Source organism: Brachionichthys hirsutus, chromosome 3 (genome assembly GCF_040956055.1).
Source record: "Brachionichthys hirsutus isolate HB-005 chromosome 3, CSIRO-AGI_Bhir_v1, whole genome shotgun sequence".
NCBI classification, from domain to species: Eukaryota; Metazoa; Chordata; class Actinopteri; order Lophiiformes; family Brachionichthyidae; genus Brachionichthys; species Brachionichthys hirsutus.
In genome coordinates, this window is record NC_090899.1 from 2,658,334 (window position 1) to 2,796,505 (window position 138,172).

The following is a 138,172-nucleotide window of genomic DNA, read 5'->3' on the forward strand; positions in this document are numbered from 1 at the left end:
ACCACGCCGTGCTCTGCTTAATTGTTTTTCTAGCGTATGCTTAAGGGTGCAGCGATGGCTTGAACTGGGTTTTCTCTCGGGACAAAGACGAGATCTATTCGCTATATTCCACTTGTTGTCATTCTCTCCTCACGGTTTAAATCACGAACCACCAATTTGACTTCCCCTCCAGCCTCCGCTTTGACTCGCAAAATCAAGAATATTATTATAATGCCATTCTTCTCTATTCTCGACATTGTCCCAATCTGTGGCACAAAAATAGATTACTTTAATGACCTCCAATTCTGCAATCCCTCTATAAAGACCGCAGGATGCCCAGAGGTCTGAGGAACGCGTCACACGATCCATCATCATGGAAATGCTGCATATTTTAAGGTACTTTGTGTGAATCTCGCTCACTTGCGTGGCTCCGTGTTCAGCCCCGCCTCCGCCGATGATTGAAATCTGCATGTTTGATTGCGTTCTTCATTTGCTGGGTCACACAAACACTAATTGGTGCATTTTGATGAAAGGCGGTGGGAAAGAAAGCGATAGACTTCACAGTGTGTCTGGATTTATGCCTGACAAACTTTGATTAATCTTATTAGCAGGGTAAAATAAAAATACAATGATTAGTACTAAAAACACAATGACCTAACGAGTCGGTGGTAAGTACCAGAGACACGGCTGGATCCTCACTCTGTCCCGTCAAAATGAATTAATCGTGAATAATAACAATAAGTCTTTACAAACAAATCACACACTGTAAGTTTCTAATTCCGGACTTTGATTATCTGGCTCATTAATCACTTTTTCTCTCTCTCGCTTGCCAGTTCATCCCTCTCCATCGTTTATTTAAGACAGATATGAAGTCACTTAATCCCCATCTGTATTTATTCTAATTCTGCCTGAGCCCCGTAAATCAGCAAGAGGCCATTTATTCTTCAAATACCCAATTAATGCCTTTTCGACTGCAGAGTGTAATAAAGAGGAACAACACATCAGCTGCTATGAAAATGATCATCTCACGCAAAAAGAAATGAAGGGACCCACTGGACAGTGAGCTGCACGGCGTGTTTCTGTTGATGTGACTGTACTGAGCTGCAAAATGATTTCTGCAACCAAGTGTCTGTGAGTTCTATAGATTCCTGATCACATTCGAATCGGTATATTGATGGCCTTTTGAAGACAATTAGATCTTTACTATTAGGTGATTCACACTTTTAGTATAGGCTGTAAAATGCAGCATGTGGATGGGGAAAGTAGCACGGCACAAAATGGGACATTGGCATATTAGAGTGTTGTACCCCCCCCCCCCCCCCCCCCCATACCATCTCCCCAGTTCCCCTAGTCCAACCAGAGCTTGGATGCATCTGGTGTAATGTTCTCACTGTCTTTGCAGACAAGCGTCAATCCGCCCTAAAAAAAAACACGCGCGTAACAGCACACGTGGCTTCCCTGGCCCCTCAGTCATCCCGACCCCCCCTGTGTGGACTATCCCTCTCGGTACTGCAGCAACACCGAACTGGCTATAAATCACATTGCACTATCACCGCGCCGCGCCGCGATTCGCCGCGCTTCTCTGCCCGCCCAGTGCGCGCCATGCGATTGGATGGGCGCAGCTTCTTGGCCGGCCTCCCCTAGCGGGACATCGGCGCAGTCGTAAATCCCGCCCCCCTTCCTGGGGGCTCGTGATTGGGGAAGGGGGTATCCTTGAACTGTCAATCATGCCTTTCCCCGGCGCGCCTCGCTTCCAGCTCTGGTCCCTGCGACGCGCGGAGTGCGGAGTGCGGAGCGACGAGACGCACTGCATACCAACAGAGACGCGCACGCTAATTAGAGCTGGAGCGGACAGGACGCGCGGACTCCATCCTGTTCTCTGCCCCCCCCCCCCCCCAAAAACAAAAAAACATTTATGTCAAGTTATTGGACACTTTCCATTTTCCCTTTCTTCCAAGGCGATCTCTGTAGAATATTATCTTTTTCTTTCAAAGCACTAAGAGCTCAGCGAAGTGTCTGGAATATTTGTGTTTTCCACTCTGGTTGAGAGATTGTTCCACTCGGGAGGAGGACGAGCATCCCCGTGCGCGTCTCCCTTCGGCATCAAAAGGGAAAAGTCGAGTGGACACGACGGATGTTTTCGTCCCGTCACGTGTAGAACCGTCGGACTATTGACTCTCCACCGTCACTGGGTCCGTCACCGTGTCTCCCGCGACGGCACCGTGAGGGAGGAATACCGAGGCAAAAAAATAAATACGAAATAAAAGCTAAGAATCCACCAGAACTCCATCATGGGCTGCCCCCTCCCGTGGAAAGCGTTCGCTGCTTTCATCCTGGTTCTGGTCTCCAAAGGTAAGTTCGCTGCTGCGCGCTGCTGCGCGTCTCCATCTTCGCCTTTCATTTTCTGAAACCGCTCGCGGAGCTGAATACTAATTCTACCTGCCCGAGAATCACGCGTGTGTCGTGTGCCATGGCACTGCGCTTATACCCCCCCCCCCCCCCATTTGCTTTATACACAGAGACGTACAAATGCAGAGAAAGGGATGCTTTATGCGCGCCTGTGCGCCTGTGCGCGAGAGCGTATGCGCGCGCGTGGGAACGCAGCGCAGGTTCATCTCCGAGCCAACCTTCAGTCTCAGCAACGAGTGATGCATGTTAAGATGCTTACTATGGGGGGGGGGGGGGGGGTAAAGATTCCTTTATACGTGACATGAATGACGCACCACCAGCGCATGGGGGGGGGGGGGCGGTAACTTAAGTGCGTGTGGAAGCAATGCAGAGACACCCCAGGAGGGAGAAACGTTGTTCTGAAGCAACCCAAGGTCGCCTCTAAAAAGCATCTGCGCTCCTTTCATCTGTTCAAATAAAACGCAGTGAAACCCTTTTCACGGACTTGCGATAACTTCCAGCACCGGAAGGTTGTGGTGGCATTTTAATCTGCTTCCTTATGAATAACACAGACAGTGTTGCTGCTGCCCACAGGGGCCGCTGACCACGGGGGGGGGGGGGGGGGGGGGTCCCTCCACTATTCTCACCGATGCTCCACCGCTCGAGTTGCACACACGTGATTCGTCCATCCAGTATTGACACACGCAAACACGCACACACCTGGCTCAATTAGTCCCGCCTTCATCCTGTGGGAAATCAGTATATAAATAAATTACCCCAGCCCATAATAACAGTAATTGAGGTGTCAGTGCAATAAGACGCGAGGTTAACAACTTGCAGATGCAGGCGGGCTCCAGCCTCCTGCTCTTGAGTCACTCGTGGGAAAGGGGAGCCCGGCCGGTCACGGATGGGTTTCACCAGCAAGCCCGTTCGCCTCACCGGGGAAGGATCAGACGGACAGCCCTGCAGGATGCATGCCTGCAGCTCACAATCGCAACAAGCGGAATGCTACACAACCCCCCCCCCCGAAACCACACCAAGCCTGACACGTTGACCTATCTGTGACCTGCGGCTTTTGGATGATGTCACCAATCCCACCAGCCACAGTTGAGGAGTGATTGGGTATTGATGTGCTGGACACATTGTAGCAGTTTGCAGAGCATGCATTATAAAGGACTGTTAAAAGGCTACGGTCCCCTGCTTGGCAAAATCCTGCAGCTGTGGAATAATACTTTCTTATATGGACCCCTAAAAGTGGGGACAACGTGTTTGGATACTCGAACGCTCCCGACGCCACTGTTTAACAGCTTGTGTGTGCGTTATCATTGTCAGGTTAATAACGCACAAGGCCTAAACGAGTGTCCGTTATTTTACTCAGATTTATTTCTCTCGACACGTTATTGCTCATTTAGCGCACAGCGCGCACTTATTTACGCAGAAAGCCATTAAAAACAAAATCTTTCATCCCCATAGAAACAGATATAGTAAAAAAAAGCATTTAATGTTTGTTCGATGACGTCCCAACAAGGTTGGGAAAAAAAAAAAATCGAAAAATGCTTCTATGCTACAAAACACGAGGCCATTCAAAGGTTTCCCGCTGGCTTGGCATTGGAACGCACAGCACTCCACGGGACGGCCAGCTCCTGGCGTGTCATCATGCCTCTCTCTTTTCCCTTTATAGTTCCACTTAAAATGTCTGGGAACCTCAACTCTAGAAAGGAGGGCGGTCAAGCAAACACACACACACACACACACACAGCAAAATATCTACAAATATCTGGCACGCAAGCCGAGAGTGTTTAATCAAAACCTGCTTCATCTTTTAGACCAGACAGTGTGAGGCTTTACTGATTTCTTGATGATAAGACAACAAAGCTGCAAATGCTCTCGCACGCGCACACACACATGCACACAGACACACCACACACACACACACACACACACACACACACACAGAGGGGGAGAGAGAGAACTCCACACAAAATTAAACAGTTTACCCTCTGCTCAATGGATTTCTGTTGTGACAGCAACAAGCAAGCTCCGATAATGAGAATAATGATGTCATTGATTTAGTGAAAAGTGAAAATGACAAGAGGAATCGCTTCGGCTCACGATGATGCACGAGGTCACAGCGGAGGACGTTTAAGGTGTCACACTCCAGGATATTGTTTCCACGCATTTTGACGTTGAAGAAACTGATTTCTGCCGTACAGATATCCATTAATGCAATTCTATGAAATGTTCAACTCTATGATATACTTGTATGTGATGTTCTAACAGTCCATTGTAAGGATCTTTAATACGCGCTCTGCAGTGATGGAGGATCTTGTGTGTTCTCTTTGCATCCCTCTTGTCTCAGCAACATATGGGGGGCCAAGTGGAGTCATTGCACATCGCACATGTTAGCATGTAGCCACCGTTCATCCCTGCCTCCTTATATACACACATATGCAAACACACATACACACATACACACAATTGCACACACTCGACTGGATCACCAGTCTTGGCTTGAGGGTGAGGGAAAGGGAGATGCCAGCATCAACAGATGCCTTGCGCTCCTACTCTGGAGGGGCCTCCGCTTTTTCTCCCTTCCTTTGAAAGCTGTGGGTCCTGTGTGCTGTTGTTCTCCATGTTTGGCTTAGAAATGCTCTGCCATCTTGGCAGAGTTTATTAGTCTGCAAGTGTTGGATTGAGAGGGCTCGAAGCCTCAGGGGCATGTGCTGGAGGTTTTAACCGGCTCGGCGTGAGCACTGTGGTCCGGATGTTATCCCCTTGGGTTCCACCTGGTCATATCTCTTTGCTACTCTCTGGTGGCCAGTGTTTTTGTGAATGAAATTTTTTACACTGGATTTATTCCTCACACGTAGTGGAGACGAGGCTGAAGCTGAAGAACTAGCCCGGCTACAGCTGCGATGGGAGAGTCGAATGATGTGACAACGTAATGGTTGGGTGGGTGTGGCGATGCAGAAACTGTTGCTATGGTAATTAAATCAGAAAGTCGGAACTGCCTTGTTAGTCTCATAGAAGCAGAAACTTTTCTGAAAATATTCCAAAACGTCCAGCACCATTCACAGACGGATTTGCATCACAAATTCATCTGATAAAAATACCCTGATATGCAGATGATGTTTTGCTCTTCCTTACAAAGAGTCAGGTTATTCTTCTTGCTATTCTGGATAAAATAAATGTGTCTGATTGCAGGGCTAAGCACACCAAAATCAGTTGATTACCGTTGACTTAAAGAATCTTCCCCTGCTGTATTTACCATTTAACTTTTATCTCAGGCATTCATCTTTCTTGTCATAGAATTTTCTTCTCTTGTCAAAGCTCGCTCTCCACATCTGATCAAACTGCAGGCTAACATTCAGTTTCAGAGATTGCTCCCTCTTTCACTGATTGGAAGACCCAACTGAGATCAAATAATATTCCAGCAGCTGGAACTTTTCCAGGGCCTGCCGGTGTTCTTGTCCAAATCCTTAAAGTTTTCCCTGATTCTGCTATCCTCTCTTATATTTGAGATTATGCCAGCCGTAGAATTAAAGAAGCTCATCTCTGCTAATCTTTGCTGGCTGATGGGCTTGCTTTAATTGACTTTTGTCTCTATCACTGGGCTCCAGTATCAGAACAATTTCATACGTGGTTAGATAACCCAGCAAAACTCTCTCATTGGCTCCAACTGTGGTGGCCAATGCAGTTTGGGTGCAGGAATCATGTCTCCAGTGGATTTAGATAAATCTGTTCACAGTGGATGTGTTATTATGAATGTCATAGCCAGAACATGGAAGCAAATTAAGATGCACTTCCTTCTTATTAGTTTTTCTTTTTTTCTTTCCTGCACCTTATAGCAGAGAAATGTTCATTCTCACCAGCCTGGCTTTATAATGGATTCTTAAAGTGGAGAGGCTCAGGCATTCACTCAATTGGTGACCTTTATGTGAGTGGAGTCTGTGTCTCGTTTTCCCAGTTGCAAGAAATGTATGAACTCACTCACAATTTTTTTTTTCCAGAGTTGTGCAAATAACAAAAATAAAAAAACATTGACTTTATTTTGAAGTGCTTCAAGCTCAGTTCTGGATCGTTGCCTTGCCTACTTCAAAACGTGAGTCCAGGTATAGAAAGGTGACACCTTTCTTTTTTTTTAATTATAAATCATTGCAATTGACTTATGACAGCGATCAACACAGCAAACAAGCCGGGGATGCAGATCTCTGATTAGATCCAGATACAAAGCCTCAAAGAGATCAATGATTTGATCATCAAATAGGGGCATCGTTTCCATTCAGTCCATCCAGACACTCTTCAAATGGTAAGCTTCACTTGGATGTTTCCTGCATTTCTCTTTCCTGTGTCATGAATCTCCTCATTGTTCTATACTGCAGTGGAGAATGTTAGATTCCTTCTGATCGGATCTGGCAGCCCCCTCGTCTGTCACTACTTTTCTACATGTAATGTAATTAGATGCTTGATTCTATTGCGGCCTTTATGGTCTCCTTTGCAGAGAAAGGAGGGAGCGATTGTTTGTTTTTACTTTTGTTTGTCGATTCATGTCGGATTTAGGTCGGATTCCCTTCAATTCCAGTGAAGATGTATAGACTTCTTTTTTCATATCCTAAATGTCCTATCCTGCCTTTGTCCTTTATTCGAGCGTGCTCAACAAAGCGCGCTAAATGCGACTCACTCCTGGTGGAATCATCCAGACAAAGTGAGGTAACAAGATGATGATTTTTGTGTGTGTGTGTTGTTACTGATGTGCAGTCGCTTGCAATGATTGACATCCCTGCCTGAACTCAACACCATTACCGACAGACTGTGTTTTATCTTTTTGCTTTTCGGCAGGAACAAACGCCTCTCCCTGACTCGCATGCGCCTGAAATAGTTTAAATTAGCAAACCGAAGTATCACATTTAGGGAGAACATGTGCAGATTCACTGAAGCCTGTCTATTTGTTTTGGCGATGCAGACGGATTATACCCCCCCATCGGCGCAGACAGACAGACGCACAGACGGACCAGGGTGTCAGAATGCATCTTGTGTCTTATCCAAGCCAAGACCCTGCAGACTCAAACAGGAAGCCAGATTCCATCCGCCCACGTTGCAATGCTAATTCCATTAACAATGCTAATAGCAGCAAATTAGCTTATGTAAGTGCACATCCAAAAGAAGAGCAGCGTTCGATGCACGTAAACAGAGCAGGTGTCTGCCTGAGGAGATTACCCGCGTTGGGATGAAGATGAATCCGGCTTGGTCGGACGTCTGATGTGTGTGTATCTGCGGTCTGACACTTGAACCTTTCTGTGTCCAAAAATACTAGTAAATCATTAACTAGTTGCTGGTGAAACCGTCATCTGGGTGCGAAATAACCAGAACACAGAGGGCCGCTGCGTTACATTCATCACTACGCCTTCTCTTTGTGTTTTTTTTTTGCAGCATTTCCAATTACAAGCCAGACAGAGATGAATAACCTCTGAGCTGGTAACCCTGTGACCTCTCAAGCTGAAGCTGAACGCCGTGTCTCGTAGCGTTAGCCGCTATCTGGCCAGAGCGGCGACTCAGAGGTCACGGGTTCACATCCTTTGAGGATGCTTCGACGATAGGAGGGCGCAACGCCGCCTCGCTTCCCTGGAGATTTCTTCTGTTGGTGCTGATACACGCTGCGCCGGGAATCACATATTAGTTTGGAGGGCCGGGAATTACGCATAATGTGGCGTCAGGGTGGTAAATTATGGTTAGCGTGAAACCTGTTGGCAATAAAACGAGTTTAATGTGGGAATAGAAAAAAAACACTGGGACACGTAGTAACAGTGGGATTAATTACAATGGTAATTTGCATTTTGACAGCCTCCCCTCTTCCTCTCCTCTTCTTCCTCGCGTGGCGGTCCCGGCTTCAAGATCCGTGTCGGTTCCAGGTGTGAATATGAACATTAGCTGTGGGTTCTCACTGCGACAAATGAAAGAGCTATGTTTTATTTAGAGGAGATCATTGAAGAGGGAGCGGAGTGGCTGTTGAAGCAGGTGTAGGTGGTTACACACACACACACACACACACACACACGAGTGTGCATTTACACCTTTAGAGTAGCTCCTTTATTTTTACCACAGGGAAGATGGATTTGATCATTTCTCCCACTAAAGATATGAATGGATGGATGGATGGATAGATAAATAGATAGATCCATCATCTCGGAGCATTTCTCTGCACATCGAGCTGTCTGGAGGGGGGAAGGAGAAATAGGGATGTTTTCTTGATCGTTAATGTACAGATGTTTTACATTTATGAAGAATGAGTGCTGTCTGAGGGGGAAAGGAGAACGCTGTGTGATTTGCTTTCCTCTATTCCTTCGCCTTCTTGTCTTCTTTGTGCCAAGGAGTTAGCATCACTGGGAACGCACTCAGATTAGTGCGGCCGGCTCGTCCTGGGGGAGACGGGACAGACGAGGGTCCCGCTTTTCTTCCTGTCCTCATTACCCAAAGACAAGGAGCTCGCCGGCAAATCAATGGAAATGGCTTTGGCTCTAATGCACGCCGCGGCCTGATGAAGTGTGTGCTCTTGTGTCTCTGTGTGCTTCGTGTGTTTATGTGTGTGATCCTTCCCTGCGGTGTGTGTGTAGGTGTGCGCGCGTGTGTGTGAGAATAATCACTTGCGCCACAACAGAAGGCAGGAGAAAAACACCAGTTTCAAGCGGCTGCTGAATCACTCGCCGTTTGAGTTGCCTCAAATATCTGATTTTCACCAAGAGGACACACGATAGCACTGAAGCACTTTAATTGTGCGCAGGCGACGTCGCATTCATCAGTAATCCACTTCATCCAGTGCTAAAACTGTTTGCATTGTAATTGTGATAATGTTGCCATGACGACTATGGCTTCAATAGCCCACGGTTGTGTACAAATTTCCTTTTTTTGCACCGATGGAAAAAAAGAAGCTCACCCTTGTGCTACCTGTCAACAACCCCCTGCAGCAGAAGCAGAGCACATCCACCTGTCTCACATCCACCCGTCTCACACCTCCGTCTGCGTCTGCATCCGTCTCGGATGGAGCTGATGCTTGTTGTCGTCCTCATGTTCTCACCTTCCATTTTGTTTACACAGGTAAGCCTACCAGGTGCGACAAATGCTAAATGATGATTTGGTGTTGGAGATTTCCAGGCGGCGGTGGTGGGTTTTCTGGGTCTGCGCGGCGGGAAAGGGAGGGCAAAAGGGAAGAGAGGGAAATAAATAAAACCGAGGAAAACAGATCAATAAATATTTCAGTGGCTGCACCGTTCGCAAACTCTTTCTGAAGCCACGAGAGGCATGGGGGGGGGGGGGGGGGGTGGAGGCCCGGAGAAAGGGAGGGATGGATAAAAAGAGAGAGAGCGAGAACAGGGGTGATTGTGTTGCAGACACTCATTCATGTTGAGCGAGAGAGATGGAGGGTGAAAGAGAGAGACGGAGAATGGAGATAATTGTATTCCTGAACTTAATAGACAGAGCGAGACGCCGTGAGTGAGGGGTGTCGAGGAGACACAGGGTGTGCTAATGAGCACCGCATACCAACACTGCCTCCTATGGGAGTAAGAAAAGAGGCGGGGTCCCTGGACTTGGCACTGCATAATAGCGACTGTAAGAATATCTCTCATCCTGACTGTACACACAATTCTAATTCCTGGCAGGAGTTAGCAGCAGACCGTGTGGGTGTGTTGTTTGTGCAGCAAGCGGCTCGACATGATAATGAGCCGGTCAGCGTGCAGAGACGGCCGGCGTCGACCCCAACCCGGGGGGGGGGGGGGTGGGTCTGCCATTAACTGGTATGTCCTCGCATCTGGCTGAAAATTCCCTGCACGAAAAAGCACACGTGCATGCAGGTTTAATGCAGAGAATGAGGAGTGGCAGGCGGCTTTATGAGGGTGGACAGGCTGAAGAGATGGAGGAGTTCGGGTGGGGGGGGTGATTGAAGAAGGGCTGCTGGGAGGAAGCAAGGGAGGAGAGACAGATGGCACGAGGGACGAGGGGATTCAAAAAAGCTGCAACAGACAGCGATCGCGATGGATTGATTTCGCAGGCAGATGACGAGGTGGGATAATTATTGCCGGTTTATCCCGCCAATGAAAGTGGTGCTTGGGTGGCATCGCCATGATTGGGAGTAGCACAATTGCTTCGGGGGTGGGTCACTCGTCGTGTGATGTTGCCGCCGCCGCTAACGCGATGAGCCAGTGGTTGGGGAGTCGTTCCGGCGAAGCAGAGCACCTCTAATTAGGCACTCAGGCGGCGTGTCCACGCCATAACAAGTGGTTTGGAGTTTGTCAAAAAAAAGAAAATCCACAGGTTACATAAAATAGATTTAGAGACTCATTAAAATTCCCAGCACACACCGGCTGAAGACTCGGAGTTGCTATTTGGGAAGCTGCGTTGTAAGAAAATTCCACCGTGCTGCTGGACGTGCCCCCTTTGTCCTGTGATTTAGCCCCGGGGCGGGGGCCCCCGTACCAGCTATGAAAGCGTCTGAGTGAAATATTGGCACAACATCCTGACAGCAAGCGTTATTTGAAGGTTAAGTTCTCTTAAGTGGACTTACGGGAAGATGCGCCACAGCGTCTTAATATATTTCCATCCTCCTCCTCCTCAGTGTCCTGCATGGATGGTAATAATATTGCATCACCTGTTCTGAAACAAGAGCTCACGGAATGTTTTTTTTCCTGACTGGAATCTCACATTTGTTGAGCCCTTTTGGTAATTGGGATGTTAGGTGAGATTTCATCAAACACTTGTACTGCAATAGAGCATTAATTGGGTTTGGGAGACGACACTGCTGCGTTATTGTGTTAGGATATTTCAGCAATTAGATGAGCGGATAACGCTGAAAGCCAGCTTCTGTGCTGCTCTTCTCGGTTTTGTAATGAATTCAGTGAGATTCCATTAGCGCTTGGACCTTGGCGCGGGCCAGTTGCGAGCACGTTATTCAGTCGTTATTCAAGACTTCTCCGGGGTATGGGATTCGTGCTTCAATCACATTTTGCTCATTTCTTCATCATGGGTGCGTGCCGTTGTGTAATTTATTTTGTAATACCTGAGATACCAGAGTGACTTTCAAATTCTGATCAGAAATATTTGTCTTTGTGCATTTCGAGGCTCGAGGTTCACTTTAAAACATTTTTTTTTCCCATCCCCTCCCGTTGAGCGCTAAACCTGTGGGAATTTGGCCACTAAAATGCACATCATTCCTGAGATGCGATTAAAATTGCTCTTCGTTTCGTTCTCTCTGGGCTGCTATTCAGGCCTATTTGCGGCAGATGTAAATGTTTCACTAACATTTATCGCCAGACCACATTACCTTTCATCCAAAAGTGCTTCGGCCTAATGTTAGGTTTGATATACTCATCAAACGTTCTGCTGGAGCTGCCAGATAGGTTTACTGCGATAAGGCAAAAGCAGCAAAAGTTCACATTCGCTCCTCGTCGTAAGGTGACGGACTTTATCGATGTGTGACCTTTTTCTGACTAGCGGAACTCCAATTTCATTAAGAAATAATGAAGGTGTCGGAAAAGGGCAATTAAGTTGCTTAATGTCGGGCAGAAGTACTCTTCCACCAAATATTTCCGCTGACAAGTCACTATCTGTTCCTGATAGCAGCTGCAGCACTTCGAGACACGATGGGAACTATGGTGCCGAATCACAGCCAAACTTTTCCCGTGGCGCTTTCCCAAAGAGCATCCAGACTGTATTATTTTACAGAGATGCAGCAATTCCTCCGTGAGCAAACACTGAGAGGAACAATTGCCTTTTAAAGGTGGAAATCTCAGAACAAATAAACAAAAATAAACTTTTTTGTGTTTTTCTGTTATTGATTCGATAAAAAAAAAGACGGCATGCGATAAGGGTGCCTTTAAGCCGCACCGTGAAATGAAACCGATAATCTGAGCGATGGCGTGTGAGGCCACTCGTATGAGAAATGTAAAAAAAAATAAAAAATCAAGATATAGATTCTGCAGTTTTGCAAATCCGCAAAACAAATCAATGCAATGTCAGAACACGAAGATTTACATCGTGATATCTGAACTAAAGAAGATAAACAACCCAATACAGCAAGTCCCATTACTCTTCATGTCATCATAAATAGCTGCTTTATCAAAGGTGAGCTACTTTTGTTATTTTGCCTTGGATGGCTGTAATCACAATTGATCTGTGTACTGCAGGGAGGCAGCAAAATCAGAAATGACAAATGTGGGCCAGATAGTGCAGGTGTTTTCTCAATCAGGCCGACGTAATTGATCTTCTCTTGAATCCATCATGATCAAAACTTATTGACAACAAACCTCTGATAGAAGCTCATTGATTGCAGTGCAGAAAAAAGTGTCACCAAAAAAAAACCTAAAGTTACATTTCAATTCAGTTCTACGGAGCTTCTATTGATCCAAAACTGTTGGAAGGAATTTTGCTGGTCCGATTGATTTCCTCCCCCCCTTTTAATTACATTTTATTTTGTATCAGTCTAGTTTTGTGCGGTGAATTAGTTTGAAGAGCCAAGAAGCCAAAGCGCCGCCTCGAGGTTCAATTATTCCAGGCTGTTAAAACAACGATGTCATGTGTGTAAATTATTGCATTTGATTTAATATGTTTCGTGTCTGGAAAAATTGGTTTGAAGAGCTGAAAATGACGCACTTAAGCAAATACGTTTGATATCACGCACCGAATAAGAGACGATTCAGCCGACGTCGCCCGTTTAGTGCCTCGTTTCTTCTCCTTACATCACAGCCAGGCTTTCGTACTCCAGTATATGTAGATGTCTGCTGTCAGCACTTTGACAGTTGAGTCTGATGTCGCCCAGTGATAGTTTCTTAAAGGCTGGGGCTGCTAAATGAACAGGGATTTGCTTTAATACAAGGGTGCACTGCGGGGCTGAAAGCTACATCGTCAAGACTGAATGGCTTTGGAACGCTGTCTCGATGAAAGTGGAACATTACAGCTCAGAGGACAGCAATTACACAGTCCAAAGTGGGTAGAACTGCATCACAGTAGAGCTGCATTTATTATACTCTAAACCCGGTCAGTTCATCTTCTATAAGTTATGCTTTGATGCTCATCCCTGCACCCCCCCAGGGCCCTCCAGCGCTGCCCCCCTCACTCATTGCTACTTCCTGCAATTGCACTTTTTTCTGGTGCATCGACAGAGAGTTATGGACATGGAACTTTCTGTGCCTGCCCTGCTCACCTGGGGGGGGGGCTGCTTTTCTGCCCACTTTAATCGACTCCCTTTGCAGCAGGCTTAATGGGAATGTGTGCAAATATTAATAACTTGACGAATGCCATGCTCATGAAAGGATGACACCTTCCAATAATAAAATGAGTATAAAATGCAGTAATGCAGTAGAAGCTGGTCGGTATGTTCTTCTGTTTTTGTGTGGCGCTGCAATGAGCTGGCACCTCATCCAGGGTGTACCCAGCCCCTCGCCACGTAGCCAGCTGGGATTAGGTTTGCGGCATAAACGGTGACCCCAATTTTGGATAAGCGACTGAAGACGGGACGATTGCGATCTTCTCATCTCCAAGAGGATGAACGAGTGATAAGTCTCACAGGAAAACAACACCCTATGTGGACTATTGATGTGGTAGATCCTGACCTGGTGGCAGAGGGAGAATAAGGCGGTGGCTGTTACGATGCTGCTGGAGCGTTTTATGTTCAGGGAGTCCTTCTGAGGGTCAAACTATGATGGGACTTTTGCGTTTAGTCGGGGAAATGGAGCCACCTCTGCAGCGGTTCGTGCTCTCTGAGCGCTTTCTAGTTATTGCTGCACTTATTGAAAGAGGCTCTCACTCCCTTTCTCCTCCTCTTGCAGTGACACTTTTATTTTTGTAAAATAAAGCCACACACTTCTTTTTTCTTTTTTCATATTCTGACATTAAGATGACATAGAGTGGCGAGCGAATCTCGTTTGAAAGAAGGTCAAGAGACGGCGACGCCTGTAATTACTCCTCCGTGCAAAGCAAGAGGTGTGAAGAGAGCTGCAATGAAGTTCTGTTAATTTGGGTGGACTGCAAAGGGTAACTCCCCGCTCTGGGGATGAACTTTGCCCTGCATGGCAGAACGACGAGCCCGATGAAGTAAGGAGACGCAGAAGTTCAGCAGATGGAGGGCTGTGTCTGGCTGGGGGGTTGGAGGTTTTATGTGAGAACTCTGCCAGGCTGGTTGGTTGCACCTTCATTCCAGGCTTGAGTGAGACCGCCTGCATCTCCAGTGGAAGTTGTTGACTGTAAGTAGCGCCATAAATCAATAAATGCTAATACCAGCGTGGTACATATTCATCTCTTGTGCTCTGTGGCCTATGAAATATTTTTGTTTCTGACCACAGACAGCAGAGGCGCCGCAGCATAATTAAATGTGACAACGGCAGTGTTGCACTGATGTTACCTCACGTTCCCTGGTTTGTTAGTTCTATTGCCAATAAAAGCAGCGCACACTCCAGTTACGCACGATGATGATGTCGGCAACATCTGATTGAATGAGACTTTATTAGTGAATAAAACATGCCCGAGTGCCAATTATATTGAATATGTCAGGCCGTCATTTAAAGAAATAAGACAAAGAGGATAATCTGGTGCTGAAAACAAATCGTCTCCTCATCTTTTATCACAAAAATCCTGAGCATTTGTTCATTTCAAATCATCCAGAGCAACAACCCAAACAGTGCTGGAGTCGACTGGCTCGAAAGAGAGAGAGAGAGAGAGAGAGAGAGAGAGAGAGAGGAGGAACAGAGTGAATGTGACTTTTTGGGCAATCGGTTTTGAGTCGAGGACAGTCTCTCGACTGCAGTCATATTCTCTCATATTGATTAGAAACCCTGAACAACAACAACAATAGCAAAAAGTCCGGCCATGAGATTTGACACAAACATCAAATCTGGCCCCTCAAATCTTTTGCTTCTCCACAGATTTGCAGGTTTCCACAAATAAGAGAACTTGCAATAAGCGTCCGATGCGTATAATGTTGCCAGAACCCATGATCCAGATGCTCGTGTCTCATCGCAGCGTGTGCCAAAACACAAGGCAAATGCTTCTCGCCTCTCCCGTCCTCTTTTTCCTTCGCTCATATCAAAAAGACAGCCGCTACTAAAAGATTCATGCGTGTGGACTTTGGGTCATTAAAGAATGATCCACGGCAAAGCAGTTTTTTCACCCTCATAATGAAATCCAATATTCATGAAATGGATTTTCCTCTCTGCATCTTCCACTCGGTCTCGCCGCTGATGTGTGCTTGCTGGCGTCTTTAGCTTGTGTTTGCACAACGTCGTTAGGCTAGCATGGGTTAATGGCATCCCAAAAGCGCGCCTTCAGACGGCCCGTTAATTGCGCGGGGTTGACGGACGACCATGGCGCATATTACCTGTGTAAAGCGACGCAGCGTTAGTGCATATCTGGGCTTTTCTGAGATTGGGGTCAGAGTAGAGACCAGTTAATCAAAGCTTTGTGTGCGTGTGTAAGGGAGGTGCGCGACGATACCGCGCGTTAGCGGTGCGGCTAACGATCATTCCTCAGGTTGTCTGACCATTAGCTTGCGTGAGCTTAACCAATTCTTTATGTTTTAAGTTAAACATAAGCAGAGAGAACTTCTTAAGTGTGAAATAGTTGACACACCTGCCAGCCTTGATGAATGCCGGTCACCTCAGCCTCAGGCTACAGGCTGGACAGCGCGTCGCTACGGGTGACACGATGTTTGATCGGGACCTTTAAAGCTTTAATCAAATTCAAAATAATCCACGTCTGTACAAAAACGCCACATAGCCCTGATTGATTTTTTTAGGGTTTGCAGCCATAGTTCTCATATAGAGGCGAGTGAATGACGCCAGCGTTCCTACCCCAGGGCAGTATTTGGGTGCTTGAATATTCATGAAGTCATATGGGGGGGGGGATTACGTTCCAAAATGAAAGAAAGCAAAAGGACTTATGCGATGCAAAACAGCCTTCTTGTTGTGCTGAATTATGACAGAATATATCAAATCTGTGATTCAATTTGTGCCAACAAAACGCCACTGTAATCTCTGGTATCAGTAGCAGCTTTAACCAAGTCATCTTTTTGGCTTATACGCGAGGCCTAGGCATTATGCCACGTTGGATCCGCGCCGCCTTCATTATGATAACCACCAACACTGTTATCATCGCCACTGATAATCAGTCAAATCTTGCCTCCCCATCTTCTCTCTGTTATCTCCGCCTTTATCGCTGTTGTTAATTCCTAGCATCGCGCTCGGCTCTCTGCGGCTCGATTGCGTTTTGTTGTCACAGCAAGTTTTCTTTTTTTACCGCAATTACATACGCCACTGAACCAAAAGAGGTAATCCTTTCTCTCCCTGTCTTTGTGTCTTTGATTATATTTCATTGCACTCATTCGTCAACCTCCCGAAACACACAAACACACACACGCACACACGGATCCACTTGTGGAATCTGCAGCAATCACCGCACGTCGATATCTGTCCTTGGTCCATTTTGTCATTCTGTCCATCTGCATCACGTCTTCCCTCTTTACAACCTTTCATTCGGTTTCTCCTCTTTGCGCTCGCTGAGTATTCCTTCCTCAACCTGTGTGTGTATGGAATGTGCAGTTATGAATGATCGATGGTTAATGCATTACTTTCATTTCATAGATCAAATCAAATTCTCTCTGAGAAGGATTTGTGCGTTTCATAAATGGCTAAGACATCTGCGGCGTTCTTTCGTAGGCTGTCTATTTTCATATCGCTGCGTGAATGGATCGCCAGATACGGGCACATATACAATTCTATGCAATTTATTTGGGGAAATGTGGAAAAGATGTTTTCCGAAGTTGACGGAATATTGACAACCCATTATTAGAACGCGTTTATTCCCTGAATACAGACTCCTCCGGTAATCAGCTGGTTTAGGGCTAGTTTTCCAGCCGGCATACGCAAAAAGCTCATCCCGGACGCTCTTTGGAGAAAACTCAATGAACCACTGAAGGCAAACGAGTAAACCACATTTGCCATCTCTCCTTCCTTGTGTGCCGGCCATCTTTATCTCCACCCCTCCCACCATGACGGATGATGTGGGGCTGCTCTGGCCCTGTAGGGGCTGGTCTAGCTCTGAATTGACCTACGTGAGGTGCACTGGAGTATTTACATGTGCGTGTGCAACATGCAATCATGGCTCTTGCGTGAAAGCGTGTGACAAGAGGAGCATGGAATGACGGCCGTTGTGCCTACGGGGTTAAAAAGGTCAAACCCCCGAGTGAGACTTCCTCCTCACGGATCGACACAGGAAGTGGAATCCTGCGCATGCTTTGGTGCATTGCGTGCCCCCTATCTCGTGGGGCCCGCCACCCACGGGGGACAAACACCTCATTAAATACACCTGTTACTGTCGGCCATGCCCCGGTTGCTGTCACCGCCAGAGAGGGAATTAAATCATCACACCCACACACGGCAGTGGGAAGAGTGCCTTATCCATTAACAAGTGTTTTCTAATTGGCTCTGAGCGATGACAGACAGCCAGACGCCGAACAAGAACGCTCTATAAATAAAGGCTTGGATCACACACCTCCCTCACACAAGAAGCACGAGTTAGACAAACAAGGGAATCAACCCGAGCCTGAATCAATCCCGAGATATGGATGTGTATTTTTCTCCTCTGCTTCTGTCTTCTGCTTGATCTTTCAGCCTCGACAGGAAAGGAGGAATTGAATTAGAACGTGCTTTTGATACCTCTTGCTCGCAGCAGATAAATAAAATGATCAGGCTCCCGCCCCCCTGTTTCGCCCTCCTCCTTCCATCTCTTCACCTCCAGCTCCGATCCCACCCCTCTCCTCTGATTGGAATCTGGAAACCCATTTGCCGTCTTGCTTTCAGGCGCGACTCCGGCCCGACGTGACGACGCACGTCCCCCCCCCCCCCCCCCCCTCGGTGCCTCGCCCCTCTTACCCTTTTCTCTCTTATTGCTCTCTCCTTTCCTCTTTATCCCCTCGCCGTCTGCTGCAGGCTCTGTGGAGAATCTGCCCAAATTACCTGTCATACTGGCAGCTACGTGTAAATAAACCAGAAAAGTGTCGCTTTCTCAGTTCCCTCCCCTTCCTCCTCCTCCTCCTCCTCCTCCCATCCCGACGTTATCTCCTCTCACTTCAAACAGCCTTTCCTTTTCTTTCCAACAATCACATCCATCCATTTTTTTAATTATTTTTTTTGCCGCTTGCCCTCAATCTCAATTTCCCCTTGCTGTTTATACGCACTCCTGTCTCTTCGTTTGCCTACAGAGTCTTTGTAATTCTTTCTAGTCGGGAATAAAGTCAGTCACGAATTCCGAGGGAAATTTAGCATGCAGAGAGAAAGGACAATCACAAACCGTGATTTATATTCAGTGTTAAATGAATTAAAAACGATCACCTGTCCTGCTAGCTTAATGTCTCAGATGACGGGAGTGACTGGCCGTCATCTCAAAAAGCAAGCGCTCCAATTTTAAGATGACCCGGCGCTTACTGCCCTTCAGCCAGCAAATATTTGCCCCGTGTTCTTTTTCCAATCTGGAAGCGCACACCTCTCTAATGCTTGTGGTTATTGCGTTTGTTAGTCGAGGCGGGCGTGTGAGTCGGGTCAAGCCTGAGCTCTCCGTTCAGTTTCTGCCCCCAGAAGGTGCAATCATCTCCCGCCCAAGGGCTACGGGTGCAGACGCTCTGATGTGGAAGGAGGGAGGTGGAGGCAAAACCTTCAGGAGGACGTTGTAGTGAAGCGTAGAAGGCGATAAGGGGGAGGCCACTGGGGGGGGGGGCTCTTCAACCTCATCCAGGTAGCTGAGCCAGGCTCACACTGGCCATCTGTAAGATTTATGGAGCCCCCCCCCCTCCTTTTAAAATTATAAGCCAACAGAGACATGTCATCCTGATGTATGAAGAGTGTTCTGGGTTATTTCTGGGCATTTTAAGGAGCCTGTTGGGAGCAAACACTCCCAACAGGCATCTGACTTCAAGGGCAGTGGTTTTTTTAAAAGCTGGACTACTTCATTCATCAAAGTGGTCAGACTGAGACTGGTTCAGCGGGGGGGGGGGGACCGGAGAGCTGGAAATAACCACGGTTTACCCCAAAAACCCCAGCGAACCACTTGGACTTCTTAAACCGGCTTATTCCGAAGCCCAAGCTGCAACTTTCAGTTGCTATTCAGTCTGGGGTTTCGTGCCGGGTCGATCCGTGAGCAGATCATTTAGGCATTTGTTCTCCTTTTACACCGTTTGAAGGATCAGCAAGCGTCAGGAAATTGGCAAAGGTTTGCAGAGATGACGGCACCTGTTAGTTTAATCGTGAGCGGTCACGCACCAACTCGACACGATCCCGCCATTGGGGAAAGAGGGGAAACGCTATGCGCACTGGGGGTGAAGCCGCTCTGGTGGAGCAGATGGCTTGCAGCTCTGGGAAGATGCAGGTGCGGAAATAACGTGCGCCGGTAGATCAAGCTCGCTGCACCTTTCTGCAGGTGTGTTTCTCTGATGTTGTGCAGCAAGCGACGGAACTTCTGCATAAACATATGGATGAGAAAAAAACACACATGCATATTCATATCCTTTCTAAGCTCAGGCTAATCCATGACCAGTAATGTAACATATGGATCAGTCTGCCGAGGTGTGGCACATCCGTGAGGAAAGAAATCCCTGCTCAATCTCATTAGCATACCTGTTGAAGCGACACTATAACGTGTGTACTTTTAGACACAAGCCGCCTCACGCCACAGCGCTCCAAAGAGAAACACATTTCAATGCCAAATTTGTCTTTCACACTGTGGCAGCGCAGGTTTGATGCGCTATTTTTAAATATCAAGTTGTGGCTTCTCGAGCATTGGAGGCATGACATGACATATGTGACACAGCATCAACATCTAAAGCGATGTTTTACATAAGCGGCGAGCAGCGCTTTGTAAACAGTGAAATAACAAGGCGAGAACCATTAGTTACCCTCCGCGCCACGTGGCGGCTGATTTCGTCCACTGCTCTACGGGACGGGGAGCTCCCAGAGCGTCCGCCGTCTCCCCAGTTCAAAAACATTTCCATTGCTCATTATCCTTTCTTACAACGTAGCGGCTAATGGCTGCTATCTGCTTTTAACATCTTCTGGATGTGGATCAGAAGCTTTAAATCGCTTTCAAACGTTGGATGTCAGAAACTGAACTGTCTTAGCCCGGTCTGGCATTTGCAGGAACCCCGCTGTGCACTGAATCTAAACCACCAATCGGAACCAGGGGGCGTGTCTGATGGCATCCTCAGCCTCACAAACCCCTCCATGCACAGTATGCATGTTCCTGGGGGTTGCTAACCGTGTGCACGTTGCCTCGTCAGACACCCCCCACCCCCCCCCGCTGGCTTTGATTGGTGATTTAGATGCAGGCGTGGCGGATTCCTGCAGAAAGCATTAGGAGCACTAGATGGGGCTGAAGGAGTCAGATTTCCCAGATTATCTGTGCTGCACCGCTGTGAGGACAAACTGATGGATTTTAGAGCTTTTATTAAAGGTTACCTACTGCTGCTTTAAACGCAGCGTGAGGTAGCAAGGATTGTGAATTCCAACCCGTGGCACCCGCAGACTCAGACACAAACCGATGGGGCTTATTGCAGGCAGCGTCCTCTAATTTATTTATTTTTAAGGCTGTTAAGCATTCCCGTAAGTCTAGTACCTTTGCAAGGCAGACTGAAGACTGGGCAGATAACTTTATAAACAGCAACTTAGACATCTTTGAAGCGCTTTCTGACGCCATTTACTCTGCTCTCATGCAGCGAATCCATCACACATCGCGCCAGAGGCCTCAGAACCCTCTTCCTTCACCTCCTCTCTGGCCCGCTGTGAGTTTGACAAGTTGAAACCAAGCTTGACTTCTCTCACGGTCGGAGCTTCCAAATTAATATCTGCAAAACAAAAGCGCAAACAGACATTTCCAATTAGAAAAATGAAAATGCAGAGGGGAAAATAAATTTGTCCGTCAGCAATGTGTGCACAATTACGATGTGCGACTGCAAAAACATGCTTTTCCTAATGAGTTCAGGATAAAATTCTCCAGTATGCCATGTCGGCTTTTCATGGCTTGATTTTGCATCCGTTTATCGCCCGCCTCACAGCAAATGGGCTTCAGAATTTATGCTTTTCTACAACGGCCGCGCAATCAAAGCAGAGGGCCGCGCCCTTTGGATGGGAGACGAGATAATAAAAGGGGGGGTGCAGGATTGGATCAATAGCACAGCACTCGACCGTGTACAGCCAACAGCATAAAGGTGTTACTGAGAATGAAACTCTTGAGCCAGGTGACGAGAATACATGGTCTTGTAAAAAGGTTTTGTAGGTTTAATTTTGCTTCCATCTCCTGAAAGAATCATTTAGGTGCACACAGCGAGGACGGGCTCGGCTCCTTTTGCAACAACACTATATTTTGTTTATGGTCCGCTGCTGTTGTGGCCGAACGGCTTCTTTATCCCCCTGCTGAAGGGGGCGCACGGCGTGACCCACGGGCCTTCCATCCATTGGTACGTATGTAAAGAGATAAAGTCTGTTCACATCTCCTCAGAAACGATTGATAGAAAACAGTCAAATTTCGTGCATGCTTTGAAGGTGCCCTATAAGAGCGTGTCTGACTGGGGGCATCTGATCATTTTGTTTTTATTTCTTTTCTTTTTATGCACAGCACTCAGACACCAAGACCGGAGCTGGATCACATATAGATATGGCTCTCTACTGCTGATTGAATTCCAAAACCCATTTCCCTTCAGAATGGGAATGAGAGGAAGCAAAAAAAAACAAACGATGCATCTCTCAGGTGGTTCGAGACCATCTTCTGCCTTTTTCCATTCCCTTCCCAGTCGAATTGTGTGACACCATTCCAAACTCGAATTGATGATATGACCCTCTCGCTCACTTAGGGTAAGCAGGAAAAAAAAACAATTCAGCCGTGGGATTCAAAACAAAACTTTCATATGATTTCCTCTGTGAACACGATTTGGATTTCGAGCGGAAAATGCTGAGTGCCGGGTTTCAAGCTATTTATTTCTGCACACTTCTTGCAGAGTGAATGCTCTGCAGCACATAATGGCATCCCCACGATGCACGTTGATTGGATTACAGTACTATCCAGGATCAATATGTTGACAGTGCAGTCTGAATATAGTAAGTGAACACGCTGGGATCGGGAATCGTCTGCCATTCCGTCTAATGCGAAAGAAAAGTTCCTTGTTTTGCCATTTATCTATTTTGGGTCCTCTGTGAAAGGAATTCCAGGATGGTTATTCTGAGCGGCGTCCAGACACGTCTTGTGTCATAGAATGTGGGAAATACAGGGGGTCGCCAACTTCAAAGACTTCGTCGTATGCCGACTTGGTCGTAAGTCGGCCCATGTTAAATTATTATTAAATTAATAATTTCAAATTTAGATCAATTGGTTTTCCGTAGTGTATGAGTGTGTGCGTGAATAGTTCAGTCGCTAAAAAATGTACCCTTTCGGTGTTATCGGGGGGGGGGGGTTGGGCTCCTGGATTAGCCTATTTGTCTTCTGTGGTGTAAATCCAATTTCAGTTTGCTGCACAGTTTAATGACAGTGAGTCTCTCAGGCTTCTGTTTACTTTTCAATCAAATCAAACGTAAGGGCAGTTCTATTTGATGGGATCCCCCCCACCCCCACCCCCGGGCCGGTGTACTGCAGACCGAAGAATAATCGGAATATTTGTTGTAATGGAGTTGAGGAGTCAAGGGAAGACACCTCGCTGATGAAGGCAACAGTGGAGAGCGTTGTTAGACTTCATGTAGAGGAAGGACAATGGGAGTTAATGGGTGGGGGGGGGGGGGGGGGTAGGTGGAAGGGGTATAATGAGATGGTAAGAGTTGAAAAGCCAGACGCACATCCTACAGAGAAAGAAAGAAGAGGGGAGATAGAGATACAGAAGTACGCCGGACCCATGCGTTATTGTCGGCCATATTGATTGAGCCGTGAGGACCACAAAAAACAAACAAATAGAACTACAATCTGTCTTGAAAGCAAGTCCTGACGGATGTGAAGATGACAATCTTGTTCTACAGACAAATGCATTCATCCTCCACAGCAAACAGCACCCAAGAGTCTGCCGTGAGTCCGCAGAGCTGAATGGAGTTCGCTCTGACTTTGTAAACGATGTCCCTTCACAAGGAGACATAAGGGAGTCGTCGTTATCCCTTTAGGTTAGAGCCAGATGATCTTCCGACGGAACAATTGTCATCAACCCCCCCCCAGGGAGGGCAAACTGCATGTTTACCATCGGTGATTGTTGTCTTTATTTTTCTTTCTTTCTTCTTCCCCTTTATTGACAACCAACACACGCAAATGCAAAAATCTTTTTGTCTAGTGCCGTGTCCTCTGTCCTCTCCCCCCTCCACGGGGCCACAACCCCTCACAGAGGTAATTAGAAGTCAAGCACAGATGTAGAAACGTGAAGGGAGTGGATTTGCACGTCTGGCTCCCTCTACCCGGAGAGGAAACCGCCGTCTGTGACCTTGAGCGAGACGCAGCATATTTCAGTCGGTGAACATGTGACAAGTGCAGCGATTGTGAACAGTGAGTCCTATCAACGAGGGACTCGTCTCATCAGGCTGACGTGCAGATAATGACGTGGGCTGAAATGGGAGAAAGGCGAACTGGGACGAAGCGCTCTCTGTCTACGCACGTCTCTCTGCGGGCAAACTGGCGCCCTTGGCCCAGACGGTGGTTTAGTGCACGTCTCTGTTGATTTCTCTGCGACGTGCTCCGATTGTGGCGACGTACGTGCTCGCACGAGTGCGCGTGAGCGTGAGCGATCCCAACACCGCAGCCATCCCCTCAGGTGCCTTGATATCTGATCGCCTGGATTGATCCTCCCAAGGAGAGCGTGACATTCGCCGTTGTTCCGTCGCGCCACAGGTTTGCCCAATAAGGCTGCGGGGCGACAGCTGTAGAGCCCCCTTTGCTACAGAGAGTTAATTAGGCCTCCTCGATCCACACAAGTAGAGGGGGAAAAAAGAGAGGCGCTATTAGTTGCGTTGATTTCCCAGCAGTGGCTGACTGTACGACGCCGCTTTCCAACGCTATGATGGCGGCAGAGGCGGGGGGGTTCCCTCTTCCCGCTGTAAAGGCGAATCCCCGGGGACGCCGGTTCTGTTTCCAGAGACGCAGAGGCTTTTAGCGGGGCTCCAGGCAGCACAGGTGCAGCCCCCCCCCGCGCTGCATTCATTGATCTCTCTTTGCTTTTACTATATGGAATGTCAACCATGACAATGGAATACGCTCAGGCATGGCTATAAGACATGGTGCATTGTGTAAAGCACATAGCGGAAGATCTGCACAGAGTACACATGCACTGCATGTCAATATGGCCGCATGTCAAATGAATACTGCATGAGCTGCTGACTTTACTAATGGCCGTAGATAATGCCCAGAACGTCTATTCTCAGATTGCCCGGTCCCAGGACGAAACGCTTTCACGGAGGATTTTTAGCCTTTTATATGCTTTTCTGACTAAAATACATTGTTTGACTCACAAAGAGCAAAAAGAAGAATGTTTTAGCTCTATGTGATTTACCTCCACTCGGATGACTGAGAACCTTGTTAAAGTTTACCAATCCTGTGAAAAGACATCAATGCCTGGGAGGAAACGCCATCTGGTAAAAGGCCGCAGCTTGTGCAACACAGTTTAGTGACGCAGAATCAGACATGACCACCTGCCTCACCTCGGCTGACGAAACAACAGCAAACATCATTGGACCCCCCCCGGAACAAGAAGGAAACATTTGGGTTGTGACTCTCTAGGAACCCAGAGACATCGCAGTGCTGTTGTTCCCACGGGACCCCGGTGCGACCCCAATTTCAGGAGGAAAATGGCGTCCGACTTTATGGACTGGCTGCCGATTTATCCTTTTGACCCCAATGAGACCGGCGAGAACGGACGTCCTTCGCTGACTCTGCAGCAGCTCCAGACTGCTGTCACTGAAGGGTCATCTAGGGGTTGCACCAGTCCACGAAGTTTAGGATTATCGCTCTAATCGGTGCTGATTGTGACATTTCTACATCCACAAATATTTCTCCCATGTCACGTGTCATATTTTCATCATGCCGGTAAAGATTCATCCCATCATCAATCTGGGTGGTCAGTGTTGAATGTGAAAATGCCTTGTGGGAGAACCCGCATTCTGTTCGTTGACTGCCTTCTCTTGCTTCATCTGCTTCCACAGTTCGTTTCCGTCGTGTGGACATCATCAGAAGTCTTCGTATTCCTCTTGGTTTCGGTCGCATGATATAGATGGCATTTGGAATACTGCATCATCGACTCCACGAATGGTCTTTTCTTGTGGTTCACAAAGAGGCCTTTTCAGAGCCACCAGAACTCCACGACAGCCGCCTGCAATTCACAGTGTGGGATCTCTCTGACAACCGTTTCTCAGTCACCCCGCAGCTGGGAAAAGACCTATCCTCATATAGAATGACACAGTAGATAATAGCTCTATGGAATCTTTCTTTCTTTCTTTATCAAGACTAATTCTATTATAGGGGAATTAGCAGTAGGAGTTATCGTGCTCTGGCGTGGCACCCCGAAGTCACAGCGGATCTTCCCCCTGGATCTAGATCAAGTTTCCTTCTGCTGGAGGTTCCCACAGGACATCATTAACATTATCTCTTCTCCCCGTAACCCCAGAGTGGTCATTACTGGCAAAATGAGGGAACTGAAGGTTTGCAAAATCAGACAAAAGCTATTCTAATTAAAGAGATCATTCATTTTTTTGTGACTGTGTTCCAATGTGTTGCCGTGGCGTTGGTGGTAATATTTTCCTAGCTGGCGTCGCCTTGATGCGGCTCATCTCTCCTGACATTGTCGTCCGCGGCGTGGAATGGGTCTGGCCAGCAGGCAGCAGCCATGGTGATCAGTGGCGGTCGTGCCTGTCTTTGACCATCAGCTGTGAGGGAAGAACCTCACGCGCCTCTGCATGCTGTAGACCCACCGTCCTGCAGTCTGCTGGGTCCTACTGCTGCACTCCAGATGTCAACCCCAGGAAACAGAACGGCGTCGAGGAAGAACCGTAAAACCTGGATGCCATGCCACTGTCGTACGAAAGCGCGCTGCAAGACGTCTTCCTGTTTAACGCCGATCAGAATAAACTCGGATTAAAAACCTTTCCCATTCAGTCCAGATGGGATTCAGAGGGCGCAAAGCTGCCTCTGCAGCAGCTCGATATCCCAATTATGTCGTTAAACTTTAAACCAAATAGTCTGACTCGAGCTTGAACCTCGTAATATGACTCGAGGACAATAAAGACCTGCCCCTAGAATTTAGAATCACATTAACATCATTATTATTTGAGACACTTATTAAAAATAAATGATATTGCAGCTGTCGTACCTAACCCAATCGCCGCACTTTCAGCCGCAATTTGTCTGTGGCGGTATTTGTTATGTCACAGTGCTGAATTATCCATGAGCCCCATGAATTTAATCATTCCAGATCACCGGATCCAGAATATTACATGGATCCACATCATCGTTTCGGTGCGAGGGAGGTTCTGTGGCGATGTCTGTCCAGGCTTTGTAAGCTTCAGCCATTAAATTACAAGCATCTACGTTTATTCCTTGGCCAATTATGCAAACTTTACATTCTGTGTAATTTTGGTTTGTGGCTGGAAGAAGGAACCACAGAAGCAGCTGGTTCAGAGCGAGATGAATATTGAACTTGTGACCTCTGAGACTTTCCCAGCCGATGTAATTCCGGATGTTTTATTCACTTCTTGCTTAACTCCCAAAGATCAAAGACCGTGACTGGCGTTTTCTTAATGCATGTATTTTTTTTGGAGGCGACTCTTCTCAGCAGCCGTTTCATAATTTGTTAACGCAGCTCTGGTTCTGGAGTCGGCCATAATAAGGCCTTTCTCTGAACAGTCCAGGAACATATTCGTCAGACAGCACTACTAATGTTCCGTTCCATTTTTTTTTTTACTGGTAAATACTGAGAGTTTATGAGTCGACAGCTTCACTGGAACTCATTTGCATGATTCTTAAAGTATGTTTTCGTCTGCACCATCTGGTCCTCGGTTGAGCGCTGAGTCAAGCCCTGCATGGCCATTCTCCCACCGCCACCGGAAGGTTTCGACGTTCTTCCCACTGCGGACCCCAGTGGGAACGTCAACACCGGAGTGAGTTACGCGACGTAGGACCGTATTCCATCCCCTGCGAGCCCAAATGACTGTTTTGTGGATGGAATAGCATCTGTCCTCCATGTAGATCTTTTATTCATCTCCTAGTTTTAGTTGTGAAGTGTTTATGTTCCTCTTCCTGAAATGACAAACTCTACAGGCCATAACATCCTCTGCTACGCAGCCGCTGCGACGGACGTATCTAATGTGTATTTTTATCACGCCTTTGAAAATGGGTGGCTGCCAAGTGGATGGATAATAAGATGTGGAACGTGTGGGTGAATTTTAAAACAATTCCAATTCTGCCCTCCGTTTTTCCATTATCATAATCTTCAAAGATGCTTGCCTTGTTCATTTTGCTGGCGACCCCGGCACGTAAGTCAGTGAATTTCCTGAAATAACTGCAAATAAGAGCGCCATCATTAAGATCCCCAGCGTGTAGGAGTGATAGGACAGCCGAGACTTAGGATATGAAAGGACATCCAGTTGATGGCTTTCCAAATGGTCTGAACTCCACTCATGACATGAATGCAAATCTGTCAAGTTGTCCTGCCGTCGCTGCCGTGCAGACTGACCTCCGTAATTAGATGAGTGCTGAGCTCATCTTCGGGTCTCAGCTCGTCTTCGGATCGTCAGCGTGTGGCGGCGCCGCCGGAGAAGAGAGAGAGACTTGTTTTTATACATCATTTAAGGTTGTAATACACAAAGCAGCTCTGATAGGTAACATATCACTAGGGTAGTTCGAGTCCCGTAGGACGATTCTAAATTGGGCTTTAAAAAAAAAATATATATATATTTTCCTGAAAGATTGCATTTATTTAGGCTGGCTTTAAAAAACGTGATGCTCGTTTCCACGGCTAGTTTGAATTGGAAATGTGGAGAGACATAATGTACATATATATATATATATATATATTGATAGAGTTGAGTATTTTTCAACGTCATTTCCATACTTTTTAATGTCGTATTGAATTTGTCGGCCAGTACTTCTGGGGATGAGATGTGTCATCTTCAGATAATCGGGCCATAATGGTGAGGAATCATGAAAACTGCTCCTCTGATCGACTTGAACCTTTCATAGAAGGAGCATCAATGAGCTGCTCGTTTTGCTGCTGGGTAAAACGTTGCGTGAGTGTGTGTGTGTGTGTGTGTGTGTTTTTAAACTGTTGTTTCTGACAGGTTTACCTGAACTGTGGTTAAAATGCCGCTTGCATTGCTAACATGAGAACTGGCGGCAACATCATTAGCACAAGCAGAGATCTGCAGGGCATCGACAGGTCTCTCTTGCTGCTCGACATTTGAACTGTACGATGTTTTCCCCGAGAGGAGACACTATATAACTACTTCTGCCTTTTTGGATTATTATGTGTGGCTCATCAGAAAAAAAAAGATCATTCTAGACAATCAGCTCATGAAGGAGAACTGGCCAATGAACCGATCTAAAGCCCTTCTACTTGGAAACGAATTAATGATGATGCCGTTTAATCGTGTTCTGTATAGTTTGCTGATGAAGGTTTTTTCTTAAGCATTGCGCGCTAGATGAATGGGATGATGTGCAATTCAAAATCTATTTGATGAATCAATTTGTGTCTTTATATTAACTCATTAAATGCACCCCCCCCCCCCTCCCCGACCCCCCTGCAGTAATCAGAGAATGTTATCCCCAAAGCAAGGCACGTCTATTTGTGCAACACATTTCAACAACAAGGCGATTCAGAGCGCCGTATAAGAAATGCTAAAAGCCATTAAGAGAACATATAAAACACTTGAAACGCTCTAAAACGCATTTAGATGTACTGATGGATTAATTCACGGCACTAAATAGCAGCTCTGCCTCAGATGACCTGAGGTGTCTGGATGATTCGTAATGGAGCGGCATTTAATGGTTCATAAATAAGCTTGCAGTATTTTAAAGTGGATGTAGAGACAGAGCCAGGCGGAGGCGGATCCACCTTCCAGGAGTGGAAGACAGTTCTGAAACGGCTGCACCAATGTCTGTCTCAGGTGACAGCAGTTACCTGAGACAGGTAACTTAACAGTCGTCTTGTCCGTGACTGCATCCAGATCTGTGGCCTCCAGCCTTACTGGCGCTTGGATGCCATCTTTTATCATCTTGCTCCAACAACCGTGGCTTCATTGTTTGTAACACGCTGAAAATCCTGACGCACACGATGACGGATTTGGCCGACGTGCCGAGCCTGCAGTGATGTTGCCGTCACCTATAATTTGTGTGTCATGGTTTTTTTTTTTGTTGGTTGCACATTTTGTTTGATGCATCCTGATTGTGTGTGTGTGTGTGCATCTGGATGTTAAAGAGAAGTGCCATGTTTATGTTATTACCTAGAGACACAAAGTACTCCCTGTTCTTTTCAGTTTGAAGTCTCAGCCGGGATCACGGCAAACATCACAACAACAACAACAACAACAAACCTTAAAGGATACATATTATGAAAAGCTCACTTTCCCCGTGTTTCTACACCACTATAATGGTGGGTTTGGGTCATTACCAACCCCAAAAGAGGCAAATAAACCAAGTGAATCCTTTGCGTAGTTCTGTCATGACCTGCAGAAATCTCTCCCCCTGTGATGTCACAGAGGGGGGAAACGTGCACATGCATGAGAACTTAGTTTTGTTTTCATTTCCACAGGCTTTTCTGCCAAAGCTGTTTGAGACAGAAAAGAGGGGCGCTGTCCTGCAGCATCTGTTTGCTATTTTGACCAAAGACTGTCAAATATTTCATGTAAGTGTCTGGAAAAAACTTATGGAAAAAAAAAAAAAAGAGTACAATATGTGATCTTTAAGAAGAGCAGCCTTGATGCTACGATGTGCTCAAAACCAGCACTAAAAAGCTCTACAGCAGCCACATTTCTCATGCCATGCATATTCTACTTCAAACTCCTGGTTCCAGTTGCTATTTCCATGTTACATAAGCATGATGACTGTAGAACTTTGTTTCTGCTTTTGAAGATAGGGGATCTCCGACGGGCTCCGGGCTTTCATTCCACACTTCTGTGAGCTTACACTGAAACACACAGAGCCTCAAGGTGAGTGGGAGCGTCCACACTTGACCTACTTAGCCGAACTTTCCTCGTTCGCTGCCAAGCTCTTCATCGCGCATCCACTTTCATTAGGACTCTGATATTCTGCTCTTTAAAGCGCTGTGTCGGGGGTTTGAATTTTCCAATGCTGCGTGGCGGCACTTCGGCACAAGATTAAGAGGACTTCCGTGTCTCAGAAGAATCTATAGCAGTGAACTGACAATAAAGGAATATGGCCAACAGCTGAGATTTCATGCCAGGAAAGGGATTCATACTGTTGCCTCATTGTTGAGCTAATCTAAGAGATGCAATCAGACAAAAAATAAGACAAGTATACTCTATGGAACAATTGACTGCACAATTACGGTTACAAACACCTGTCTTTGAAAGAAAATGGGATTTAATCAAGAACTTTCTCAATGTCACAAATCAGCCTTCATTTTAAGTTATTGCAATGGTAATTCATTTATGTTGTGTAATGCCCGGTCTCAGAACACTGTTTGTAGTAGCTTAATTTTTTTTTGTTTGTTTGTTTTTTTTATTTAATTAAATTTTTTTATTTTTTTATTTTTTTTTTTTTTTTTTTTGTTGTTGTTATTTATTTATTTTTAAATTTATTATTATTATTATTATTATTATTTGTACTTGTTTCGTTTTGTTTGTTTTTTCTGTGAATAAAGTTAAAAAAAAAGAAAAAAAAAAAAAAAAAAAAAAGAGATGCAATCAGTGATGTATTATCTGGCGGGTAAATTATCCTTTCGGGGTCTCTGCTCCATTTAGCGAACCTCCTCGTCTCTATTTCCAGAATCGGCTTCATTATTTTTGTCATTTGTAGGCCACAATGTGCACACACACACACACACACACACACACACCTTAGGTTTGCTGCTGTAAACCTAAGGTGAAGACTGGAAACAGGATGGAATGATTTCAGAACCAGTCCCTGTATTTCCCCTCAAGGTTCTGTGCTGTAAATCCTGCTGCAAAGCAGTTTGGGATTAAGAGAGAGAACCGAACAAACTGAGTTAGCTATGATTTGCTGTCTTTTGTAAATACCAAGCACAGTTCTACTTGGCGCTGCAAAAAAGAAAAAAAGGAGGGGGGGGGGGGGGGGGGGATGCAACGCAGCACTTTGATCCATTTTCAGGTGCGTTGTGGCCTCGTGACTCTGCTGTTATATAAATTGCCATGGAGGGGGGGGGGGATCCTCACATTTGGGGTTCTAACGTTGCAATTGAACTCAACATTTACACAGAAGACCGGGTAACAAGCGTTAAATCCCCTTTACTCCTTTGTGGTTTTGCCCGGCTGTACTCGTGTGGCGGCGGCATGCCTTCCTTCGCCGCTGTGCTCCCATTGAGACTCATTGTTTTATTCTGTCACTTAGACGCTTCATGGCTTCTTTAATCTAATAAACCAAACGCATTTTTGGTACGGCGGCGCGTTAGCACTGCCTGAGCGGGCCGGGTTAAGAACCTCCTGAAGTAGACCTCAGCTGCTACACCCTCCCTCATCGTATCAGACGTACCTGCTGTCTCTTCTACACCATCCTCCCTCACCATCGTGTGAAGTGTGTATGCAAGGGCTTCTTCACGCTGGGGCTCCTCCATAGGTGGCTAAAAACTCATTTGCGGTATTGAATGGTCTAGTGCCGGTCCCAAATACAGCCTTTTGTTTACAGGGCCCCTTCTTCTTCTTCTTCTTCTTCTTCTGTAGAATGGAAGGTAGATCAAACTGCATGCGGGTGAAGGCCCGGAGAGAGGTGCTGCTAGAAATAAAGACAACTATAAATCTCTGGGTGACGCGGCTGAGCCCGAGCATAATGCATTCTAGTAAATAACAAAGTTGTGGCTTAACATTAGCGTAACATTTACCGTAGGAAGGAGGGAATGATGAACCGAGGCGTGTTTACGATGATCAGCATGTCCCGCCTTGTAAGGACTTAATACAGCTTGTTAGCATATGGGGTGGCAGGCCAAGGCCAGACCTTTACATTCCGTATTCACCAGGATTTAACGGATCGGCTTGATGCACGGCGCGCCGTGGGTTCGATGGAGAACCCCCAGGTGAGATAAATCTATCAGGAGCAGGAAGTACAAGCAGATCTTTAGCGATCTTAATTAAATCTGGTGCATTTGTTAAGGCTGAATACAAAAGCGCCACCGGTCCTTTGCTTCTCCTTCCCCTTGTGTTCTGCTGCCTCCGTCCTCGTCCTCCATCCCACAGCTCCATGCCTCCCCATCGCAGTGTTTGCCAGAGATGTGAAAAGATGATTCTGACTATGGAAACTCGCATCGATCTGCTCGGGCCACAGTCCACGCCCAAACCTGCTGACTCCCGGCAGAAAATGGAGGGACACACAAAAAAAAGTCAACCCTCAGCTCTTTTTTTTTGTCCTCCCCATCCTCCTTTATCAAAACCATCAACCATACAGGTCACTCCTCCTCCCTTTCTTTGTGATCATAACTTCCCTTTTCCATCGCACCGTTTACCCCTTTATCAGATGTAACTGTCCCCCCGTGATTCTTCTCCTGTTCAACTTTTTTTTTCCAACATCCCACAGATCTAATTTTCCAATTCCCCTCCCAAGCTCACATTTCTGCCTCCCGCCTGTACATCTTTCACCTCCTCTCCTCTTTGCATCTGCTCCTTCCTCCTCCTCCTCCTCCTCCCCTCAACACATCTATTGCTCCGTGTACACAAGCACAAATGATTAAACACACACCCATGCCTCTCTGCTCTCCCCCCTGCTGTTCGCAGCCCATATTGGAGACTCAATCACACAGGATTATCCATAGACTTGATCAGACTCTCTGCGGCTGTCAAGGCTGAATCTGTGGCTTTAAGATTTAGAGCAGGTACTTAATAAAACCCATGTTGGGCTCGCGAGCCAGGTGTCTGCATTTCAGCTTTATGGACTGCTCATTGTTTTCCTCTGTAGCCAGAGATCTGCCTATCAAACATCAAATTCCTGCGTCACCGGTAAAATATTTCACCCTGACTAACTCCTCCTACGATCGCATCTTCTTTCGTCACCTGACGCCGGCGCCGCCCACGTCTAGGCTGAAATCAGCCTCGGGTTCATCAATATTACTGTTAGATAACAAATGAAACAAAATTTTACCCGGTAAACCCTCGGTATTTAGGACAAATTTAATCTCAAGGCAATTATTTGCTCATTCAAAATAGATAGCCGATTTGAAATAGAACTCTTCAAATATAATCACGGATTTCAAAGAGTAAAATGTCTTTTTCATGAGAGATGCAGGGGGCCGGCCCACCGCTGTGCAAGCTGTGCGAACATGGGCCGGAGAATTTCTTATTTTTTATCTCTGAGAGGGGAAAAAGGTGCGGTGAAAATTTCAACAGAACTCTCCAGGGAAATATGTGCTATTGAACTGAATACTCATAAAACTGACTTGACTTTTCTTGATTGGTTAGTCATGCTCCATTTTGCAACCAATCAGATATTGTATTGAAGTTTTAAAAGTGAGTCTCGGTCACCCTGCCGAAGGCTACTGTTGCTTACATTAGAATAAGAGGCCTTATTTACTGTCCAGTCATGCACTCTTAATTTATCGGGCATTTCTTTTCATCAAAGCTCGGGCCAAACTGCAAAATGGATGTCATGTCTCCCGATGTAGATTGATGCTGGACGACGCGAGAATCAATAGCGGTTCAGCACGCGTCTGTTCACAGTTTGGTATGCAGCCACGCCGTTTGGGTAGCGCGGCTGCCAAACGAGTCGACTGTCAGAAGGCGAAGAGCTTCCCTTTGCTCAACTGCGATAAGACGGATCCGATCCGCTCTTTTGCTTGGCTGATGTCAGCGGTATCATTAGAATAAACAAATCGCCATATTGCACTGTGGGCCTGCTTCTCTTGCATCCTGCGTGCGAGACGAGGCGTTCGTTGGCAGAATGCGGTGTGTTTCCCATTTATTGACCTCTGTGCAAGTACACACACACACACACACACACACACACGCACACACATACACACACAATGCCTGTTTATTTGCACAAATGAGTGTCTGCGTTCCTCATTAGACCCCCAAACAAGGTCTTAATTAGATAATTGGCGTATTGTGCCCAATACTCCCAGGGCAGCCAGTGTGGGCTGGCTGTCATTCATCTGAGGCCTCCACACAGTAAAGGAAGGGGGGGGTAGCCAGACCAAGGGGAGGATACAGGAGGAGGAGCCATGAGCAGAAAGATGGCCGCCGCTGGTTGATTTAATAAAGCGTGGCAGTTCCAGAGCGGGATGGTTGCGGCCTCTCGGTTCGCCCTCGGTCTCGCCGCTGAACGGCGGGTGGGGTGACTTTCAATTAGCGGAATGAGCCTAATTAATCAGCGAGGAGGTGATCTGGAATGGGAAAGCAACAGCATTACGTGCTCACCACTGAGACGAGGTGAGAGGTTCTGCTGCTCGCATCGCCGCGTCGCGGTGACCTTCACAGCTACAGATGGAAAGGGGGGGGGGGGGCTAGAGAGTCCACACATGGCAGCCCAGAAACACCATCACCCTCATTTACCCCAGAATATGCTGGAAAATTCTTCACTTGTTGTACATATCGTAAGTGACCTGCGCATGATGGTTCCTCTCTCTTCCCATCGACCTCTACTGGGGGGCGGGGGGGGTTACACCAAGGTGTTCCCAAGCATATTGACAGATATAATCCCTCTAGCACATCCCGGGACAACCCCGCAGCAGTTTGATGGCGGGCTCATCCGGTTCCGGGCGGTGAAGTGGACCTCATTGTTTAAATCATGCATTTTAATTCCATTCCGAAGCCTCTTTTCTTCCGACCCATACAATACAATATGATTTCTCTTTGTTTGTTTGTTTTTGTTAATAGAGATCATAGATCTCTGTTCCATCCTGATGATAAAGGTTGTTGTGGGTGGATTATATAAGGTTCTTCTAATGTTCTGTCTCTTATGAATGCAAATGGAGCTGGAGACAGTTTATATTCTATTTACTTGTGTGCTGCATTTTATGGTGGTTCCAATGTCGGTGTTCATGAAAGAGTCCGATGGATGAGGGTCACACTATCATGGGACAGTCATGTTTATGTAATGGAGGAGCTGTTTGCTGGCTTGGAGGACGATTGATCGGATATCATTCGTGATTAGTTTGGCTGCTACTGTCGGCACCTCTCTTGCAAAAGGAGATTTCTAATCCCAGTGGGATTTAATGTAAAAAATAAAAAAGTAAAAATAAATCCACATTAAACTTGAAGCATTATGTCTCTCACTCTGTCGGTCCACGCTGAGCATCAGTTTATGGTCGACCTGTTTTATTAGATCACATTACTTCTAAGCGACTTGATACGAGTCTGCAACTAATTACCAAGATTTGTGCATTTGTGCAATGCATATGCATGCTGGTAGTAACATGAAAGCATAGATGCTTTGTTTTGTGTGTGTGTGTGTGTGTTGGTGTGTACTTGTATGCATGAGGTGAGTTACTGGAAACGGCGTGGGTGTTGATGTTGCATTCATATTGGCAGTGGACTCCCTCTGAAGGCTAAAATGTTTGCACTTGACTAAAAGCCAAACGCCCACACACACCCGAGTTTTTTCAGAACTTGCTGGCTGTTATACAAGATGCATGCTGACGGCAGCAGCTCCACGGAGTGTCTCTCTTTCTCTCTCTCTCTCTCTCTCTCTCTCTCTCTCCGTGGTGACGCGGCATCCCTTCTGACCTGCGTTTCGAAAAATGTTGCTACAAGGGCACAAATTACCGTCAAACGCACGTGCTCTCTACTCGTCACCGGGGAATTGTGTTTTGTTTAATTGACGGTGAGCCTGCTGGTGTGCGTCCCGTTCGTGTTCTGCAGATGCCAGGCCTTACAAATGAGTCTGAGGGTGAGGGTGAGGGAGGGGGAGGGGGAGGGGGGGCAAATTAGGCCCTTTGCATTCATGTCAGGGCTTTGTATTTAGGGTGACCGTGGGATGATGGACAGCAGATAAAGAGCAATAATAAAACAACTGCAGATAAATGATTTAGATGCAGCAGCATTTGATCGTACTCATAAAAGCAGGACCTTCATTTTTTTTTGTCCTGCACTAAACTGCTCTGAGGTTCATCTGCACGAGAGGAAACGTATACAGCATTGCTAATATTTGTGGTTTCTTCACTGGATGTTACTGTGCCCCCCCCCCCCCCCCACAGTGATTGTATCTCTGAAACTTCTTGGACATGGATCGACAAGGAGGTCACAGATCACTGGTTTAACTGTCCCTGATGGCGACACCCAAAGCAACGCTGGGAATGCTTTACTCGGCGAGTGCTCAACATATGTCTGCATATGTGTGTGTGTGTGTGTGTGGGATGGAAAGTAAGCATCATTTTCCACCAACTTGCTTTCCATTTGAACTCTCATCCCTTCGATGTCTCATCACATTAGCATCACTTTGGAGCTTCCCTCCACAACAAAACTCCAGGACATGTTTCATCAGCAGCTATTTTCGGCTGCTAGCCGTTGTCATCCTCCTTAAATCTTACGTAGCTATGAGTTACCAGATTGCCAACTCGAAGAATCCTGTCAGGACTTCAGCGTCATTTGACTCTTTGCCCAGAAGGTTGGTTTGTGGAGCTGCAGTGAAAGCGTCGACGTGGGCTTGCCGGCTGTCGCTCATGCTGACAGTTTGTTCATATCGTCAGATTGAGCGACAGGCCACCGTGTATTTTCACGGCGCCTTCGGATGGAAATGAGGGAGGAACTAAAAACCTATAGCGTTGGACCTGTTCTGGGCGAACGCACCTTCGTACATCAGCGCTCATATTTTAACGATGTATACGTAGATATAAGTGGCCCTTGGCTTTTGTCGTCATCAGCAGATCAAGTGATTTGCCTCACAGCAAGCTAATTCTGACAGGCATGACATTCCATAACTGTAATTAGCTTTCCCCCCTTCTTTCTGTCAAGAGTTGATCTGCACAAAAAATATTGTTGATAGCTCATGTCCGAGCTAATGTAATGAAATCCCCATCATCCATTTAACTATGGCAGAGCTTATCAGAGCGACGGCCATTAATTCTGTTTGAAATCAGCTTCTAATGACACAGAAGTGGTAATTACGGTACCCCCCCTTTAGCAGTTACCACTATTTATTAATATATGAAACGCATATGTTATTGCAAAGTGACAGTCCAAATGATGAAATGATCAAGTTGGTGGATCCCAGAATGCAGAGACAGATACACGAATAAAAGTTCAACAAAATTGATTTAATCATGAATTCAATAAGGTAATACAGAATAACAAAATCCGAAAACATAAGCTTCACTATACCGAAAGAATTAAGGCTTGGACAGGCTGAGATCCCAGAAAAACGAAAGAAAAAAACACCGCCAAAACAAACTAAATGTGCAATATACTATCTTGCAAGTTAAAAAAGAGAGCCAAACACACACACAAAGTACAGAGGAACACAAGTTGGCTATTGGAATATTCAATCATGATCTGGTGCCAGCGCTGCAGGACGGCAGGGTCTAAATACCAAACACTTCTAAATGGCAAATGAATGGCAGGTGTGTCTCCAGGTGTTCCACCGACTCTCCAATGGCCGCGCCCACACTGCAAGACAAGAAAAAACCTGGTCAGAGAAGCAAAACACACATGAGACCATGAGATGATACGTATATCGATATATCTTTTCTAAAAAGCCACTTATCAACTTCTTAGATGACTTTAATTAAAAATCCATAATAGACAGTAAGTCATTAAATTTCATCTGTTTATACAGCTGGATGGGATTCTGCCGGGGACAACTACGTCCAACTATTTTTCCACAGGGCAATCCACCACCTGGCAGCTCCACAAATATAAGTGGCTCCTGCATCAGGCCAAGCCGTGCCAGAAACTCATTAGAACTTCCACCGAGCACAAATGACTATCACGGGACCGAGGGACTGGGGAGTGGGCAAAAAACAATTGACTTTCAAATATTTGAGCCCACACATCGATACCGCAATAGAATCTTTATATCACATGGAGAATTGGATCAGTCACTTTGCATCGGAGAAGCAATTCACAAGGGACGGCGTTAGGATGGCCGCGTGGGCACATCTGACTGATCAGGTGGGAAACAGGTAGCATCAGCGGCAGGATGCGGCAGGAAACACTAGCTATGATGGATGAGCTGTAGACCTACGCTAATGCTAACTCCTGGCATCTCATCTCTTGTCCCCGGACGGATTTCACTGAAAGGAGAAAATGAGGGATAAAAATGTGTTGAAGAAATGAATCACAATGAAGCTCGCTAACGTGAACAACAGATGGCGATCGGCTCGTAGCTGAAGCCAGTCCAAAAACGCATTGTCTCTCTTTCTTGTGTTTGAGTTTAATGTTTGCGCTCGGCCTCTGATATGAATACGTTTCACAAACATGTAATGCTGCCGGGATTCCAAGCCTGCATTTTATTTGGAGTTTCACATTCGTGCGCCGTGAATCAGCTCCGCGGGAGATGGCGGCATCGGTAACGCACTTGAACAGATTCATTTACGGGTTCACTGCAAATCATTCATGTGAATGCCCGGTGGACGAACCCCGTCCAGATCTCTGACCTTTGACCTATGCCAGCTCTATTTAATAATACACCAGCCAATGACTTTTCCACTCGACTCGGGCTAACAAGCTGTTAGACAATCCAGATGTTTGCAGCGGTTATGGGAGCAGGCTGGCAACAAGGCTAGTCCATTGTCTGCAGCAACTCTGTGTGTGGCAAAATGTCCAAGACCATTTTGCCTTCCAGCGCTTGCAGGCTGATATTAAGTGAAAGAAGACAGTTTCATGCTGTTTTCCTTGAAGTAATTTCACAATCACTTATCTCTTTGGAGGCAGGAAGATGGAAGCCGCCGCTGCTGCTCGCCCCTTTTGTTTCCCCTCTTCTCCATCGGAAGCAAACTGAAACGGAGAGACAAAAGGGCGCCAGGACAGTAAAAATAAATCCTTTGATTTAATCTCGGCTGCTATGACCGTCTCTCACCAACTGGACAATCCTCTCATCCCCTCCTATGAAGAAAGGCCACAGGAATGGGCATCGTTGCGAAAACCGAATGAAATACGACACCTGAAGAGAGCCAGGAGAAGACGAGTAAAAGGAGCGGGAGGGTAAATCTGAAAAAATAATGGCAGTTAACCAGCTGATGATAGAACAAGTACTTTTGCAGTCAGTTCAAATTGTAAAATGCAACCCGAGATTTGAGAGGTTGAGCAGCAAACTGCTTTCCTCCAGCCGGGAGGACAGAAATGCCTCGGCGGCGGCGGCCATTGTCTACCTCATCACTCCATGCACCTTTTCTCCAGAACTCCAAGTGGTCGTGAGCAGAATGACCAGAGCTAGCGATAGATTGATATAATTATATCAATAGTATTACACTTGTGTGCTTTTAACTGCTGTTGGTTTTTACTTTGCTAAACAAAGTTCATTAACTTCCATTAAAGTAAAAGTTTCCCAGCTTTCACTGCATCTGGTTTTTAGGGTTCTAATTGAAAGGCTTAGACTCACATATTGATTTCTGGAAGGAGACAGTTAGGCGCTGGATGAATTCCCTTTGCCTCAGCCTGTTTAGATTGTTAGAATTGTGTGCTGTTGCTTTGTTCAGGCGAGTTAATAATAGCTACTTTCATAGAAGGGCTGAAAAAGGGGGGCTCTGGTTCTGCAGAGCCCTCGAAGGCAGCAGGGAGCTCCGACGTTGACAACCAGCAACTCGCCGATGCGGCGTAACCAAGAAGCCGAATCATGTCACTCTTTTGGGGGCGATGCAAGTTCAGGTACTATTTAATCATCTGCTCATTAGGACATTACTTCAAGTATTAAAAAACCGACTGAAACAAGCTGCGTGAATTAGCATCCAAATGATCATTTGGATCTGATAATTAAGGCCAGGAGTCTAGAGGAAATAAGCAAGCTGGTGGGGCTTTCTGGGGGGGGCAATCAGCCCACACCTGGAGCTGTCTAACCTTTTCTTATGAGACGCTGCAGCCCACGGAGTCTCGACATGTTCCCACAGCTGCAGGCCCTGCAGGAGAGCCCAGCTCCGGAGGCCCAATTTATATGATTGAATCATGGAAATAAGACCGCATGAGCATATGAGACATCATCTCTCGCTGGTCCCGGCTCACTGATCTCATCGTGAAATCCTGCAGGACTGAAACTGGGTCTCGATGTGCTATGCAAGCCCTCCAACGGCGCCTTGATGTAAATATGATTCGGTATAGTGACGAGAGAAGGAACACTCTGCGGCGCGACGGGAGTCGGGTCCTCAAGGCCGCCGGGGAAATCACAAACAGTGTCCACCGCTCCGACAGAGCGATGTCCTCAAACTCATAAACAAGGCTGGGGTATTTAGGTGGAAAGGGAAAGCGTGGGGGGGGGGGGGCTCTGATTGAATCTTTGTCAGTGTCAGGCACTTGGTGACATTCGATGGGAAGATATACAGCGGGCGGCGTCCCACTTAACCCACATGACACACTCCGTGATTCACAGTAGCCGCCATAGTTACCCACGGCAACGCACAACGCCTCATCGCAGGTAGAGGCGGAGAGGAGACCCACGGGGCCTCTCCTGCAGCCTCCCACTCTTTTAGCACTTCTGGAGGCGTGGGCCAAGATGCTAAGAGACCAGCAGAGGAGGCTGCGGGTTCAGATTGCCCTCCTCGAGATTGTAAAGAAAGAGCGAGAGAACGGCAACATCATCAACGGAGCCAACAAGCAGCCGTCTCTCCAGACCTGAGGGGCGGTGTTTGTCTTTTTTAGATCAATAACTTCCAAAATGATGCCCTGAAAAACAATTTATGAGGCATAAAGGACAGAAACATTGGTTCAGCTCCAACCGCCCACCCCCAGCCCCCGGAGAGTCCTCCTTCTGATTATCTTTCATTCTATTGTTCACACTCTGGGTCTTCCCTCGTTGTCATGGTTTGCCTTCTCGTGGCTTCGATTGTCGACTACTCCTCCATCTTCCAAGGCAATGGCTTGTTTGTTGCCGTCTTCATCTGTTGCTCTTCACCTTCTCTGTCCCTCTGCAGCTGCATCTCTTTCACCGTCCTTTCGTCTTTCATTAACTCCTCCTCTGTCTGGCCGTGCCGCCGTGCCAGCGGCGTGATGAGCCGGGGGCCGATAAGCGGTGGTCAGCCTCTCTTCCTCCAGATGGCAGCCTGAGCAGCAGCTGCCTGCGGGGCGGGAGGGCGGCCGGTGATTGGAGGGAGTCGGGTGTTGTCGGTAAGGAGGATGACGGGGGAGGGCTGGTGTGTTTTCCAGGTGAAAATGCACACACTCTCTAGAGGAAATCGAGCGCTTGCACCACGCTGCGGTCCGCCTGTGCGACACACTGGCAGCTTCTCTGCTGTGTGGTTTCCACTCTGCAGCCCGAGGTGCCGTGTCGATGGTTTCGGCTTTGCGGACGTATTGCTCTAGAACGCCTCTGGTTCTGGAAGTGCCATGCGTGTCGTCCCGTATGATATGCCACGGCAGCCCGGAGGGGGAAAGAGCTCATACGAGGGAATTGCCACCAAACTGCAGAAGAAGCAGTGATCAAAGTGTGAGCAATGCCATTTAGAAGGCTTGTTATGCAACTTCGTGAATTTGTCAAACAAAGTCAGAAATGGGTGAAAATCCTCCCACGATATTTGCTTCGATGTGTCATCCCATCCTGCTCTGTGATAGAGCCCTCATTCCTGAAACCTGCAGAGCTGATTATGAAACCGGTGGTCTTTTCCGCCTGTAGCCAATGTGCTCGGTCACGCTCCTGGAAGGTTTCTCTGGTTATCCAGCACGATTCTGTGTCGACCACACATGCCGATAAATCTTTGAAATGCAACGCAAACTTCTCCTGCAAGCAACGAGTTTCCCTTCCCACCACATGGAAAACTAGGCATGCATACTTTATGCAATTCACCTCACTTTGTCTGTTGTTTTCCACTTCAATTCCGCCCCCCGCGCATTCAATTTGAACCCCAAACAAGGGGCGAACTCTTCCATCCACTTCAAACAAGGCTTGTTTTCTTCGAGCTGTCAGTGGGAAAAGCCAGCGCCAACAGTGTGTCTCCAAGGGACGTCCATGAGAGGCATGCCAGGGGAAGAGGGACGGGACGCTCCGATTGGAAAGAGGGGAATTTGGGAGAGAAAAGAGTGAGGCGAGGGGGCCTCCTGTGCATCACGATGAGGAGACCATTCAATTAGCACCGCTTTACGGGCCCTGATGTTGATTGCCTCAGACAGGCCAGCAAGTCCCATCCTTTTACTGATTAAAGCCAAGAAGATCGTAGCTATGAGATACTTGGGGGGGGTCTTCGAAACAAACCCTCTGTTGTTGTCTCTTCTCAGCGCTGTAGGTGATTGGTTGTAAACGGAACGTAAGCTGGGAGAAGCAGTCAATAGGTGTCTCTGTACGTTTGTCTCACATGATTAGTAGTTCCCATCCAAAGAAGCCGGCGATCGTTGTGAGAATTAATAGTCATCGGGTCAGCCTCCGGAAAGACTGCCACGTCTGTCAACGCCCGCCAGTCACAGATAGAAGATGCAGCTTGACGTGGCTCCAGCTGACCGAGCGTAATTCTCCGTATTTAAATCTTTAAATGAGCCGTCGCAGCCTTTTAAACCGAAGACGCCGTCGCTCACTTTACGGCCATTCCTGCTGTGCACGATGCGATGGAGAGATGTCGGCGAAAGAAAAGCCATATCCCCGCGGCCTAGTTTCCCACGGGGATATGGAAATTTGCCCCATCCGATAGGAGCCCTCCGGTGGCAGCAGGTAAATCAGGAATACATCCAATGCATGCAAATGTCTCGCGTGCACCCGAAAATATGTCTCACCTGTTTTCATATTTGTCCCGCGCTGTTTTCATGGCATCACTCAAGGTGACGCTGCCATCAAATGTCAAGCAGAACCGGGAAATAAACACTGGCATGAGCGCCGCAAAGGCCATTTGCAGCGACGTGTGTGCCTTGTCTGCCTGCTAAAATGAACTGTGACAGGCAGCTTTGACATCCAATGGGGCGGGGGTGGGGGGGAGTGGGGGTGAGAAGCTGCAGCAGGATGGCGACGGATTCTGCCCGTGCAGGGACCTGCAGTCCGTTTGTTTGGATGCGCATCTTGTAATTAATCCCAAAGACACTGACCATCTGGATTAAATCACCCTTGGTAACTTCCGTCATGTTTTTAAAATGACATCATTTCAGTATCTTTGGGGAGGCATAAAGAAAGGGGGGCGCCAGAGGGGAGTAGAAGAGAGGACATGAGAACGGACAGGAGGATGTTAGTCATTTCTGAAATGCTTTTTATGACAAGATTACTTTAAGAAAAATAGAAACGGATTACGGCGGGGCAGGAGGAGGAGGTCTCAGAGGCCCAGCGGTGCCATGACTTCACTGCCGAAGCCCAGCGGACGATATTTGTTGAATGAGGATGCGCGTTAAACAAAAACAGCGTGGATCCGTATGAGGAATAAAGCAAACATACACAGTATAATATGGCGAATCTTCTGCAGCGTATTGCCACACCTTCAGGTGGGCCTGTGTCCTTTCCGCACTAACTCCCCTTGTCTTCTCAGATCCACCTCCTGCAATCGGTTCATTCCTGTCACCTGTGCTCCTGTCATCACCTGCATCACATCTACATATACCCAACGCCACACCCCTGCCAGATGTTTCCTACCTTCAAGCGTCCTGGATTCCATCTCTTTGCCTGCCCCCTTGGGGATCTCTCTGCCTGCCTATTCGGATTACCCGGTTTGTGACCTCTGCCTGACATTTGGAACTGCCTCATTGCCTGCCTCCCATCTGGATTTGTCTGCTGGTTTGGACTGACTACCCGGTAACGACCAATAAAGCTCAGTTTCTGGATTTCCCTGCTACTGTCGTGCATTTGGGTTCTTACCTGCCTTGGTCTGTGACACGTATGAACAAAAAATTGCCATCGACCTCCCCGTTGTGGCCCTCGTAGTCTTGACTGGCATGGCTTTGGTGGGAAGGCGCATGCCGTTGCTTGTGTGTCTGTTTTTATAAACGTTTTGTGTTTTCCTATTCACCACGGTTCACCACTCCTTTGAACAGCGTTCAGTCAGAAAGCATCTTCAATGATGGAGAGCGAACAGTGGGCAGAGTGTGTGTGTGTGTGTGTGTGGGGGGGGGGGGTGCGTTTCAAAAAGGCGTAGGAAGGTGGGAAGTGTCTGTTTTTGTTTGGGGTGGTGGCCGGCTGCTAGAGTCGACGCTGGCAGGGGTGTAATGATGGTGGTACAAGGAGGGAAGGGCTGGATGAGAACCCAGCAAGCAAACAGCGAACTTGATCAATGGCGTGGCGGGCGCGGCGGGCGCAGCTCGAACAAAGAGCTCTGGTCCGGCGTGTTGATGTGGTGGAAATTGCATCTTCAAGGAAACGTGCGCGATGAGACTGGAGGATCAATAGAGGATGAGGAGGGGAGGCTGGAAAGGCAAAGGATACTGGGGCTGGTCCTGATTGAGAATGGGGCGGGTCAGACTGAAGTTCTGCAGCCGGTCTAATTCAACATGTCACCCCAATCACCAGTGGGGGTCGGGTCGGGGGGGAAGGCGCCTGCCGACAATAGATGTTTTTAAGGTAGTCAGTTGGCCAGATTCAGGTCCAGCACCGCCATGAGGCTGGCTGTGGCGCGTAAAGAGCCTGTTACATCACCGATCAGACGTCCTTCCTCGTCATCAATCAGACGTCCTGCCTCGTTTACATTAATGATACACACAGACAGGAAGTGGGACCGGCAACACGCATCCATGTGTCTCTGCAAGGAACCACAAAGACATGCACAACATGCGAAAGTATGAATATGAATAATGGAGCGTTGACGTTTTAAACTTGCAACACACACACATTTCCCTTCGCCTCTGTGAAACGCACACACCGAAAACACACAGCGTCCCACAAGTGCCTAATTACGACACTCATTCATAAGGTGTCTCTCTCTCTCTCAGACAAACACGCACAAACACACACAAAACACTCACCCAAGTCAAGCAATGCGGCAGAGATCCCCCCCCCCCCCCTCTCTCTCCCCCCCTCCCATCTAATACAAGGCTGTTTCTATGGCAACAAGCTCCAGTTTCTGGCACTGAAAAGTGGAAACTTACAGGAAGTATGAGCGGCCTGCAGGCGGCGAGCAGGGGCATGGATGCAGAACTGGGTTGGTGGCCATGGGAGGGACTATTCCAATAGTTGTCCTGTCCTCTTCTCATTCCAGCCCCCCCCCCCCCCCCCCCTCCTCCCGGCTCCATCACTTTAGTTAGCGAATCCAGTTTGTTTAAATTCAACAGGAACACCTGATTGACATTCCAGCTTGTTTTCCCAAAATGCATTGCCATGCAAATGGGATGAAGACAGACACGTGGGTCAAGGGTGCTTCGATGCCCGACGGCTGGTCGCTCACTCCTTCCTGTGTCGTCGTCCCCCCCCATCTTTCTCCCATTTAAATTCCACGAGGAGCCCTTTTCTCATCCTCATTCGGCACTCACAGAAGTATTCTGTTCGCTTTTGAGCTGGTCTCACGGAGGATTTATTGCCGTCTCTCCCACGATTGGCCGAGGCTGTGTAAGTGGTTGGGAATCCTTCAGTCTGGAATTATAACCCAGAGCATGGCAACCCACATTATGGATGCAGCACCATGCAACTGCAGCTTCATTATCTGCTGCAAGGAAAGTGTTTTTTCTCACTTTCATTCCTTCCATTGTGTCTGTGTTGTGGAGACTTTGCCTGAAGGGGACAGGATTATAGCTTGGCCCTCGTACTGGCGAGCAAACTGGAGGCCATTTTCACACCCAAGTCCTGCCTGGCTTGGTGCAATATTAATATCTCTCTCGCCGTTTCTTCTATACGTTCACCTTCATGTCCTGTCTGGAGGGATTTGCAATGTGACATCTAAGCGTTTCCTTTTCTTTTGTTTCGACGCTCACGGTTGCTTCGACTCACGCTTGCAGCATCTTTTCTCTTCGCCTCCTTCTTTTCCCACTCGTTGTCATCTCCTTACCATTCCCGCAATCGTGGAGCCCCTCTTCTTCTTTTTTTCCCCTGCCTCTCTTTCAGCCCACACTTCAAAATGACTGATGCATCCAAGAGCAATCCCTGATAGCAACATGACTTTAGATGTTTGCAGAGACAGAGACATTTTGTAAGACTTACTTGTGGTATGGTCCTCCCACTTGCTTGTCGATGCATTTCCACGTTTTGGGAAAGGTAAAGGGTGTAGAAGTGAAGTGGCGGTCCTTTTGAAGGTGGAACTGGAATGCTGTACTCACAGCGGGCGAACATGTAATGATTATGCACGCATTACTGGTTGCAGCGAGGAGAGCTGGCCGGAGTCGCGCGGGAAGAAAAGGCTGTTTTTCATCATTGGCTTCATCACGGTTCTGCTTCAGCGCTGCAATTACTCAGCCCTCCAGGGAGAAAGTAATAAATTATACTAACAACCTTCCTGCCTTTTCTGCAATTGGAATGAATTGTACTTGTAAAAATTCTGTTTCCGCTTGCTTGAGGCGCCTCTGTTGTCTCAGTCCTCTGAATGAAAGCCATGCCTTGCTCTCATCGAGCAGGAATCGGACTGGCTGCTGTAACTGACTTTTGTTTTGCCTCCACTGGACTCAGCCTAATCCTCACTGTTTGTGTTCCTTCTCTGTACTTCATCTCTACTGCTGTCTTGCCTCCACCATGAACGAGGTGGGGGGGCAGGTCGGAATGGTTCTGCCTGTCCTGTCCATTCCACCCATGGAGCAGAGCTCATGTACCAGTCTATTTTATTTTACTGTATGTTTTATTTATTTACTAAACTATTTACTTCAACAAGCCGATACTGAAGCGGTGCCTTTTCTAATTCAGGGACCTTTGCCATTTTTTCTTGGTTCTTTTTTTTGTTTTTGTTTCCATGGTTACAAGTTGAATATCGGCTCAATCTGTGAGTGAGATTTGTTTCAGATGAAGGTTTCTGAGGCATAACTCGGTGTTGCCCCGAGGGTGTATTTGGGAAATATAATTTATTTTTTCATACATTTCCTTGTTTTTGAAATTCAAAGAACTTCAATTATAATGTTGGCTTAAATAACTGTTATTCTAACATAATTGCGTCCCGACCAGGATGTATTCCACGCCTGGTCTCTCTCTTACTCCATGTCTCCCTTGTTGACATTTTGTCTGCCTCCATTGAAGCCTCTACTTCTTTTGACCCGTGGCGCCCCGTCCCACCACAAGCCCTTCCACAGGAATGAACTAATTGGGTCCAACGGTTCCGTGCCTCTTTGCAGAACACTGACCCACTCGCCCGACACCAAACTGCATCTCAGTCTATTCTCGTCCTACCGTTACGGTACAAGGCTTCTGCTTTGATCACTTTTTGCTTTGCTTCCGACAAGACTCGTACTGTCGTATCATGCCTCCAAGTATTAAACCAATCCTCCAGCAGCAGCGGTTTACTTCACCCCAACTTGCTTCCTGTATCGCCCGGGTTTCTTCTCACCTAATTGTTTCTTGATATCGTTCGTCTCTTCCTGCCCCTCTAGACTTTCATCCTCGCAGAGCAAACGTCCCGGTCCTCTAGATTTCTCTTTCACCGGTAACTGAAGGCTCTCTAGTATAAAATCCCATATTCTGTTCCTCTGCTTCCTCTTCCTCCTTTATTGAGTCTTGCCTTGAAGTTTGATTTAATGGCATACATGTTACATGATCTCATGACTATGCGGCTCTCTAATAGCAAGGCTTTTATTTATTCATGTCGTCTAATGTTCGGCATTTTGCAATATTTCGACGTCATTAAAAAGAGCAACCATTTGCACGCTGAGGTGAGCTTGTTTTTGTTTCCAGGTACATAAACTGCAGTCTTTTTGATGTGCATAACTGTCTTTTTACGTAGGTTGTCTAGACCAAATCACTCCTGGATCTTCCTCCAAATAGTCTTTCCATTCATTTCAGCTCTTCTCGTTATGAGGCGACAGCGGTTGGGGGGGTGGGGGGGGGGTGCTGTAGCCACCTTTCTGGTTTCTCTACTGGGGTGAGAATGTGGTAACAAATTAAAATTGAACGCGCCGCTGAAGCTGTTGTGGTTACGCGCCTCTTGTTTCTAAGTGCTTCCAGTCCTTGCCGTGTTTATTGCCTAATTTCTTTGCTCCGGTGTCGCGCCACATTAACAGGAACTGCGAACCACCGGGTCAACGGCTAATAGCTCCCGGGAACTATCCTGCCGCCTCCTGAAATACACATTTTTTAAATGAAAGGTGTATTAAAGGCCCGAGGAGACCCCTGGGCTTGGAGGTTAAAGGCTGTGTCAACCACCCAGAGTTGTTTACCTTTGAACAAGTCTTCACGGGGGGAAAGCAGGTTTGCGCACTTTTGTGCAGGAGGATTGCCGAGCCCTAACGCCGTCCTGACAAGCCTTTGCCCTGAGAATAGCCATGTTGAGCAAGGCTCAGCCTGTACAGCAGATATAACTGCATTTGTTCCATTCATTTGCCGTGTTTTTGGCCTCTCCCTCTCTGTCTGACCAGCCGCCATCTTCCCTTTGACACTTCGCCTCATTTTCCTGCTTCACATCCACGAAGCAAAGGCTTCAAAATGTCTCGCGAAGGGGCGTGTTCGTCTCTTCCCCTGTTTCAGAAGTTCGTCTCGAAGTCAAAGTTCTCTCGAGCATTTTGCAACAAACTTATTTTCCAGCGGCTTCCTTGCTTTAGTATTGATTCCCATCTGTCTTGGTTGGATGGAAAGGGAGAAGAGGAAGAGAGGTGAAAAAAGGGAAAGAAAGACGGAGGATGATAGCGGATCAATGCTAGCTCGACCTCCTGTAGGGGAACTGGTTGGATGCATTTTGAATGAAAGCCATTAGCTGTATCTGGTTTGCATGCCTGAGCTGAAGGGGTGGGGGGGAATAAAATTGATTTGGTTTTGATTTGTTTAAGTTTAATTTCAGAGAATCTCTCTCGGTCGGATTTCCATGCTGTTATCAGCAGTCTTACTTTCGTTTGAACTTGAAAATGCTTTGACCACAAGATGTTGATTGCTACCGAAAATCATTAAAGGACATCAATCCGGGAGCTCAAGGCCAACGTTGGAAACGATAAAGGCAAATGTCTGTATCCAAAGCGAGAACCAACAATTACTGCTCGGGGTGTTGCGCTGCATTATTAAATATGTCCCCGCAGCTACTCCTCATGTTATTGTCTTTGGGATGGATGTCACATTCAGCAGGCTTTTATGTTGTTGTTGTTGTTGTTGTTGTTTTTACATGATCCGTATAAATAAGTGACGTGGAAACCCAGCCAAACAAATTAGAGCCCCACATGCAATCACACTGGTATGTTTTTCAAACGCTTTATGCCTCAAATGGCACAGCTGCAAGCAAACAGCCTTCCCCCTGTGTGTTCTGCATCTCCACGCTGGATCCCCAAACCTTACTCCAAGCAGTACCCCCTCGCCAGTCACCCGCCATTGCTTTGGCCAAGCGTGCAAATGGCAAATGGACAAGGGGCGCCCCAGCAGCCATCTCAGCCCCATGTCTAATTCATGAGCAGAGGTCGGTAGCGATGCCCCTCGTCGCACACCGTGTCACAAACACACTCTGCCCAGTGCACCAGAGCCTCCGACCACATTCCCTCTCCAAACCGCTAAAGCCCCTGTGACATCCGCACTTTACGTGCCGCTGCACGCGCCCCTCATCCTGCCTAGCAAGGAATGCGATTATAGTAATAGCCAGCCACAACAAGGAAGAAGCACTCATCTAAAATGCAATCCACTGCAGCATCCAGCTTCTCCGCCAGAGTCACGGACGCTGCGTTAATACACACTCCGTGTGATTACCGGTCGTCTTGTATTGCTGCGCATCGACTAGGATGCAGGATGCAGTTCCGGTCAGGCTTCGGGCCAGAAAGCGGGGCTTGCCAATCCCACCGAGCATGCGGTAAAGAGCAGGAAGTGGAGCCAAGCGGAGGGGAGAGCTGAAGGGTTTAGATGATTACATGCTATGATAGCGTGAAGACGGTCCAGCTTCCTGGGCATCCGTGACAGCACTCTGACATTCAGAATGAAATGTCCACTGTGCAGCAGCTCTGCAAAGCCCGTCAAGTCAATAAAGTAATAAAGCTGCATTGAACGCCAGGCTTTTGCTTAAAGGTCAGGTCATTTTGGCGGCCAGGCATAGGTTGTACGGCTGGTAGCATTACAAGCAATAATATCTAAACTTCATGGACCTAAAACAGCCATTTTACTCAGATTCAGTTTACAAGTATAGATAGATTTTTAAATAAGTCTCTCTTGCTTTGATCTGATGCTAAATCAGCAATATTGGCACCAGCTTTTCCCTGTAGAGTCCCCCCCCCCCCTTTGAGACCTGAAACGAGCGGGGACGAGCTGAATTAAAGGATTTTACCTTTAGCAGCTCCGTCCTTTTAAAGATCTGACAGCGTCATTGAGAATCAACATATGAATTAGATTTTAACAAGACGCCGGAGATGCTCTCTCTGCGGGGTTCGAACATCCAATCCGTCTCGGCGATGGCACTCATTCTTTTGCCTTCCACTCGGCTCCATCCGCTCCTTTCTAAATGGTTTAGCGAAGGGCAAATTATCTCCTGATTAAAATTTAATTAAAAGCCATTTAACTTTTTCCCTTCCCTGTCATTGCCCTCAAAAGGAACAACTTCCTCTCTGGGCGGGGAGCATTTTACAACGGCGGCCGCTCAGTGCTCCCTGGGACACTTATTATTTCTCAGCTATTTTTTATTACGTCTTTGGATGAGCCCAATTAATGTCCACAGAAGGGGTGATTTCCCCCCCCCCCCCCCCCCCCATAATGTTGAAGACAGTAATTCTCAATCCAAATGGGACTCTATTGCCACACCAGCTGTTCAGTCATCTAATCTTTGCTGTATCCACCTCAGGTTCAAAGTGAAATCCATGATAGCAGAGGCCGACTTTAATCCACTTATCTCATCCACTCATTTTGCTCTGACCCATCCTCACTCTGGAGTCTTGGACCTGGTCTTCACACTGTCCCACTTGGCCTCTATAACATGCTGGGACGAGGGTCAGGATGCAGCTTGCTGCGGGCGAGAGGCCGTTATGTTTTTGGAGGCGGGAGGAAGCCGGAAAACCCACGCAGACACTTGGAGAACGTGCAAACGCCGCACTGATAGGATTCGAACCCTCCTTATTGCTGTGAGCTGACAGCACTAACCACTACGCCACCGTGCCTCCTCCTGTGAGGATCCCGTCCTCTCAATTAGCCCCCTCTTGAGTCCGCCGAGCCCTTTGGGACCAGGAGTTGAATGAACTAATTGAATAGATGATTCCCATCTGGCTGACTCGTGCCATCCTGACTCCCACTCGGAGGTAGCATGTGTTTGCATGCATCATCCAGTCTCTCGCCCCCCCCCGCCGCCGTGATGCCGCTCCTTCATGACACACGCAGCGCCTCGGAGGCGGGATGTCACGGCTTTGTGACTAATGGCTTCTACAGGATAGGAGAGCTGGCAAAGACCCCGGCCCTCCTCACATACGCCACACACACACACACAAACACACACATGACTGTGGCACCTGCTGCTTGGAGTCCTCAGAATGTGTTTGCATTGCTCTGGTTGGCTGCCTTGAGACATTATTATGAATTTATATGTGTACAGGGTGAAGAGGCACCGAACGTGCCCGCGCTGAATGCATCTGTACGGAAGGATTGACTGCGGCTGCAAAATACTGCATCCGGATCCATCCGTGCAGCCGGATATTACATTAAATCTGGGTCACATCAACATTCTGGGATACCCCAACGTCGACATTAGCAGCTGAGCCCTCATTCTGTCCTGTTAGATGAACCCTCCATAACGGATGGAAGGTTTATCCAAGTTCTCCGTTTTTCCGTCGAGGTGTCCATGTGGATATATTCTTTTGCTGGTGAAAGCTGCATATGGAGTGTTTCTATGTAAAGGTTGTTTCATAGAAACACCTTCGAGTCCTGCGCTCCTCTGGGCAGTTAACTAAATTACAAATGACGCCAAGTTCAAACCTGCACTTCCTCAGTTTCCAAGCGACTCGCATGCAAAATTTGGGAGGTTGATGAAGTAGATCAGACGGACCGTGAGAAATATATTACATTATAGTTGGATGAATGCACCATATTCAGATACCGGACGGCTGGAGGTGAAGGAGCGATTGCAGCAAAAGAGAAAAAAGAAAAATGATCCAGATCAAAAAATAAAGGGCCAGAACCCACACCCTTTCATCTGCATGGTGGAGGGACAGTTCGACTGAATCCGGGGCCTTCCGGACCGCGGGGCCAAAGGGGCGTGGTTTATCTTTTAACGCATTGCGTTTGCGTTTGTGTTTATGCATGCACATATTCTGTAGCTCCAGGCCAATGAGTGATGAGCACTGCAGAGCTTTGGTGCATGAGCTTGTGGTTAGAAATCACAGGGGGACTGAAGCGACTTGTTTCGACCCACAAAACACACACACACACACACACACACACCCCCACACAATGGTGATATAATGAAAGAGAGAGAGAGGTGAAGGGAAGAGCGCATCCTCACACTCTTTTAACTGGGTCTCATAAATCACAGACAGCAGCATGGCAGGATTACGTTGTCAAGTAAAAGTGTGTGTGTGTGTGTGTGTGTGCGCGTGTGATGCTGCCTACGGTGGGACAGGTGGCGAGGCATTGACACAGCATTGTTCAGTTGGTGTTTGTTGGGAATGGGATCCATAAAGCCGCCTCACATGCCAGAGACGGCTTACAACTTAAAAAGACTCAATCGGGAAAACTGAACAGGTGGATGAAAAGCCGGAACAGAGATGTAAAGGTTTCAGAGGAAGGCTAAAAGCGCCTCTGTGTGGGAGAAAGAGGGGGGATGAGAGGGTAAGAAAAGAATTAGGATGCTTCAGTCGACGCATAACGTGAGAGAATGATGAAAAGGTTCTGGAAAATGCATTTTGATAGCATGGGGGGAGGGGGGGTGTGAAGTGGGAGTATATTTAGAGGTAGAGGAGAAAGGATGGAACGAACGAGACAGCAAGCAGAGGGGAGGGAAGTCTATCATAGATCTGCAGTTGCAGGCATAAATCACATTTTTTTGCAGATTAACAGCCGTGCCGACAAATGATGCAAAGATGCCCCCCCCCCCTTCACCGCCGCCTCGCTTGGTAAATGAGAACACAACAGAAGGAGGAACAGAGGAGGGGAAGATGAATTTGACTCCAACTTTTTGTTTATTCCTCTGGGAGACGAAGAACAGAGGGATGAGACTGTACGCAAGGGAGGAGTGTGATGCTGAAGAGCTGAAGGTGGATTACGGATTGTGTAATCTATGATTAGATGAACCAGTGTTCAATTTAAGGTTGGTAGATATCCTGACGCAGCGGAGATCGTTTTTCACGATGTCTCTGCTCCTTGTAACAGGAGCCAGATATATATATATATATATAATACTCCTCAGGTGGCTTCTCGTGCTGCTTTTCACAGTAATAATTATCAAGAACATCTCTTTTTAATCATCTTCAAACAACGTGCTCCGGCTTCTAATTATAACACAGTACACAGGTTCATGTACAAGTACAGGCACAACTTTATGTGCTTTCATTTGATGAATTGTTTTGATTCTAATTATTGTGTTTTAATTTACTTTTTATCCCGAGGCAAATCGTGGGTGTGTTTGTTGGATTTTGACTTTCTCCTCTTGTTTTTTTGTCTCAGTTTTCTTTTTCTTTCCCCTTCTTTTATCCTCTTATGTCTTTTATATCTTCCTCATCTCTTTGGAATGACTTCTAAAAATACATTACATAATATATATATATATTTTTTTTTTTACATATTTCAGCATGCACTGTAATTCTGAACAGACTCCAGCAGCCACATGAAAAATCCCGGGACACTAGGGAGAACAAGCCGACATCAATACTCCTGCGTCGTTTCCCCTGAACATCCAGAAAACCGCTGAGTTCAGCACTTTTTGCTTCCCGTTTTATCACAAGTACTTTGTCTAACATGCCAAGAAGCACAGCAAGGTGATGTTGCCCATTCCCCCCCCCCCCCCAAAAGCTTGAGGGTAGCGAGGACTTGAACTTGTGACCTCTGCGTGGGCGAACCGCTTTCGCCACGCAGCACTGACGGCATTGTCAAGGGAGTTTATGGTGATGATGATGATGTTGATGAGGAGTTTCTTTGCAGACAGGAGATCCACAAGAGAAAAAAAAAAGGGGGGGGGGGGGGGGGATTAGAGGGGGAGGATTTCTTGGACTTAAAATGTGGAACTCAGGAGGGCACCGCAGCTGGGATGCCCGAGAGTTAGGGCAATTAACCTATGCACCCATCGGCGCTATACATAGGAGCCTCGCTGCAGAGGTGACCACCGAATACTGCAGAGTAGTACTGTTTCAGTGAGTTAACTCCCCCCTAAAGTACACACACACAATATTCATAAATCATTTAGTGTCACCTCGGGATGTGCTGCCCGGATAGGCACGTCCACGTAAGTTTACACGATTCTATCTATTTACGATGTGATGCTAGAGATGGGCGACGGTCATCAGACTGGAAGCTGCACAGGAGACGCCGCAGGGAAGGAGCCGTCCACTTCAGAAAATGAACGTCGACCCTTTGGCACTTCGCTAATTAGAATTTTGAAGGCAAATAGCTGACCCACGCAGACACGGGGAGAACACGCAAGCTCCTCACAGAAAGGAGTCAAACCATTTTTTTTTTTATTGCCAGACAAAAATGCAAATCAATTTGAAAGAGATTTTCATTTGCACCTCAACAGGTTGGACTTCATTTTCCCCAAACATTTCCGTTCTCCATCACGTTCTCACTAATATTCACGGTGGCTTCATCCATTCTTTAAATGGCAGTCAGTTAACCGTTGAATCATGCGAGGTGACTGCTGACTAAAAAAACAACAACAACAACTTCAGAATTGTTTTCTTTGCCTGAATGCCGGGTTTCAATTAAACAAAGCTTTGGAGGATGAACTGACAAGAAGGACACAAAGCGATGGGTGGTGAAAGAAGCAGCGAATAGAGCAAAAAAGACTCATTCAATCAGAAAGTGACGAATATGCACAATGGATGTCTGGGAGAATTCTGTCTCGTTATCTCCCTACAACAAGGGAGGAAGTGGAGTTTCGGGGGCTGATTCCGTTTTTACACTCCTTTTTAAAAAGAAGCTATGGCTGGGAGTGGATCGGTTCTCGCTCTTCTTTTTGCTCTTTGTTAAGTCGGGGCCCTGCCGCCAGCAGCTGTCTGCCGCACCATCTGTGTGTGTGTGCAAAGTGCCCAAAATTCATTAGTGGAAAGAAGCGAGGGAGATGAGGAGCGAAAAATCCCACCTGGAGAGTGTGTGACGCACAAGCAGAGAGAGAGAGTGGGAGTGGGTAGAGGTGCACGGCGGGGGCAGGAGTGGACGGGGCAGCAGACGCTGGCATTCGAAGTGTTTTAATGGAGCGTCTTTCTCAAACGAGTCGGAGGAAGGAGACGGACTGCGAGCGAGAAAATTGAGTCAAGAGAGAGGAAGAAAATGAAAGAAGCGAGAGACGACGCAGAGCGGGAGAGGAAAAAAACGGGAGGAATGGAGTGGAGCGAATGGAGAAATGAGGCAGAGCAGAAGTATAGCAGCACAGAGAAGAGTGAAGATGATGTGGAAGAGGAGGAGAGGGCGGACCAGTGGGGGGGTGGGGGTTATTTGTGCCCGTCAGAGTCTGACATAAGAGCAGGAATTTTGTGACACATCTGGACTAAATGTGCAACGGCCTTCTATCTGTCGCCGTCTTCATCTGGGAAGCTGCGTCCCTCCCTCCATCCCCCGTCTTCTCTTTCCTCTGATCGGTTTGTTGTTTAATCGCTGCATGTCATTTCTGCTCTTGTTAGATGCCGATGGGTGACGGGACGGGATCAGCAGCAGCCGGGGATCCGGATCCTGAAAAGCTCCTCGGTCATTTAGCATCTCTTTTCCTCCCTGCTAAGAGGCTTTGCCATTTTGGTGACCTCTCTATTATCTCTTCCCTCATTTCTGCAGCATATCGTGCTTTTCCTCCCCCCTCCTCATCCCACTTTCCTTCACCTTCTCAACCTCCCATCTTCCTTCACCTCCCCCCCTCCAACATCGCTTACACCGGCGTCTATCTGCCGCACTGACTCATGATTCCCACGAGGGCCGGGAGGTGACAGGGATCACACAGCTTTGTGGAACATGTATGCTCCGATAAGCTGCCGAATTAGGAGGTGCAGGGGGAAGATCAGCTGTTGGCGGGGCAGGCAAGAGGAGACGAGCGAGGAGGTGAGAAGATAAGGGAGGAGGGAGCTTTGCAGGACAGAAGTTGAAAGGAATTTTCAAAAGGACAGAAATGGGCACATTTGCAACCGGATACAGAGCTAAAAGAAAGCAGTCAGGAAAACATCAAAATGAATTTAAATTCTGCCAAACTGTCAAGTTCAGGGCGTAAAGAATGTAAACTGTGACAGTTTTGTCACAGCGTGTATTTTTGACTCGCTCGGTCACCAGGCAAATGGAGATGATGTGTGATGTGTGACATGAGCGGGAAAGCAAGACGTTTCCTCGCTATATGCCTTGAAGTATTTTAACGTTTGCAGGCGTTTAAAACCACGGAGATGTTGAGGGACAACCGTCGGATGTTGGACGACTAACAAAAGCACAAACACGAGGGACACATGAAGAGGATTTATGAAGGTAACACATTTGAACAAAAACTGCAAACCGCTTTTAAGGCCAGAAGGAATGCTTTTCGATGTCTATACATTTAGGCATGCTGTCGTCCCGACAGCTGTGCAGATGTGAGGAACAAACATCTGGCTAATGTTTTGTCGGGTCATTTTGCGGATGAAGCTATACGCTCAGAACGAGTATAGATGATGAGACAGCCTTTAAAAAGGGTTTGAAATGACGTGTTTGAATTGATCTCGCTTTGACGCGCTCGTCTCTCACCTGCTGAGTGGCTATAATGAATTAAGTGCAATAAGCTGCAGTGTTTTACACGAAACCAAGGCGGCATAAAAGGCTTCCTGAGGCGTGGGGGGGGGGGGGATTCTTTTAGATCCACTTCAAAGTTTCTGTTAGGAATATTTTCCTCTGAAAATGAAACACTTTCTGCATGGAATACACTTGCTTTCAGGATTCATTGTCACACACACGCTCGTGTTCCTGCAGCGCTGACATTAACAATACATCCTGGCGACGACGCCTGTCGTTTTTAATATTGTCATTTTACGCCGTGATTGTCCAGTAGTGTTTTTCCATGCTGTAAATAAAGCGTGCGATGCGTCAAGCATAAATCATCCTCAATAACTTTTATGACAGCGAGGCAGAATGAGTTCGTGTAATACTCGCTATTATCTTTTAGTGCGGGCTATCCAGGAATGCCTGCAAGCTTCTTTTTGCAGCTCCTTCCCATGTGAGAAAGGCCCATAGACCTTCCTCTGGAGGAGCATTAATCCCATTTAAACGGCTCCCTAATATGATTTAGGCATTTGTTTATGTTTGCAACAGTGAAATGAAAGATTAATAACCTTCACGACTGCAAATCTGCAGCCGTTCCTGCAAGAAAGCACAGCAGGGGAACCCCAGAAACTGATGTGTCAGGACAAATGAAAGGAAAATGCAGCTAGTGGCGTGCTATTTAATGACACATTACTTCTGTCACAGCTTTAGTTATGCCTCTGATTTCCTCATATTCCTTGATAGCCTTTGGCTCTGGCAAAAAAAAAGAAAAAAGAAAACAGCTTCATCACTAAAACGAATCAGCAGCCAGGTTTTTTTTACTCTGCGTGTCATACATGAGACTCCTTTCAGTGCCGCTCAGCTGCAAAGATTAAATGGGATTTTTATCGATTCCACTTTTCTAATGCGCCAGTCCTCCCCCCCCCCCCCCCCCCCAAATAAAGAAGAGGTAGAGAGATGTGTTCAAATTTCTCATAGGGCTCATAGGGAGGAAAAACAATGGAAGGACTGTTGAAGGAATGAGTTTGTGCTTTTACTGCAATTGAGCAGCAACAATATGCAGCTGGTGCCAAAAGCTATCCGATGTTTCATCCGGCATCCATCTGGTGCGAGACAGGGATGCTAAGATAAAACAGAAAGGAGTGCCAAGTTTTACAGAAGGGGGGGGGGGGGGGTGTACACTCTAACCTAAAGTACAAGGTCGCTCAAAAAAGAAAATGACATCAACGACACCTCTTCTGACTCCGCAGACTGAAATCTGAGCATGCGGTGGCGGGTTGGATGTCTGCCACCAGCTCTCCCCCGCACAGCTGCGGCCGGACCCGACCGGCACGGCGGCTTCGGGATGGGGGAAGCTTGCCGCTCTGACTCACTGCAGAGGAGCAACAATGGCAGGAGCTGCTGAGATTCCCAATGCAAATGAAGCCCATCCACAGCTGTAAGGCGGAGCGGCTCCAGGCACAGCCGGGGCGGAATGCAACAGCACACAAACAGACGGGAGAGTGCAAACATGTGCACAAAGCACCCTTAAACGCACACGCTGTTGCACGACCGTGCACAGAATGAACCGATTTGCACAAGCTTTGCAAACATGCACGTTTTCACTCGCACCGGATCTGTGTGTGCACTGCACCATTCCTCCTCCCCTTCTGTCCCACAGGAGCGCCCTCCTTAGCAGGTGTTAGCTGATTTCTGTTCCCGCAGGAAGTCCTGTTTTGTTCTCCGCAGCAAGTCCTGCTGCCATGAATTATCCTGACAGCCCTTTACTCCTGGGCTCTGGCCCTCACCTTCCTCTTCCTCCCACATCCTGATTCTTTCCCTTCCCCGACTGCCATCCTTCGCCCCCCCCCCCCCCCGCCTGGATTGCCTGCTTTCATTTTCCTGTCACCCCCTGTGGTGCCAGACCCACGGACAAGCAGGCCGACACTTCGGCCCTCATACTGGCACAGTAGGCGCACGTAGCTGTGTGCTCTTAGAAATGATCTCTTCCATGACTCTTTGAGTCATGGAAAGTATCGGCAAATAGGAAAATGGCGTCCATTTCTTGCCGGATTAATATAGTTTTCAGTTAGTTCTTATGGGAAATATATTTTTGGTTTTCGAACAGTATAACGCCACGAACTATGTTCGAGAAACGAGGTTCTGCTGCAGTTCCCCGGTGTTTTGCGTGTACAAAGAATGAATCGATTACTCGTCACTATGGCAAATTCAGACATCAGCTAATAGCGCCCCATTCAGTCATCACAATTAGCGGTTCTTATTACTCTCTTTGAGTGTGCACGCCTGTTATGTATTTTTGCACACTTCCACATAAATGTCATTATCAGAATGAAATGAACGGCGTCGTAGGAAGGCAATTAATAATCCAAGGCAGTAGTAGAGCCTTAAAGGCTTATGCATGCTTCCAAAAGGAGAAATAAAGGAAACAAAAAGCCAAATGAGATATTTTCTTTAGCGGCATATTGACTTGAGATTCACTTCAGAATCCACTGAATGACTTGCCGTCACATCTTCTTGTGCTTTTAGTGGAAACCGCAACCCTTTCAGAGTAAGCCGACGTCCAGATTAGCGGCGGCGGCAGATTCTCGAGTGCTCATTAAGATGTTTTTCTCATTTGTCCAACTTTTTTCAAGCCTGTCATAGATGACCGCTGGCTGCCTGTGTTGCACGTCATCCATCTCACACACACACATACAACCAGATACTCAACTGATTCCACTTTACAGCCGATCAAAAATAACGCCCCCCACGATATTACGCTCCTTTCTCTCCTGCCACGGTCGCCTGGTAATTGCTGTTTTTTATTGTAGCGTCTTACAGATGCGAGTGTTAGCTATAGCGTGAACTTAACCACATAGCTGGAAATATTTGTTTGGTCTTTTGGTGTCTGCCAGAGCGCCCATTAACCGCAGAGATATTGAATGCCAGAGCTTTTCGGTTTGCGCTTAATTTTCTTTTTGCCATAAATGCTTAAGGTTGGGCAGTAATTCCAAATCATGGTTTATACATTTCAATAATTGATTAGAACCACTTGGCAGTCATAGAAATGATAATTGGGATGCAAAGGAGATGCGGAGTCTTAAATCTCAAATTAACTTCAGTGACAGTTAGGAAACAATTGCAGTTATTGTTTTTGGGTGCCGAGAACTCAACCCAAAGCAATCATAGATGTATAAGGTCAGAAACAGCTTGCAAAAGCACACCATCATTTACTGGATTGATTACTGGAAATAACAGAACCAATTTCTAAAGCAGAGGACCACCCAGCTCGAGCCTTGGGCGGTCCTCTGACCGAGGTTTCTGCGTGTTAAAAGGCAGTTTTCCCATTGTCACTGTCGTCTTTGAGGATTGTTGGGAATAAAGTGTATCCGTCGAGACCAGGCCTTTTTGGAAAGTGTTATGTGATGATCAATAAACACCCGATTGGTGATCAGAATAAATGGAAACAACGTCATGATTGGGCGAAGCAGCGTCCTAAAAAGACCCAAACGTCCACAAGCGACAATGGAGTCACCCTATTTGTTGTTGTGCAAAGACTTCACTGCTGTTTTTTTTTTAATCTAAGCTTTTACACCACAGCCCAAATGTTTTAGGAAAATAGGTTATAACTTTAAAGTGAGCTTTCACAAGAGTATAACGCCACAATGTCTAATTCACAACTCAAATTTGTTGCACGCCATCAAAGTTACCGCTCTGCCGCTAGGCTACCTATCAGTATTCTGTTCCTTTTAGTTGTTCATAAAATATGTTACTGCCAGACGATGCGAGATGCCACTCCGGGTTTTTACTATTTAAAGCTTCTCTTTAAAAGCAGTGGCAGCTCTGGCCTGCAAATCTTCAGAACTACCAGCGCACAGGGTGCTTTTAAAGAGGTCTACGGGGCCTTGTGTAAGCTGGGTGCACGTGTGTGTACTCGCTGGGAAGGGGAGTAACAGTTTAACTACTGTATCGATTTCAACAGTGCTAAGGGGTTTAGGCATCAGTCCAAGGAAAATGGGGCAGGGGGGGGGGGTGTAAAATAAAGCAAAGTGGGGTTTGTTTGTCCCTGGTTTTAGCATGCGCCGCTTTTCTCCCAGGCTTTGAATCAGTGGCTAAAGGTCTGTGGCTGCCCATTGAAGTTGTACAACTGCTGCATTGAGCGCTGTATGGCTGCATGCACTCCGCAGTGCTCCAGTGATTGATGTGTGAAGAGGGATTAGCGAGTGGGAAGGAGAGAGGGAGGGAGAGGAAGAGATGCTGAATGGGAAGGGAGAGAGCGAGGCCAAAAAAAAAAACATGTGGATGCAGCATGTGTACAATAAAAGAGGGCAGATGTCACGTCTTTGGTAGGGGCCAAGACATCCTGGGGTGATGCCCTGCCTACGGCCCTGGCATGCCCCTGAGATAAAGCTGTGTTAGCGGTGAATACGCCTGTAAGACATTTAATGACGAGCAGCTGCAGTAAAGAAAAATACAAAATCCTCCCAACGCCGAATATTGAGATAAGCAGCAGCCAGGTAAACACTCGTTTGAGTGTTTACATTGCATTTCCCAGCAGGAAACATGTTTTTTTTTGTTCAGAGGGAGGAAGGGGGGGATGACATTATCAGACAGATTTTCAGACAAAACATTTGCTCTGACATTTCTGACATTTCCTGTCAAGTGGAATCTCACCGGCTTCCATTTTGCTTCACCGGCAATTGCAAACAACAGACAACCTGTGTGTCCGTCTAGCTGCGCTGTCTAGTCGAGGCATCCGTGTGGTTTTTTTTCTCACTCCTCGCCCATCACGCTCTACCTGCCCTCCCATTGCTCTGTCCCTGACATGGGGGGGGGGGGGTCAGGAGGAGAGTCTCTTCAACCGCGAGTGTAAGAGGGGAAGAGGGGGGAGGACAGGTAGATTGGGTGGACCTGAGGTTAGATTTGAGGCATTCAGAGTAAAACGGTATCAGACGAGGAAGGGGGCAGTTCATGTTTGAGCCCCCCCCACCCCACCCAACCCAAATCCCATGTGTCCTGTCTGAGGCTCCTGGAATCTGCTGATCCCTGGGCTGCCTTCATCATCATCATCAAGGTGTCGGAGGGAAGTGCCTCTGTAAATATGTCATTGGCTGCAGCGTGCCGGTGTTAATTATGCGGGCGTGTCTTTGCCTTGCTTTGCGTCAGCATCGCTGACTGAGTCCTGTTCTCCATCCACCTCGCAGCCTCATCCGTTACTACAGCTGCGCCACAATAACGGCCCTTTATCCTTGAAGGCTTTTCTTTTCCGGACATCACCTCGGCCTACTTACACTCACCTCTCCCAACGTTGTGTCACGCCTTTCTCTTCCTCCTTTCAATTTCCTTCCGTTAAATGGGATTATTGTGGTGGGTTTCATTATAGTCTCTTTTTGTCATCCATCTCGACACCAATCACGCTTTCAGCAGCTCTCTTCTCTCTGTTTATTTGATCGTCAAGGACAATGTGAAATAGATGAACGGTACAAAGAGAGCTTTGCAAGGACTACGCTGGCTAAAGTTACATGCAGTTGCTAAAAGGTGTGCAAAACAGTGTAGAGACAGCATCACATAAAAGGTGTCTTGCTTTTACAGACAGATGTTTTTGCATGGTTTGTTTCGACTACTGTACAGATGAACTAACACTTTACCAGCTCTCTGCCTGCCTCTGCGGTCCCTCGGGCATTTCCATAAAGTTTTACGCTCTTAAGAATGACCAGTGGCAAAACTCCGTGCAGAGACAAAGGCTTGATATTTAGGCAACACACACGTGTGTGTACTGGCTATATGCATTGGAGCTGGAGGTGTGTGTGTGTGGGGGGGGGATCCATAGTTGTGTGCCAAAATTGCAGGTCATATCAAGGGCAAGATATACCAGTGGCCAGAACCGATTGAATCTGGTGCAGACAATGAGTTGAGTACCTGCAGTGGTTTCACCAGCAGTCCTCCGTGTCGTTATTTATCACGTCTCCATTCAAAACCAGTTCAGCTGTGTTTTACTGACACTTGGATTCCTTTCACAAACATCTATATTTAATTTTTTTTCATAAAGTATGCTTGCACGGCGTGTATTTTGTATTCAGAGATAAGGAGTTTCTTTTTTTTGTGTTCCCGCACTTAGCATCCGCAGAGTAGCCGGTGGTTTATTCTTTCCTGTCTCTTCTCGAGTGTCTCCTAAATCCCTCCCAGTGGGTGCTGCATGCGCTCCGACCGACATTCTGAGCCCCCCCCCCCACTGGCAGGGAGCAGATACATACAATACAAAAACGAATCTGAGATGAAGATCAATAAAAGCAAAAGTCACCCAGAAATTGCAATTGATGGCTGAAGACGCTGGGTTCTTTTTTGGGGGGGGGGGCATGGAATCGCGCGCAGCTCGTTGCACTCGAGGCTCATTATTATTCTGTTTGATCATGTGTGTGTGTGTGAGTTGTGTTTGGATGGCAACATTTTGAATTCATTGCCTGAACAGGATAAATAATGTGAATTACATCAAAGGGTGGGGTCGCGTTCTGTCACTCAGCCAGATGATGTTGACATTTTGTCGTTTTACACCCACCGCTGTCTCATTAATGAGATTCCATTTACCTACAGCATTTCTTTTCATTTGCTTTTTCCCTTTGCACAACGGCAGTACGCATAAAAAAAAGAAATGCTGCTCGCTTTAGGCCGACGCCGTCAAACTGCGATCAATTCCGATTGGATTAGCAGCACAGCGCTTTAGATATAAATCTGTCAGGCTAGCGGATTCCTCCAAAGTAAGATTATCTCGCTAATATTTGAAACGTTGAAATGGAGCTCGCCAAAGTTCGGCCCGGAAGCACGTTGCCTTTGCCTTTGGCTGTCATTCAGTTATGATGTTTGTACACTCTATTCCCCACCACCACCACTGATGTCTACCCTCCAGCTGGAATTTTTCTTCATGCTGGAAGCATTCAATTCATTGGATGACCGTCTCTTCAGCACAGCTTTAATCTTGCATTAAATCTGTCATTCGTATTGTTCTTTTGATTAATCTCTTCTGATTGAAATGAAATTACGCTGCAGATATAACGACACACCTATAGCCATAAATCAAATCAGTTCCAGGCATGCAGCCAGTTGACGCTCCTGATTAGGTTTCTAGATAATAATATCATTGCCAAAACAAAGCAGGACCCTCTGCTTATACATTCTCACAGGTTAATAAAAGGGAGCCTCTTGTCTCCGTGCAGCGACGGAACACAATTAGAGATCCCGTTTGTTGTTTTGTGCAACACAAACTCCATCCGTGTAACGATTGCCTTAACGTGCAGCAATAGGTCAAAGCAGCACATTCGCTGTGAGAACAGCAGTGGGCGTTTGCATATATCAGGGAAGGTGGACGGCGAGGCTATGCATTTTCAGACGCGTGTGCGTGTCCGTGTGAATATTCCATTTGTGTCGATGAAGTCACTTTTGAAAGCAAAGTGAATCTTTATTGTGTTTGCACATCCCAGAACTCAGACAGACATTCATCTCTGCCGCCGGCTTGGCTCTCGGGTATGTGTGTTTTGCGTTCGCCATTGAGCCTGTGACTCAGTGTGTGAGAAGAGGTGTGGGCTGAACGTGTTGACCCGGTTATCGTGTTGTGCAGCGCCTGGGAGTGGAGGCAGAGTGATACAGGTTTTAGAATGCAAGGTGCCGACCGAGCTGTGAAAATGGGAATTGAGCAGGGAAATGGGAATAGATCCCTGTTGGGTTTTTTTTCCATGCTGTTTGGAACATTCAGCGTATGAATTCATCATTTGCTCACAGTTTTTTTTGTGTGTGTGTGTGTGTGTGTCTCTGTCGTTACGTGATGCGATGGGGAGCATCCTTTCTCTTAAGTGTGCGTTCGTAATGGGTGATGTGGAGCGGTGTGTGTGTTCACGGTAGCGCGTCTCGCACACGTCTCCAAGCTGCCAGCCTTGGAACTGAATTGAATTAGCCTAAATAAAGTCTGGTGGTTGGAGTACAGGACACTTGAAAGGGAACAGCTGAGGGCTTGAACTGAGGACTGTCTGATTCTGAGACAGGATGTTTGAGCACAGCGATGCTAAAAAAAAAAAGAGGCATATGACCGAAAACTCGTGAGAGTTTTTGATCATTGCATGTGATGGGCAATGCGCTGCAGCCCCCCCCCCCCCCCCCCCGCAAGGCTTTCTGGGAGAAATTAAGAAATGGAGCCAGTTCTGGAATCCTCGGCCGGCCTAGATAGCACGGCGGCGGCAGCAAGCATTAATGCGATTACAGCTTTGAGTGGGAGATTCTCGTGGCCAGTTTTCTTCTGCGGCATCATTCGTTTCGTCTCACACTTCATGTTCTCCATCGGCACGAAAACAAATGTGCACGTTCATACCCGTGAGCAACAGGCAGCGACGACGTGGCTGCGTATTACACACACAACCGCCAGCAGCCAATGCAGTAATAATACACATGAATATATAAATCCATAAACATTGGAACCAACTGGTATTTACTCTGGCGCGTCCGCACAGAGATGCCTAAGCGTGCGCTCGCGTTTGCATACATTTGGATAAAGAGAGCAGGCATAATTAGTCTTTATTTAAAGAGATGATAAATTACGATTTCGAGGAGCTGGCACTTCTCTCTGCTCTGGAGTTGGAAATTCTTTTGATTAGCATTCTGTGGCGTTCATTACAATTCTAAACCCTATCTCATTATTTTAGTTATCAAAACCGTGATTTCTCAAAGACTCGTCTTTCATTTAAACCTCGCAGCTCCCTCCGGCACGCTCCCTGTCCGTTCAGGTCTGCATCGCCTTGTATTTCGGGCCTAATCTCTCGCCGGATTCCGACTCGGCTTGCTTAACACGTCTTTGACTTTGTGCGGCTATTTAAGAAACCTTGAGATGCTTCTTAGCCCCTCGCTGCAAGCAGATTGGTTTCATAAAGTCACCGTTTATTAAACCTCAAGGCGAGACAACAGTAAATGCCTATTGAGATATTGAGGTCATCTTGTAGGCAGGGGGGGCGGTAGAGAGAGGAGACAAGCTGAGGTGTTTGGCGTCATGCTGTGATTTGGCAGAGATCTGGGCAGAGCCAGGTGTCTCAGTGGTGCTCCGACTCCAACATCACTGATGTTGGAGGTCATCCGTTCTCTTCTAGCAGGCCAAGCCAGTTTGCAAAATGACTTCTCGCTCACCTGTGTCTCGAATACGCCTCGCCGATGCAGAGGTCATATTTCCTCTTCAGCCAACCTCTATCAGGATGCGCGTCTGTTCTGGTGCGGGCTCACGCTTTGCTATGCATGTGGCCTGTGCTCTGTGTGTGTGTGTGTGCACGCGCTTGTCTGCGTCTATGTATGTGAGACAGCGTGTATTGGAAGGCAGGTTGAGCATCCCTTCTGTCGCTGTTGCTGTCCCTTCATTTCACGCTCCGCCAGCTCCGCGTGAATCCTCTTCCCTGGGCTCATTATCAGTGCTGTTCGCTGATTGTGCACACCACCAGAATGCAGGGTGAAATCAAATCATTATTCAAGTGCAGGGGGGGGGGGTCAGTGCAGACGTTGTCGCTCTTTGGTTTAGTATATGTATATTACTTTCCTGTCAGAAATGACTAAGGAGCAGGCAGCGTGCGTCTTCGCCCAGCTTGTTTTGGAGAGCTAATCGATACTCAGGCAACTGACCTGAGATTGATGAACACCGGCAGCGCTTCTGGTGCCGTTATTGGACCCTCACTGGTCTCCTCTTGCATCTTTCCTTGGCAGGGTTCGGTGTGCAGGGAGCAGAATTCGGACAGCAGCCGGACAACATTACAGTGCTGGAAGGAGAAAGCGTCGTTTTGAGGTATTGCTCCATCCTACACCTTGCACCTACTTAATCGCATGAAAAACACGTTTGTTCCCTCCCCACCAGCCATGCGGCTTTAATTGCCAATTCTCTGTCATATCACTTCAATTATGCATCCCACATCGAGCCATATTTACCAGCTCCGTCTGTCTCCCCGCATGTCGAATGATAATACTGTCAGATGTCGCGCGAGTCATCCGGACTGTCTGCAATCATTTCCTTTTAGACCTAACAATGAGGTTGCACCGGCCAGTGGGCGGACATCATCTGCATCCAAATAACGTACCTCTGCACATCCCCAGTCGCAGCAGGAACCGAGCCAACTTCATTTTTTTCCTGCCGAGTAGATGTGATAAAAATACAAATATTCAAGTCAACATTTCTCTCAGCTTGCATTAGTCTTGTTTCCCTCGATAGAAAAACATGATACTCCACAGCCAAACACAGTTCTGTCAACATCAACAAGTCTCAGTTTGCCTTATTATTTTGTATTTTTTTTGCGGGGGGGGGGGGGGGGGGCATCATTTTTTGCCTTTATTTGATAGAGCCAGCCATAGAGGTGACAAGAAATGCAGGAGAGGGAGTCGGGGAATGACATGCGCCTAACGGCTAAGGGAGGAATCAAACCCACATCGACGCTAGAGGACTGATAGCTTTTTTTTTGGGGGGGGGGTATCTGAGCCCCAGCAAATCTCACCGAAAATTGGAAATTGACGATGCAGGTGGAAACCGCGTGTCCTAAAAAATAATGAAAACGAGAAAAGGACTTGGAGAGCGCAGACCTCCGCCAAGCACCTCAGTCCCCCTAGATTGTGATTCACACCAGAAATAATGTTCCCACATTTATTTTATCTATATATTTTTGTATCTTTTTAACCACAAAAACAAACTTTAGCAATTGGATTCACTTTGATATCATTGTTAGTTTAGAAGTTATTCACTAAAAGCACACTTTCAGCAATGGAGGATTCTTCTGGATCTGTAGATCCGTATCTTTAGAAGACAACAAATCCATTTGTCCACAGCTAATTCCACAGCATCTTGGTAAAGGCCAGCAAAAGCAGAACCTGCTAGTAATAAGATAGCTATTATTGATCCAGGATCTCTTCTGGATCATCACCCAAATGTAAATGTAAAGGTGTCCAGAGGTTATCCAGGTGAGTCGGCAGAAAGTGAGCGAGGCTGGGGTCAGGTGGAGTTACGGCAAAAAAAAAAAAAAACAGGAACAAGTAGGGAAGCAGACAATCTGGCGACGCGCTGTGAACTGGGCCGGTGTTATATTCAGAGTGGAGTGAAGGTGGCTCGATTGCTGACGGCTGGCAGGTGTGCAGGTGAGCGGTGACTCCGGCTCCGCCCAGCTCCAGACAAACACACGCCAAGGGGAGAAAAACAAAAGCAAACAAACACACTAGGATCCTGACACGTCCGTAGCTTTTTAAGCCATGTCAGACAGACAGACAGACAGATAAACGCCAGCCTCCTTGGCGAAGGTAAAAACTGCTGCTTCAAACTGCGCTTGGAGGTTTGAGTTGAGTCAGGAGAGGCATGGTGGAAGATGGTGTAGTCAGATGTGTGTCTAAGTTTATTCAGCACTCGATAGCCCACAAACAAAAGAATAAAGAGTTTTATAATTGAACTCCATTTTCATGTAAAATCACTTTTGCCCAAGTGGCACAAATAGCTGCGTCGTGCATGTTGTGCCAGCTTTGATACGGTCCATTAAGAGGAGGCACATTTGATGTTTATTTTTTATTTTTTTCGTACTTATTTCCTCTGGGCCTGCAGTCCAGTACAGAAGTGATTAATTTTAAAAATAGATTAATAGAGCATTTGTACACAGATAATGAATTTTTATGGTGGGATTTTTCCGCTCTATTGTCTCCTCGTTTAAACCCATCAGCCGCAAAGTGAATCTTAATCAAAATGATTGTTTTGCTCTACTTTTCCTTTATTTTCTTAGATGCTAAAAGCATCCCCCCCCCCCCGAGTCAAGCGTCAAGCTGAACACCGACCACGTGCCCACACTGACATTAATCCAAGTCGTATCAATTAAACATAAGGACCACAGACAAATGTCCTCGCCACCGGTTGAAGCTGGGGAAGGACACCTAGTGGCTGAGACAAGAACTTGAAGTCACACGTTGACATCGAGGCGTCATGTTTGTGAAGCCCTTCGATAAGCAACAAGTCTGGATGTTCACTTTTATATAGTTTAACTTGCTTCTATCCGTTCTTATTAACATTAATCAAGAGTATCAAGCAAATGACTGGCCGTGAATCGTATGCATCTTGAAGACAATAAAAAAATAGGAGAATAAGGATGGACATTTCTCAAACCAATGAATTTATTTTGTTTGATTATTTTTTGTTTATTTGGTCCATTTTGCACCACATTTTAAAGCAACAGAAACACAAACCAGCAGGTTAACAACCCAAGGTGAGAAATATGCTGTAATGTTTAAACGATCTGATATTTTGACCAAGAAAATTATTTCGGACAGAAGGTGGCCTACTGTCACCCATTGAAGGTGACAGTAGGCCACCTTCAATGGGAATGGTGCACACTCATTAGTGGTGTGCAGAGATTAAATCAATGCACATGCTTCCATGTAGTATAAAATATGTGGGGTACCTGATTGCTTTGATCATAAGCTGTGGCCGTTACAGTCAATGTATTTCCATTTAATTGAACGCCTATGGGGAATTGTGGCTTGCCAGATGTTAAACATGTCATTAAATTAACAGTATGTATTTGAGAATGGTGTCCCATCACACGTTTGCATCAATCCTCTCTTTGTAGCCTTATGGATGCTCGTCAGTCACATGTAATCTTTATTTCCATTAATTGCACTCGTGTGGATATTTGTATGTAAAAACGCCTCAATAGTATATAGTGGCAGCCCTAAAAAAAACATACCTCCAAGCCGGTCTTGATCTCTCCCAGGTGTCGGATCGACGAGGAGGTGACCCACAAGGCGTGGCTGAACCGCTCCAACATCCTTTTCACGGGGACGGATAAGTGGTCGCTGGACAAACGTGTGACGTTGGATAACACTAACAACAGGGACTTCTCCATCCGCATCGAAAAGGTGCAAGTCACCGACGAGGGGCCCTACTTTTGCACCTTCCAGGCCAATAATGTCCCCCGCATATTTCACGTCTACCTCATTGTCCAAGGTAAGCAGCGGAGCGGAGACGGAATGGGAATCTGCTGTGTGCGAATATTTATTACTGTATCCAGGATGTGTCCCGGCTCGTCTCTTCAAAGCATCCGGATTCTGCAGATTTGCCAATGTGGCTGAATAATGGACGCAGCGTTCGGCGCAGACTTCAGTTTGTGGTTGTTGTTGTTGTTTTATTTTTTGCACAATTTGAAAATAAACACAACAAACAACAAGGACGACAAATAATGTGCATTGCATGGAAAGACAGAACAACCCCGATGGGCTCATTTAAACACTCCGCTATAATAACACGTCAAGAGACACAAATGTACACAGAATATAACTACAGGTACATGAAAGTGGTAACTCATAAGATGTGTATCAGCAACAACACTATCAATTTTAAAAATGAATGAGCGTATATCTAAAGGATTATTCCCTTCACTTGAATGCATTTTATAAATGAAAAGAAAGACTTCAAACATATTGATGACGTAAATAGTCGGACACCGGAGTTTGCTCAATAAAAACACAGATGAGTTGTGCGACTCTGGTCGGGTTACATTTCTAGCAAAATAAATGAGCATTTTTAATCAGTGAGTTTAGATTTTTGTGAAAGCAAATCTTCAAATATTATTAGGTTAATGATAAATCATTCACATAAAGAGGGAATAATAGTGGTCCAGGAATAGACCCCTGAGGAACTTCACATCATGAATATCTATTACATTCTTGCATACATCAACATCATTGTTGCAAAGGGGGAGTTCCAGAAATCAGGTATGGGTCAAAAACCGGGTATAACCAAGACAGGCAGGCAGACAGGCAACATCAAAAAACAGGCAGGGCAGGTAAACCGGGAGTCAGGGCTGATGACAGATTAGCTGCAGGTGAGCCTGGGAGCACAAGTGACCGGAATGAGCTGAGGAGGAGGATCTGGAAGACAGGAGAAGTTAATGCATGGAAAAGCACAGGCATTAACAGGAATTCAGAAATATTCTCACGACCAGAGGAAAATGTTGGAATTTTGTGAACTAATTTGTTAATTAATTCAAGAAGTGTAAATCCAATTTATCAAATTTCCGTCCCAGAAAATTTGTTTAAGATGTCACTGAAGTTGACAAATATTTATGTATTGAGATTTTCAATAGGGTGGTGATAAATAATGGCAACAATAAGCTTCTTATTCTGCCTACAGATCTATTCTTTCTTTTGTAATGAAGCACATTTTATTTATGAGATTTATAGAGTTATTTACTCTTCTGTAAATCGTGTTTGTGATGAGATTTTTGGGTGTTTGAATATTGATAAATAATGAATGTATTTTTTTATAATTACTGGGAACACTTCTTATATTCAGATACAAAAATTATAAAGAATATAATAGGAGACCTGGAAATAAGTGATTAAACTGAATTTCATTATAAAGCTACAGTGCTTAGCGTCACAAAATGATAATACGTTATAAATAAATAAAATTGGATCTGGATCAACATTGTTAGTGTCAAATAGAGGCCGATCAAGAGGCTTAAAGATCTGGCTTTCAAAGCCAGATTCATTGTCGTCCGGAGTGTTTGTGGCCTTGACGTGGGTTATGCATAAAATAATGAACTACATGAAATAATGAACTACATTTTGATTATTGACCTCCCTTCGAGATGGATTCTGAGCAGTCGGACGAACAATAAGTTTACCATCGCTCAAATATTCATGCCTTCCCTGTCTTCAGTCCTCATTGAAGAATCAACGGAGTTATTAAGTTCGCTTTCTTTTCTTGTTGTTCAAAGTTCTCTAGAATGAATGCGCTGGAAACAGTGAAATATTAAGACTCCCAAAAATACAAATGATGTAAAGAGCGGATTGGGGTCTTCTCCATCTATTCACAAACAGAAACGTTATAGGCCGGACTCCATTGGGTAGGAAACCAGATGGGCGGTTCCAAGGAAATAGGAAGTACAATTATGACTCAGAATATCGTTGAAGCTTTTAATAAATGCTTCTGCTAAACTGCCTAATCGCGTGTTTAGTCAGTTCAGAGTGTAGTTCTGTGTATTGTTTGTAATTTTAGCTCCATCCATTCCCTTCCACTTCTCCGCGTTGTGGGTCACGGGAGTTGCTGGAGCCTACGGGCGAGAGGCGGGGGGGGGGGGGGGGGGGGGGGGGGGTACACCCCGACTGCATCGCCAGCGCATCGCGGGGCGACGCATTTTAGGTTTTATTTTAAAGTTTTCTTTTGATTATTTTATGTTCTGTTTGAATTCAACAGCTTAGTAGTTCTTGATTTAAAAAAAAATAGGTAGATTGCGTGTACCGGTGTGTGTGTGTGTGCGTTTGGACCTGGACTCAGCCATCGAGTCAGGAGCTAAGTGAGTGAGGGTCTCACTAATCTTAGGTGACTTGATCCATCGGCGCTGGACTGCTTCCAGGACGGATCTCAGAATTCTTACCCCTGCATGTGTCCATTTTCCTGCACATTTGTTACCATATAGAAAAGAGAGAGCCCATTCATCACCGGCAGAGTGAAACCGAAGCGTCTAACAGGATGCATTGCAGAAACGATGTCCGCCACTTACTAACAGCGTGCACGTCGCACTGCAGCCAAAGCCTTGTCTGCAGGGTCCGAAGCTTGGCGCAGATGACCGTACAAACCTAATTCCAAGTTCCCTGCAATTACAGTCCTAGCTTGATATCGCACAAAATAATTACACCCTCAAGTCAGCGTATCGAGCAGGAGCGGCTTCACCGCCACTCCAATCTGTGCTTTATCGCTGCAAGTATTCAACTCAAGCAAGATAGAGGAAAAATAGAATTCTCATTACATGTCTTACCCCCCCCACCAAAAAAAGAAGCCATTTCAGGGCCAAGCTCATTAAAAACAATGATAATGGCCCATTTAAATTCAAGCACCATCTTGTTATTAAAACAACGACACACGTAGCTCTTCGTGACTTTGGGGCAAAAAACACAATTCAAAGGTGGTCCTTCACTTCAAAAGTAGAAATGGGGGGGGGGGGGGTAGCCTTACTGCCTCTTGTACAAATGTGTTTCTTTTAAGATCAAATCAGATTAGTTGCAAGGAGACGGCGATTTTAAAGCCAATTTGCAGTCATTTAGAATTCGATGCATTTTAAATAGACGGTCAAGCATATTGTTGCACAGTTGAGCAAGCACTCAAGCACAGATCATTAATCAACTGATTGCCTGTCTGTCTTTGGTGCAGGGATCTGAATCCTGCTTAATAGGCTGTAAGTCCATACCGTATCAATAATTCATGAAGCCAAAGGGGGGGGGGGGGATTTTGAGGTCATATTCTAACGCAGCAATCTTGTGTTTCAGTGCCGGCCAGGATCGTCAACATCTCCAAAAGCGTGTTGGTGAACGAAGGCGAGAACGTGAACCTCTACTGTCTGGCGGTGGGTCGGCCCGAGCCCACCGTCACCTGGAAAGACCAGAAATGTGAGCTTGCCTCTTCTTTGTTTGCGCCCCTCGCACCCAGAGATGCATTCGCAGCTTCGCCTTAATCCTCCTTGCTTTCGCGTTCGCCTCTCGCCTGCTCTTTTCTTCCTCCGCTTTTATATCTCAGAGGCTTAACGTTCGGCTCATGCCCTCGTCTTTATCTGCCAATTTCCCCACGTCGTCATTTGCGAGCCCGGATGTTGAGTCCATTCCCATCGCGCGCTCGCGGCCTTTCATTTTTCCTGTGTCGCAATATTTTGTCGCAAATATCCACACATTATAGATAATTATCCCCGATGCGCCACCTGTAATCATCGGCATCTGTCTCCATCCACCCAATCAACTGGCGCTACAATGCCAAACAGCCGCTTTTGGCAATGCGTCAGCTATTTTTAGCCCCCGTCGCCGTGTGCAATCAGAGCTGGTTCAGGGTGGTCAGGATGTAAGGCCTGATAGATGAATTAAAATGCATCATTTTATCAGTGTAGCATTCATTCCTGTTCTGCTCAATTATATCAACATTCATGCCAGGAAAGCAATTACTCACTACATGGCCTCTAGAGATGGTGTGATTTCACATTTAATTTTATTAAGCATCCCGCGTTTTATTTTATTAATGACTGGACCCTCCTCAAATAGTCTCTGTTGTCTGTTCGTCCATCCATCTCCCTGCCACACCTACCACGATGTTTTTCCTTCCCCATGCATCAGAATAGCAAAAAGTTTTGCACATGGGTACGTCCTTATCTGGCATTGTGGAGTAATAGCTGAAGTAACTGTCCAAGTTTAAGACTGTCTTCCATTTGTAGGACAAATTTAGCAGAACCTTTTGAAGTATTAAGCTCCCAGAAAGTCCATCACTGGTTTCTCTCTCAAAATCTGTCAAACATTTTTTATTTTATTCTTTGCCTCTTGATGCCAAAACGTGCTACGCCGCATCTCCAGACTGTCCTCTGCGAACGATCCAGGCAGCGTCCTGAATTCTAAAAATGTCTTTAACACTTCATGAAACGACTGCAGATTGAAACCGGCGCTGCATCCTAAGCAGGTAAAATGAACGTGATCACGGCTTGCCCTTGGTGCCCGCTTCTAATGGCAGGGCATCGTTCTGCAGGGGGGGCTGATGATAACAACCCATTCATTTGAAACGTGTGTGTGTGTGTGTGTGTGTGTGTGTGTTGGAACAGGGACACGTCTAAAACATGCGAGGCTGTTGATGAATGCATGTTTTTTTTAAGTCTTAAATGATCATCTTGTTCCAGGCAGCTGTGTTGATGGAAACCCCCTTGATTGTCAGTCTCGTGGTCCATTCTTCATCCTTCCTCCTCCTCCTCTTTCTCAAAATACCCAGTCCCGAGTCGGCGCTGTGCGGCAGCCACAATTACGACTGTAGCGGCGGTGTTGTGTCAACCGCGTGCGAAGAAAATTGCTAGAAACAGAATAACCAACTGTGCTCTGACTCAATATTCCTCAGTGCCTCGTCTTACTGCAGTAATTGTTGGCATTAAAGCGCCCGGAGCTCCATCTCGTTTGGCCGGCGTGGTTTCCTGATAGGACGCGTGTTATTCTGTCGTTTTTGGGCTTCCTGTCCCGAGCAGCGCTCCAGGAGCGAAGCGTCAGTTGGAAGATAGGAACTTCATTAGAGGGATAAACTCCTTAGATGAAGCAGCTCATTTTCCAATAGGCACAACACACAGAACAAGCAAGCAAAATGAATTCATTCACACACAGACAACGACTCCCACAGGTCTAATTATCATAGTAATAACAGTAATACCCAAAGTATCTGTGCGTGTATATATATATATATACATGAAGGTATTAAGTTCCAACATCAAATCTGTGATATTGAGATTTACGCAGCGGATAAATTCCAACGACACATAACACATGGATTATTATTTCACACTTTTCATCTCAGAAAGTGAATAAATAAGTCTTTGGAAGGCCGGTTTCGCATCAATATCGCCGAAGTCGGGGCTAAAAACCGTTTTTTCGTTCGCCACATAAACCGGGTGAGTCACACAGACAGCAACAATAAATAGCTCGAAGCGTGAACGACTACTCGACGTGATGTAATTATAGTCTTCAGTCGATAATACTGTACGTCTTTGGGCTTGTTCCACTGCGCACGCGTTGTCCTTCTGCGGACTGCCGCCGATGGCGAGCTTTCATCGTGCGTCACCTCCGGCGGGGAGAAAAGAAAAGCATGCATTGATGCGCACCTGCAGTAAACTCACACAACCTTGCATCACAACCTCGGCGCAGTTTATCCCCGCAGCGTTTTTACCACCGTAAGCAGTAATCCTACCTCTCCTACCCCCCCGCCATCTCATCACACCTCGTCTCCCCTCCTCCACCCTAACCCCTCAGCTTCCAGAAGGAGAGATTGGGCCGCATTGCTATTCCGTGAGAGTCTCTGCAACTGAGCCATCAGTGGAGAAAAGGGGGGCGCGGGGGGGGGGGGCACAAGCCCAAAGAAACATCAAGAAGCTACTAACCATCTGCCCCTATTACATCAAGGAGGAGGGAGGAGGAGGAGGTGTGCTTCAGGAGCTCCTTGTAACTCGTCCATAAAGTTCCTGGAGTCCTTCAACACAAACAAGGTGAAGCTGCTTCACTTTCACCGAAGATCCAATCCGTCGCGCCCGTCCGCCCTCGCCGGCATCCGTCAGCGGAGCCCCGGGGACGCGTACAGGCATTCTGTCTTCTTCAGTTAAATACACCAGCGCTTCAGAGCCTTATCATCCGACACGCCGTCCCTTAAAAGACACAGAGGCGCCGAAGCAGCATGAATGAAATAGCACTTGCCGAGCTGGGGAGTAGGAGGAATACACTTCAAGTGTAATATATATATGTATATAAATATATATGCTGATCATATTTGACAGGGAGTTTGTGATTTAGTATGAGTTGTGTTGCTGGTACGTGTTATGTGGATCCAGGTTGGCAACAGGCAGGCAGGCAGAAAAATAAAGTCTAAAAAAGGAGACGGGAAGAAAGAAAAACATGAAGGACCAGGAGCTGGATGGAGCTGCCGCTGCAGGGACGATGAAGGGGAGGAGGAGGAGGCAGGGGGCGGACGAGGAACAGGTGTGGTTGGATGACACAATGAATAGCAGGTACGCGGTTTGGGTTGGTTCAACACAACCGATTTGTTCAACAGCTGTGGTTAACTTTAGTATTGATGAGAAAGGCACAAGCATGGGAGCGAAAACGCCATCCACAAGAATGTCACGGCTTCCCATCACTCGGATAACGCCATTTGAATCCCGAGCTGTGGAATGGCAGGAAAATGAGCCCCGGCCTCAGCCCGATTGGAAATGTGAACGTCCTCCACAGACTTTATTGTTGGATTTATTAACTATCTGCAATAGAAGGCAGTAAAAAATGGTGATCCCGCCGTCTGATAGCAATGATTAACTGTCGCGGTTAATAAATGTGTCGAGATCGGCGAAGCTAGAATGTATCGTTTGTGAGATGCGCTCCAGACAAAAAGCCATGATGGACGGACACACTGACAATTATATCGCGCCGTCATTCCCATGATGAAGGATGGCGACGATGGCGAATAATTTTACAGGGTGTCAGTCGGTCTTTTCGTCTGATTTAAAATGACTTTGGATGAATGAGAGGAGCCGAGTGAGAACAATAATTGACCTTTTCTGTGATTCACATTTCCCCTTTTGGTTCTGGAGAGAACTTTCAGCAGAGAAGGTTTGCCTTGTTTTTGATGGGAGGTTTGCCTTTTGATGGCGTTTTCCTGATTGTTAGCAGGATTACAGAAAAACCGCTGCGTGGATCTTGATGAAGAAAACTCTGAAGATGGGTCTTGGTCTAGCTTAGATCCCACTCAATTTTGAGAGCGATCCAGATCCAAAAAAACAAATAAATCTGAAATTTTCCATTTGCTTATAATCCTTTAAAATGTGCATTCAATTCTCTCACTAAAAATCAGTCATAAAAGGGAACGATATGCACTATCATGCAAAATGTCTTCTGGCTCTGTTCCAGAATAAGGTCAGTAGAACATTAACATTTAAACTCCAATTATGGATTCAAAAATCACTTAAAAATAACAGCAATCAACTCCGATTCACTTTTACTTTTGATGGTTGGTGTAAAGATACCAAGAACAATTTAGAACCTTTTGATGATGATCCAGATCACCATGTGGACGGTGTACCCCCCCCGCCCCCCCATTCTATTCACACACCTTCTCTCAGGTGCAGTCCAACTATATATATGTGGCGGTCAGGAGTCAGCCTCCTTCAAATGCCATAAGTGCGCTATTTTACAGGTCATTGTAGGAGTGCCGGAGATATGATCTCCCACCAAAGTGAGGAAAGGTGTGCAATGCCGGTCTAGAGATCCCAAGGGGGAGAGAGAGAGAGAGAGAGAGAGCAGCAGAATGAAATGAATGAAAGCAGCATATTACATCGCACAAAGGCGGATCAGACGTCCATGAACGCAGCAACACACATCAAAGAGATCCTCTTTGACATCTCTCCGTGTTCTGCGTTTTAGTGTTGCTCTTTCTCTTCTTTTCCTCCGCCTGCGTCGGCTCTTTCTCTGTATCTGTAGGAAATTATCTCCCGGAGTATCTTCTCGCATGCTCAGTTGTTCTCTCTCTCTTTTTTTTTCTTTCTTGGAAATCATATAACAGCCCCGGGTGTAATTTTCTCCAGTGCTCGTTGTCTGATTCTATCTATTCCTACCCCTCTTTTCCCATCTCTGCCTTCGTGGCTTCGCCCCTGCGGCGTATAACTGGCTGTGCTTCCTGGTTGACACAGTTGTCACCAGAGAGCTGTATTTATTAATCTAATGGAATGAGTGAATAACGTTGTACACCCCCCCACCCCCCACCCCATCCCTGCGTCTGCCGGTGCACAAGCAGCAGTTTGTCACTCAGCTTCTGCTGCTGCGGCTGCAAATAATCGTCTCCAGTTCAGTAGCCGCACTAATAATCCTCCAGTATAATCTTCAATTAGAACCGCCATGCTAATCTCTGACAGGAATAATCACGCCGTTTAGTTCCTTTTTTGGTGTGTGTGTGTGTGTGTGTGTGTGTGTGTTTGTGTCGGTGTCAAATGTGCTCAGGAGCCTTTTGTGTGTTTCCGAGGTCCACTGATTGACAGTGGTTGTGCGTTGGGGGGGGCTTTGAAAGAGAAAAGTGAGCCGCAATTTAAGAGCTGGATTTCCTTGTTAGTCGGTGAGATTATATATTATGTCGTGTTCCACTGTCTGACTTCTTTAATGGGGTAAAGGCGAGGTGGAATATAAAAAAAAGGGGGCCTAATGGTTTTGGAGGCGTTGAGACAGCTGGCTGCTGAGTCTTACAGAGAAGAGGAGGGGGAGGAGGCACAGTCTCATTCTTCTTCTCTCGCCGCCACCCTCAATTTAATAACACCTCCAACATCCATTCCCTCACATGAAGGAGCAATAACTTGTAGTTCGTCCCTTCGACTCTCCCCTCTGAAGAGAATCTGTGGCTGCGTGTCGCCTGAGGAAAAAAAGAGCGAAAAGTGTGAGAGCGACTAATTTGGTTTTAGGGGCACCTGGGATTCTGTCAACATCAAATAACAGGCAAATATTCTTCACACCAGGTAATATAGTGAGAAAGGCGTCGCCCCCGGTGTATCCGCCGCTTTGAAGGAAAGTTTGCAATTCCCACCGATGCCATAAAGGCGAGTGTCAGTGCTGTTGAATTATTTTTATTTACTTTGCATTTATATTAACTGCTGCTGTAACCAGCCAGAGGCCCTTAAGGTTATATAATTTATAAGACAAATATGAAGGAAATATAATCACTAATCTCCTGATTATTAAAGATGGCACAAAGTGTCATCCTTTTCTTTTATCCGCCTCCATCACAGCGAGTTGGAGAAACTTGATTTGATTGCTTGTTTTATTTTTGTCTGTAACAATTCTTATAAATGCAAATTACATTTTGCAGTGGGTCTTGATCCAAGGAGGAATAGATTTTGAGGTGGCTCCTGGTATGGATGCTGAATCAGGATCACTTTGGATTTTTTTATAGACAATTCTTTTTGTTAAATCCTTTTTGCCGGGAGTAAAACAGAGTAGTACATGTGTGTAAATGAGAAGGTCCCAGGGGGAACAGTGAGGTCACAAGGAATAGACGTAAAGAAGGTCGAGGACTTCGGGTACCTCGGGTCAACGGTGCAGAGTGATGGAGAATGTAGACAGGAAGTGAAGAATCATGTGCAGGAACAGGTGGAGTCAAGTATCAGGTGTGCTCTGTGGTAGGAGAGTGTCAGCGAGGATGAAGGGAAATGTCTACAAGACAATGGTGAGGACAGCCATGATGGACGGCTTAGAGACAGTGTCTCTGAGGAAAAGACAGGAGGCGGAGCTAGAAGTGGAGGAGATGAAGATGCTGAGGTTCTCCTTGGGAGTGACCAGGTTGGATAGGATTAGAAATGAGCCAATAAGAGGGACAGTGAAGGTTAGACGGGTTGGAGATAAGGTCAGAGGGGACAGACTTCGATGGTTTGGACATGTCCAGAGGAGAGACGGGGACTATATCGGTAGAAGGATGCTGAGGATGGAACTGCCAGGGAACAGGGCTAGAGGACGACCCAGGGGAAGATACATGGACGTAGTGAGGGAGGACATGAGGGTGGTTGGTGTTGGGGAGGACGATGCAAAGGACAGGGTGAAGTGGAGAACGTTGGGTTGCTGTGGCGACCCCTGACGGGACAAGCCGAAAGAGGGAGAAGAAGTGACCTTTGGCACTGCCTTGTGTTTATAGATGGGTTGGTGAGCGAAGGGGAGTTCCTCGACATCACCGAGATTAAGAGGCAGCAGGCGGAGGACTACGAATGCATCACCAACAACGGAGTGGCTCCGCCCGATCAGCGCAAAGTCACGGTCACGGTCAACTGTAAGTAGCCCCCTCTGAGCCACGCAGCATCCTGGGGGGGGTGCACTGGACCTCCAGTGTTACAGCACAATGATGCATTAATGATGTTTATGCAAATGGAACGGATGCATCATTATTTATAAATTCATATATCTTAATCTTGTTTTCTCCTGGGGAGAGTTTCGACCTTACCTCAGATGTACGTTAATTGGTGACTTCCCTCCTCCCCTTCTCCCCACCTTTTCCTCCGGCAGACCCTCCCATGATCACAGATATGAAGAACATGCCAGCGCATCCGGGCAAGACCGCCATCTTGCGCTGTGAAGCCATGGCGGTCCCACCGGCGTCCTTCGAGTGGTACAGAGACGAACACAGGTAAGACCGGCAGAGATGCAAACGTAGCCTTGGCCGCCGCCCATGCGCCTGACCTCTGGTCCTCCTAGTGGCTTCAGATGATCATCTATGTTTTTGCCATCTCCGAAGAAATATTAGCTTGTTGTAAACCACTTTTTGCTCTATTACCTGGACATAAACACGTGTGGGGGAAAAAGGTCCCAGGGAGCCCGGAAGGGTGAAGGCGATTTGTCTCGAGGCAAAGCAAGACACACAAGTACTTAGACGAGCTTTGGCCAGACAGACAGAGCTGTTAATGGAGTATAATGGGCCCCAGCAGGAGGTCTCTGCTATTTATGGACTGTAAGGCTTTGCTATTTGTACAAGGCTGAGACAGATTCGATATGTGGAGGGAGGGAGGGAGGCTGTGTTGCATGCTCATCTCTAGAGACGATGGGGGAAGGAAGCCTCTTAGCCGCGCTGAGTCGCTAGGTGTGATGTTGTGCTGCGTTATCGCTCCTTTCCTGTCACACTTATTTTCGCCTCACCTTCCTTCGCTTTGCCCCCCCCCCCCCCCCTCCCCCATCACCGCCACCCAGGTCGGTACAGAGCGACAACAACCTGAGGATCAAAAACGAGAAGACGCGCTCGCTGCTGCTGTTCCACAACGTGACAGAGAAACACTTTGGCAACTACACCTGCATGGCCTCCAACCTTCTGGGGGCTTCCAACGCGAGCATGCTCCTGTTTCGTAAGTCGACGCTAAACTACGCGACATGCTAACGTTTATTCGCATGTGAAAAGTCAACGTGAAACATCCACCGGCACAGAAGAGTTTTACAAAGCGACGCCCCCGTCTCATTTCTTGTTTTGCATGCAGCATTTTCTCCGCCATCCCATCCCTCCTTCTGCCCTGCCATTTTTGTTATTCTCCGCCCCATTAAAGCTTTGCCTGCCTATATTGCCGTCCTCGCTTCCCATCCACGCCTTCACCCTCCATCTCTCGCTCAAACACACACACGCACACACACACACACACACACAAGCTGTCGCCGTTCTCCGTCCCGTAACGCAAGATGTTGTCATTTCACTCCAAGCCCAATTCACATTAACTGTCCCCAATGAGCGATTTCCTAGCCGTCCATTTCCCATCACCCCCCCACCACCCCCACCCCCACTCTGTGCATACGGCATCACCATCTTAAGTGGGTCCTTCATCTATCCCCTTTCTTCTTTCATTCCTTTGCCCATTATCTTGGCCGGTCTCCCTTCAATGACTCACTCTCCCCGTCAGACACATACATCTTCAAGCTCTCTTTTTCCACCGCTGCTGCCTCGTCTGTCAGCCAATCTCTCCATCATCTGTCCTTCTGCCTCCTCGTTGCTTCCTAATACCCCCACGCCCCCTGCACCCCGCCACCATTTCAGCACAGAAAACTGCTTTCTGTTCTGGACCATGCATGGAAAATCGGACCATAATCGAATACATTTAGGGCATTACCATCCACGCTCCGTCCCATCGGCGTCGTCGGCTTCCCTGAGTTTGTGTTCCAGGTTCTGTTCTTCTTCTGTTCACAGCTTTTAAAAGGTGCCACATGTAGCGTTTTAAGAAAACAACCCACTATCACATTGAAATTGGCACATTATTGTAATTACCCTCAACCAATGAGGCCATTACTGAGAACATTAGCCGCCCGATCCAGCTCCCACTCTACTCCGTCACATTAAAGACGTAGGGTTAGATTTTAGAAAATCTACTAAACTGACTAATGGTGCAAATCAGAATGTGGAATTATTCTTTTCTCCAAGGTTGTTGCACTTGTTCTTTCAACCGTCGTGCAATTCTGTGTCCCAGATTTCATGTTCTTAGTGGTACATATATTGAATAACGGCGACCGACTGATGTTTGCTAATGCAGATGTCAAAAGGTCAAACCAAGTCCAAGCAGCGCGTAAATGAAAACGCAACGTAGAATGGCGGCTTAGTCTTAAACCAGCCTCCTCTGATGAAGGTGGCCAACATCCTTCAGTTCATTGAATTCCCGTCGCCGTCTCAAATCTTTAGGTCGCTCCTTCACCCGGTGTGCAAGGCGGAGGAAGATTAGAAACAAGAGGCCCCATTTAGGCGCCTGTATTTTTCACAGCGGCCCGATTTATGGCACACACAAATGGACCAGAGCCGTCGTAAACGTCGTTAGCATCGCTCGTTTGACAAGCCGGGCCTGGAGGTTCATAACATGCGTGTTCCAACGCTTAATAGCTTTGCAACTCGAAATTAAGGAGGTTATCTTTAGCAGACCTTTCCTGCAGTTCTCGTTTGGAGCTGTCAAACACAGGCGCTAATAATAACGTTCCTGACGTTCCATTCCGGCTTTCCGGCTTTCCGGTTCCAGGCTGTTTGTGTTGCGTATAGATTTGTTTTAATTGTGCCACGTCTAAATGGGACGCGGCCATCATTATGGTTGACGTGACGCGATTAAACGTCCATCACATCCTACAGTACTGTTTTTTTGGATTTAACTGCACATTTCTCCCTCCCTCCCTCCCCCTCCTTTTCTTCTCTCCTTCTGTTTTCACCCAGGACCGGGGGCCATACAGGGGCGGGGGACCGGCTTACATGCAGGAATGGGTGTCAGCATGTGTATTTGGTTTTCCCTCTCGGCTTTTCTCCTGCTGAAGGTGTAGAGGTGGAGCTCCTCCGCCTGGAATTCTACCTAAATATCCCCCAAAAAGCCCCGTCTCCCCTCCCCTCTCTCTCTCTCTCTCTTCCCATAATGAAACGGAAGAAGGAAATTAAATTCTTTAATTACGAATCCATCACTGTGAAAAAAAAAAAAGAATATGCATTAATCCAGGAGCCATTGAGTCATCGCATAAAACACCCAACCCCATCACTCCCCTTCCAAAACCTCAGCGCCCTCTATTTAATTTGGAGGTCAAACCATCGCTTCCTCTCTCGACCACTTAGTCTCTCTCTCTTTCTGTCTCCCAGAATGCCTTGCAGATTTTGTCTGACTCGGTGCTTCCCTCCTCGCCTCATTCCTCCTCATTATCACCAGTCGGCCGGTGTTGATAGAGAGTGTATATTAATGATTATTGCGTCAGCGATCAATGAGAAAATAGATAATCTGACAACTGGATGATAATTTATGTAATATACTACGTAGACTAATAACTCATCTGCAATGTTTGCCTTATGGAAATGATAAAGTCACAATATTATGGTGGATATTTATGGAAATTATAGTCATAATGTGGTTCTTGCGGTCATGTGACCTTTTTAAAAATTGTCCAATTGGTGGCCATGTGAAGTGACACCCTGTGATCACACACACTCTCACACACACACATGCACACACAAACGTATGGATTTAACTGTGTAGCAGTGAAGCTGCTATGAATGATGTCAAAATGTATTTTTAAAAAAAGGTGGGTGGTGACGGTGAACTACCCCTTTATGTAATTTGGGGGGGTTCTAAGGATTAGCATGTACACACCCTCACTGCCCAAACCTTTTTACCCCGCCCCTATGTTAAGCGTGCTCTGTCTAGTCTCCCTTCACATCACTGTAGTGTTCTCTGCTCCGTGTCAACCTCCACCCCCCCCCCAGTGTAAATATACATCCAACTCCATCTCCCATGAGCCTCCAATATGCTCCAGTTCCTAAAGCAGCAAGAGACTGTCCCCTGACACCAACACCGCCTGTTTCAAAGCTACCGCTCCATCCTCTGTCGCTTGTTGATAGCATGTACCGGTTAGAGATGTACCTGTCGTTGAGTCCAGACCCCCCCCCCCCCCCACCCCCACCCCGCATTGTGTCTGTTTTACGCTGCAAGGTTACCTGCTTTTACTTTTTTGGTGTTAATAATAGTACAGATGATGATGATGATGATGTTAATAAGTATTTGAATATGAATAGTAATTCCATGTGAGAAAAAAAAAAAAAGAGGAAACCTGAAGGTGATGAGCTGTGCGTGGAGAACACAAACCTTTTTGTACTTTGAGAAGTCACACACATTATGGTGGGGCGAAAAAAAACCAACCAAAAAAAACCCGTAACGTTTTCCAAGTGATGTGCTCTCTTTTGCCATGACAAGCTTTTTAAAAATACATTTAAAACAGTGTGAGGGGATTATTTCATCTGAGTCCTGAAGCAGGGAATGGTAATTTATCATTTGTAAATTTGTGTACTGGATTCCTATTCTCATGCTGTTAACTGCATCACACACACACACACACACACACACACATCTGCAGCATATTTGTCCACTTATCATTGCGTGTCTCTACCGACCTGCGAGACAAATGATTCGGATCCATGTCAGTCTCTGCTCGTGGTCATCAGTCGGTTCTTGTTCAGCCTGTCCGCAGAGAGATAAAGATGTAATTAGCCATTACCTCTGGCTGGCTAAGTGCAGGAGCCCGGGCTCCACCTGTCCCTCCAGCCAGCCGGTGATGCCCCCCCCCCCCCCCCCATAAATCAAGCTCAATCCTGCCACTGACGAGGATCATCTTCAAGGACAACCTCATCTTGGTGCAACAGGACTCGCCGTGCGGCGTACCTGTGACAGGGCGAGTCCCCCCCCCCCCCCCTCCCCCCCATGGCACAATTATCCATCCGTTTCCCCTGCACAGCACAAACAGTGGAAGGTATGCCTGGATTTCCAGAGGGTGGCACTTGTTTCTCCGCAGAAACGCTTTCACTCACATGCAGTGACTATATGCAAATATGCCATGAACAAGCCTGCACGGAGAGACGAGTTTACCTCGGCCGGACCCTGCAGGCCGCGACCTTTAAAGGGGAATAACTCAGTATAGCGAGTCAATCGTCTGAATGTGTCGTTTGATTTTGTTTCAAACCAGCAATAACCCCTAACTCTACTGTGGAAGAGGTATCAGATATGGTTAAAGCTGTGGTGTGATATCTGGAAAGAAAAAAAAATCATAACAAGCTGTATCGAATAAGTCTGTTGTTGTACTTTTACTGTGTACAGTACTATGAAATGATTGTTAAATGGCCCTTAATCTAAAACGCTACGTGTTGTACTCAAAACGTCTTGCCCTCTGCAATGTAGTCGGGTGTGTCTGTACGACAGAGCACACGCTTGTTTGTGCATGCATCGTGTTTCCTCCAAAAAATACCGATCCCATCAAGCACAAGAGCGCTTTGCGTGGTCAGTCCTTCTTTGTTTGGTCTCAATCACTTCTTCACCCCCCCTTCTGTATCGCCATCGTTCATCCCCTTTTGATTTCTCGCCCACATGCCTGTGTAACATCTGTGTGTGTGCGTAATCTGTCCTCCATGACTTAAAAAAAAAGAACAAAGAAAACCTACACACAAAAAAAAGTCCAATACAATCATGATTTTTAATGTGAGTTTGCAAAAAAGCACGTTAATATTTGTGTGGGAGTGGATTTTTATTTTTTTTATTTTTAAATAAGCAAACATATATTGTGTCGAGGTTGATAGGTAAGACGGTGTGACATGAAATCATAGAATGGTGATGAACAAAATGTGCACATTTGTACATAAAAACAGTGAAATAACATGTTTTCCTGAGTTGTTATAAAATAAATGGGTTTGGGCTCTGGTGAAAGAAAGAGAGAGAGAGCGGAAAGGATAGAGAGGTTGTGGCCAAATAGGCAGCGGATCCCCCCCCGGGTCCACGGTTGGAGGGTCGATGAGGATGATGTCGAGAAAGAGTACCCGGTCTGATGGACCTGAGGGAGGATAACCTGACAATGCAAATCCAAAAGCTGAGAGCCGGAGGGAGTCTGGGGGGGGGGGGGGGGGGGCGATGGGGTGACACTAGCCAGACTGAACTCTCCATTTAGGGGAGGAAGACAGACAAGCGCTCATATTGCATTTTCAAATATCGGCGTCCCCGGTGGGGCGGTGTTTATTTACAGCTGCACTATGTAATACGAATAGCATTAACATAGCCTTGATCTCAAACACATTCCGGCTCACATCAAGTACATAAATAACACCCCGACCGAGTTCCCAGTGACACAAACAAGATATTTCCTCTGCCACTAATTGCACTCGGCGCACCCTGATGAGAAAGCGCTGATTGGCTTCTGCTGCTGAAGGTTATTATCATGTCTTTACAGAGTCTCTGTTTATACGACACAGAGGGTTTGTGTTTAAAGCTCACTAAACGAGCACGTCTTTTACAGAACAGAGCCTCTGGAAGGGTTGCGAGGAGAAACAGGTGATTTCTTTTTTAACATACACACCTCTTTTTATTTGTGTTAAAATGTCAGTACAAGTGTAAAATACTTTGAAATGCCTGAAATGGTCAGCGTACGCTGCTTTTAAAGCCGGCGCAGAAGGAGAGGACGGTTAGCAGGGAGGGGGAGGGGGGGGGTGGGCAAAAGCTGCTTCCGCCTCCCCCCTCCTGCATACGAACAGACAAGATTTCAATTCCTGCATGCAAATGGCCGATCAATGCGTTCGATTGACTGGTTTGAGAATAGAGCAATTGCTCCTCTGGCTGCCGTACCGGGTCCCAGAAGCCGGATTGATCAGGTGTCTATAGGCCGGCCTTAGAACAGAGAGCATAATTCATCACGCCGGATGGAAGACGCCTCTAATTGTGCATCGATTTTTCAGCCCTTCGCCGAAACTATTTGGGGAGGCTGTAATGTCAGCTCGGTAAACTATGTGTTCAGCGCCACGCTTTCAGATCCAGCCCGTGCAGAATTAATCAATTGATTTTCTTTTCACGTCAGTCCAGGTTGGTGTCTGTTGCTTTTGCCGAGCGTGAGCCGCGTCCACGCTCGTCGGGCGCGGGACTCGGAGGGAGCCGCTCCGGTTTTTATTAGGCTTTATTAGTATTGGCTGAAATGTAATCTGCATCATTTTACAGCAGATAGTGACTCGGTGTATTTAGAGGCTTATATATGCTAAAGCACACACAGATAAGGCGTGAGCGCTCGGCATTATGTGGTGTTTGATGCAACAGATTAAAGTTTAATAAGACGTGGCCGTGAGGATGCAGAGTCAGAGTCGGGCTCGACAATTACATATGAATTATTATCACTGCTCCCCTGCTCGCGTCCTTCATTGCCGAGCGCCCGTAATTCCCGTATATTATCCTCATCATCTATTGTTTACCAATCATCCACAGGCTTGTTCAGTTCTCCTGGGCAAAGTCAAGTCTATTAAGGCCCAGTATTTTTCCCATTACGGCAGCTAATGAGTGCATTAGCATCCCGCGGGCTGGACGGGGATGCCTAGGCCACGCTCCGGACTTCAGTGTGGGGCGTAGTATTATTTAGTCGGATGTACATCTGATAGATCACCCGCCGACACCAAACTTTTCCTTGTCAATCAACCAGGAGGGTGAAAATCCGTCACGGTGCAGAGAAATGAGCCGGCCGGCTATGAGGTAGCGGCGGCGCCGGGGCGCTGCGACGCCACCGATGCAGGACGCCCGCCTGTTATTACGGCGTACAGCGCACCAGAGGCCCGGGATGTACCACAGGATGTTTGGGCCTGGCCACGTGGCGTCTGCCTCAAGAGGGCAATGAGAGGGAGGAGACTGCGTGAGCCGTCGCTGCAGAGGGATGGACCAGTTCTCATTTGGAAACTATTAACCAATCTCCACCAGAAGAGAACCTGCTGTGTGTATAATTGAGGGAATGCGCTGGCTGGGGTTGGAACCCATCTCTATCTATTTTCTCTTTATTCATTTATTCTGTTCCAACCTGTAAAAAAGTTGGAACAGAAGATCTTTTGAATTGTTTAGCTGCTGAACGTCTTCTGTGTGTGTGTGTGTGTGTGTCTGTAATTTATTTATTTTTATTCCATGAAGTGCAGTTAAAAGTCATATCAAGTGGAGAGAGACAAAAATAAAAATCGGTTTTGTTTTTAACAGAGGCGTCTGTGGTTTGTCGCCCTCTCCGTTGACCCCTGCGGTCGGAAACGAGGCGAGGTCAGGCGAGTCGCTTCAGCTCGCGTTTCGCTTTTTGCTTCCTGCTGTCAGCATAATGCTACTGTCGCGTTTGCAGGTTTGTTTTTTTTATGAAAACGTCTGGCTGGATGAGACGCTGTCAGAATTATTAGCTGACGTGTCATCGCTTTGCCAACAAAGGCCGTCATTTTTTATTAGCGGGAGATAACTCGGTAAATTATTGGTCATTAACACTGAAAATGAGTCGCTTTAATTGATTTCTAGCTTGTTTGTAGTAAATTAAAGCACAAACCCTTCACTTATCCTGCTCATGTTAATGACGAACATCTGTGCCTCCTCATCCTCCAGTTCTGTGCGGCGCCACACATGTTCAGCCATTCATTGTCGAAGATGGATTTTAGAAGCACGTCTAAAATTTAAAAAAGTTCAAAAATAACGCATGAAATAGCATAAAATAACTACTTCCCAAACAAAAGTCTCTGTTACGTTGAGAAAAATAATGCGATAGATCATAATCAATAGCGTTTCCTGACGATTCAATAACAGACTTTGCAGCCGGTACTGAAAATGTTCCGTAATGATGCTCGTATACAAAAACACAATCGTTGCATCATTTAAAAAGTTGACACAGAACTCGGTTGACATTTTAAAAGGACGGTGTGAAGATGAAAAGTGATGATTTGCTGTAATGATGATGTCATCCAGGTTTGGCATTCTGGACTTATTATAGAAGAAATGTGACGTCACTGAAGTTGATTTTCTGACTCGTTTAATGTATTGTGAGTTTTCATATTACTTCATAAGAATATTCCCTCGCCTAAATGCACCTCCTGTTTAAATGAAACCGCTCGTATAGTGATTTAAGCAGCATTCTAGTGAAAGTAGCGGCGGCTAATTGCTGAATGTTGCGCCGTGGTTTCTCCGTGTCGGTTTCTTCGGCCTCTCGCGTGTCGTTTTGCACCTCGACTCTCTGAGGGTCACGTAGAACAAATGACCTACTAATGAACCATCAGCTCTAATGGGCTGCAGCCTGACATCACAATTTTGAAGCGTGGCAAGCTTCACGCTTGGGTCTGAGCATGCATTTCACCTTTCAGGCAGCAACATGGCCAACCTGCCCCCGCTGTGTTTCTCTCTCTTATGGCGTGTATCCGGTTTAAATGTGATTGTATGGGGTTTAATTTGTTCCCATGTTTCATTACCGCCCCTTAAGAATTCCCCAGATCCGATGCAACGGAGCTGAAAATCGGCATTCTGCTTGCAAGGATGAAAAATATTTAATTAGAGCAAAAAAAAAAAAATGCCTTCCTTTCTGTTAGCCATGCAGCTGCGACCGTCGTTTCTGTGTTTGCCGCTTTCCTCTTTGTTATCTGCGCTCCAGTTGTGAGAGATTGTTTTGCTTATCTTATCCGCAGTATTTCATCATCACACTTAATAATCGCTTCATCACACTTTGCCAGACAGGCCGTTGCAACAATCGCACAGATGCGCCGCAGCTTTTGAAGCCTGTGCTTAAATCCATCCGTGTTTACTGAGGCGGCTTTTATTGTTTCGGTGATTTTTTTCTTATTATTTTCCTCCCATTGGAAGTCGTTCAATAAAAGTTTAGGTCCTTTGTACAATGATGAGAAATTGACTTCCAAGTTTGTTTCAGTTTCCTGTCTGAGCGTCTTTTGCCTGGTGAAATCCCGGCGGGCGCCCAGGCATGCTAAACACACATTTAAAAGTATTTGTAGTTGACCCGTCAGGTCAGCACTTCACTTTTTAAAAGTATTGTCTGACACATTGAATTAATGGCTCTCTCTTTAGTCCTGACAGCCACGCCGGAGGGACTGAGGGTGAGACGGTATCCTCCCTCTCTCTCGGCGTGATGCGGGGTGAAATGGCAACCCTGTCCTGTCATTTCAAAGTCGAATCCCTCAAGTACGGGGGGGTTCAGTGGTTCAAGATGAAGCCGGAGAAGCAGCTCATCGCGAATTCATCCGAGCGGATCGTCGTGAAGAAGAATCAGACCTCCTCCCTGGCGATCGCCGAGGCAACGCGGGAGGACTCTGGGTGGTATTACTGTGAGGTGAACGTCCTGCAGAGAGATCCGGAGCTGGTCATCCTGGGTGAGAGGCAAATCTCAGAAATGCATGTCCATGCCTCGACGTGGCCGTGCTGATAATTACGACTCATTTGTCTAATCTTTTGTGAACCCGGGTGATCGATGCGGGCGCCGGTGCGGATCGTGCAACAACGTGAAAGAAAGGCCTCGGATTGATCCATAAAAATAAAAATAATCCAGTTGTGTGAAACTCCCCGAGTTCATCTTTTTGCCTGAACAATTTCATGGCAGATCAAGGAATAATCGCCCCGGCACCGCGCGCAGTGCCTGGTATTGATCTCGCCCGGGGAATTGAAACTCGCCAGAAAACAAGGCAGGGAGGGATGGTCGAATTATTATGTGGAAATCCTTCATGTGGAAGAAAAGCTTCCTCGTGATTTTCTCTGGATGCAAAGTTCCCTTTAACAAAGCTATTGATAAGCCACGTTTTTATAAAGTATGATCTGACAAAGAGAGGTTATATATATATTGTTTCTATGAATGTTTTTGTTCTACTTTTACAGCCTTTTTGTTCATGTCTCAGATTTTCTGTTACATTAAAGACCAGAACAAAATAATAATAATTTTTCAAAAAAGGACTGTATAATTTATATTGATGTTTTTAATGTGAAAAAACAGAGTTGCCCCAGCGAGCTGACCCTAACCTGGACCTACCAGAGCCCAGCGGCCGCCGTTCATCACCTGTCGGTCACCAGTTGCATTCTCCCCGCCGCAAACCTCTCTGCTCTCTGCAGACAGAAGTCCCTGCCCCCCCCATCCTCGCCTCTTAATGTGGGTCACGCATCGATCATTCCAAGGCAGCGGACCGCCTGCAATGCTGCATATTTGAACAAATTAATGATTTTCCTAATCAATGTTTAAACACCTCTCCTCCCAGGGAGGAGGCGAGTGTCCATCAACTAAAGCCAGTTCCGGCTTCCTGATTTAATTATGTCGTGCTCAATAACGTGAGGAGTCGGCGCTAATCAGTGTCCGCCTCTTTTTTTCCCAGATGCCTCCCCTAACGAGCTGATTGTGCGCTTGAATCTTCTGAAGATGTGTTTCCTCGCCGCTCCAAGTGTTGTGGTTCTACGGGAAGGTGAGCGACTGCGTGAACCTCTCAGCGAGAATTACAGGAAGTTGTTGGAACTGATGTTTTAATTCATGCGCTCCTGCTCTCCGCAGCGTCCGAGCGGTTCTGGCGACAGGGAGAGTGATGTGGGCTATGTGAGTATACAGTCCTCTGCCTTTGGCAAACACGTCAGGCGCCGGACACGCACGAACCGGGCGGGTCTTCTTACCGCCTTATCCTTGTAACCTATCGCACGCTGTTAGCGAAAAGTCAACACTGACGCAACCCCGATTCTTGTCTTCCAGGAAAAACACAATGAAATGGGTGAGGAAAAACAATAATAAAAGGCACGGCTCATCTCGGAAGACCAACCTTTGGCAAACAGCGTCGAACAAATGGGCGTGATTAGGAGAGAAAAAGAGGAATCCGGTTTAGCAATTAATCCTGGACTGTTTCGGATGAGATCTCATCTGCCATTTGTCATTCAAGAGCTTCTTCGTAAAAGCCTTGCTCTGTATTCCGCTTCCACGCAAACCGTCCAAACATTAATACGATGCAGATTTCTTTCCGCTCGCCAGATCTCTTCATCTTTGCAGCTCGTTATCGCAGCGGCGTGCTGACTAGCATGTTTTTTTGGAATCGGCTCATTGTGCCGGAGGCCGGCTGGCCGGTCGGCACGATCCACCTGTCAAACAGACGTGGCGACCGGCTCAACCACCGCACAGGTCTAATCCTCACAAAACAGGATTAGGGTCGATGCCAGCGCTCGCTCGTGTGTTGGGGTGAGATCTTGATTCGCCCGTTGGAGGAGGTGGATTTTACATTTAGGCCTGCCCACACTGCCAAGAGCATCAAATCAAACAAAGTTGGAAACCAGATTAGTCCGATCAACAGCGTCTATTTCCCCTCAAAATAAACCCACTCCAGCTTAATCCTTATTTTCATGTTAAACTACTTTTAAGCACAGGATTATGTATAAAAGAGGAACATGTTTCTAATATAAGCCGGGCATTTCAACACATATAATCTAGATAAGAGTTTCCTTTTTTGCTACCCCGAGTGAAATTTTAATTTTAAGATTTTTTTTGTAGGTTTTTGAAATATTTTCATTCTGGCCCCAAAACACATCTAGATTCATGTAAAACGGTGAATATACAACATTCAGCTTCTTTATTCACACACACACACACACACACACACACACACCTGACTGCAGCCCAAAAAAGCAAATTTGACATGATCTGGTTTATTTATTTAAAAAAAATATTGTCTGACTTCTACATATTCAGATGACAAACTAATGAATAAATAACCAAATTTGATTTGTGTGTTTTGTTTTAAAGTAACTCCAGTGAGACCGTATTTACATCCATGCATGTATTCATGCACCAAAGTTCATTCAGTATCGTATATGTTAAGTCTGAGCATGTCACGTTTCCTGTCGCTTTTTGCCTCTAATGACAAGTTAGAATAAAAATACAACTCTAAAGTAAGATCAGGTATGAGCAGGGCACAAATAAACACAAACGTGCACAGCGCAAGTGCCACGGACATTTTTAACACTCCGTTCCTCTTTGACGTCTCACATTTCACAGTTCTATTTATTTACCTATTCTGCCCTTTTATTTGCCCCCGGTATCTGACTATTGAGCGTTGCATATCCTGTTCAGCATCACAGCCGAGAGCAGAGCTTTATCTCTCATTGCTCAGGGATGACGTCCGAAGCTGTTGCTCAGATATCCGTTTCGTTTGCCTCTCTGTAGCGTCGACCTCGTGCAACCCCCCGCCCGCTACGCGAGAAGCGTGCTTTGTTCGACGCAACGATTCAAAGTCGTTGGCTTCTCATTACGCGCCACAAACTGCAGGAGTTTTTCTCATCTTGTCTCGTTTCCAAAGAGGAAATCCATCCCAGATTCAAACAGAGTTCAGTGTGTCGGCTTCTTCTGTACAAAAACATCAACATGTCATTAATTTCCTGCTTCTAGGGATGAAGAAATAACAAATTAGCGACGGCGGCCGCTCACAGTTTCCTTTCAGCCAGGTTAGATAGCATTGATCTCCTCTTGTTTGTGCTCCTTATCTTTCCCAGTGTTTTTAATCCCCCCCCACAAAGCCTGGATCACGTTGCAGGACGTGCACCTGTGCATGCGAGTCTTAACCCCTTCCATCACGCTGCCCACGGCTCCTCTCACAGCAGCGGAGGACAGGTAGAAAATAAGAGGGTCCAGGCAGGCGTTGAAGGTGCTGCACAGCAGAGCCTTGTCTCTCCAGTCGGGGCTTCTCCACCTGATGAAACCGATAATGTGCGAGACGTTGTAGGGCCCGAAGCACAAACCGAACACCAGGAGCGTTCCCAAAGCCATGCCGATGGCTCGCAGGCGCCGGCGCCGGCCGATGTGCTGCAGCTTGGACAGAATCCGGATGAAGTTGATGTAGCAGAAGCTGCAGATCAGGAAAGGGATGCAGAAAAGAACCAAACAGAGCTCCAGGCGCACCGGCAGGAGGATGTCCAGCTGGGCCTGGGTGAAGTTCTCATAGCAGACCTCTTTGCTTTTGTCCCCGACGGTCGGGACGGTCGAGGTATTGTTCCCGGTGCCGACGAACGGCATGATGAACACGATGCTCAGATTGGTGAAGGAGAAGATCCAGAAGAAGACGCTTGCGGCGACGGCGTACATAGGCCGGCGCTTCAGGGCGTGCTGGATGGGGAAAGCCACGCCCAGGTAGCGCTCCACGCTGACCGCGGTGAGGACGAAGGTGCTGTTGTAGATGGTCATGTAGAAGATGAAGCCAGAGAGTGGGCAGAGCAGGTAGGGCATGTCCCAGAGCATGTTGTTCGCCGCTTCCTGCATCTTGAAGGGCAGGAAGAGGAGGAAGAGGAGGTCAGACACGGTCAGGTTCAGTAGCAGGATGTCGATGGGAGTGGGTTTCTGCTTCACTTTCTTGCAGAAGGTGTAGAAGGCCAGGACGTTAGCCGGGAAGCCCAGGATGAAGGTGATGATGTAGACAGAGAGACACAGCCCGGTGTGGCAGTCCTGCATGGTGGCCTCGGCGTGACTCGGTCAGTCAGGGATCCTGATGCGTCTCATTATGTCCTTGACCCCCGGGGAGGGAATACAGGAGGCTCAATCTGTCAGAGATGACGGCTTCTTATTGGGTCAGCGGTCTGGAACGAACCCGTTGATACGGCGTGGTTGTCCCGTCCTCGCCGATAAACCGGCGCTCATCGTTTCCTCGAGGGCTCTCAGCTCTGCTGATAAGAGAGAATGGAGCGAGATTAGCACGCCGCACGGCACAGCGTTTCCACCTAATGTCCATCTGACACGTGATTAAAGTGCGCAGCCCGTCCCTTTTACACCACAAATGTGTGCCTGCAAAGAGGAAACGAATTAGATAAACGCCATATTGTCGTAAATCCATTCTATACGTCTGCTTCTTAATCATTTGTGGAGGATTATCTCTTAATGAGGAGCCGCGCTTTTGGCACTCACACATGGATTTGTGCACAAATTGTCACAGTGGGTTATTGCTTCCCTTTGTATATGCGCGTGAACGTAATGACTGAACAACAGCATGGAGAGGACTGGCCCGTAGTATTAACCCGGCTCAGTTGCAGAACGTTTGCCCTCAAAGCAACGTCAGAATCGGATCCCTTTATTTGATAATTAAAGAAATGCCAAATAAAGAAATCAATAGAATCGACAAAATATCAAATCAATGGCGTGTTTTTTTTTTTTTACCATAAAATAAAAAGCTGCTCTTACCTTTTAGCTCTTGATCTGCACTGGTGTGACAGAAACCCTCGACTTTTAAAGCCCGGTAACAAACAGGGGGGCGGGGAGAGGTGGGGGGGGGGGGGAGTTTTTACCGCCCTGCAGAGGAATGTGAAGCAACCAAAGAAGTGCCATTAATTGAAGCAACTTGAAAACTTCCCTCACATCTGCGGCGACGGTTAGCCAATTCACACGCTTCCCCTTTGTAAACACATCAGAGGAGAAGCTATCCCATAATAAGGATTGATTGTGGCTTACCTTATTCTGCTGCGTGCGTCCCGGCTGGCACGTGGTTGTTTTATTTCATCGCCGCTGTTCGCCCGCCTTCGGCCGCCGCCTGCTGTCACCCAGCACGCCCCCTTATTTGCATGATAATCTAAACATCCTGTGCAGATAATAGAAATTATTATTAAGGAGATACTGCAGCAATTTATCTCCCACATTCGCCAAACATGGTTTCCGTGGCAACAGCTGGGGTGTGGACGGTCCCCGCAAAACCCCGTGTGATTAAATCATATTTAATCATCCGCTCCTGCCGCTCGGACGTGGACGCCTCCTTATAATGAGGAGGAGAGAAAAGGTATTCCACCCCCCCCGATGGGGGAGGGAGCAGCAGGGCGAGCTATATAGTTATTCAAACAGAGTCCGGTTGTTTGGACAGTCCTGTAGCATGCGTGAACCGTGGTGTGCGTAGAGAACACGGATGGGACTAACGCACAAAGCTCTTTACGTCAAAGTCGTGTTGGGTCTCCAGAACAAAGACTCGGCCCGACTCGGCCCGACTCGGCTCAAATCAGTAGCCGAGGAGCACCCGATACCGGGCAGAGGCGAGTCCATTATATGTTTATGGCTCAAAAAAAGCTTCAAATGGATCAGAATTTTGTTTACGTTTAAATTTATTGAAATATACGTATATGTTTTATGATTTCATGTTTGTCCTCTTTAAGATGTCGCTCATTCTTATCCCTGTTGAAAACCCTTCTTTTAACTTCCTCCATGCCAGAGAGAAAAGGTTTCCCACGTGTGATTTGGAGGATCACACTGTGTGACACACACACTCACACACACACACACACACACACACACACACACACACACACACGAGTGTGTTCCATTGTGGCAGCTGGTTTTACAAAATGACATCAGGGATTTTCTCAGATGTTGTTTGAGCACAAACTTTAGCGCAACGCTCGGCGGTGTTTCGTCACCGCGGGCCGACCGGCTCCAGTAATTAGCCTGAGACGGTCCACAGTCCTCGCTGCAAAAGACAGGGGAGCAAATCAGAAGAGAAATGTGGAGAAGGGCCCATTTTACACTTTCATGTTCCATATTTTATGTCAGAGGCAAAATGGTTACATTTCAGAATAGCCTATTAGCAGCTGGATGAATGTGTGTTAAGAAGGACGTCCAAGGATCACTGGGCCTTTCCTCGTTTCATTAACAGGATTAAGCTGGGAGACGTCCTGGAAAAGGAAGGAAAAGATGGAAGGGATGGATAGATGGAGAATATTGAAGAATGGAAGGAAGGATGGGATAGGAAAAAGAGGAAGAGATGGAGGAGAAGAGCAGGATTGCAGACAGATTTTAGACCGACGGCAGAGGAAGTCCGTCTTTAAATGTCTCCGTCATGAACTTTGTTTTTAGTTCATGTTGAATAAATCGCGTTTCCCAGCGTGAAGCCGTGGGATCAGTAAAACCATACGGAGGAGAAACACTGGAGTTGTTACTTGCTTATGGGATTCAGCAGACGAAGCTGATGCAACAGGATGATATTTGTGACGGAACGTAAAAAAATAAAGCGTGGACATGGATGGGATGCGGCATTGAAGTACAGGGCATCCTGCAGAGCGGCGGCGGCGTGTCGTTACTGAAGCAGCAGGAACGGGATCATGCATTATACAAGCCGGTGGCGGGAAGATTTATTGCTGTGCCAATGGCCCCAAAATGATGGCGGTTCTTCTCTCCACATCGAAGCCAGCCACAGAAGCACTGACGATTTATTCCTTCTTCAATTCTACTTTTTTTTTTGCTTAACGGCGCTACTAACTCTAAACGAATGACACTAGTGGAAATTCAATGCAGCTTTGATTGTTCTGTGGAAAAGCAGAGGGATTTCTACAAGAGGAAAATGTGTGAGGAAGAGCTAATTACGCCTATAATAATTAATAACAAGCTTATCAATTAGAAACTATAGGCTAGGGGTTGAGAAAACAGCTTTAGCTCTAATACGAGCTTCTATAATGCGGTGTGATATTACTCCTAAATAATCACCCCGGCCGGTTTCCCGGCGGGACAGGCGGCTCTGAAGTCCAATTGACACGGCTGTTAGGAACAAAGTGTCAGACTGATTGTGTTGTTAGCGAGCACAAACATGGACGACGGAGACGAGCTGCTCTCGCTGTTGTCGGCGGCCTCTTGAAGAGAGGAAGAGGCGGGAGATGATGATGATGGAGAGGACGCGTTTAATAAAGAGGCGTCAGCCTCTCCTTACGTACGGCGAGGGATGCAAATACAAATAAAGCCTCCAGCAAGAAAGAGGAAGGAAGTCGCATTCGCACCACGTGCAGCTCCACAGCGAAGAATCTGATGCTTAAATTTACATTTTCTCATCGCCTTTATTTCAATTAGTTTAACATCCACCGCTTTTTCTTTTTCTTTCATTATTTGCTGACTGTTGACTGGAAGTATACGTTTACATCCCTTTGTGTATTATTACATGTTCATTTATATTTGTATGAACGTTTTACCAAATATAGTCAATCAATCAATCAATCAAATGGAAGAGGAGAGATTTCCCTCTTTTCTCGGATGGAAAATCAATCATAAAAAGTGCTGATCCGGTGTAATTTATAGGATAACGGCTTTTTAATGTTACATCTTAATTAGAAAACATTTTAATTTTGCTGAATGAACTCTTGTAAGGCCATTTAACTTCAGAAATCGCTCTGGTTAAACAGAATATTTTGCTCCCTGTATTGTATTGATCCAAGGTCTAATTGGCTGCACCAATTACTGTAAGACGTCGGCAATCAATTCTACACCAGCCAAAAACTAATAATTTATTTTAGCTGAACGCAACAGAAACCGCTTGCTAGCCAAACAGCTATTTTTATCCGCTGTCGCAGATCATGTTCCCAGCGCCGTGCGGCGCCGAGGGACTCGGGTGCCTCACGCCATCTGATATCTGAGCATCGATCAGAAGCCATATCTGAAAATAATGACATCACCCAGGGTCCAAGGAGCAGAGCGCATTTGAAATAAATGCCTATAATTGTGTTACATCAAGTAAACATCTCGACATGGCGGCTCTGCGCTTCACAGACGCTGGCGTCCAGAAGCCTCCGTGCTAATCCCCCTGCTAATACCCGCAGTGTGAACCTATAAGCTTCCTTGTATTTGTGATGGAAATAAATAACAACATAATTCCCCCCCCCCCCCCACTCCCCTCCTCACAGAAGAGTTTAGCGGCTGCTAAGCCACCGTTTCGCTCTTTGAAGGGTGACTCATTTTACTCCCAGTGACAGACTCGTGAAATGAAGCTCGCCACGTTGAGGAGATAATCTTTTAGCTGGCTGTCTTATCACGTGTGACCCGCGTCCAAAGAACAACCGCCGGAGGACACAAATCTTTGAGGACAGTCTGAGAGCACAGAGGGCTAAATAGATTTTTAAGCAACTGGCTGCCCCGCCCATCCCACAAATCAGTTTAGCACCAATCGCATCGGCTCTTTTTTACCGCGGCGCGCCAAAAGGAACGTTTCCCGATTGGATGGAACATTTTACTCATTAACATGCGAGCTCGCTTTGAGTTGTTTTCCAAGCAAACCTGTGATCAACATATTTGTCAAACTTCTCCCACTTCTGGGATCGAGGCCAAGACACACACCTGCACGATGAATTCCGTCCGTGGGTGGTTTCTTTTTTTTATTGCGCTGCCTGCTGTTGCTGGGAGCTCACAGAGTGGCTGTAAAAGCAGAGCTGATATGGAGCCCGCTGGATGTATGGATGTGTTTAGAAAGCGGTCCGGGATCACATTCAATGCTAATGTTTGAGCTTCCTAAGCAATAACGCTCCCGCTGTTACCTTCCTTTTATTACGAGTCTGGAAATGATGAATGTTCACAACAGGAAGTAGCTTGTTGATTGTTTACTGCTTCAGCCCTTCTATTGTGTCGCCTTTCTTTATTATTTGTCTGTCTTTTTATTTGCGGGATTTCGATTCGCATTGACCGGCGCGTTCGCCGGATTTAACGCGACACCTGCCTTAGTCGACTGCATTATGCAAAATCCTTTCGGGAATTCAGAAACAATAAGGAGTTCAGTTTTCCTTGTTTATCGGTGAAAGAGCAGAGGGAGGTGAGAAGCTGCTAATCCACAAACTAAAAGCTTGGATAAAGGAGATGTAAAAAAAAAAAGAGCTTCTTTTGAATAGGGCATCTCATTATAGACAGAAGAGTTCAATCAATAGTTTTGTCAAACGGCGGATGATTGCCGATAAATGGAGATAAAAGGAGACCGCTCGAGCGTGCGCCTCTAATTAGAGTGCAAAAATGCTTAATATATGTACAAAATACACCTCTTTAATATCTTAGTAGTGTAATTTGAAAGACAGCGGGGAAGCAACTGGGCCTGCGTGTTCAGGTGAGATGAAATTTTAATGATTGCCGCGGGAAACATTTGCTGAAGTTGAGAAGCGTGTCGACGAGAGGTCGGCTGCTGACGGGCTTCAAACCGTCGGCCTTCTGTCGACTTGGATTCTCTCAGACACGTCTTTCAATCGTGTCAGTCAAGCTGGTGACGTTCACCAAATTCTTTTCGTCCTTCATTTGGAGCGCAAAATTTACACACAAACATTTAAATCAACGCAAGAGTGATGCCTCTAAAAGTCATTTTATTTTAGTTGTTGGGTATTTAAAAAGTTTCTTTGCTCCCTGGAAGGGGTGTGATGTGTAATATGTACGACTCAAAATCAAGACTAGACTGAACTAAATATTCAAGAGCATAAGAAATATAAACTACTGTTCCGTTTCAAAAAGAGGCATAGAGAAAGGTGAGGCGACGTTCTGCGATCAAAGGAACGTTAGATCTTTTAATCTGCGCTCCAACCAGCAGAACATAACACAGATGAAAACACACACACAAAACGTATTGCTGGAAAATCACGTCAGAGGAAATTATTCATCATCATAAGAAGAAGAAGCTCATTAAAACAATATGTTTGTATGCGCTTTAATGTACAAACATAGATCAGAGCAGCTTTGAATGAATCTAATAATCAGCATCAGAACTTGAAAAGCAGACTAATAGCTTCGTTTGTCATGGCCCACAGCGAAGATGCAGGCCCCCTTTAGACGTCGGAGCTTTAAAAACGAGTCCTCTGCAGTATGTGTAGATTAAAATAAAATGCATATTGCAGTGTTTCGGGCTTTGAAGCGCTTTGCTGACTCAGCTGATTCTGTGAGGGTTCATTAAAGGCTGATAGGACAAACGGCACCTTTTTTTAGGTCAGCAAAAATGCAATTTCCTAATGACCTTCAGCATCTCTCAGAAGGTGTTGTCCTTATCAGGAGCTGGTAAAGCCCACATATGATAGTAACCGAGTGAACCCTGCCAGAAAATAAAAAATAACAAGCTGTAAATGTCACTGTTCAGTCCCAGAGGCGCGCCTAATATGAGGTCGCATTTTGAGAGGCGGAGGTTCCGCATTCTGCAACATGAAGTAAAACTAAGCGACGGTGCTGAAGAGGCCGGCAACCCATTATCACGACGAGTTCATCACAGGGTAGCGGAGCCCGGAGCGATATTTGGAAATGAGTTGTTTTCTTTTAAATAAACTTGTTCTAATTCATTATTGCGCATGAAATGCAAATGAAAAAGCAACATGGCAGCTCTGCGGCGAGCGCATGGCCGACCATTACCCTTAACTCAGAGCACATTGAAGGCAGATTAAACGGGCCTGAGAGTCCATTTAGCAGATGCCCCGGTGCCTTTGATGGCGCTGACTGAAGGTGTCTGTGGCTGCAGGACGGAACTCGGCTTTGTTTCGTCATGAAGCCTCTCGTCTCTCTGTTAGAGGAAGGATATGAGCAATACAGGTTCTAGAGAGGGGAAAGATGTGATGTCACAACCTCGGTCATTAGGCTGGTAATCGCCCATAATTGTGTGTGTGTGTGTGTGTGTGTGCGTGTGCGTGTTGGATTCCTTGCGGGTTACTGTTTCTTTAAATTGCCAGATGACCTGTGTTACAGTTGTTCGGGTTTTACTGATGACGCTTGGCTGGCCGGCTGGTTCATCACATTGTGTGTGACTGTTTCAGATTATGGCGTTTCTGTCCGTTCACATTAACTTTATAGCACAATAGAATGTGTGAAACGATTTCACAGGTGGGTTTAGAGCTGCTGTAAGTGATGTGATTATTTACGCAGTGTAAATTGGTGTTCGTATGCTGTTTGTCAATGCTAAATAACGTGTTAAAAAGATGTTAAAACAGTTTAAGTCACGGCAGTCAAAAAAAAAATGTGTCAATCAATTCTATTCTCAAGACGTCTGAGACATTATTCAGAGTTTAAAAATAATCAGGCTGAACTTCTGAGCCCCCAATAAGTAGGGCAAACACATCCATATCAAATAAACACACATTCACACACAGACTGCGTTTAATAGGGATGCAGGGAAGTACACAAGAGGCCCAGCGGTAGCATCAGCTGATAACGGGATATTAATAAATGCTTTCATGGATGATGGCTGAAAACGCGCAGTGCAGGAGAGAACCCGGGGGGGGTCATTCAGAAGCAGCGGCATCATTACCTTGCCGTGTATTCCATATTTTACAGCTCTGTGCAGCACGTGAACCGGCGGCGCAGCGTATCAGCAGCTGCAGCTGTGCAGATATTGGTTCAGACACTTGTTCGGCTGTGAGACGCCTTCAATGCAAACATCTCTGTCATTGTGACTCTTCATTAAGCACCTCTGATGGATTCCTGTTCTTTCCGCAGTGGTTTGCAGGCGTTAACAAGCGTTTCCTCCATGGTGCGTCTGGATCCGGCTGATATGTTTGGACTGGACGCCAACCCGGTCAAAGGTGCTGAATGACGTTTATCCGGCGTGTCAAGTATAAGTTTTGTGAATATTTAAGGGCAGCTTTAGGGTATAGGACGCATGTAGGTCTCTGCTGCAGGCCTGACGACCGCCTCGCCCCGTCTCATCAGGCTCCTCTTTCTGTATTCAGCGCCACGGCCCACCCTGACACCGTGGAAGGAGCGGCGCCGGGCTGAGCTGATAAATAAACCAAGTCCCCCCCCCCCCACACCCCGCCGCAATTACCTGCACAACAAACTGCACACAGCATTCCAGACGCACCCCGGACCGCTAGTCCTGCAGCCGGCTCTCACCTCTGGTCGGTATGTTTGTCTCTTACCTAACTTGAAGCTGCGTGTGGTTGGTTCAGCGGCCTGCAGGGATGTTTGATGCAGAGCCTGGACAGTCAGTGCAGATGTGATGGGCGTGAGTTGGATGCAGAGACGCTGAAAGACGGACAGCCTCGCTTTGTGTGCAGAGATTCACTTTGTTATTTACCTTTTGTCCTGTGAAAGTCAATTTGGCCGTGAATTACATTTTCATGTGGGTTGCATGGCAACAAATTGGTTGTGTGACTCAAATCAGATTTGAAAATTATAGATTTTTTACATGCACCCATGGAAAGTCCTGATTGCGTGATTGTCGATTATCAAACCCCTGCAGCACCTCGGGGATGACGACGCCGCTTCCATCGGCCTGTTTTTACATGGATCTCGATGGCAGCATGTTGAAAGTGCAACATGATCCAACATGATAAGAAGTTAATAAAATCCATCCACCCCGCTTAGGAGATAGTGACGTAAAAAAAAAAAAGAGCTTCTTTTGAATAGGGCATCTCATTATAGACAGAAGAGTTCAATCAATAGTTTTGTCAAACGGCGGATGATTGCCGATAAATGGAGATAAAAGGAGACCGCTCAAGTGTACGCCTCTAATTAGAGTGCAAAAATGCTTAATATATGTACAAAATACACCTCTTTAATATCTTAGTAGTGCAATTTGAAAGACAGCGGGGAAGCAACTGGGCCTGCGTGTTCAGGTGAGATGAAATTTTAATGATTGCCGCGGGAAACATTTGCTGAAGTTGAGAAGCGTGTCGACGAGAGGTCGGCTGCTGACGGGCTTCAAACCGTCGGCCTTCTGTCGAGTCGGATTCTCTCAGACACGTCTTTCAATCGTGTCAGTCAAGCTGGTGACGTTCACCAAATTCTTTTCGTCCTTCATTTGGAGCGCAAAATTTACACACAAACATTTAAATCAACGCAAGAGTGATGCCTCTAAAAGTCATTTTATTTTAGTTGTTGGGTATTTAAAAAGTTTCTTCGCTCCCCGGAAGGGGTGTGATGTGTAATATGTCCACCCCGCTTAGGAGATAGTGACTCCTTTCTATTCCTGGCTCAGAATATTTGTAAGTCCGGATACGTCTGCTGTGTTGTAGATGATCATCTTGATTTTTTCTGCGCCACCTTTCGTAGAAATAGCTTTACTTTGAGCTCCAAACTAAAGACATATGTGCGTGTCATTTGGCCACTTCTCGTCTGCGGTTGCAGTTTGTGAACCCCCGAGCCTCCGACTGCTGTCAAATACTTTGTAGATGTGAAGTTTGTGTCTTTAAAAAGGTGGTGTGATGTTTATTTCTGGAGCCGTTTCATACTCAGCCCTCCTTTCCCATGCAGCTCGTGGCGCTACGCGACGTGTGTGACAAATTGATTTGTGTCATTGTCGTATTTTAATGCCACGGGATATCAAGTATTTCTCTGAAAAAAAAAAAAGCTCTGAAATGTGGAATTTCTACAAGGGCCTGTCATTTTTATTCTGATTTCTCTGACTCAGAAATATCAGCGTAGAGCCAGTTGTTCATTTGAAAGAGAAAACACAGCGTGATGCAGTCGACTGAATGAACACGAGATTACAACAAACACGCTCTTTCATTCGTATCCTTGAGGGCGGCGGTTCACCTTTAAGCACACAAACAAGTCGGAGGATTTTTCTGTCGCTGCAGCGCCTGCGTTTGTTCTTTTTTTTTTAAGTGCTTTTTTGAGTGCTGGACTTTACACATGAATAATGTTGCCTGTGATCTGTGATATTTTTCCATTTCTGCTTCCACCATGAAAGTTAAAACAGGTAGCAAAGGCCTCGAGGAGAGAAATGTTGATCACCTGGGGGACCCCTCCCTCGCAGCGCCCTCTGGAGATCGGAGGAGGCACCGAATGGTTTTGGTTTAATGATCTTTTGATTCTCTCCCATGCGGAGCGGTTCGGCGTTACTGAACTGTTGTGATTCACCGTCCCGCTCAAGGACATTCTTGCTGGAGTGGCTGCAGCACAGACTGAAGCCATAAAGTCAGGGGGGGGGGGCATGCTGCCACACTCTAAAGTAGTTTTTGCAGCTCCCATGGCGTACACAGTTTGATCATAAATTTGTTTCATTTCACATCTCTCGGAGACTCGCGTTCGAGTGACATTTTACTACGGGGGGGTCAGCGCTGAGAGTTGCGCCGTGTCTTGCTCAAGGAGACTCTGACAGCGATAGACACACTTTTTCTTTTGCCTGTTGGTGGATAAAAAAAAGAAAGAAAAAGAAGTTGGCATCAAGATTTTTTATTTGCATGGAGATGTAAGATAATTAGACTGAACCTGATGGCACCTCCCGTCATATTTCAAACTCTAAATACCATCAAATCTGAAAAAGAAAATAAAATGCATGCCGAGAGACCAAATCTAAATTAAAATTGGATTAGGCTTATATTGGCCATCTTTCGGAATTAAGTTCTCTAGTGCAAACCCGCTGCCGTCTCCAGAGTAAACGCTCTCCACACACTTCAGTCAGGATTCACGAACGCTCTCTGCTGCAGGTTCTCACACACACACGCACACACACACACCAAACAGGCATTCTTCAGTGGGAAGAAATGCCCCATTTGCACACACACTGCACTTGAGTTATGCTCGTCTTTAATTTATGCCTCCAAAGGGATCCCCAAACAATTACAATTACTTGCAGCAGTCGCCGTAAATCAGGATAAATCAGCGTGCTTAAAACACCACCGGCAGATTTCCATACAAATTGGCCGAGGAAGATGGCCGAGGACAATGGGTGCCGTGTCGCGTGTTAGTGTTGTCATTTCATAAACCGCACAGCAGGAAGAGCGTAACACACGAAGTGCTGCATTTATGAAACCGCTGCAAACTTTTCATAAATCAAAACTTTCATCTGGGGTTGGTAAGTAATGCTGCAACCTTTTCCAACAGCGGGTGCTCAAACGCACTCCATCGCCACTCATCACGGTGCTAGACAGCCGTGAAGTGTCTCCGATAGCGAGCAGCAGGACTGGTGATCGGAGGCGACGCACACGTGGGAGCAGGGGATTGGGAGACTGATGGGAAGCTGCGATCCAAAACACCTCCACAACAAACCCAAGGAACAGATTCAACAACCGCGAGCGTGGTACAAAGGCAGTGCGCATAATTAGCACTACAGACACAGGCAGCAGAAATAGGCTCAGACCGAAAACGGTTACGCAATTCAAAAGGAACGTCGGGATAGACAAAAGCCTCTGTGGTCCGACGGCGAAGTCGCACAAAGATCGGATCTATTCCTTCTGAAAAATCAGAAGATCCTCGTGTTTCTGGAGAACGGGCTCGGTCTGAAAGAGGAGGCGGAGTGAAGTCCTGCCAAGACAAGTGACTTCCATTGAGATGGGAATAAAACAAAGGAGGAGAATTGAAAGTTATTTTTGGTTTTGTTCAGCAGAAGACTGGACCAGAATGAATGCAAAATACAGATAAAAACCTTGACTTAAATAAATTAGAACAGCTTATAAACCCAACGCTAAGTCCACGTCCTGCCAGAGGATCCAAGAGCAACAACGAGCACCTCAAGCCATTCACAGAAATAATGGCAGCTTTTCAAGGCATTGAAGTAAAAGTAAATATCCCAGAGTCGGAACACGCGTCGTGTTTGTTTACGTCTTTTTGACATTTGCATCTTGAGATTTAAAACTGAAAGCTGGGATTTGTTTTTCTTCCCGCCCTTGTCAGCAAGTCGCATAAAAAGATGCGTCAGTCGCACGATTCTACTGATCTATTACAGATTTTCATCTGCATTACTTCATTATTGGTTTTGTCATGATTTATATCACCAGCCTCATCCCTAAAGTAGAATTCCTTTGCGTCGTCATCGATGGGTGGGAAGTTTCTTTCCCAACAATTTCTGAAGTTTCACAAAACTAAATTTACTCTCATGTTCTTCATCTTTAAATGTCTCATTCATGAATCTTTAATAAATTCAGAACATATGTTCAACAGTTATACTGTTGTGGACGGGTGCGAGGGGACCCCAGGGAACAGAGGACGGAGATGTCGCGATCGTGGACTTTATATTTTACTGATATGTCCATCAGGAAACACAATATCCTGGAGTCGCACACAGGATTGCGGGGTGGCCGGAGCCCAACGAAAATATCTATATAACAAAAAACACAGCCGAGAAAGAAAAACCAAAAAGCCAGCTCTAATAAAAACCGGTCACAAAAAAAAGGGAATGCCATGCAGGACCCGGGTTTATGAGGGCTGGTGGCGATTTGGCTCAATCTGCCTCAGGTGCGCCCGGGGTGACCGCAGCCAATCCGCACGGCGCAGGTCCAGGAGCTAGAGGCAGAAACAGGTGTGCGTAATAAGGCAAATTAACGAGTGCAGCAACACGACCCTCACATAAACATCGGTTAAACTTCAACTGATCAACACACGCACCCACACACATTCAACGCTGCACGCACACTGATACGCAGAGTTGAATAATTTCACATCATATAATTTCATTAAATCTTTTGTAGATACGCAGATTATGTGTGGTCTCCCCTTTTTGTCATAAACTGATGAGCCAGGTTTGTGACAGTATGTAAAAAATGCTGGTACGAATTTTCAAACAAAACACGTTAAATGTTGCCAATCAAATGATGAACAAGCTGTAGGTTCATTTATTTGTAAATCTGACTGTGCCTCACCAGGCACGAACCCCACCGCACGTCACTGGCCAGTAATGTTATGTGAAATAAGAAACTTCACCCAACCCTCATTCAATGTGGGAAAGCTCACAATGACAGAATTATATATATTTTTGGCTGAGCTGTTACTTACAAAAACCAACACAAACACTGTGAATGAATAAATACATAATAAGCCCGGAAAATAGGCCGTCCATACCCCAATGCAGACAATGGATTGTTTTTTCCACTCTGCTTTTTCAGCAGAAAGCGTGGGGTCTTTGTGCCGACACCCTTCATGCACAGTTGTGGAAAAAATGTCCCAAGTCGTTTAAGTTCACATAAAAGCCTTTAATTATCGGCGCCCATCCAGTCGTGGTATCACCCTTCATCGTTAGCTGAGCATTACTTCTGGGTCCCCTTAATTGAGAAGTGTCATGAGAGGCATCTGTAAACAGAATGTAATAAATAAATACTTCCCGGTACACGTAGACCAACCCCAGGGCTAATTTCTTCATTAATGCTTGCCGACATTCCCGGGGGGGGGGGGGGGGGGGATAAGCCAGGCAGAGTCCCTTCTCATTTACTGCTGCTATCAGATCTTCTGAAGTGTCAGATACACACACACGTACCTGGAATGTATTTGTCCAGGTAGTGTTGTTTAGCGTTGCATGATGAATGGATGCGGGGATGCGAGGTTTGGTCAAGCACCATGGATCACTGAGCCTGTCCACACCGAGCAGGCTCTTGGCAGAGTTTGATGCATGACCGGTGCTTCAGAAGTCAAATCGGTACCATGCAGGTATCGGTGTGTGTGTGTTCACAGATGTGGAGAGCATGTGTAGAAAGATCCTGCAGTAGCATGTAGCAAATCACAATTTTTTACACCTCCCATGTGTATTCAGAAGATGTATTTGACCACATGCATGGGAGGTGCGTTAATGTTCTTAATCTAATTTGACTTTGAGACGGAGATCCCACGGTGGGACGGCACCCCCCGAGTGCAGAACCTCGTGCCGTCCGTCTTGCTTCATGGTACGTTGGATCACGTCTGCCGGCAGTTTTGTTTGTCAGCGTACATTCTGGAGAGTCGTCATCGCGGTCTCCCTCCGTGAGCCTGTTGCTGCAAAGACACAAACAGGTCCTTTATTGCCAAGGCGTCGTGCAAAAGAAAAGGCGGGAACCCCTTTTTAAGATCCGCCACAGTGTCAGAAACACTCGGACTAAATGCTTTTATTTTTTGTGGCACTGTAATAAAATAAAAACTGCTATTGAGGATTCTTTAAAGAAATGCCCGCTTCAGACAAAAAGATCAAACTGTTCAGGCGGCAAGGCAGGTAGACAAGCCTCTAACAGCCCACACAAGGGAACAAATGGGAAGCACAGAACCAGGATGCAGGATATCTGTAATGTAAAAGAACATCTGGGCATCGAGTGGTGGCAACTTTAAAATGTCAGGCCGTGTCTCGCTCACCTGCCTCGGGTGGCCCGGGTGCCCCTGGCCATGGGTGTGGGTGTGCCTGTGCCCGTTTCCATTTCCATGATGATGATGATGATGGTGTTGGTTGGCGGGCGTGGCAGCAAGGTGCTGCTGGGCGTTGGGTTGCTGACGTACTTGATGGGGTCGCTGAGCCACCGGCATATTAACGGGCGCTCTAGCGGGCTGAGGACCTCTGGTTGGGGATTTGTGTTGGGTGCTTTTCTTGGGAAGGGTCTGGAACTGAGCGAGGGGGATCACGGGGGGAGGAGTTGGCGGGTGCTGATCTGCAGGAGCTTGCGCCGGCGGTCCAGGTTGCAGCAGCGCAGCCCGTGTCTGTTGTCTCCGGTTCTGAAACACTTGAGCCCTCTCAGCGTGGGCTTTAACTGCATCCTGGGTTAGGTTACTGGGGACAGGCTGGCCAGCAGCTTGTGGGACTGGACCAGTGCCTCCCTGGCGAGGCTGATGGCCATCTGTTGGGACAGGCTGCGTTTGTGTGCCCCGGCCTTGTGGTGGCTTTTGGATCAGTGCCGGTTGGTGTTGCTGGTTCATGAATGCCTGCCGAAGGTGATTTGGGTCAACCAAAGCTCTTGTGTCCGTACTCTGCAGTAAAATCGGTCCCTGTTGCATCATAGGTCCCTGTGGCACACCAGAGAGGCCGAAAGAGGCCTGTTGGGTCGCGAGAGGCCTTGCCGGGGGGTTATTGTTCAGTGTGGTTTCCTGTCTGAGGGCGTTCTGGCTACCAGACAAGCCTCTACTGTCCTGCTGAGCACTCTCCTTCCGTGTAGGAGGACTTTGTGGATTTTGGCGTGCAGCATCAAGCAGTGTTACTCCGCGGATGTTCTGGATTCGTGGAGTGTCCGAAGGACTCCGGGCCTGTCTGTCCACCGAAGACTCATCTTTTCTGGGTGGTGTTTGCCTCCTGGGCTCGGTTTGCCTCAGAGTTCGAGACTGAGATCTCGAGTTTGGCGTTCTTTCCTCTCGGACGGGAGGGTGGGCGGCGTACTGTGTAGTGTCAGATGCATTCCCTCTTCTCTGAAGTGTCCCACTGGGAAACGACGGAGTTGCTCTGACCCGATCCCACGGCATCTGTCGACGTGCCGAGCTTCCCCTGGTATCGTGTCCGTCTAGGTTTCTATCGGACCTCCTTTGAGGTTCTGGTTCCTGGCGGTACGTCTGTGTTTTAGCATTTCGTTGAGAGACGTTGTTGCTGCTAAAGTGCGTAAATCCAGTCGGGACAAGATCCGGCTGGCGTTGGGGAACGGTTTCCACGTGACCGTTCCACCGGAGGTCACTGTGATAGGGTGGCACTGGCACACTTTGCATTCTGGGATTTGATTGCCCTGCCTGCGTCAAGTTTTGTTGCGTTTCTAAAACGTTATTATTGGTAAACGGAAATGACGCATCCTGCTGAGTCCGCTGGCCATTGCTTGGGTACGAGTTGAGATTGAAATTAATCGTTGGCATTGGCGCATTGCCGTTTTGCTGGGCAGCTTGTGGCAGCGTGTTTAAGCTAACATGGACCGCCTGCGGCTGGGCGCCGCCCTCGGGGGCACCGGCCTGTATGACAATGTTAGGATTTTGCTGCTGCGCGTTTGGGATGCCGTTTGCATTCCGGGCATCGGCGTGCGTGAACGCAGAGTTGTCGACGCCATTGTGCGGTTGCGAATCGATGTTCTGAAAGGAACCGTGCAGGAGCCCATTTGCGTGCGCTTGTCCGCCGGGCTGATGTGCGTGGGGGTTACGCAGCCCGTTCATTTGCAGCATCTGTGGGCTACGGTCTCGTGGGGCCGTGTAGAGACGGGCAGGTTGGTGCGTGTGTGTGTTCAAGTGATGAAGAGGGGGATTGGGAACTTGGTCTAAATCCCTTGCACCATTAGGCTGTGGATCTTGAGGCTTAATGGGAAGAGATGAAAAATGAGGGGGGTGGGGGGGTAAAGAAGAGGCAGCAAGAGAAAGAAGCAATATAAGGGTTAAATCATGAGCGGCCCTTTAGCACCATCGCATGGCAAACATGAGTAAAAGTCAATCCAATGCATGTTTACTTACTATAAACCTGGGATTTGTTTTAACCCTCGGCACTAATTGTGGATCCTGTCTCATTTCTGCAACAACAACAACACAAAAAGTCACCATAGCGGAAGAAATGAAAATTACCCAACAAGATGCTCGACTTACCCCTCCTCCTTCGGATTAGAAAGACGAGGAGCCAGATGAGGAGCGCTATGATGAGGAGGAGCGCCACACAGCCAATAACGATCCCCGCCACTTCGCCTCCATCCAGACACGGGTCTGAAATTGAAAGAATGGTGGGAGAATTGATAAAGACACCAAGTTGAGAGAGATGAGGAGGATGAAAGGGGGTGAAAGATCCCTGAAGGACTTTGACCACACTCTCTCTCGTTCTCTCTTTCTCCCAGGACACCTTCTGTTCCTGTTCCCGTCCCGTCGAGTAGACAGACGCAACGAGACAGTCCAAAACCAACCGTTTTCATTATCAGCGTTCAGCCTCCGCACACAACTCACCCACAACGGCCAAGACTGTCCCCTGTTCCGATGTGCCTTCGGTGATGGCGTTCCTGGCCGTGCAGACGTACCGCCCGCCCTCGTCGCTGGAGAACGTCTGAACGCTGAGCACGCCACTGTCCGGCTGGCCGGTCGCCACGGGCTGGCCGTCGAGCGTCCACGAGAAGAGCGCAGGAGGAAGCGAGTCAGACAGGCAAGTCAAACGCACAGTGTCTCCCACCGACACGTCCCCTTCCACGACACAGTCTTTGGGGGCGTCTGTGGTCAGCACGGGGGTGTCGGGGCCGTCTGGATCGGAGATAATCAGAAGACAACGTTATCTGAATTCAGCGTACGCTGCAGCGATCTGTGCAAACTCACAGAAGACAGTGAGGCTCTGCGTGGCCGTTTGGGCGCTGACGGGGTTGCTGACGGTGCAGGTGTACTCCCCGGCATCGCCCCGTCTGGCTGGATTGATGACCAGCGAGCCCCCAGAGATGGCGATCCTGGAGTCATTGGCGATGGCTACGCCTCCCTTGCCCCATTGGAAGGTAACGCCTGTGCCGGCGGTCGCCGAACATGCCAGAGACACATTTCTTCCCTCCACCGCTATAGTGGGAATGACCAGTGCCACCCCGGCCACCGCGTCTGCAATGAAAGTAAAAAAATAAAAAATAAACGCACATCTGAAAAAGAATAATCCCCCCCAGCAAAGGTTTCTAAAAAAAAAAAAAAGAAGGCGCTACCATTCCAGGCGTAGGGCATAAAGAGTACGAGAGAGCTCGCCGGAAAAGTTGGAGTGAGCGAACAATTGAGGCCAGTTTTATGCTTCTGTTGAGGATAATTTGCCGTTATCAAAGCAAGCGAGAGCCGAGGAGAGACAGGATTCAGCGAGCGGCGCAGATGGTGACGAAGGGGCAGACGGTACGAGCGGTAGCCTGGATGCCTCCTGGCAGGCACGCTAAGTTAAATAATTGGAGAGGGAGAAGAGGCGGCGTGCAGACTGGAGGAGGCTGGGACGAAGAGAGCGCCATAGCGGTAACGGCAAACAAAGAAAAACATTTGAGAAAGTACCAAATAGCTCTAATCACTTGTGTGTGTGTGTGTGTGTGTGTGTGTGTGTGTGTGTGTTTTTATACACACTTTCGGGCTCTCATTTGCACGGCAACGTATACGAGTGAGTAGGAAGTGGAGTCGTGCGGTTGTGAGTTTGGAGGATGAGACCTTTCAGCGGCAATCATCTGGCGCTTTCTGCGATTGGGTCGCCCTGCCGCCTCATTAGGGACGGACGAAACCGTGCGTCCTCCCCTCCGGCGTAGGCGAAGGAGACGCTCGTACAGTCGGGCTGAATTTAAATGAACCCAAGTACTTAGCAGCGTGTCTGCGATGCCGCATTTAGCCCGCTGCCGTATCAAACATCTAAGAGCACGAGCAACAAATATCAAATGAGTTTTAATTAGCATAAACCCCTGAACCATTGGCTTCAGCCCCGCCTCTTTTTTCATTAATTTCTACCTCTCTCACTACAGGTCACTAATTTCATTATAGCTCCCAGACTAATTCTCTCACTCCCCCAAATGCTCCCTCTCTTCTCTTCACACCCTTCTGTTCCTCCCTAAAATGATTGCTTCCCACGAAGCCTCGCCAGCCCCACCTCCTCTTCCTCCCTCTTAACGAAGGCCCTCTGCTTTATCGTACCGAACACACTCAGCTCTATTGATCCGGCGTTTTGGTCCAGGCCCGTCGTGGCAGTGGGGATCACCTCCACCCGGTAGGTCCCGGCATCACGGAGCTGGGCGCCTCCGATTCGGAGCTGGTTGGCAGAGATGCTGACCCTGCCCTGGAACTGGGCCACGGGGTTAACCGTTGGCTGTCCTCCAGCAAACAGACCCAGAGTCTCTCCTTCGTACTGCCATGTCATGGACAGGATCTCCGGCACGGTCAGTACCGTGAACACTATCTCAGAACCAGTCTGAACCAGCAACGGGTCTCTCTCAAACTGGATCGGTACCGGATTCTGAGCCAGCACATTGGCAAGGAGGAGGGCTGAACAGAAAATAAAAGATTGACTGGTCAGAAATGACATTTTATCAAGTATTAAACACAGTTTCTTTATATTTAAACACCACATGTAAAAATATATATATATATATTTTTGCTCTTTGACAAATTTGAATATTAATAATATTGAATATCTGCTGGATCGTTAAATTTAATCTCAGGATCAAACGGTACACAAATACTTGCAATTAATGTTAACCTGATCCTACTGTTAGTGCGAGACCATAAGTCGTTCTTCATTTATATAAACACACCTTATGTATAAAGGACAGATATTTATTGGCACCGTCACATTCATATTTAGACTCTCGTCGGATAGCAGTAAAATTCACCCGGTTGTGTCTGCACCCATCTGTCCAGGATCAGCCAGTAGGATGGCGCTTTGGATCCATCAAAGTTTTTTGAGGGGGGTATTAAGCAGTTCCTTCCTGCTACTTTTTTCTTTTTTTAACTGAAAAGTCCACAAATTGTTCACTTTTTGACTTACTTTGAAACCAAATCAGGACTAGTGGTGTAATAACAAATATGACACTTCTGGCTCATGCCTGCTTTTAGATGGACAAATAAAATGTGATTCTTGATTAGCTCAAAATAATTACGTAACAACGACAGGCTTGAATATAAGGAGTGTTCAGACATGCCAGTTTTTCCAGCGTGGCTCTTTGAGCTTTTTGCTAAAAATAGCATTCTCACAAAGGCAATGCTAACGTAGCATGTTAACATGCCAACATCTGATTACTGGCACAGGTAAAGAGATGTTTTTTTAATTTAAATAACAGTTCAAATAGATCTTATTTTCCAGCTCGTATTCGCCTCACATCATCGCAACCAGGTGGGGGGTTTAAAATGGTCGGCGGAATGACGACTTTCACTTCTGGCAAATTTAAGTGCATGATTTATATGAAGTAGACCACTTTTAAAATCAATGTTTGAGTATAGTGCTTTAACTTAAAGGGATCTGAAAGCTTCGCTCTTTTCTGCAGAAGCAGACAGACAGGACTCGGAGGGTGAAGAAGCGTTAGCACGGTAACCCTTTCCTCCCTCGTAGATTTCACAACAAGCGAAACATCAACTCGGTGGGTTTCTTCGCCCGCCTTAACATAAGCTGTCAAACTCCATGTTCTGCATCTCAGCTCAAGAATCAGCGGCGCATAGGTGGGTTTTCAAAAACCGGATTGTACTCGTTGATTTGACACATTGTGGTATTTCGCCATTGTTTGCTGTTTCTCCATTTGTTAATAAAGATGGGGAGAGGGGGGGGGAATATGCTTTCATTTGGCTGCCAGTCGTTCCTCTTGCGTGTGCGTTATAGATTCAGGCAAGGAAACAAAAAAAAACAAGCTCAGTTTTGTAGTGCTGCCATATAAACGGTCCACGCGGGAACACTCTGGCCAATGAATTACGGTGAATCAAATCAATATGGTGCTGATCGGTCTCACTGGACCGCCTTTACACGGTTTTCACAGGGCGGAACACGGCGAGAGCCAACGGCGACATGGATTCAAGGATTCTCACTCAGAGTTGTTCAAGGCAACAGAAATGTTTCTGCGCCAGATTAAACATTTTTATAAAAAGGCTTGTCCTTGTTTCAACAAAGACAGAAAGATAAAGATTTAGGAGTCAGAGGTGAGAAACACCCAGGAGGGATGCAGCGTGATTGACGCAGGTTTTTATATTACCGGTACATGGTTTGAATTCAAATACGTTTCCGTGATCTGATTTCAAGCTTTGTAGTTATTAAACACGATTCCTTGATGAAATGCGCCGTGAATAAATCAAATTTAGCTCTCAATAGTTAATCTACAGGATATAACTGTTCAGTATAATAATCGACTTTCTCTATTTATTCCAGAATATGAAGGATGGAGACGTAACACTTGAACCTCAGGCGTTGAAGCAAAAATCTTACATTTCTACTTTAATCAATCAATCAATCCCGACATCGGTTGTAGATGAATATCTGGGAAATTGATATCTGATAGGGATAATGGTAAATGGTAAACGGACTGCACTTATATAGTGCTTTTCCACCGCTTTACGGGCAATGCGAGGCCTCACATTCACCCATTCACACACGCATTCACGCACCAGTGGGCGACTGCTGCCATGCAAGGTGCGGCCAGACCCACTGGGAGCAATTTGGGGTTCAGCGTCTTGCCCAAGGACACTTCGACATGCGGACAGTCAGAGCTGGGATTCGAACCACCGACCTTCTGATCACTGGACGACGCACTCTACCAACTGAGCCACAGCATTCGAATTATACCTCATGCACAAACAACTTTAATGGAAAGTTGCTGCAGTGGCATCACCAGCTCATCCCAATCTTTTCTGCTTTTTAACTTTACTGCAGCCGATACCGAGGAATGGATCTATAATTCTGGAGAAAATTTATTTAGCAGATAAACTACACATTTGTGTAATTAAGAAGAGATGGATTTGTTCTATAACTTTGTTACTCATCCATTTAAAGATGAGAAATGCATTTTCATGTCTTAGTGGTATTTTGTCAAAAACTAAGAGCCAGAACATTTCTGCAAATGTCTTTCAAACAGCAATAAATAGTGCTTTTCTTGCTTTTGTGGCACATATGGAATAAATCATAATCAACTGCGGCTCAGTATAAAATTCTATTATGACAAATAATTGGTAATTTGTCATATTTCCAGAAATAATATTAGTCGTGTGTCTGCATTGGTTGTTTATCAAAGAACAACGTCAATTTATTTAAGAACTCCATGTCAACAAATACCAAAAGACAGCAGTGGAAAAGATAACCTCCTCTTTTATTCTAAATAAGCGTCTGAGTCTGAAATCTCTGAGCCTGGGAGGAGGCCGTGAACGCGTCATGCCACTTTTGTATTCGACGCACAGACGGGAATGCCGTCGCGCAGGTTTGCGGCCGGTTGGGACGAACGCAAATTGTTATTTGTTTTTTTCTAAACGTGTTCGGAATAGTTCGGCTTTTCTCGTCGTTTGTTCCCCCCAAAACCAAGTCCACAAACGGCCTCCTTCAGAGACCTCCGAACCGGTCAGACGGTTTCCGGTTCCCGGTTGCATTTTTACCTGCCAGAGACACACCGACAAGAAGCAAAGGTCGCCTCATGTCGTCAGTCGGGCCGTTCTGTGGAGACAGGAAAAAACATATATATTTAAGTATATTCAAAAGTACTTTTCTTTGGTTTATTTTAGCAATCTGTATCTTTAAGGGGGGCGCTTTACGGAAGCTGAGCTGTTATGATTGTTCTTGATGTATAAAAACTGTCTCCTTCCGCACTATAGTTTAATAAATGTGTGAAACTTACCTGCGTATGTTCTCCCTGCCGTCATGTCGACTCCTGTGCTGATAAAAGTTTCCGGTTACATTTGTGTAACCGACATTTGCTGTCACCGACGCTGCTTCTTGTTTCCTCATACCTGTCAGGAGGCACCTGTTCTCTTAAAGGGCCAGACGCTATTTTTTTGTGTGACAGACGAGTCAATGATGATGAAGAAAAATCTCATAAGTAAAAATGTCATTAAAAATATACTGTACATGAATAATTTCAAAATTTAACAAGAACAAAAAAAAGTTCAAATATTATAATATCAAAGTTATAGTCTAAAAGGGAAAATAAATCCATGATTATTTATTTGATTGATCTATAAAACCAGACGTACATTTTCCACATGGATCTGGAAACACATGTTAGGAAGCATAAAGACACACACACACTCAAAAAGGCTAAGGAGAGGGCTGAGCTGCTATTTCTCAGCTGATGTTCCAGTGCCACCCGCTGGTGGAGTCCAGCTGGGGGGGTCCTTTGAACTCAGCGGGAGCCACAGCTGTGATTTCTATGATTATTCAGAAATCCCCCTGCAAGTAAAAACGGATTTCTAATCATCTAATCATCTTAAAATCACTTGTTACATCTGTACCCCAGGATGCACATTTCATAAAGCGCCAACCCCTGAATGAGCGCTGTCTGAAAGGCATGAGCAGCTCACAACACAGCCTCATCTCATGGTTCATGTAGCTGATCTGCTGCTTGTAATCGCAGCTCCCCCCCGTTTGCTTCGGTGGTAGAGTTCCTGCATCCAGCTGAGGTATTTACACGCGTTCCAAAAGGCCAGAATGTGAACTTAACCTTAATGTGACTTCATTAAATCAACAGCCCGTTCGCTGTGTGAGTGTGTGTGAGTGTGTGTGTGTGTGTGTGTGTGTGTGTGTGTGTGAAGTTTGCATTTAATGTTTGTTTTTCCTCCAATTTTACAGAAACTAATCAACTTCCTCGGGGGTGGAAATGAGCACAAACGCGTTAGCGGAGCCATTTCTCTCTAGCGCACACAAAAAACAATTATTGAAAAAGTGGAGTGGAGTAATTCATGTATTACCTTCCTCTTTACAATCCAGAGCCAACACAACGTATTATGTCTGCAGGGCAAAGAGTGTTTGTGCCGGATAAGGAGCCTGCATTACAAAGCCTATATTCCAAGAGACCCAGGTCCAAAAGGTGCTGCTGATCTGTGTTTACAAACAGTGGTGTGTGTGTGGAAAATCTGAATCAAAGGCGTATTGTTGTGCAAGCACGTGTTTGGATCCAGAAGGAGGGGGGGGGGGTCGGGAATAAGACATTTAGATTGGACTTTAGAACAGTAAGTTCACAATGAACAAAGTGGGAAAGAGGAAAGAGGGGGAGTCGGAGGGAGGAAGCTGCTTTTAACGCGGGCGACGCCTACATTAAGGGACCGGGCCTGACCAGCAGACAAAAGGGAGGAGGAAACCCCGAAGCCTTTAGTTTTGCTTCGGCCTGCATATTGTAGATTTGGGAACTGACGTCTCTGATCGAGATAATTTTCTCAGGATGAACTGGCAGCTGCTTTGAAGATTTCATTTCAAGCTGCAAATCTTAACCTCTGGGAAAGAGATCAAGAGAGTCCAAGACTCCTGGCTCCGCTGCGTTGCTCGGCTCGACTTTGGAGAGGTAGGTGAATCCCATTCCGTGGGGGGGGGGGGGGATAAAGTCCAAGGTAAACCAGTAATAGGAATATCAGGATGCGTTCAGCACAGGCGGGGGGGGGGGGGGGGGTTGTGTTCTCACTCTGCTACCTTTCTGTGTTTTTGTGGTCGTCGCTGTGCTTGAGGGGTTTCATTTTTAGTTCTGGCAGAAGAGCCGATCCAACTTTGTTCCAAGTTCTGATTCTGCTACAGTCTGCCAACACTGTTGTTGTTTTGCATACTTCACAAACAAAAACAAAGAAAGAATACCCCGAACAGTTGGATTACTTTTTTCCATTGCTTTCTTTCCTTGCCTTTGCTCACATTTCCTCTGGAGGTGGTGTCATTATTCCTGCTGCACAGGAAATGGTGTGTTGTTACTGGGGTCACGGATAAATTCCCATCTCTGTTCTCTGTCTGCATCTGCAGGTGTCATGGAACGACAGTGTGTCCGGTGCTGGAGCATTGTCCTGCTGCTTCTCTTTGGTAAGGCTATTTTTTTTTTTGTCATAATAATAATTTATGTTTGAAAATGCACAAACAGAACAGAATAGAATCCGTTCTTATGATCTATCGCTATCATCATGCCTACCGCTATAAATCCTTGCAAAAAGTGTATGCTCAGGACAAAGATAGAGCTTTATCCAATTATTCTGCCTTAAGAATGCAAACCCTCCCAAAGTTATGAGGTCAACACTGACGACATCGTGTTCACAAACAAACTGGCCCCGTCGCTGTCCTCAGCGTCGTGTGGATCCCAGTCTCTATCGGTGCACGTCCTCAACAAGCAGCCCGTGTACGTCGTCCCCGGCTCCAACCTGGTTCTGAGAGCTCAGATCGAGCATGGACCGCTGGAGGAGATCTCCATGGTAACCTGGGAACGGGAGCCTGAGACTGGTGTGGCACCTGAGAGAGCGACTCTGGCCACTTGCCCCAGCAGAAGCTTCAAGTGCGCCAACACGCGTCCCGGCGCCCACGCAGACTGGGAGCAGAAGGAGACGACACTTCAGATTAACGGCTACAGCGGCGAGGACGGCGGCGTGTACGCTGTCACTATGACGGATAACAAGGGGACCAAGACCACCGCGCACTGCATCGTCAGGATGTACGGTACGGCATGATACGGGGGGGATTAGCTGCATATTCTCGAGTTAACATGAAACAGCTCGTCTACTGGCAGTAATATATATTACAATTTCAACTGATCCAGGTTTCATTCTGTCACTGCAATAGAAATCGGCTTTACCAGCCCCCCAAAAAACAGAACAATCCGCCACATTCGCTGGTATAACGGGCTCCTGGTATACCAGGCCACTTGACCTTGAATGGGGTCACTGGATTTGTGAGTGGGCCGTGTTTAAAGGAAGATACCACACACTGGATTTCAATCAGGAGAGGCGACAATAGGAACAATGGAACGAGCTAATTGATGTTAGGCTTATTGTGAACGCAGCCTCGAGCCCGACAGGAAGTACATCCCCAACGGATGCTGCCCCCCCCCCCCCAGAGCGTCGTAACAATGCAGAGGACGTTAGGATGAATGAAATATAGGAGGAGGTGTCCAGGTGTCCCGGTCGGAGGTGACTCAGCCGTCAATATCCATCTGAGTATTTGTAATCGATGGCAGCATGGCACTGAGAAACAACGATCTAAGGGTCAGTGCCCCCCCCCTTCAGAAAGATTCATTATCTGGAAGACTGTGGAACTGAGCGTTGCTGCTTTTCTACTTCTCTGTCTTTCAGACTTAGCAAATTTTTAAAAGTAAGTCAACATGGTAATAAAAAAATAATCATGCATGATGTGTAAATGTAGATAATCCTGTCATCTTGGCAATGGAAAGGTCAGGTTAGGAAGCTCAGTGGCTGCTGGCGCCGTTAGAAACGCTCAACGAGCCAACGGGGCGCAGATGTGAGCATAAATATGGCGGCTGTTAATTCAAAGGCAATTTAGAAACGCAGCCTTCTTGTTAAGGCTGGCGGATGGAGGGAAGCTGAGGAGTAAATACACTCCGATGATGAGGGGAATGGCTTCACAGGGGGGAGGCGGAGGGGGGGGGGGGGGGGGGGGTCCGGATCCGGGCCTGGAGGGGTTCCAGCTTAGGAGCCGAGGAGGAGCTGAGGTCACGTCAAACGACTGCAGGAAGGGGAGAACAAAAATAAGAATGAGATCAAAACTTCAGAAGCTCGATGCATGATTGAACAATAAAAACCCTCCGGCAGTGTTGAGGCTGGAACTTGATGCGTAAAGCAGAGTATGATGATGATGATGATGATGAGGATGATGCCAGCCTGATTCGCCACACAGAAGGAGTGGAGCAGAGGGTTTATTTAAATGCATAAATCTCACATTTCCTCCTCTGCTCCGGCCGTTCTAGTGTTAACTCCAGTAATTACCAGCAGCATAATGAGTGTGTTTTAATTTCACGCCAGCGTGCGTTGGTTCTCTGCGACGGTGGATGTTAACTTTCATTGAATAATAAACCACTTTAAATAAAAAGAAATGTGCCTGTAGGCTCTGGGAATCTTCACTTTCTCCTTCCAGATGATTCCGGTCTCGCCTTTCGTCTCATCCGTCGGCCGTAATAGCGGCGACTCATCAGCGCCGCTCTTCTCTTCATCTCCCGCACGCTTCCAGGCTTTTCCATCATCCCGTTCTCCGACATCAAACCTCCCTCTCTGGTCTCATTATTGTCACCATTATTGAAAGTGATCCGGTTTCTCCCGACAGCGTCAAACATCGCTCATGGTTCTTTGCGTTTGGAGCATCTCAGACCCCCCCCATGTGTCACCCCCTTTTTTTTTTTTTTTATTAGAGCAGATGCAGATCACCTCCATCCTCCCGCTGTTTCATTCTCATCCGTCTCTCGCCACAGAGGCGGTGCACCACGTCTCCGTCAGCATCAACGTGACCCACTCCTCGCTGGTCTGCGGCGAGGCCTGGGGGACGGATCCCAGTTTTCGCTGGCTCTACGAGAGAGCTGCCGTAACCAACACGGTGGGAAGAGTCTCCACAGACGGGTCGGTCCTGTACGTGACCAAGACGCCGTTCTGCGGCCACTTCACCTGCATGGTCAGCAACAAGCTGGGCTACAGCTCGGCCACCTACAGCGCAGGTACCTGCTTCATTTAGCGTGTTTTGATTCCACACCTTGACGGTTTCCTCTTGGCGTTGTTTGTGGCAGGAAACCAGCTGGATTCAGTAAAAAAAAATAGATATATATTAAAAAAAAAACACAGTATCAGCCAAACACCAAATGGCAGGCGTGAAAAGTTAGCGAGTGGGTGGTGAACATAATGGTGCAGTTAGCGGCGGAAGAGGAAGACGTAACCCTCGGGAGATGGAGGAGACCTAAGCAGAGAGAAACAGAGGGAAGGATGGATTTGCAATTATGGTTAAAAAAAACAACAAAAGGCTCTAAATGAATCCTCATGTTGCTTCCTGTTGGTTGGGAAGTAGCGTGACGCGTCGCCCAACGCTTCCGTCTGCGCTACCTCTTACACTGTTACACAATAAAATGGTTTTTAATGCTACTACATTAAAATAAGAGATGGAAAACCTACAAAATCGCCTTCAAATCACAATGTTTTTATGCATCAGACTAAACAAACGTGAAGTCTTACGTGCAGCCGTCTCCCCTGACTTGTGTTTGTCTTCCTCCCCCCTTTTTGGGGCGTATGTTTCCTGGCTGACAGCACCTTGTGAGATGGAGGGCAGAGGGACAACAGCTGCTGTGGCGTGTCTGGTCGTCCTCCTGCTGCTGTTCGGAGGAGCGCTGGCATTTCTTCTGTGGAGGTAGAGCGTAATGCGCACAAACACCAGCGGGGCACAAAGACAAATCCCATTTCAGGCTGCGCTCTGGTGATCAGGCCTGACGCTGAGAGAAAAGACAGACACGGGAAGTAACCGCCTTTTTTTTAAAAAAACTTCCATTCCAGGAGGCAAAGGCAGAGCATCCGAGGAGAGAGGCTGCAGGACCATTTGGGTGACGCCATCTAAAAAAAACAAAAAGGATCCACGCTGCACTTCTGTTCCGCAGAGCCCTGAGAGAGGAGAATAAGAATGGACTGTCCTGTGAGCTGACAGAACCACGGGAAGAGCTGGTGAATAAAATGGAAATTCATGCACCAAGTACCAGCATGTCTTTACCCCGCATTTTGTTGCACTGCAGTCGACACTGTATATTCAATAAAGTTATTGTTTTTGTATCAAGTTGTGTATTGTTTTCATAATAAAACAGCTTTTACAGAATATGAAATGTGACAAAGCGAGTAAGTTTTTGTAAATCAGTCGTGGCCTCTAACGCCCTTGCAGAGTTATGCTCATTGCTAAAGTCGAGCTACACGGAACCGCATTAAGAGAAGAAGTCCGGAACGCCAGAGGCCAAGCGCGGGACAAATCATACCGGCCGTGGGAGGAAAAGCAAAGTGGATGTCTGTTCTGAAAGTTTAGGTGTGCCTCTGGGAGTTTTTTTTAGTAAAAGTTTATTTCAGCTTCAAAATAAAAGGATGCTCGGTCTGCAGTTACAAAAGTTCTCAATATTTCCCGACCTTAAAACCGATACGAGATGCAGCTTAGGGCTCCCTGAGGCTACATCCCAAGGTGGGATAGACAATATTGAAATATTATGAGAAATGGAATGAGAACTGTGGGGCGATATGTGTCGAATACAAATCGCTCGACTGGTTACCCCTTTTTTTAATGCGCCACGTGAAGCTGCGTCCGCTTTGCACGGTGAGACTGCAAATACAGACAATAAATTAAACGCACAATCCTTGCACATTATCCCTCTGAAAAGCATATTTATTTTTACGAAACAAGCATAAAGCAGGACGGCAGACCTTTTCTCTAATGGCTCCCTCGCTCAGATTTGTGCCAAAATCCTCCTTGTCACAAGCCCATTAACTCTGGCCCAGATGCATTGTTTGCTCGCTCCGTGCTCCGATATGTATTCATGTGCCTCCCATCAGACTGCAGAGAGGAGGGAGGGGCAGGAGAGGCGCATCCATCATGTGGAGCTGAACCTGTAAGCAACAGAGCTTCTGCTGAATCCGGTGCATGGGGGGGAGCCTCCAAAGGTTCTTTTGGATGGATCGCCACCCAAAGGTTCTAAATTGTTCTTGGTATCTTTATACACAAACCATGAAAAGTAAAAGTGAATCAGAGTTGATTTGTATTTTTTTATAGATTTTCAATGTTAGAATTTTATCTATTTTCATAATGGATCCAATCAAGATGAAATTCGGTGGTGTGATAGAGGACCTCACCCTACATGACTGTGTCAAATTCCATAAACATTTGGTCAATAATCAACCAAGATTAATTTTGAAGCGCCATTGACTGCGATGTTTCAGAAAATTTCAAACTCATCAATAATCCAGGATCTCTTCTGGATCATCATCGAAATGTAATTATCTGTTTCTGATAACATTCCCAACATTTCCTGAAACTTTCATCAAGACCTTGCTCACATTACCCCCCCCCGCCCCTCGGCGGAGGTAAGTAAATTACCTGGAGTGATTTGTTAGGAGCAGAAATGACATTGTCTCCTCTGTCTGTGCCGTTTACATACAAATACCCTCCAGCTATGTTTGTATTAAACGTTAAAAACATCCGAGCTAAATGCTAATTAATACTCCGTGCTACACACGCAAAAGGTCACGCAGGTCACAGTCCATTTTCACAGCGAAACTGTTTGTTTGGAGCGCAGCAGCTCTTCCTCGTAAATCCAGGCGTCCGTCAGGGTTCTGCAAAATACCCTTGCATGCGAGACTAAATCTGAGGAGGGTGAGCGAACAAGCAAATCCCTGCATCACCATTGTGTATGCTTTGTGAGACGAGCCAACGCGGAGCATCTGGTGTCCCCATTAAAGAGCAGGAAAAACATTACATCATTGACTTCACGCCAGCCATTCGTTGGTCAATGGTGCAATTGCATTCCGCTGTTCCAAGTTAGCAATGTGCCAGGCCACAAATCTTTTTTTTTTTTTTTTAATCAGCGTTCCCATCAGCCCTTTACCAAAAATATTTCCTGCAGCATGCAAAGTTGAAGAGTGTCATCGCGTTCAGCTGCAACAAGCATGTCCTACATTTCTGCATCGTCCTGCTGAAGTCTGTCGGGTCTTATCTGTGTCTTGGTCGCTTCTGCTCGCAGTTAACTGAAACCAGCTTCCCAGACGCAGGTGTGAAGCTGGACTGAACTGGACAGATTCTTGTTTGCGCTCTGCATTGTCCTCTGGAGCGCTGATCCCTGAGAAACATCAGCGGCCAGTCTTCCCACTGTTCGAGCCCCGAGTATTCCATGTCTGTGTGCATTCCAGCCGCACTGCTGCACTCTTATCACAGCTGGATTTCCTTTCCAGAACTTCATGTATTCATGTTAGATGAGGACAAGTGAGCGGCTAACAAAAGGAGAATGGGGTGGTCTGGAGTCAGTTTAACGTTTAAAGTCACGCCGGCGCTTTGTAGTCATCGCCACGGACGCGGTCACAGTCTCGATATTTCCCGAGCTTCTTGGCTTAATGAATATTGCTTTTTCTTTTTTTTTTACACTTTAAGAAACTTGTTTGCTAATGGAGAGATCTGAGGATTGATACCAATTTGATTTGTACAGTAAATAGGAAGTCATTTATATATACCGTGTCAAGTAAGACGCCTTTTCAGTGCTAAAAGGAAGGCGTGTTTTGTCACTATTAGGCAGAAGCAAATTAGCCATTTGTCTACTTTGTATGCGGCTATACTAATGCTAACCAGCTGCTAAATCAGCCATATTTATATGTATTTATGTATTTTTTGAAAGTCTATTAATGCACTATGTGCATACTGTTAATTTAGCAATTCTGACTTTGAGTGGATCATTTCTCTGGGATTATTAAAGTATTCTGATTCTGATGATCGGAATTTATTCAAAATGCACTACAGTGTCCAGGTCACTTAATCATTTTTGAGAATCCTTTACCTAGGAGCAAATATTTACTCAGCAGATAGTCAATCACAAACAATGCTTACACACACACAGAGAGATGTCTGGTGTTATTAATTCAATATTTGCTGCTGACTGTGCTCAGCAGACGCCAAGACTTGAGCTGGGATGGCCTTCTGGAGCAGGTGGATCCACTCAGGCTGGCATCAGCAATAACTCCCAATTGCTGCCCAGCTATATTCTCATCCGTGGCACAGAAGAGATTGTTGTGGATTTGGTGTTTCCCCACATTTACCAAGTTAGAATAAAAAACATCACACTCAAGATGGAACGCTGAAGTGTAGAGGAAAGCATCCTGAGTTGCAAAAAGACAAAGAGGATTTAGGATCGTGTCGTCAAGGTTGTTCTCCACCTAATGAATCCAACTCTGTGTGTCTGGCATATTTACACTTCCAGTTCAGCTCTGCTTTTCACTAACCTTCAACTTCATATCCCAAAAACACAGATGCACCCTCCACATCCTGTACTTAAAACCTGCAGCGCGTTCCTTCATTAATTAGACAAAGCTGCATCTCTGCTGGTGAACTCCTCCCCCTGCTGGCAAGGGACAAAACTGCAGATGCTGGTTTAACACAGCCGATTCCTTGTTCCTTTTGAGAATCGATTCCTAGTGTTTGCCATTTTTGCAAACGATTCTCTTACAATGCATGTACGCAGCTCATATATATGCATTCAAATAGGAGATAATTAAAATTTCTAGACATTCTTCTGTAATTGCCAGAGAATTGGAGACATTATGGAAATATATAAAATTTTAACATTGAAAACCCCATTTGTGTAATCAGAAATCTGTTACAAATACAGACCAACTCCAATTCACTTTAACATTTCACGGTATAAAGATACCAAGAACAATTTAGAACCTTTTGCTGATGATCCGGATCACCATGTGGACGATGTAAATCCAATTAGGAGGGGAATGAGCTGCTCGGCGGAGGTCTGCGCTCTCCGAGTGCGTTTCCAGCTGCAGCTTGTTATTGCAGCTTCAGCTGGAGTCTAACTGAATCGGATGGTTGTGATTGTGCAACTATTTTTTGGACAAAAAAAGAAAAATCGAAGTGGAGAACCTGATTCTCCGTCACTGATTGGCCAGAAGTTGTAATTATAGATATAGCAAAATGCATTGAGTTTTGATGCTGCTGCATCATCCAAGCCAGAAACTTCAACAGCTGCGTTTAGACCCACAGGTGGGGGGGGGGGGCATGTGGTTTATGGCAGGATATGGACACAATCAGCGCTCAGTCCCTTCCTGCAGAGCATCTGCTTTCTTGCAGGGCGTCAAGGTTTCTGTGATTTTTAATAACGCGGCGTGTTTGACGATCAGCATTCGTTTTCTGCCCCCCCCCCCGTTCCAAAATCAGGCTTAAAAGTGATTCAGTGGAGATGAACATGAAAGGATTTGCTCCCGCGTCCACTACCTGAGGTTATCGGCAGGCCACTAGGAGAGTGAGGGAATACATAATGAGGAACACAGGGGTTTAGAGCATTAATAAGCTGCAGGAGTGAGATCTTCCTCCGACTGTGAAGTTCAGAACCAACATGGACGAGGCGTCTGCTTCCATTTTAATGGGAAGCCCACTGTGAAATGGGAGAAGGGGTATTTTTATGGCCTTCATGATAACACATCAGAGACGCTGCTTTCTTAAAGCCTTTAATACTACGAATAAAACCTGTGCACATATTTATATATATATATATATATATCCTGCTTGCTCATTTTTTTTTTTTTATTACTGGCAATCGATTCCAGTCGTCTGATGATGCTCCTCGATTTATCGGATGACTCAAATGAAAATTATTTTCCCATTTTACGCACAAAAAAAACAGACAAGCAGCTTAAAGCAAAGCATTTTATTGCAAGTATTAGTCAAAGATAAACTTCAAACTGAAGCAAAGCGACACTATAAGGCCAACGATCTAAAAAGAGAGCGTTACAAGGAGACATTTATGACTGAAAGGAATAAAACTGTTGGTACAACAGAGCCTTTGAGACGCAGAGAGAGAGAGAGAGAGAGAGAGAGACGGAGACACGGATGGTCTGCGAGTGAAGGTTCGCTGTTCGCTTGCTGGTGGCCTCCCCCTTCAGAGGTATCAGAGTCCAGGATCCTCAGTTTAAATAAAAACTGGCACAAGAGTGGGATGCTACATCGGAAAAAAATAATGAGCGATCAGCGCACACGGAAAGCCACTTAAAACGACAGGAGCCTAATCTCTCAGTTCAAAGTCATTATTGGAATGCAAATGGGATGAAATCAGGTCAAACGTCCGTTAGCCACGGGAGTAAACATTACAGTAAACAACTTTTAATGAACATGAGGGGCCAAATTCTCTTTGGAACAGGAGTGACGACGCTCACGATCTCTGGTCCTCCAGTGGGATTAGGGACAACCGAAAGTATAAAACAAAGAAGAACAGAAACTCCTCCTCGGTTCATTACACAGGCCACAGGTCTCCAGTAACCAAATCAGAGTCAAGCTGAAGATAACCTCCTTCGGGATTTCCCCAATCGATGACAACCAGGAAGTCAAGACAAAGACGCTGATGAGTGTAAAAGGCAAATCAGCAAACGATTCCATGTCACTCAGAACTCATATCCCACGAGTGTGTAGGAGCCACACCGGACGGATGGACCTTCTGAGGCGCTGCTCATCTACATGAACACAACAGCCAAAGAGCTGCCTGAAGCAGACTTGGTTTCTGTTCGGACTCGACAGAAGCGTTCACCAAGTCCTGCAGCATGTTTAGTGGTTCACGTGAGAAAACGAGGACAGGCGGGGAATCGGGTCGGCTCAAGTTACGTCGGCTTGTTTTTCTGCGGCAGGCCACCCGACTCAGGCATTGCTGAAGTCGCATGAGGATCTAACGCACCTTAAGGCCTCGGCATGTCTTTGTTTTGGTTTTTGCGTTGCTGCTGTCGACTGTTCTGGCACAAGAAAACACAGGAGACGATTTAGAGAATAAGACGCGACACCGACTCGAAGGTTTTCACTCTAGAAAGGACGAGAACTCCATCTTTCCTTCCCCCACTGCCTTTTTTTTTGGCTTTCACCCCCCCCATTCCATCTTCTTTTACTGGCTCTGGGAGTTTAACGTGACCGACGTTCCAAGTAGCAGCTCGGGATGAAAGAAGTCAGCCATTAGACACGAGTCAGTGCGGTTCACAAATGGTTCCCTTCATCAGAGACGAGCTGTGGGTTGTGGCCTCCTCAGGATATAAAGGATATTGGGAATAGGAGGGGGAAGGAGTTGACTCCGCCCATCAGAGCCCAAACCACGGTTCTGGAAGGCCACGCCAACCCACCCCCTCCCTTTCCTCCACCTCGCACCCGCCTCCATATTGTTGTGCTTGCATGTCGAGGAGAATAAGGTGTCAATGTGGAGAGGGAGGGGCTTAAAGGCCTCATTCTCCTGGCTCCGCCCCCCACCATGCGGGCAATATGATGCGGAGACTCCAGCCGCTTGAACGCACCCATCAATCAATAAATACAGCATAAAATATTCTGCATATATATATATATATTTCAGATATAAATTTAAAGAACGACATTTAAATAGGACAACAAAATAAAATTCGGCTCAAGAACAATTTCTCAAAAATCGGAAAAGTGTTAAGACAAAAAAAACACAAACAAAAACAAAGGATATTTGTACAGTTATACTTATTTCGACTCTAAAATAGTTACTTTATAAGAATATCAGGCATTACTCAAGCATTATATTTCATAATAAAAGCAATTTGCAGTTTTCTTTCATGTAGTACAACATATGCAGCATACCAAGGTAAGTGAGGTGCAGTGTGTTCAGAGATCTCTTGTAATCTAAATCCCCCCCCCCCCCCCCCCCGGACCGAAAAGGCACCCACAGAACTACGGCCCCCCCTCGGTTTTCAGTCGACACCCTACCGGCTCAGGACAGGGATACTGCTGGGCACGCATTTCCTCCATCGAGTGGCAATTCCACAGAGAAAATCACAACCCGAGTTCAGGTGGACTCGAGCGAGAGCATGAGGCACACTTTTAAGGACGCGCTGCTTTGTTTGGTAACACACATCCCACATCAGGGAATACTGTAGAAGAGGACTGGGGGGGGGGGGGGGGGGGGGCAGGTCGAAACCTCCTGGCTATGTGTCTGAGAGAGGCAGTCTCTAAAGTGCTGTTTGTCATTCACGGGCTGGGCTGTGTCTCACCATCAACGTGTCAGCCATGACCCCCCCCCCCCCCCCCCCCAAACGACGCTGAACGCCCCAGGTAGCAGAAGCCCAACAAAGACCATAGACTTGGCATCCATTCTTCCTTTTAGGTAATACATGAGACACGAGTTTCGCATCGCCGGTAGCGAATGTGAAGAACGAAGCCACAACGTGTTCTTCATTTTACACGCCAACTTTCAAATGACAGCACCATCGAGAGGAAAGGCACTTCCTGTGGACTCCATGGCAACCTTCCACGGCAACCAAAACCAGGGATAGTCATTGATTGCGCAAATTAGAATATATATTTTACTTGCCTTTACAAACAGGGAGATAATGGATTCTTTTTTTTGTCGACTGGCTATTTTTCCTCTCCAGAGCGGCGTGTTCTTCAGTCTAGCCACAACTAGCCACAACTAGCCACGACTAGCCACAACTAGCCACAAATAGCCACAAATAGCCACAACGAGCTGCGAGCCGAGCGTGCCCTTTAATGTCAGTCAAGCCAAGACATTTATTTCAGTAAAATTGGAAGGACAAGAATCAAATTTCCCTGCTGAGCAACGCGGACTTCCGTTGAGGAAACACTGACCAAGTAAATAACTTCTTCCCATCCCTTCGGGGGCTTCACCCCCCCCCCCCCGTAAACCCCCAATTTGTCTCGCTCGTGTTATTTGCAATTCCGAGCGGCTGACATTTGAGTTGAGAGTGAGGAAAACACATCTGCTCTGTAAACATGCGTTCAACTGCCCTCATTTATACACTGACCATCGCTAATAGACAGCAGAGACGGCGAACTAAATGTTTCTCAGCGTTTCCCTCCACACGGTTCAACTTCCAGCATCGTCCGAAACAAAACACGCCTAAACGAATAGCAGAACTGCCTTCATCGTGTGGACCGGACCTCCACAAGCCTCCAAAGGGGGGGGGGGGGGGGGGCAGTGGAGAAAATGTTAAGGAGGGCAACAGTAAGATTTCAGGCCTCCGGATTTGGAGGCTGGATCTTTGTACATGTGAGCATATGAAGTGGCTCGGCTAAAGGGAGAAGCCCCCCCCCCCCCAGCCCCCCACCCTGGAGACTTTAGCATAAAGGTCAGAAGGGCCACTAGCGCTTGTCACGGCACCATTTGACCCCCACACGTCCTTGGAACTGATTAGCAACACTTTCTAAACCACTTGCCCATTCTCGACTTTTACTCTCCATGAGCAGCAGACGTTAGCACCAGTTGAAACCCCCCCCCCCCCCCATAAAAACACATCCGATGCTCCGCTCTACACATCGACCCATTCTGCTTCAACGCCATCATGAGAATAAGGAAGTGGCGTCTCCAGACGATGCGTCGTAGCGTACAGTCTATAACCCCCCCCCAACACGCCCGGCTGCACCAACGTCGTCACACAAAAAGAAGTGTTGGATATGGTGCAGCTTTTCAAACATCAACGTGCACATCCTTATCAATGACAGCGCCACTAGCTTCTACCACCTCACCACCGCTCACACAAGACGCTGTACATTACAGAGATACAGGAGCGAGTCTATTGCAGTAATAAAACGTCGTTATTATATACGATACATTCATCACTAAGGATTAATAATTACACTACATTGTTGTTTTTCTGTTAGCAAAAATAAGTGGTGTGCATTACATCATTTAAAATGTACAAATATACTTTCGAGCTTTTTTTAAAAGGCTTTTTAGATGCAAGTGAACTCACGAAGGCTCGATCCCACCGGGCTCCACTCTGGAGGGCTAAATCTGTCCAAGGGAACGTCTTCCGGGTCGTCAGTGTTCAATGGCCTCAAACCCATACATATATGTGTGTGTGTTTTTACCCAACCTTTCTGCCCGTCTACAGTCTCACACAAAGTTTCAGGCTAATTCAGAGTAGCACCATGCTTGTGTTCAGTCCTCAAACACAGCCTCTTTTAGTGCAGATAACACACAAAACACACACACGCAACCCAAAGAGCAAAGTGGCGACTAATCCAGACAGTCGGTTTGTACTGAAGCTGCGAGCGTTGGTCACTAACACTCCTCGAAACTGGTTTTTTTGGAGCTAGCTGCAACTTTGGGCAGAAAGTAAACCCGACCCGGGATTTGGGATTGCTACTGAGAGGAACTAGCCACCAACGAGGATGACGGCCCGCCACGAACATCGGCCTTTAAGGTTAAAGTTGCAGCTAGATACACAACGTTATCGGATAGGCGAGAGCAACGAAACATATTGATCGAAGGATCATTTGAACGAGACGAATAGAAATGTCAGAAAATAAGTTGCTGAGAAGAATAACAGGCATCAAGTGAAACATTCTTGCTTTCAACCGTCTTATGCTGCTGGAATATAATTTTATAATAATTATAATTTTAATCCAATGAAGCAGGATGACTAACATGATTTATCTTCAGCCAGGCACTTGAATATTTGAACTTTATGGCCTTTATACTCAACTTTTGCTCCAGTCAGGTGGAAAAACGTCACGAATAATGAGGTGCAGCCTCATTTACGAACTGATCCGAACCTCTGAAACGATGCCAACTGATGGTTAAGCACTGATTACAGTTGCACCAACATCGATCGATTCCCAGCGCAGCGGAGCGTCAGAGCGCCCAGCAGAGACAAACTTTACTCGTTTCCAGGAAAGTCGCTTTCAAATGAAATGTGCAAGTCAAGTTAAAAAGTCCTCTTCCCTTCCACTTCTAGCGATTATTGCAGAAGAGGACACAATCGACACGATCCAGAACTCAATTCTCTCATTCAAGATGAGGAAATATGAGATAAAGCACCGGAGGAAATGAAATGCACGTCGATTACTCAGATTAAATACACAAGCTTTGAATGATTAAAATCATGAAAAATATTTCGTATAATATTCAAGAAAAACAATCGGAACTAAATTCTAGTGTTATGTAGTTTGAACTAAAAGATTGCTGCAGCTGATAAATCAGCCAATGAACTGCCCCCGGTCTGTTTAAAGGTCACAGCAGACTGACCGAAGCTGAACTCTTTTGTGTCACTTTAGGGGTATTTATACCGTTTTGCCAGCAGGTGGCAGTGTGCTCATAAAAACCAAAATAAAAATAAAAACTAAATATAATCCCTAGCAATAAAAGAAGAGAGGAAAGGAGCATCTGGGGGGGGGGCTTCTGGTTCAATTAAATAACTGCTCTTTAAATAAACACAAGTAAATCCAGACCCTTTCCTTTCCTCTTACCTCGTTTTTGACACATTGGGGGGGGGGGGGGGGTATGGCTGCAAACCAGGCAGACCCGAACAGGGTTTGGGTTAGGAAGCAGATTAGAATGGCAAAAACAACCAGTGGGCCACAAAGCGAAAGACCGACAGGAGGGGCGATGAAGAAGGGGCGATGAAGAAGAGGCCTGATAAGGGCACACACAAACTAGTTGGCTGTTTAACATTGCATAATAGTGCTGAGTTTCTCTGTTTGTTTTTAAAGCAGCGTTTGCTTCATCAGTCCAGTGTGGGCTCCTTCCCTCCTTCCCGTCCTCTGCACAGTGTCAGGTCCGGACTCTGTGTGTGTGCGTGTGTGTTGGAGAGGGGCATCTTGCACATACGAGGACTACTTGACTGGCAAGCTAAGTGCGCATTGGTCGTGTCTGTATGTTGTTGAGGCGGGCGGGCGCAGCTCAGGCGAAGTACATGGTCCTCAGGGTGTCGTGGTGGATCTGGACCGCCTTGGCGAGCGCCTGGGGGTCCCGGCCGTTGCTCTGGCCGGACACGTGGCTGCCCTCGGCGCTGCAGGAGCGGAGCGGAGCAGGAGGACTGGTTTACGACGGAGGAAAAGCAAGAACGGCGCGGCGCGCGCGGAGGAGCACAAACCTGTCGTGTTCCTTGTCCACCAGGTGGTAGCGGGCGCGGAAGGCCACCAAGTGGGCGTAGTAGGCGGGCGCAGGGATGGAGACGGAGCGGGTGCAGCGCACGTACGTGTGGCACAGCTGGTAGGTGAGCAGCTGGAACTCGTCCGCGGTGAAGCAATTGTCGTCCCACAGTACGTGGTAGTGGGACGGCCGGCTGGTGCCCTGTGCACAGAGTCATGCTTCAGCTCAGCTGTGATGTACTTTACTGTGTACTTAGAATACTGTTAAAGTGTCTAATGCTGCAAGCTTCGCTCAAAGAAGCTTCACTGGGGTTTGGCTTTTGAAAAAACGGGAGAAGTTTGTCCTTCTCACTCTTGAGGCCACGTTATTTAAAAAAAATCTTCAACAGTTCATAAGACTCAAGTGGAGAGCGTGAAGAAATAGTGCAGAACAAGGCAGCAGGCTTTAGGCATCGGTCTGACCTGTATTCCAGCGTGACTGCAGAGGTAAAAGTCGAACTCGTAGGGATGCGTGATGTCCGTATCCACGGTGGTACCAGCAGGAATGTTTCCACTACGTCCAACCTGACAACAAAAATAATCAAGGTAAGTTCCCCTCCGCCTCCCACTCCGCCCCCCCTCCCCCTCCCACTCCCACTCCGCCCCCCCCTCCCCCTCCCCCTCTCCCCCTCCCACTCCCACTCCCATCGGGGCTCTAACGCTTTAATGGAACGTAATTACAGAGGTGAGGAGGGAGAGCAGCCTCGCTCACAACGAGGAGTAACTAAGGAGAGCCATTTGGATTATTTAACATCCTGGCATAGAGCATTCCTTTGATGGAGGCTCACCCTCTCGTTGCGGTCGGCGCAGAAGAGCCGCGTGTGGTGGCGCTTTTGCACGACGATGTAAGTGATGCCCGGCTGGTACTCCTTCTCCAGGCTTATGCAGGCCTCGCGAATGGCCAGCAGCTCATAATACAGCACCTGAGCAGAACGAGGAAGACTGTTACAAGCCGCAGCTGGTGGGGGTGGGGGGGGGGACAGGTGAGCTCACCTGTCTGAACTGGCCTTCTGAAACGCCATCCCTGTAGAAAATGATCCTCGTCGGCTTGTAGCGCGTCGACTTGTAGAACTGGATGAGCAGCTCTCGCACCATGGAGGCCAGGTCCTGGATGACCTCCTGCCTGGGCCTCTGGACCCGCACGGTGGCACAGTATCTGCTGGGGTGGGGCGTCCATGCTGCCCACCACCTGGAAGAGAGAGGATGGGGGGGGGTGTGTAAAGGGAGCGTGGGTGAGACACGGAGGGATCGGAAGCTAATCAAGTCCGGCGGGACATGATGAAGAGATTTACCGCTGCTATCGAAGGCTTCTTCCCGTCTCCTGCGGGGGGGTGCGTGACATCCGCTCCCAAGAAGATAACCGGCTGCTGGAACACCGACGGCCTATTGGTGGACAGACATTAATGATAGCACTGCCTCACATCTCTTTGACATGCGAGGAGGAGGAGGAGGAGGAGGAGGAGGAGGAGCTGGACTCACCGCTGGTGAGGCACCAGGATGTTGTTGATGCCCCCCAGCTTCACGTTGATCTTGAGGCAGAGGTTGGAGAGGGTCTGAGGCGACGTCTTCACCACGTTCTTCACCTGGACGCACTGAGTGGCCATGCCCAGGAGGGTGTCTCCCACGCGCTTCACCTCCGCTGAGGGGTGGAGGTTGAGAGTCAACGATGAAGACGAGGGACTCTAACGCTCCGACGGCGGCGCAGCCTACCGTAGACGGGAGTTTTCCCCGGCAGGATGACGATGATGAGCTGCAGTCCGGCGTAGGTGTTCTTCAGGTGTCTGAACATGGGCTCCACGCTGTCTGCTCCCTGGGCGTACTTACAGAAGCACGGCTGGCCCTGGATGGGCATCCCAGCGTCCTTAGAGATCTTACGCAGCTGGTCTGTGAAACCCCTGGGCGAGGAAGAGGGAAGGATGAAGAGTCTCTTAAAGCATCTAATATCAAAGCTGCAAGCTTGCGTTTATATTTTAATGAGGAGGAGGAGGAAGGTGAAACACAAAAATAAATGACTTCTGCGAAACGTCTTTTTATATGATCGTGAATCTACTTTAGGGAACACGAAACGTGTTGAAATATTCCCTGAAGACGTTTGTTCATGATCGTACTTTAGGATTTCTTCCCGACACTGCCTCTGGGTGGCGAAGCAGGCGATGGCCCACATCTTGATCTCCACCCCGGTGTGGAACTGCTTCCCCCGCATGTCCCACACCCCGTGGCTGGGCGTGGCCACGGTGCGGTTCTGAAACGACATTGCAGTCTCACCACATCGACTCCGGATTATTGTGGGCAAACGCGCTCACATTCGGTGCCGTTCATCGAGGCTCGCATTCAAAAACAGCAGAAACACAAACGTGCCGGAGCTCACCCACACACACACACACACACACACGCACACACACACACGCACACACACGTATTTGCTTTAGACAGTGTGAAGGATCCATAATGTTTCTGTGTATCAAATGATGTCGTAGTTGTATTATAGAAGACGCGACTCGGGCGTCCTTTCTCAAACAGGAAGCTGCACGCTGGGGCGCCGGGAGAAACTATTCTGATGCTGCCGACCTCATAAAGTTTATTCAAAGTCCAAAAAAGAAACTAAAAAAAATAAAAAAATGCAGATCATTGCCCGCCTCACAACACACAGGCATTTTTTTTTTGCCCCCGTGTCAAAAGCACCGCCGCATGACTCGGCACGTGACTGGTCAGCCGGCACTCTGTCGGGGGGGGGGGGGGGGGGGGACTGCAGCATCAGCAGCATCATGCTTTCTAGCATCGCCTCCAAAGTGCGTCTTCTCACTGAATATTTTGTACCTTTCATGCATTACTGCAGGACAGAGCCGCTGTGTGCAGGTCACTCACTGACAGCAAGCCACATTTACACTCCTCCTCCTCCTGCTCCTCCTCCTCCTCCTCTTGTAAATGGCGGCAGGAGGTGAATGTGTGTCTATATGTTGACTGAGTGAGTGATTCTTAATGGATTATAGCTGAAATGTGATTTTTGACTGCAGCGACTGGAGAAAGGTTGTGAAATGCTGCCCTTAAGGACCATAAAGACACAGATGTTAATCGCCATTGTAGTTCAGTCTCAATAATTAGCTTCTTTTTTATATATAAAACATTTTAGAAGCCGCAGCTCATTTCTTTACGAAGGAAAATCAGCATTATGGAAATTGTTTCCCTTTCAAAAACATGCATTTAAAAAGGCAGAATCAAAGTCCGACTATACCGAGACTCAACCACAAGGAATAATCCAGAAGGATCAACAAACAGAAGCCGGCGAGTTAGTTCCCCCGTAGAGACCAGAGCAGCGAATACAGAGGAAGGGGAGAGCGCGACAGACAAACGGAGAACGGCGTGATGTAAAGGAAGGGTACCATAAAGTGCTCTGTGCTCACCCTGCCGCCGTACTGCAGCATGGGGGCGGGTAGCACTCGCCCCGTCACGTGGGCCATCTCGTCGCGCACCTTGAACTGGAATTCCTGCACGAAAGGGTCCGCCTCGTAGTTGGCACTGCGCACCTGCAGGGAACGGGGATGTGATGGTTAGAAGGCGCGGTAGATAATGACAGCAAGCCCCCCAAAAGGGCTTTAAGGGGGGGGGCACATAACCCTAACCCTAACCCTTTACCTTCAATAACGGTTTGTTTTACGCCAAAATCAAAATCAAATATGATGTAATGTGTGAATTAGCAAACTCTGGAGGAGCTCGGAATTACTTTCTGTTAACGAACAGCCAGCAAGCTAAAGATATTAGTTGAATTAATTCGTCTGCTTGTTTAATCTGCTTTTCCACCACCGGTCTTGTTCGTGTCGATCACAACTCACCAGCCTGCTGATCTCCTCCTGCCGGTCGGGCGCCGAGCGAGCCGTGGCTTTGATCATGGTGGAGGTCTGGTTATCCGTCAGCTTCTTGATGCACCGTTGGCCAGCAACAATATTACACACCTGCAGGAACACATTACAACAAATGTCAGAATAGAATGTTCCTTTTGTTTTTCAGTCATTATTTAGCCGTGCAGAAAATGTGCAGGCAGATTAATGCTTTAAATACAAAAACCCAACAAAACAGAGG

The 138,172-nt window shown here is 46.9% G+C and overlaps 3 protein-coding genes and 1 pseudogene across 3 annotated transcripts; 1 reads left to right on the top strand and 3 right to left on the bottom strand.

The window, feature by feature from the left end:
* Positions 1-2,270: 2,270 nt before the first annotated feature.
* On the top strand, positions 2,271-83,805 carry iglon5 (IgLON family member 5). Its single transcript, XM_068759114.1, has 8 exons — positions 2,271-2,331; positions 67,201-67,279; positions 70,227-70,459; positions 73,783-73,902; positions 80,678-80,809; positions 81,043-81,163; positions 81,721-81,872; positions 83,702-83,805. Exons 1-8 carry the CDS (start codon positions 2,271-2,273, stop codon positions 83,803-83,805), a joined length of 1,002 nt encoding a protein of 333 aa, XP_068615215.1.
* Positions 83,806-94,239: 10,434 nt separating this feature from the next.
* On the bottom strand, positions 94,240-95,238 carry LOC137916117 (free fatty acid receptor 2). Its single transcript, XM_068759221.1, has one exon. The coding sequence runs from the start codon at positions 95,236-95,238 to the stop codon at positions 94,240-94,242; it is 999 nt and encodes a 332-aa protein (XP_068615322.1).
* A 14,446-nt stretch (positions 95,239-109,684) lies between these two features.
* si:dkeyp-97a10.3 (V-set and immunoglobulin domain-containing protein 10-like) lies at positions 109,685-117,402 on the bottom strand. The gene is made up of 5 exons (XM_068757603.1): positions 117,378-117,402; positions 113,647-114,057; positions 112,393-112,659; positions 112,033-112,320; positions 109,685-109,749 (listed from the first exon to the last, which is right to left on the bottom strand). Exons 1-5 carry the CDS (start codon positions 117,400-117,402, stop codon positions 109,685-109,687), a joined length of 1,056 nt encoding a protein of 351 aa, XP_068613704.1.
* Positions 117,403-133,483: 16,081 nt separating this feature from the next.
* Positions 133,484-138,172, bottom strand: part of LOC137914001 (protein argonaute-3-like) — a 4,954-nt pseudogene continuing 265 nt past the window's right edge.

What these genes read in the sequence shown, in the direction of transcription:
- iglon5 (XM_068759114.1), top strand. Translation starts at nt 2,271, where the DNA reads ATGGGCTGCCCCCTCCCGTGGAAAGCGTTCGCTGCTTTCATCCTGGTT. An exon ending in CGTCTACCTCATTGTCCAAG is followed by an intron (nt 70,460 to 73,782) that starts GTAAGCAGCGGA and finishes CTTGTGTTTCAG; the next exon opens with TGCCGGCCAGGATCGTCAAC. An exon ending in CACCTGGAAAGACCAGAAAT is followed by an intron (nt 73,903 to 80,677) that starts GTGAGCTTGCCT and finishes TTGTGTTTATAG; the next exon opens with ATGGGTTGGTGAGCGAAGGG.
- LOC137916117 (XM_068759221.1), bottom strand. Translation starts at nt 95,238, where the DNA reads ATGCAGGACTGCCACACCGGGCTGTGTCTCTCTGTCTACATCATCACC.
- si:dkeyp-97a10.3 (XM_068757603.1), bottom strand. Translation starts at nt 117,402, where the DNA reads ATGACGGCAGGGAGAACATACGCAG. An exon ending in GGTGGGGCTGGCGAGGCTTC is followed by an intron (nt 112,660 to 113,646) that starts GTGGGAAGCAAT and finishes CTTTCATTGCAG; the next exon opens with ACGCGGTGGCCGGGGTGGCA. An exon ending in GACAGTCTTGGCCGTTGTGG is followed by an intron (nt 109,750 to 112,032) that starts GTGAGTTGTGTG and finishes CCCCTCGCTCAG; the next exon opens with TTCCAGACCCTTCCCAAGAA.